The 108,312-nt window shown below is 36.6% G+C and overlaps 7 protein-coding genes, 1 long non-coding RNA gene and 1 pseudogene across 15 annotated transcripts; 1 reads left to right on the forward strand and 8 right to left on the reverse strand.

Annotated features, from left to right (window-relative positions):
- Window positions 1–1,250: 1,250 nt before the first annotated feature.
- LOC138333149 (lim and transglutaminase domain protein ltd-1-like) lies at window positions 1,251–26,799 on the reverse strand. 4 transcript variants are annotated; one of them, XM_069281325.1, is made up of 10 exons: window positions 17,065–17,855; window positions 11,627–11,763; window positions 7,401–7,514; window positions 6,549–6,766; window positions 5,982–6,190; window positions 3,662–4,593; window positions 2,810–2,975; window positions 2,321–2,601; window positions 1,752–1,946; window positions 1,251–1,376 (listed from the first exon to the last, which is right to left on the reverse strand). In XM_069281325.1, exons 2-10 carry the CDS (start codon window positions 11,714–11,716, stop codon window positions 1,311–1,313), a joined length of 2,271 nt encoding a protein of 756 aa, XP_069137426.1. In that variant the 5' UTR covers window positions 11,717–11,763; window positions 17,065–17,855; the 3' UTR covers window positions 1,251–1,310. The 4 variants fall into 4 exon arrangements, with proteins under 4 accessions (XP_069137426.1, XP_069137425.1, XP_069137427.1 ...); XM_069281324.1 differs by having other exon boundaries at window positions 17,118–17,854; XM_069281326.1 differs by lacking the exon at window positions 17,065–17,855 and adding an exon at window positions 12,344–12,848.
- On the forward strand, window positions 15,173–16,201 carry LOC138333150 (uncharacterized). Its single transcript, XR_011209952.1, has 2 exons — window positions 15,173–15,618; window positions 16,103–16,201. It is a non-coding gene; the product is annotated as an uncharacterized lncRNA (long non-coding RNA).
- Window positions 26,800–29,724: 2,925 nt separating the features above from the next.
- On the reverse strand, window positions 29,725–36,981 carry LOC138333151 (hillarin-like). 3 transcript variants are annotated; one of them, XM_069281328.1, is made up of 10 exons: window positions 36,848–36,981; window positions 36,503–36,619; window positions 36,084–36,310; window positions 35,402–35,589; window positions 33,992–34,887; window positions 33,334–33,538; window positions 32,908–33,179; window positions 31,968–31,991; window positions 31,150–31,335; window positions 29,725–30,750 (listed from the first exon to the last, which is right to left on the reverse strand). In XM_069281328.1, exons 1-10 carry the CDS (start codon window positions 36,977–36,979, stop codon window positions 30,709–30,711), a joined length of 2,289 nt encoding a protein of 762 aa, XP_069137429.1. In that variant the 5' UTR covers window positions 36,980–36,981; the 3' UTR covers window positions 29,725–30,708. The 3 variants fall into 3 exon arrangements, with proteins under 3 accessions (XP_069137429.1, XP_069137428.1, XP_069137430.1); XM_069281327.1 differs by lacking the exon at window positions 31,968–31,991 and adding an exon at window positions 32,153–32,179; XM_069281329.1 differs by lacking the exon at window positions 31,968–31,991.
- Window positions 36,982–39,843: 2,862 nt separating this feature from the next.
- On the reverse strand, window positions 39,844–52,363 carry LOC138333152 (hillarin-like). Of its 2 annotated transcripts, none has more exons than XM_069281331.1 (10): window positions 51,169–52,363; window positions 50,671–50,760; window positions 50,094–50,210; window positions 49,335–49,555; window positions 48,789–48,952; window positions 44,604–45,484; window positions 43,301–43,469; window positions 42,436–42,716; window positions 42,008–42,196; window positions 39,844–40,434 (listed from the first exon to the last, which is right to left on the reverse strand). In XM_069281331.1, the coding sequence occupies exons 1-10, from the start codon at window positions 52,060–52,062 to the stop codon at window positions 40,390–40,392; spliced, it is 3,051 nt and encodes a 1,016-aa protein (XP_069137432.1). In that variant the 5' UTR covers window positions 52,063–52,363; the 3' UTR covers window positions 39,844–40,389. The 2 variants fall into 2 exon arrangements, with proteins under 2 accessions (XP_069137432.1, XP_069137431.1); XM_069281330.1 differs by having other exon boundaries at window positions 51,145–52,363.
- A 1,495-nt stretch (window positions 52,364–53,858) lies between these two features.
- On the reverse strand, window positions 53,859–67,672 carry LOC138333153 (lim and transglutaminase domain protein ltd-1-like). 2 transcript variants are annotated; one of them, XM_069281333.1, is made up of 12 exons: window positions 67,316–67,672; window positions 63,801–63,940; window positions 62,833–62,892; window positions 61,853–61,969; window positions 60,807–60,920; window positions 60,243–60,469; window positions 59,604–59,806; window positions 58,197–59,101; window positions 57,152–57,320; window positions 55,922–56,202; window positions 55,457–55,642; window positions 53,859–55,307 (listed from the first exon to the last, which is right to left on the reverse strand). In XM_069281333.1, the coding sequence occupies exons 2-12, from the start codon at window positions 63,909–63,911 to the stop codon at window positions 55,188–55,190; spliced, it is 2,493 nt and encodes an 830-aa protein (XP_069137434.1). In that variant the 5' UTR covers window positions 63,912–63,940; window positions 67,316–67,672; the 3' UTR covers window positions 53,859–55,187. The 2 variants fall into 2 exon arrangements, with proteins under 2 accessions (XP_069137434.1, XP_069137433.1); XM_069281332.1 differs by lacking the exon at window positions 67,316–67,672 and adding an exon at window positions 64,979–65,124.
- A 1,843-nt stretch (window positions 67,673–69,515) lies between these two features.
- On the reverse strand, window positions 69,516–77,180 carry LOC138333155 (hillarin-like). The gene is made up of 10 exons (XM_069281334.1): window positions 76,929–77,180; window positions 76,399–76,512; window positions 76,016–76,129; window positions 75,133–75,359; window positions 73,980–74,182; window positions 72,695–73,590; window positions 72,202–72,370; window positions 71,562–71,842; window positions 70,963–71,148; window positions 69,516–70,831 (listed from the first exon to the last, which is right to left on the reverse strand). The coding sequence occupies exons 2-10, from the start codon at window positions 76,492–76,494 to the stop codon at window positions 70,646–70,648; spliced, it is 2,358 nt and encodes a 785-aa protein (XP_069137435.1). The 5' UTR covers window positions 76,495–76,512; window positions 76,929–77,180; the 3' UTR covers window positions 69,516–70,645.
- A 473-nt stretch (window positions 77,181–77,653) lies between these two features.
- LOC138332539 (TRIO and F-actin-binding protein-like) lies at window positions 77,654–84,314 on the reverse strand. Its single transcript, XM_069280543.1, has 12 exons — window positions 84,310–84,314; window positions 83,442–83,764; window positions 82,682–83,022; window positions 82,312–82,586; window positions 81,922–82,215; window positions 81,493–81,891; window positions 80,988–81,161; window positions 80,325–80,538; window positions 79,781–80,115; window positions 79,282–79,461; window positions 78,357–78,651; window positions 77,654–78,223 (listed from the first exon to the last, which is right to left on the reverse strand). The coding sequence occupies exons 1-12, from the start codon at window positions 84,312–84,314 to the stop codon at window positions 77,654–77,656; spliced, it is 3,405 nt and encodes a 1,134-aa protein (XP_069136644.1).
- Window positions 84,315–86,225: 1,911 nt separating this feature from the next.
- On the reverse strand, window positions 86,226–90,552 carry LOC138332743 (ependymin-related protein 1-like). The gene is made up of 6 exons (XM_069280715.1): window positions 90,356–90,552; window positions 89,219–89,329; window positions 88,678–88,753; window positions 87,926–88,087; window positions 87,279–87,382; window positions 86,226–86,407 (listed from the first exon to the last, which is right to left on the reverse strand). Exons 1-6 carry the CDS (start codon window positions 90,497–90,499, stop codon window positions 86,366–86,368), a joined length of 639 nt encoding a protein of 212 aa, XP_069136816.1. The 5' UTR covers window positions 90,500–90,552; the 3' UTR covers window positions 86,226–86,365.
- A 5,458-nt stretch (window positions 90,553–96,010) lies between these two features.
- LOC138332744 (uncharacterized) lies at window positions 96,011–97,221 on the reverse strand (annotated as a pseudogene).
- Between the last annotated feature and the right edge of the window lie 11,091 nt (window positions 97,222–108,312).

Genomic DNA, 108,312 nt, shown 5'->3' on the forward strand with positions numbered 1-108,312 from the left:
TGTGTTGTCAGTACCTATGTCTCTGGGTCTACAGTCTGTCTGTTACCGGTACCAAGTACATTGAATATGTTGTCAGTACCTATGTCTCTGGGTCTACAGTCTGTCTGTTACCAGTACCAAGTACATTGAATGTGTTGTCAGTACCTATGTCTCTGGGTCTACAGTCTGTCTGTTACCAGTACCAAGTACATTGAATGTGTTGTCAGTACCTATGTCTCTGGGTCTACAGTCTGTCTGTTACCAGTACCAAGTACATTGAATGTGTTGTCAGTACCTATGTCTCTGGGTCTACAGTCTGTCTGTTACCGGTACCAAGTACATTGAATGTGTTGTCAGTACCTATGTCTCTGGGTCTACAGTCTGTCTGTTACCGTACCAAGTACATTGAATGTGTTGTCAGTACCTAGTACACTAGTTCGGTCTACAGTCTGTTACCGTACCAAGTACATTGAATGTGTTGTCAGTACCTATGTCTCTGGGTCTACAGTCTGTCTGTTACCGTACCAAGTACATTGAATTGTTGTCAGTACCTATGTCTCTGGGTCTACAGTCTGTCTGTTACCAGTACCAAGTACATTGAATGTGTTGTCAGTACCTATGTCTCTGGGTCTACAGTCTGTCTGTTACCGGTACCAAGTACATTGAATGTGTTGTCAGTACCTATGTCTCTGGGTCTACAGTCTGTCTGTTACCAGTACCAAGTACATTGAATGTGTTGTCAGTACCTATGTCTCTGGGTCTACAGTCTGTCTGTTACCAGTACCAAGTACATTGAATGTGTTGTCAGTACCTATGTCTCTGGGTCTACAGTCTGTCTGTGTTACCGGTACCAAGTACATTGAATGTGTTGTCAGTACCTATGTCTCTGGGTCTACAGTCTGTCTGTTACCTAGTACCAAGTACATTGAATGTGTTGTCAGTACCTATGTCTCTGGGTCTACAGTCTGTCTGTTACCAGTACCAAGTACATTGAATGTGTTGTCAGTACCTATGTCTCTGGGTCTACAGTCTGTCTGTTACCGGTACCAAGTACATTGAATGTGTTGTCAGTACCTATGTCTCTGGGTCTACAGTCTGTCTGTTACCGGTACCAAGTACATTGAATGTGTTGTCAGTACCTATGTCTCTGGGTCTACAGTCTGTCTGTTACCAGTACCAAGTACATTGAATGTGTTGTCAGTCTATGTCTGGTCTACAGTATACTACATACCGGTACCAAGTACATTGAATGTGTTTGTCAGTACCTATGTTCTCTGGGTCTACAGTCTGTCTGTTACCGGTACCAAGTACATTGAATGTGTTGTCAGTACCTATGTCTCTGGGTCTACAGTCTGTCTGTTGCCAGTATCCAGTATATCAGTTACCACGTTGTTTACCTGAAAGGAAAAATTTAAATACATGTAAGTGTATTTCAATTTAATAAATTGAAAGGAATAAAATCAACTTACTTAAACAGATCAATTAAAAAGTAAAGATGCTATACGAAACAAATAATCATGAGCATTTCATTTTTTCATAAAAAATGTCATTATCAAGTCTGTACAATGTATGTTAACAGGACGTTGATATAACCAAACAACATTATATTCATCGTTTGCCTTCTGTCATATCTACCATAGGATCAAACTACTTATTTTATGTAACCTTTCTCCGATTTTGTCTGCAGCATAGTCAGTATTTGTGGAGTATGTATCGCTTATGAAAGCAGTCTGATAGTCAAAAAAGTATCTACCTATTTGATCAAAACTTACCCAGACGTAGAAAGTTCCTGCGGCAGGACTACACAGCCTCACAGATTCCTCGTCATGTTTCCGGATCAGGGCCTGCACCTTTGTGGCAATTTTAGTGTTTACATGCTGTGCCTGCTTTTCTGGGAATTCTCTAACGCGACGAATTACCGATTTGCGTCCTGTAGTTCTTAGTAAAGACTGTATGTCCTCCCACTCCTGTCATGGTTTCAGATACGAAAAAATAATCAAAATTAACAATAATAATATTATTTTACAATGAGCAAATGGTCTTTATTTTTTTAATTTGAATGATAGAACAAGCCAAATAAAATTTGTCAAATTCAAATAATAGTACATTTCCATTGTGTAATGTAAACTAATAGTATTACATAGCCTTACTAATATGTTTTATATTATTGGAATTACTCCATAAGAAAGTTAATTAGCACAAAGGAACTTAAAATTGTTTAAAACCTTATATTTCACTCTCTTACTATATACATTATAAAAACCTTAGACATTTATAATACCAATGGAAATAGGAAATGACAATACACGCTATATACATGTATACATTTTAATTTTGTTACCTGCAAGTTGTCTTTTCTTTCTCCCAGCAGTGTAAATGTGGCCACCATCACATCCATTATCGGAGGCTGAGGTATTTTGTAGCTATGTAGCTCAGACACGGTCGGTTGTTTCATAGCCAGTATATCGTGTGCGAAGCGGTTAAGCTTGATCAGTTCTTGCCTAACCTCATCTGCCTCTTTGATGCTTGGTTCCAGTTTAGTTTTAAATTCGGAGTTTTCCGCCTTTTCAATGGCAGTATCCAGCACCTCCAAATGTCGCCTTTTCACTGCATCATCCAGATCTTAAAGCAACATTGGATAAACACGTTGTATCATAAAAACCCAAATAAAAGGCGTTTTGAAGTTAATCCAATATTGTATTTATCCTAATATTAAAACAATACAAAATGTAAAGCGACAAACGATATATTAAATTTGAAGACAGTACATTGTATATTACGGCGTGATATAATAAGAACAAATTGCATTACTGAAAATATATCTACGTACCTTTCTTCAATTTGAGGAAGTTTTGTCTTTTAAGAGCGACATTCAAATCGCCCTTATCATCTAGATTCATTTTCTCGAATTTAGCGATTGTCATTTCCAATTTTTCCAAATCCTTTCCAGTCGATGTTGTTTTTAGATCATCTCTTACCTTTCTTTCTGTCACATTCTATATGTATGAACGAGAGTAATGGAAAATATTTAATACAATTACTTATTATTTCATAGATAATCAATTAAATGGAACTGGTGTTTGTTTGAGTTGTCTCCCCTTAGGCATTTCCGTGAAATCAATTATATTATATTACATTGCGCAACTTTTCGTGGGGCCGAACTAATGCTTAAATACAAATATTATTCGACAGCGACATTCTATGTTAACTTAATGTAATCACATAATACGTTCAATGGGAATGTTGCTTTTAAAAATAAAAAAATAAACGTTTGTAATGCCTAGTGTGATTTTTATGTCAATAGTGAAATAAAAAGATACACAAAAAAAGATTGAACATTTTTTCCTTGATCAAGAGTTCATTGACACAATCAGATAGCTGACCTTGTACTAAAGCAAACATTTGAATATCCTAAATCAATGTCAATTATACAAGGACAAATCTTTATAATGCCAAACTAAAGATGATATAATAAGACGCCTTGGAAATTCTTTACTTAAATAAAATTAAATATCGGACTGGGTGTTTTCTCCAGCGCGGCGCGGTTGATAAATACGCGGCGCATTCCCTAGTTCATCCCTTCATTAAGTTAAAGGTCGTAAAGGTTTTTTTCTCCCATGCGGTGGGTTTTACGACTGCGGGGTCCATTCAATAACTATATATGGACTAATATGCTACCTACCTCACGTCTGTTTCTCTTTTTCTTCTGTTCAGGTGTCGGGTCAGTAGAGATGATATAGTTACACGCGTTACGTTCTGTGTTTGTTTGCTTGTCCTTGGCGTGGATTTGGAGAGCATACTCCCCCTCATCAGGTACGCACACTGCTATGTTCACTTTATTCTTCTTTTTGTCATACCTCTGTGATATATACGACTCCAGTTTCTCACTTGATGTTTCGCTGTGCACCAGAACAGTCCTTATGGATACTTTCCTTGTGTAACTAAAACTGAAGTTTACCTCCTTTTTGGCAGTTGCTACCACGAATCCCTTGCGTTGCGACGGTGATGTAAGTCCGGCTTTAACCATTTCGTTACTCGGACCCCAGCCTATCGGACCGACATTCAAAGGAAGGGCTCGCGTTCCGCCATCTGTCAACTCATTGCAGAACAGTTTAAATGAACATAACCATACACTATATCCAGAATGCCACTGGGAATATATCTTCAGTTTATACACTCCAATAACAGGGCATCTAACCATAAACTTCCATTGTTCGAAATTCCTCTCGTTGACCACGTACCTATCGAGTTGCATTTCCGATGGCAAGACTGACTTGGATTCTTCGTCATTAAAAAACAATTCATAAGTAAGAAAACCATCCCATTTGTCATCCAATGCTTTAAATCCAATCGCCACTTGACCGTTCTCAGAGTGCAAACGTGAGTTATAACCAAACGTTATCTCTACGTCACGAGAGGAAAAGTAGGTCTGACGTAACAGCGGAACACTACAAAACTTATCAAGAGTGAATGGCTTTTCAATGAATTGCCATTTTGGATCACTGGCCATAGCAACATTAACAAAATCTTCAGGGTCAGGCAGGAAGTAATATTCATTAAACTGAACAATATCTACACCAGAGGATTTCTTTTCCTTATCGCGTGCTGCAGCTCCTGAAAAAAGAAAATAGCTAATAATTTCATTACGTTATTGCAGTCATGTCTATATAACACAAAATATAATATAGATTATAAATGTTGTACTCAAAATCGGTATCTGACTGTGAAATAATTTTCCTTAAACTTTAAAACTACAAATTCCAAACAAAAACCAATATTTATTGTAATGCGAAAGATTTTAAAATGGATTCTTATTGCAAAACACGTGAACGCATTTGAATTTTTCGCAAATATTGTCCGATCATAACATAAAATGATGTCGAAATTTTGTAGCGTTTATATTCCTATTGACTGATACAACGCCGTAATAACCTCGTATTAGCATCCTTGCGTAAGGTTTCCTAGACTTGAACGGTTGGTGTGCACATTTACCGAAAGACTTATATAAAAATATTTTCAATATTTTAGTTATTTTTGTAATTGCATTTTGTAACTCTTTGAAACATCTGTTTCATTTTCATTTTAAATCGTCCTCATTTTTAGTTTGTTAAAAACCACAGAAAGAGTTATCGTTTGATTTCCTTGAAAATCAATATTATTTATAGAAATCGATGAAAAATTGGATTTAGTGCAGATAAAACACTAGAACAACGCTTCATACGACTAATCCTTGATAGAAATATAGTCTTATACCCCCATTTGAAGACATTATAATGTATAATGCAAATATCTAATTTCATGCAAGAATTTTATCTTGTGAAATAATAACGATTATTTGAACTATATTAGTAACCAAGGGGACATAATATATAATACGCCTTATTTTCTCCTCTTTACGTCTGAGTTTTGGTTTGTCTTTGATGGGTTTTTTTTCTATCTAACTGTAATGGGATAATGTAACAATGCGTGCCATTTGGTATACTATGTGTCATTTGGTATACTATCGTGCCATTTGGTATACTATCGTGTCATTTGGTATACTATCGTGTCATTTGGTATACTATCGTGTCATTTGGTATACTATACTTGTCTATCGTGTCATTTGGTATACTATCGTGTCATTTGGTATACTATCGTGTCATTTGGTATACTATCGTGTCATTTGGTATACTATCGTGTCATTTGGTATACTATCGTGTCATTTGGTATACTATCGTGTCATTTGGTATACTATCGTGTCATTTGGTATACTATCGTGTCATTTGGTATACTATCGTGTCATTTGGTATACTATCGTGTCATTTGGTATACTATCTAAAAGTATCAATAATGTTTGTAGTCCGTGTATACAGAGACGGTTACTATTTAGAGCTATTTAGAGTTATGCAAATTTTCCAATCCTCTGATGATTAAACTTTTAACGAAACCAGTGTTTGCATGGTGTATATCCTTGGTGATAAATGTTATGCATTATACTAGGTTTAAATATAAACAAAACATACCCTTTGTTTCGACGAGTGTGAATTTGCCTGTACTATGACCAGAAACAGCTGCAAACGCCCATAGTGGGAAGACGATTCTCCACTCGCCCCCCACGAACACTCCATTCCATCGGTTAGTTAATTGTTTAACTTCACCCTCTTCATCACCTACTTCGTAACCGACACTCTTCGCTAGACCCCTGATAATCACGCAGGGAATATTCGCCTCTCTAAAACAAATATGAATAGAAGGTAAATCAGCTAATACCAATTGATATTAACATTAAACAGTTGTAGTAATTATATTGAAAATATGAATGAAAAATTATAAGAAAACTGGCTAAAATACCACAGGGATGATTTCAAACCACCAAATGAATACCATTTTATATTATATCCTTATTAGGGAAATGAAATAATGTTCATTTCGGATTTAAACATATCTTAATGAAGAAGAACAACTAGGTATTTCCTCTTTTTAATTTAATCGTATCGTCATTTTTATAATTTTAAGTTTTTAAATCTGTATCTACACTTGACTCTGATCCGTAAATATTACAGTAAATTGAGGCCGGTAATACAATGTACCTGCAAAGTCTAGCAAACAAGTATGCAAATGACATGTTGTTCTCCTGTACTTGTAGAAGAATAGAATTCGGAGAATCCATCGATCCACTTCTAATTTTTGTTTGATTTTTATGTCCAATCCAACAGAAGATAGCTCTGACTTTTTCAAGATCAGTTTGCAATCCATTGAAGAGATATGCATTCAATTCCGTAAAACTGTCTCCGACAGCATCAGGTGACTAAAATTAGTTTTAAAAAAATCTGAACTCTTTTAATCTAAAATCTTACTATATGCGATGAAAAATGAAAGGGTTCGTTTACACATAAATGATAGATAACAATTCACCTGCTTCCCTTAAAAATATCCACCACATTACATGATAATAATTATTAATTTAAGATCTTTGCTCGTGTTCCTTGCTTAATGTAGGTGAATGGACCGTTGACAGTATGATATAATAGGGTACGCACTGTGTTACATCTTAACAAGAAAATAAATGTTTAAGATATCACCTATTCCTTTGATACAACTATTATGATTAGCTAACTTCTATCTTATACCTTACAAACTGACTTTCTTTTCTGAATTTCTTATTGTGGGATGGCTAGCTGTTGATTGTTTTTTATGATTGGGTAGATAGATTGGAGAATGCAAGGCCAACCTAATGTTGATCACTAACTATATACAATAGCCCAACACTACATTTCAGAAAAAAACAGGTAAATCACTAACTATATACAATAGCTCAACACTACAAATCAGAACCAAACAGATCATTGCGATCTTTTGAGTGCTTAAAGTCGAAATAGAAATTACATCTTTACATAAATTGACTCAACTCAGTTCTATCATGTACTCCCATACAAACTCACATTCATCGCTCTGTCTTCGATGGCAGAATACTTGGACTTGTCGAAGAGTTTGGCCTTCTTTGTCCGGGACGGGTTTGGAGGTGGATATCCATCAGGAATCGTGGGGAAATCGTCCTTAAATATTTCAATGACATATTAAGTTTAAAGCATTGTTGTATTGGAAGAGTTCGTGGCTATTTCATTGTGTTCATGTAAATGAACAAGCCTTCTAAGATACCTATGTTTATAACAGTTTCTGTGATTAGTTGAAACGCTTCACAAGCCCGAGAACTTAAACATCGTCTTCCGTATTGAGTGTCAACAATGGGCGAAAAGCACTGTGCGAGTTTCGAAAATAACAATAAAATATGACAATAATAAGAGATATTGTTTCAGAAAGTGACATAGTTGTGATCAAAGGGGGCCGTTTGCAGCACAGTGCCAATGTTATGAAGATGGATGTAACGTATTGAAGGCATCTGGACATAAACTTATAATAAAAAAAAGAAAATATCCATTCAGCAAAGCGTAAAATCGATAGGATAAATATATCGATACAGAGCGGTTACCATAACCCTGATGTTGACTATCTCGCTAATACAATTTTGTATGTTTTTATAACCAATATATTTAACCTCCAATATCAGAGCTGAATACTGCCCGTCTGCTTGTGACGCAATTGACATACAGTAAGTGTTAATGATTGTTTTTTTTTATTACAAAACCAAAACTAAAGAGAAATCCAATGTCATATACAATTGTATATATATATATAAATATACATGTGTGTGTATTCCGGTTAACTCTTTCCTTGAGTAGGTAAAGGAAAGCGTTAAAGCTACAAAAATGTACACGTATAGTTCAAGGATTTAAGTATTTTAACATGGCGACTCAGTCCCATAGGCCTTTTATTCTGGTAAATAAAAATATAAAGAAGGTAACATTACCAATGCAAACCACTTTCTGAACAGTAAACTTAGATAATTATTTGGAAGATATACCTATACCTCTCTCCTAAAACATGAGAAATCGTGACAACAACAAAATATTAATCAATCTAAGTTGATCTCTTAGCTAGAAACACTGACGAGTTACTGAGCCGTTCAGTAGGTAGAGCAGAAAGTACGTGTATCCAATTAATTGAAAGCTATTATTATGATAATCCATATTGCAAGCGTAAATTGAACTTAACTAATCATGAAAAAATATACCTATAAAGCGAAAACAACCAAGTTAAAATGTTGATGAAAAGAACACCCTTCACTGATAACAAATAACCGGTGTTAATGTAATGCACCGTCTATTGGGATGAAAATGATCACGTTTTTAACTGATAAATCAATGATTGTAGTGGCAAGTATGTATGCACAGAAATATTACCAGTTTTTAAATCACAGTAAGGCTATGAATATTTCTGCATTTCGTTTAGATAAGTACATGTGTATATACACTATTTCCTCCCCATAAACATCTTTTTAAATGATACAACTAGTATACATGGGGTTTTCGTGTGTGAAGTACTCCATACAACCATGTATGTATATAAATGTAATGGGTATTTGAACGAATTCATACTTATATTGTGTTACAGTAGTATAACTATAAAACATTGTAATTTATGATCATGGTTATTTGCATTACAGATTATTTTCCCCAACAGTAGAGCAGCAGGTTTCTTTATGTATGCAGGTTATACATAACCAATGCTTATCATTTCTATACATTTTAACTGGTTGGTCCTTGAACTTTCAAAATATATTTTAAAGACCATGATACGAATGAATTTGACAACTAATTGAAATTATAAAAGCGACATGATAAGTATATGTTTTAGAAGATAAATTTCGTCAAAAGAAATTAAACTGATATGTAAAAATTTGATAGCAGGTGGTCATGAACGTATTGTATATGAGCGTGTAAAATATGCTGGACAATACATGTATGTGATTGACCACATAAGGAATTTATTCAATCCTGTTGTGAAATATGAATATATCAACAAGAGGTAGAAACAGACTATAATAGTGAAAATAAATAAAGGTAGCGCAAAGTCAAAAGACGACCAAAACAACGACAGAGGGATAATACTATTACAGGCATTGTTTTAGATTTTTGAAATGGCTATAGCCAATAGAATTAACAAAATAGCTGATTCTGATGTATTTCCTGACAAGCAGCAATCAGCATGTATACCAGAAAAACTTATGTAGAATTTGTACAACATCAATTTACAAGAATGTATTTATTACATGTATAATATGGAAAATGGTCCTGATGTATATGTGTGGGTTTTAAATAGTACCAAAGCATTTGATAAATTTTGGCACGACGGTCTACTAGTTAAATTATACGATATTGGTCTTACAGGGAAGGTATGTAATATTTTAAGGTTTATGTATACATATTACAAAGTTCAGTATTGATTAATGATATTTCATCTGAGCCAGTCAAGACAAAGAGGGACAGATTCCACAAAAATGTATCTTTTTTATTAATGACCTATTGAATCAAGTCGACAATTGTGATAGAGGTGCATCTTTGCAGGCAGACGATATATGTCTTGTAAGTACAAATAGTTCGAGACTTCAAAAATGTTAAGTATATGTGAAGAATATAGTAGAAAATGTATTCAAGCTCAAAAGGTAAAGTTATGATATTTTCTTGTAGGAGAACTTTACACTACAACTGTACATTTTGTCTTTATAATATTTTACCTATTGTTTTGGAAAATAATTATCTTGGTTTTATTATGAATAGTAAACATCAATCGTTTTAGAGGATCAAACAGGTTTGTAACAAATCAAAATGTGGTACTGTTTTGGTGCCCCTACTATTTCAAAAATTCCCAAAATAAGATTTATCCTTCTGGTCTATATGGTTATGAGCTTTGGGTGTTACCAAAAACTGATTTATTAATGCTGGAAAGGGCTCAACATTTTATTATAAAGTCAGGGGTTTGACAGAACAACTAGAACAGATGTATATATGTGTACTTCAATAATAGGATGGACCTCTATTAAGGCTTATATAGATATTAAAAACTATTGTTCCTAGGCAGAGTTTGTAGAATGAAAATGACAAATTTGATTTTTAGAATTTTCAATGTGAGATACTTTATTTAAATAACGTGACAACGCGAGTTCGATAATGGATCTTTTCCTGCTAAATGCCTGGAAATTGAGAATGTCAAATGACGCAGAATGCACACGATACCCCATTACCTTTGGAAACTAGCTTTACGTCATCCATATTGCCTTTAAAATGTGAGATATATTACAAAAATGATTGTGTCTGTGCGTTTAAAAAATTCTGTAATATTATGTCACTATTGTGGACACTTTTACACAGATATTGTTAGTCATATTGTTTTAAATTGTTTATTAATTGAACAAATAAGAGATGATTTCATATGTTCAATTGCATCAATCACTTTATCAATTTATTTCTTTATACTCCCTCCCAGATTTGAGCTAATACATGTATTATTAGGCGTTCCCTAAACATTGGAAAGATATGATATGGAACAATTCAGATTGATATCAGTGTATACTTTTTAAAAAGATGTTCAATTTGTATATGTAGCTGATTTACAATCACTGCAAAACTCACTCGTGTATTTCTTTAATATAGAATAATCATGTTGTGTATTTTTATTTATGTATTTATGATTTATGTCATTTCTTCTCTCTCTCTTCGTAATTATGTACATATTATTTAATTGTTACCTTATATATCATTATTGAAATGTACTTTTCGTTTTTGGAGGAAAATAAAGATAATATATATCATTTCTATAAGTACGACAGAGAACAGTATAAGTGAGCAGTCTCAAATTGTATCATATAGTTGTTCTTCGGAGTTTAAAATGTTCTAAAAGAAAGACATTTAATATGTCCAGTTATATTACTTTGATTAGTCTTTTTATGTCTAGCATGATATTATTTCAAACTTCATATAATATGGCTATTTTTTCTTTTAATATCCTAACAACTGCCAATTAAGAGACTAACAAGTTTTATTTTTCGTCAATCGGGTAGTGGGGTATAATTATCAAATTCATATTATAAAAGTACACTTAATAACAGTTTATCAATAGTCAACACAATGGAATGTTTCAATAGACACAGAGAAGTTTTCATTACTAGCGTGAGGGCGTACCATTAAATACACAAAGATATATAGAGCACTCCTGATATAAAGCGTTAGAAGATCCACCCCACCCACACTTAATACCCCGCTGTACCCACCGGATCTGTTTGTGGCTCCACGAGGTTGTCCTTGCCCTTGGATTTGGTGTCGGCCACCACACCTGTCCCGCTACTGGATCCACACCCCATCCTTCGTATTGTGATCCCTTATATCTCGCTCGAGTCAGGTTTTAAAGCTTCAACGGAATATTAATGTGTAAGTTTACTTCTTTAAAATTTCGTTGGCCTTAAATTTCGTGATTTACTGTTTCCAACAAATTCTCGCGATTTTTGCGAATCGGCTGTGAAAGATCTAATCACGTGATGAGGTGTGATATGTAAAACAAAGTCTTTAAAACTATCGCAAGGCATTATATTTCAAGAATATTTTGAATTCGCCATTAGCGAAATTAAAATTATATTTTATTATATATAATTATCAACTATACTGTACTGCATAAATCTAATATTTGTATGATGGGTATTACCTTTTGGAAGTTTGCCTTGTTTACTATACGTTGGAAACTAATTGTACAGAATAAAATAGCCATTTTCTACCTTAATGTAATCCACGCTATGCTAATAATTGATATGGACAAGTAATGCTCTAAATTATCGTAAACTTTTTGTCCATTTATTAAAACGATCCATAAAAATTGAAATGACTTCATCAATCATTTAAAATGTACATTGTACTTCCATGTGTGTATGTTCATCATAACAACACTGACAATGAACTTTCATTATATAAAATGCCTGTTTACACGATATATTTACCATACATTTGCCAAAAAGAGGAGAAATTGTAGGGGCCAGACTCGGATTTGAACCCCGGACATTCGAACACTAGCCGACTATCTGCCGTTGACTTACCGAATCACAAATGAACGACCCAGTCAAATCCCGCTTTACATTTCTGGATGGATATCATGGAATTATTTACTATACTGAGCTACTTACTCTTTATGAGATTTATTGACCAATGAACATTTTATGTAGTTTACATTCCTGACAATCTAGGATTTTGTATGTCAATAGCCTAGTTCAGTTAGTTTTAGTGTAAGGGCATCCATCAACGAATTGGCCTCCACTGGGGGTAGAATAATCAATAAATTCAACGGTAGTCATAAATGTCTGTTTTTATCTGAATATCTGCATGGGAACTATGCCCTTTAAAAATAAAACAGATAAATTATTCCAAATATCAGCTTCCTGGTTACTATTTAATAAACGATTCGATTATTTGAAAGTATTTTTTATGAAAGAGTTTAGTTCTAATCTGCAGTTAGATAACTTAGTAACCTTCATTTGACTTTAACCTTAAACGATTCGCCTGTATGTTAAGGATGTACACCTCTGAGAAGTCAAAATTTTCATGTATTAAACTTTTTGAGTTTTGAAAATAGGAATTCATACCATAGAAGAAAATTGGAGAAAAAAAATGTGTCTGTGTGCTCGGTTTTGAGCTATTGTCACTCAAAGATAGCTAAGTGCCAAAAAATGGATTTTATGGGAATTTTGCCGTTTTCACCATATACACAAGAGATTAAAGCCGTAATTTCCTAATGAGGTGTTTGATATGCATGAATGTTTGTATAATTTATTTTCCAATGGTCTTCTTTAAAAATATGGCAGTTATGATTTATAAGACTCCTATTTTGTTCTCAGAGTGATGACACTTGCTACGCCTATCCCTTATTTTGAGCTAAAAATGTACCGTTTTCAACCATTTTTGACAAATTTAACCCTTTATAGAAAAAGTTCTGGTATTAAATTTTTGAAATAATTTGCATATCAATAGGGAAAAGGTTCATTTTTCTAAATTTCCGGGTCCGTGTGCTTACTTTTTTGCCCCATTTCAATATCCTTTTATTTCTTAATATTTAAGAATAAAAATTTAAAAAGTGCTAAAATTACAATTAAATGATAAAACAAAGTGACAAAAGTGTATCTTTTCACACATTAATGCTTAATAATTAAATTATCACGATATCAGTTAAGACTTACAGCAAAATTTAGCTCGATACAGCTTAAAATGATGGTGTAGTGATGATTTTAGTAAAAACAATTTAAGCCAAAAACAGTTGAAACTTTGGCTCTACTCAAAGCGATAAAAGGGATATTTTCAAAATGGCCGCCAAATGGGATTTTTTTTTAAATCCTCGTTTAAAAAAAATCTACTAGAAATAAAAATGAAATTTTTTGACAAATTTTGCAACTCGCTACTTGCTACAGATATTGATAGATTTTTATTTGAAAATCTCATAACTATCTATGTCGAAACGAGACTTCAACGGGACTGAAACCTCAGAAGAATACATCCTTAAAAATGCTCCACCTTCATGAACATGTATGTATAATTAACACTAAATAATGTAAAATAGCTTGTTTTGATAGATGTGCAATAACTACTTAATTCCATATAGAGAATAATGTCATGAATATTTTCGCGACACAATTAATTATATTTGATATTGCTATCTTGAAATAAAATGAAAAGATGGTAATTGTGTAGAGCTGTAACTTTAAAAACTAAAGAAAAATACTAATTTGACCTATTTTTGACAGAGAAAATATACCTTTTTCAACGTCGTAGCATCTTTAATTCCTACATGAATGGTTAGGTGGCCATTCCATTAATCAACAGATGCTTCATATTAAAATTGCAATAACCTTGTAGGGCACGTTTTGACAATCAGCATAACAACATCTCCTGCCACTTTAGGAAGAGATCAAACAGAGAGTAAACTTAAATTCAGGTAATAGATAAGCACAAAAAGTAATTTATTATGAATTCACGAATTCTCTGACAACAATTAATTTCATAAGCCACCTACGGAACTTATTCGGCTGATGTATTTTGATAACAATGATGATTTATAATGAATAAGACTGTCTATGGCGGTGTGTAAATAAGGCTGACAGTGTGATAACAAAGTTAACAATCACTACGCCTGACTTGGAGTATAAGGCCGAGATAAGATTGATAATGGATTAGCGCGACCTTGTTGAATTCAAAACTGTCAAGAGTCATCATTTACACGAAAACAGGTTGTGAGATTAGATAACTTGTCTTTTATTTGTGTTCTTTAACAACTTTTTAACAACTGTTATATATAATTAAATTTATACAATATACATAACGTAATCAATGTTTTTACCGTTACGTCTGAATGCACCAAGTAATAGCGTCAGAGCAAATTAAAAAAAATGTTTTTTTAAAAATCAAACAAAATTTAAAGAACCATACGATATAAACATAATTTGTTTATATTTTATAACTGAATAGAAAGTGCACATGTATTTCATAACCAAGTATTTAAAGATACATATGCAAGAAGAATTATTTTATGTCTTATGCATAGAATAAAATTACATTTATTCAGGTCCAAAGAACTATTCTTACGACACACTATATAAACATCAGTAAAGAAGAACAATCTATGTGAATTATTTTAATTTGTTAATTAGGGTCGCAGACAGCGCATAAAATAAAATGTCGGAAAAGAGAGTTATTTTTGTTTCCTTTGTTGATGGTTATTTTGTTTCACTTGTATGAGTTATCAAGCAATCTGGAGATGTACTGCTCTTGTGTATTAGGTAATGGATAATTTCCGAAAACCTGTCCATTATTAGAGAGAATGGATAGTACCGAGCCCGCAGGGCGAGGTACAATCCATTCTCTCTAATAATGGACAGTTTGAGGAATTTATCCTACTTAAAACCCATCATACCACTACTCACTACCTTGCGTACCCTGTTTGAGAAATGGGACATCCCATTTCAGGAATTGCACAGGTGTTCACTCACCTGTGACAAATAATGGACTAACAATGTTGAGATGCATGCACAGTCATTTAGTTTTACACCTTTGGAGGTACAACAGTGTTTTTTGAACATGTCGGATAGTGATATTTTCCTTACTCGGCCATCATTTACATGTAGGGATGTACGCAGCTGTGATTCAGATTGTTTGCCTGTTTGAAGTGACCTATTTATTCGCACAAGGACAGGTGCATTGTCTAACTTTACATCAAATACATACAAGCAAGGTGAGTTTTCGCTACAATTTAAACATAACTGTTTTTCCTAAAAAAAATCTACCCATACGCATGTTATAGATATGATAAAAAAACCCATATCTGATTGCTATGATAACATTGCACTGGAATACAATGAAACCTGTCTAATCCGACACCACGTGGGTGTTTGGTAGGTGATCAGATTATTCAGGGTGTAGGAAAGTCAGATACTGTTGTATACTATTGTTGCTATTGTTGAATACGGAACAGTTACAGATAGGATAGGGAAAGCAGGTGTCAGATTAGACAGGTTTCGCTCTTAAGTATATTATGTTTAACCATAATCATCAGATTATATGTTATAAGGGTTGTGAGATATCTGATCTAAAAGACTGCATATTATCCCACCTCAGTCAAGAATCTAGAGTTCCTATTCCTCGTCAATTACAAGTTTTAAAAAGATGTAACAAATAATAATGCAAGAATCTAATTATGTTTTTTTTTTTATTTTCAGAACAGTAACAGCTAGGAAGGGGAAGTAATAATTTCGATGGAGGAGTGAACTTAAATGTAAAATTTTGGATAGTCAAATAAACATGTTTAGTTTTCCATACAGCAGCGTTTTTTTCCTTTGTTCAAAATAGACTGTCCATTATTTTGGAGAATAATGGACAGGGGCCCTATAATAATGGACAGTGAGTTACATAATGGACTCCTAGGTGTCCATTATGTAATATAATGGTCATATACAACAAAGGAAACTTTACTAGCTGGGTTTTAATACGTATTAGCCAACTATAAAAGGCCTTGTGGCTATTAAATAGATGTTATCAAGTTTTAATTTGAATAAACGTTACAATGCTTATTCATAATCATGTTCTATATTAATAAGTGTAATATAATTTAACATGACTGGTCACCCTACACTATGTACACATACCATTCATAAAGGGACACATGTATATACACTGTAGAGAAAAAAACATGTTATTAATTACGTATAGGTCAATAGTACAATGTCTATAACATATCTTGGTGTCGTAAAGAGAATTTTGATTTATAATGCAAATAGGTACTTCTCTACCTTTCACTGCGTAACTCTTCGGTAGCAATGGTCAATAACATGACATTGTATCGATATTAATATGAACAATAGACTGTACTAATCGATCATTTAGCTCCTTTAAGATGTTTGTTATACTTAAAAAAACCAACTTAAACCCCAAATTATTAAGAGAGAATGATATCGATTTTCCTCTATACAAGAACAAAGGTTAGAACTGATATACAAGCATAAGATATGAGAAAACTCAAGATACATTCACTCAGTATTTAATAAAGTAATCGTCTTCAATAAGTCAAAATATCATATATCTGTCAAATATTTACATGTTTTATATCGATACTATTTTCTAAAATATTTCTACTCAGAATTTATAGGTAAATCAACTATAAATGAAAAAAGGTCAAACTTACTTCGTATTTGATGGATTTCTGGGGGATATTTGAAAACAATCTAGCGTTCCTACCTGATTTTGGATACGTGTAGATTAGACTCTTAACTCCACTTGGTATGCATGGTGCGGTGGTGACACTGCTCAAGCTGTACTATCGGGTATTGTATACCTGTCTCTCTAGTCTCTTATCACGCCCTGTTTACTAATCAATACAGCTGTGTCAAGTCGCTATGCTTTTTACATTACGTGTTCCACGAATCTTACTAATTCAATTCTAAGAATTTCAAATAGTTAGAAATAAACATGCGGGAGCTGTGGTGCATGATAGATCATGCTTCAATCTGTTTTTATCAAATTTAAAAGGCAATGCCATCGGTGTTAATGTGAAAAACCTCTTTAAAACACACAAATATAGAAAGTGTTGTAAGCATAATCCATAGATGAAAATAAAAGTAGAGAAGATCGAATTAGATTCACTACGCCTTTGTAATTCTAGTCTCTGTTGTCGTAAAATCTGAGAAAGTAATAGAGTTTAGTTATTGGTGAGACAATAAGTGTGTTATAGATGAAAATTGGATAAATTATCCTATTTCATTTAAACTACTGTAAACCAACTTCTATTCGCGGCGACGTTGTCCTACCCTATGACGATTGAATTCTGCGATTTACAGGTAAAACGCTCTACTGTACTTGTAGTGGAATGTTTGTTTGCGGAAATTATTTTCGCGAACTCTAATAACACGCAAATTACAGGAGAAAAAGATATCACGCCAAAATATGCTAGTTTATAGTATTTTGCGGCTCTTCAGTCATAGACATGTTACCTGAAGACACCATAAGACCAGCATCATATTGAATGTGTTTTGTATTCAACGTATTTGGTGAGACCACAGAAGCAAGAAAACACGAAACGCCTTTTTAAAAGTATTTGTTTAATAAGAACACTTACTACTCAGTTTCCTGTTACTGTAATCTTTTTTCTGAATTAAAGCCACCAATTCCAACTGCTGAGTCAGTAGGTTGAATTTTTAGCTAACACTAATTTTCCTACTAGTTTTTTTATATTGTCCTTTTGTCCATTTTCTGATTTTGACTCATTTTGATATAGCCATTAGCACCTGGACGTATTCGGTAGAAAAGAATTTTAATATGATTCTCTAGTCGCGATGCAACGCAGAAATGCTTCTCATTAAAGGGAGCTTTGCTGTCAACATTTCACATGTAACTGTAGAAAATTACTAGAGTTACTAAACATCGTGTTTACATCAACATGATAGAGGCGTTTTTCCATGTTGTAACTAACAGTTGCACCTAATTACCCGACAATATAACGAGAAAATAATTTGGTTTTCAATGCCAAATGTTTATCTATCGAGAATCATATTGCGATAACTTTTTCCTTCCTTGTTCGCCCCGTATAGAACCTTGCCCGTGATCTTGCAAACGTTAAATAAAAAACAGATAATCTATGGCCGCCTGTATTTTATGCGCTAAGGTGTGTCAATAATGCTATTATCAACACAAGCTAGTGTTTGTATTCCTCTCGGGCAGATTATCAATACAGACAATATTTTGTAAAACTACAAATAAGTTAGCGCTTCGTCTGCGCATATTGATCTATGTTACCGAACCATAAATATTGATCTCCCGTATGAAGGCTTTATCTTTTATTACTCAAACCAATGTGTAACTTTTGTTTTTTATGAGGTAGTTAAAACTATGTTTGGTCACCAATGTATACGGTACGGTTACCTATGTTGATTATAATACATGAAGATGGCAATATATTGAAATTATGCTGAATATGATGTGAGAAGGTGTGTATGATGTGAGTGAGATAACCATGTATCTGTATATGTAAATTCTTCGAAAATAAAATAAATATAAAAAAGATTATTGTCAACCGCTGACTTTTACACTTCACTAAGCGATCGTATCCCATCCCATATATTATATGCACAGTGCTCGTTTAAATATATACTGGCCGCTGCACATTTATAGATATATCACATAGCTATAATTGCATCGTACACATTATATTCTGGTAACGTTACATGCCTTACATATGTATGCCTTCGATTCGTTGTAGCCACCCAGACATCGTCTGAGATTTAACTGACTATGAATGTATCGCTTGTGTCAGCGATAGGACAAGTGAATACTCACTTTTTAAAGAGCCGGCTCCATTTATATACATATTTAATGTTTGTAAGTGTGTGTGTGTAAAGCACTAAATAATCTTGCATTGGTGTAATTGAATTTTATTATTGTGTTTTCAGAGTATTATTTCCGTCTGATTTGTTTTTAAAGATTCTTGCTTTTTATTAACACAAGGTGGTGATATATATTTTCAATAGCTGCAGATTTCAAACTATGACGGCCATTAACATACAATATAAGATTAGACATGGATGGTATTTGTACATATTTTGAAATTTAAAAACGTGTTCACAATCTGACTCTCGGTTTCAGTTTCTTTATAATAATTTATTATTTTCATACTTATTTTTATTTACGTTTTTTCTTTTAAAGACTTATTTAAGGGTAAAGGTACTGAAGCACGCATTTATGGTACCTTGACAATTTTAAAGGACTTCCGAAATGCTTATTATATAACATTCGGAATGTAATCTTGATAAACTCAATGCTAAATAAGAAGCATTTCTTAGGCAAACGTCAGTACAGAATATCCTAGACGTGCCACAAATTAATGACAAATACGGTAGATACGAGTAAACCACATGTTTCGTGTAATTTCGTGATAAAAAGTCAATTTGCTTTGGTATTGTGTAAGATTTTATTTTAACCAAATACATATAGACACTTTGATCTATTGATATGTCTTTTAATGAGATATTCATACAATGTGGGCCTTTTATAGTTTCTTTAAAGATTTAACGATTTCATTTTAAAGATAACATTACATTTTTGTTTATCAGATAATAATGTTCACTTAATATGTTTGTGATATCAAGTGAATACACTTGGTTCTATTTTATTTTCTATGTAAAAGATTGTGATTACCCGTGTATTTTTATTGCACATCAAAAGTTAATTAATGAAATGTATCTCCTTGACCTGCTTATAAACAATATCAATATCATTTTTATAAACGATCCTGTGGTCCCAATATGAGGAAATTTTATTAAAATGATAACGTAAATTCCATAGTATCCAATATACAATAACAGTATATACATATGTAATAGAGCAGGTCGCTTACGTGATAAGTCAGCACTGCAGGATCTAAGGCTCCTACAAGATAAAATATACGTAGAACCTCTTTAAAGGGGAAAAGTGATTATCTGTGAAAACCAGAAATTTGCAGAATGTATATCAGATATCAAATACTAACACATAGTATATCTATCTTAAGCAATAGTAAAACGTATCCGAAGAACAACTACCGACCCACTTTACTTACATGTACCTAGCACTTGTCCCTTGTGTGGTTAACTTCTTATCCAAGACTTGGCTTGTTTGGCTTAATTGCTTTAGCGTCCTATTGTGCCATTTAAGGACGTGCAAGGCATAAGAGATTTAATAAAGCCAAAGTGCCCAGAGTTAAAGAGTAACAACACCGACCTACGGTCAGTACCTGGCAAATGTCCCACAATTTCGTCACCGGGGTCTCCTCCTAACCATAAAGTGAGGGTTTAGGTTCACGCGGTTCGGTTTTTTTAAACATTGTTTTAAATAAAAAAAACTATACACATATCACACTAAGACATGTCGATACTGAATCTGTCCTGGCCGTGATAGATGTCTCCATAACATTTTGGTCATGTGTCGTGTCACGTGATGAGACATGTGATATTTCACGTGGTGTATCACGCTGTCTGTCACTGTCCATGCCACGTGGTGTTGTACTATTGGGTGGTATATTAGGAATAATCACAGGTGTAGGTGAATTATCCGTTACAGTTGTCGATTCCTCCGATATTATATCCCGTGCTATTCCACTCGCCTACAAAAATAAAATAGCCAAACTGATGATAATACGAAAACCTACGCATTATCACACATTCAAATCGTACATCACATTAATTTATTTTAAAGTTCTGCAACAAGTGTAATTTTCAAGACTATCGATATGATTGTTTTGGTCCCTTTAACTTTTGATAAAATAAATCTATTTCTATAATTAAACCTGAAAGTAGATGATCCTGTTTCTGATTATAACCCAATGGAAGATTGGCACTCACAAAAATTGCCCAACGATAACTAATCCTTACCCAGAGGTAGAAGGTGCCCGCCCCGGCACTTGCTCCGACAGCTGTGTCCTTGTCGTATTGTTGTAGGATTTTCAGTACCTTCTTAGCCAGTGTGATGTTTACTTTGGTCACATCAAACATTCGGACTCTAACACTCAGACTGTCTCGTCCCGTCTTCCTCATTATAGTCTGGATGTGTTCCCACTCCTGTATATAGTAAGTTAATGGATGATACGTTGATTAGACGACGTGAAGATCGTATTGATTCAAAATCTTTTCATATGATTGAATAGTTAGCCTTGCACAGTTAAACAGTTAATATAGATTTGTTATCTGTATTTTTTTTTTTCAATTGTCAATATTTAATTAGTTTTCAAAACTGTCTCCTGATAAACAACCAAAAATATATTAATTATTAATAGGACTGGTTTGAGCTAACTCTATATCGTTAGTCTGTAGTAACGCGTACAAAAACATTTCTTGATAAGTTTTATTGATAGTTAAAAATTTGTAAATTTCATTTCTGCGATTGTCAATTTTCAAATTTCGAATACTTGAGATGTAGGTGCATATTTTAAAAGTTTTGTTTAAAAGAGACTTACATTGTCTGTCATTTATGTTTCAACCATAATCTAGACGGATTTATCACATTACCAATATTCTGTTTTTTACTATACTGACTTCTAACGCGGCTTCCTCTTCTCCCAGCAGTAGATAGGTGGCGCGCATGATGTCCACCATGACAGGAACAGGATCCTTATATCGATGTAACTCCGATATAGTCCGAGAACTCAACGCTAGCACACCATGAGAATGTTTCTTCAGAGCTCTCAAGTTCTTCACCATCTTAGATGACTGTCGTATTAACGGCTTCATCTCGTCCGACTTCGGCAGGTTGTTTGAGTTATTTAAAGCTTTTTCCAGGATTGGTAAGCTTCTTCGGCTGAGGCCTTCTTTAAAATCTATAAGGGCATAGAAATACTGTTCATGAACTTAGTGTGTACAGATTTAAATTTAAATATTACGTTAGACATTTATCATCAAACCAATATTGTCGGGGCAAAGTATTAGTGATGAAAGGTGTATGATTTTTGCAAACGAGATTCGGATTATTTGAAAAAAAAGTATATATATTGAAAATATAATGATGACTTTCAGTTTTCCGTAATTAATTGATACCATGACCATGGGGATACTATGAGAAATGAGTCCAATGTACGGCTCCATGGCAATTAAATTATGTTTTAATTTGTCTTTAAAAACATTGTCCTTTGAAGCATTATAATGAAATCAGTGATAGCATGTCTACTGTACAGACACTCATGTTGTGGATGTCATCAACTACTAATTACCTGCATAATAATTGTAAACAACAATATGTACACTCAAAGATGCCTTTAATTATAAGCTATATACCTTTCATTGTCTTGAGGTACAACACCTGAGTTTTAGCCTTTGCTATCTCTCCATCGTCAGGTAGATTAAGCACGTTAAATTTGTCAATTGCTTCTTGGAGTTCATCAGGGTTATCTCCCTTTATTAGTGCTGCGAATAATCGTGTCCTTGCGTTCTTCTCTTCGGCATTCTTAAGAAGAATATTTTCATCTATGATATATCTATATACATGTATCTAGGACAGAAGTATGTTTTATAATATTCATTATTAAAGTATTTCATTTAAGAAAAAGTTTGAAATCGACACTGTTAATCACATTCCATAATCCATCTCCACATATTACTACGCCTTTGTATATAACGATGTAATGTGTGTTATCTTGATCACTACATATTAATATATTTGTCACCTAATTTTCACTTTTCAAATTATGCATCAATCTAATAAGATATCATTGAATGCATTGAAACTTTGTGAAATAGAGCACTGTGTTCCAAACAATACACCATACTGAATTATTTTGAAGGTTTAATGATAATTTAACATACTAATCAAGCTTACCATTAAACAATGTAAAGAGTGTCATAGCTCAGCAAAGGTTAGCGGAATGCAGTACATAAAAGAAAAAAAAATAAAAGAAAAATCCGACTACGGCAAAATATATATCCTTCAGTGTTATGATTCCACACTCACCTCGTACGTCCTAGGTTTCTTCTTAGAGTTGAACTCGTCCGAAGTAAGTAGATAGTTACACACCACTTTATATCTGTTCGAGGCATTCTTTCCCTTAGTGAGTAGTTTTAGACAGAAATCGCCTCTATGTGGCGTAGTAACTTTAATGGTAAGACTTTCGAACTGAACTCTCTGGGTGACTGCCCCCTTGATGGCCTTTTCCGGCGACATTGCACTACTCAAAACAGCTTTTACAGTCACGTTTTGAGGAACCGAGAACAACATTTCTATTTCTTTCTTTTCTATCACCTTAACCACCCCCTCTTTATGTGATTCGGCCGTAAGCTTAGCGTCAAGGGTCGCCCGACATGGCCCGAATCCTATATATGAAACCTCAGGAAATGGCTCACAAAGTTGTTTGGCAGTTTTACATATAATTTTAAAAGAACACAACCATTCATACTTCTCATCGAGAATCTGGAGCTGGTAGACCCCTTTGAATGGAAACCGCATGCTGAAGCGGACCTTATCTCCTTCATTGATGCTCACACAATATCTCGGTAGCTGTACACCGGGTGGAAGTTTCTGTTTCGATTGACGTTCATTATAGAGGAGGTCATGTACCAGTGTGATAGGACCATCACCATACCTTAGTAGTACATCACACACACCATTGTCTGTCGTCAGAACACCTTCAGGAGAGCTCGACATCTGTAGACTCAGCTCAAAGAATCTCGGACGGCAGTAAGGAATCTTAATGAACTTTGCTTTTGTGTATTTCTTATATGACATCTGCAATTTTTCTTCGTCTGGCAAACATCTGTAGATGAATTCCTCTGGACTTGTGAGGAAGTAATATTCTTTCACCGTTGATAAAATCTTCTCTTTTAACATTTTCTCCTGGTTCTTGTAGTCTTCACCTAGACATAAATGTAAAACGAGATTTTAATGGTACTCTAAGAAATATTTTAAAGACAAAAACAACCAATTTGTATTTACTACAACACTAGAAAATACATGTCTATTCTCTCCATTCACATGTTCTCCAGTTTAGAAAGGAGAGTATGATACTATGCTTATTTAAAATGTTAAGCATATGCTCTTAAACATTTCTGATCTTACCTTATTTATGCTTCTTCATTTTCACATATCATTAATGATTTATCTGTGTCGTCTATACATCTATACATGCTATGTTACATGTGTTCAGGAAAGAAAAATGAACAAAAAATCTGAATACATATGTAACTGTATATTACACAAAAGTTATAACGGTGTCATTATCACTCATACTTGTGGGGTCAGACAGGGGAGCTACTCCAGTACTCTTGCCAGCAATGGACCTGAACGCCCACAACAGGAACACTATCCTCCAGCCTCCCGCCACATATACCGCATTCCACACATTCCTCAGCTTGTCCACATTCGCGTCCCCTACTTCGTACGCTGAAGATTTGGCTACCCCTAGTATCATCACACACGGCACTTTGGCAAGTCTGTTAGGCAAATAATGAGGACACAAAATAAAACGGGTCACACTACCATCGAGAAATATATCCAATAAAAAAATAGCCAACTTTTCCAATAAATAATATACCTTTCTGGGACATCATTTAGAAATATTATTTAAGTTAAATAAACAGTATTTTCGTGGTATTTTTCGTATTATTGTTAGTGACGTATGTTTTATTTACAGAACTTTTTCGCAACCAGTTTGATACCATGCCACATTCCCTTACCGACACATGGCAGTGAATATCTCGGCGTAGGACATTTTGCCGAGGGCCATCCGTCGGAGGTATCCAGTCGGCGATTCGGGGTCTGCATCCTCAGGGTACTGCTGAACGGTGAAGGGCTGAGATCCTACCCACATAAATATAGCCCGGACCTTCAGGATATCCATGTTAAAACTGCCGGTCAACTCTTCCACCAGTTCTTCCATGGTACTGCATGAGTCTGCTGTTACCTACATTACAAGTACTTAGTTATGGACTTACTATTGTAAAGCTCATTTTGGGTCTCAGACCCCAAATAGGACAGGATGTGACGTAATAGTTAGGGTATTATACATATGACGTGGTTATTGTCGGATAACGAATTGAAACAATTGCAATATACAATCGGAGTATGCATTTTAATTTGATTTCATATTACCATTATATCTTTACTAATCAACAACAAGGATCAAATAAGTATGCATGTGTAAACATTAGTCATTTGGAATACATTAGATAGAATTTATACTTACTAAAGGTTTATTGCTAAGTATCCTATAAACATATTATATCATGTAAGCATACCCGTTCAAATATCACAAGCAGATTCTAATCACACTCCACGCATATATTTTCAATAATTGAATGAAATACCGTGATGAGACAAGTATCATGGACATGCATTTAGTCCAAGAAAGTAGCCAATAAATAAGTATTGCCACAACATTACGTCAGGCATACATGTACTACATGGTACGTTACCTCTTTAGCGATAGCGTTAGGAACAGTGAAGTCTGTAACACTGAGGATCCCGGGCAGATTATTTGGGGGTGGTACCGGTGAGGGGTAGCCGGGCTCCAGGGAGTATAGGGAACGTTTCTGTAGCAGAGAGGGCAGTAAATCAGCATCGTAAAAACATAATGTGGATTTTAAGTCTATTTTTCAAATCCAATCAGCATCGTATTGATATTTATGTGTAGTTTAGTCCTTTTTGCATTCATTTGCTCAAGCACAATGCAATAAAAGTTTTAAATAGTGTACCATTAAGATGTAACCAAAAGGCAATATAGTAATAATTATTTAAATATTATTAATAAATATTTATATATAGATATTTTTTCAAAGAGAAATATTCACATATATTTGTTTTCTGTGATAAGGCTAATGACTAATGTTTTTACGTTTTAAATTACACATTAACGATATGTATTATCTCATAAGCGATCTTATTAAGTTATAGGAAACAAATTAACCTTATTTTTAACATTACGTGGCGGTAGTGCGGCAGTTTCTTTTGTTCCCTGGGTTTCGGTAGTTGGTTCCCCCGTGTTGTCCGGGGTCCGTGTGGACAACCATCCCCCCGGCTGTGTTTTGTATGTACTTTTTGAAGGGCTACCGCCCATGTTGAAGGTATATCTTCATTACCTCGATTAAGAAAATCAATCTTTTTCGTCCATTAAATTAGTACGTTTATAACATCATTTATTGTAGGCATTATTTTCTAAATAACAGTTTACTGTTAATTATCTTTAAGTTCATATTGTTAATACCGCGTTTCCTCTTTATAAATTAATATTGATATGACCTACTTTTAATTTCCTTTGAACTCACCTATCAAAACATTTCGTTTCTGATTTATAATTTTTCACTATACTTTTTCTTCTTATTTCAACATTTTCAATATATATCACGCTCTTTCAAAACAACGCAGAAGGATCAAAGAAACAAGGACACTGAATAAAGATATCTGTATTTACACAGCCAATATTTCCTAACCTGAATTTCAGGTCAAAATTTCTTGACCTGAAATTCACTTGAAATTGACCAGAAATTCTGGTTAATTTCAGGTGAAATTCAGGTCAAGATTTCTTGACCTGAAATTCTGGTCAATTTCTGGTCAAGATTTTTTCTGGTCAAATTGACCTGAAAGGAGCAGAAAAGTCAATTTCAGGTTAAAAATCTAACCTGAAAATGACCAGAATTTCATATGAATTTGACCAGAATTTCACCTGAAAATGACCTCAGAAAATTGAGGTCAATTTCAGGTTAAAAGTCTAACCTGAAATTGACCAGAATTTCACATGAAATTGACCAGAATATAATTTGAGGTTAATTTCAGGTTAAAAGACTAACCTGAAATTGACCAGAATTTCACATGAATTTGACCAGAAATTGACCAGAATTTGACCTCAGCAAATTTTAATGTGAAATTCAGGTCAATTTCAGGTGAAATTCAGGTTAGTTTTTTAACCTGAAATTGACTGTTCTGCTCCATTCAGGTCAATTTCAGATCAAAATTTTAACCTGAAATTCTGGTCAATTTCAGGTCAATTTCAGGTTAGGAAATATTGGCTGTGTAACGTTAAACTTAATTAAATGTTGTATACTACACCCTAAATGTTTAGCATAGATTTAACTAATCAAAAATTTTACTGCAGAAATATATGTAAATAGAAAACAAACGAAAAAACACAGGAAACAGCCTTACCTGATTATGACTTGCTGTTAAATACTCCTCCATGTTTATATCCATTCAAAGTAGCAAGTTTACATTTAACAGATAGGCAATCTCCTATAATTAGTTTTGTATTCTAAATATCTTCTCAAATTACTCATAATGACGACACGACAGCTATTTAAACCCCGTGCTTAAACAAAAGTCGACACAATAATGTGTCCCCACAATAACGCATACTCCAAAGCCTTGTCGGTACTAGGTCAGTCAAAATACATTGTAGTTGGGACTTTACTGAAATCTCGAGTTGAGATAAATATTGTATATTTAAGCATTACAAAGCCTGTTCCAATCAAAAAAAGTGGATAAATTTGTGTAGGTATTTTATTTTCATTTTTATCATCCATGTTTGCTCTTTTGTTAGTTTCATAGATAATATATTTCTTACGGAATTTCTATTTATAATATAGTCATAGCGTTAAACCTTAATCCTAATAATCTTTATCACGCTTGTTGGTAATACCTTTGTAGAAAGTGGCCGGAGATTAACCACACGACTGATTAACTAGTGCAGAAGATTAAATGTTAAAGACTAGCTGGTCATCAATAATCCGGATTTGCATATAAACCAAACTACGTACGTATATAAAAATAATAATGGCCACTAATGTAAGAACCGTATTTGATGGTCGCAAAAACAGATCAAAAAGAGATTTCCTGGGATAATATATATATCTACAATATTTAGAAGATATAGGCAAACAATGTTCCCTGTCAGTATGGATGTTTCTGAATGTTACTGATTAAGAAAAAATGAATGAAATTAATTGGAAGGCGTCTCCTACTTTGAAAATACATTTTCTTTACGTAAAAGCATTATGATTTTACCAGACATTATATTATCTAACTACTGAATGCATGGATGTAATATTTTTTCTGATCATGCCTATTGGATGCTTTTGTTAACTATTACATGTTTTATTATGTTTTTTTTATTTATTACACATTTTGTTTTGTTTGGTTAACCATTACATATTTTATTATGTTTTGTTAACTATTACATATGTTTATTATTACATATTTTATTATGTTTTGTTAACTATTACATATTTTGATATGTTTTGTTAACTATTACATATTTTGATATGTTTTGTTAACTATTACATATTTTGATATGTTTTGTTAACTATTACATATTTTATTATGTTTTGTTAACTATTACATATTTTGATATGTTTTGTTAACTATTACATATTTTGATATGTTTTGTTAACTATTACATATTTTGATATGTTTTGTTAACTATTACATATTTTATTATGTTTTGTTAACTATTACATATTTTGTTATGTTTTGTTAACTATTACATATTTTATTATGTATTGTTAACTATTACATATTTTGTTATGTTCTGTTAACTATTACATATTTTATTATGTATTGTTAACTTTTACATATTTTGTTATGTTCTGTTAACTATTGCACATTTTGTTATGTTCTGTTAACTATTACATATTTTGTTATGTTTTGTTAACTTTTACATGTTTTGTTATGTTTTGTTTACTATTGCACATTTTATTATGTTTTGTTTACTATTACATGTTTCGTTATGTTTTGTTTACTATTACATGTTTTGTTTTGCTGTTTTAGAAATATCACAGTCGAAAACATATAATCACTGCTACGGGTGTAAGAAAAATACAGGAGTGTTGTTTTATTTGAAACAAGTTATTTGCCACTTATATTTTTAATGGCTTGAGCTCATGAAAGTTTACCCTTTTTGCAAAACAATTACGATGTATATGCTGGTAACATTGAGAATATAAGTAATTGAAAAATAAGCAATTAAGTACGTAAACCTTAATCGTTATGTATCAAAATCTATTCTTGGCAAACACTTTATTCACGATTTAAATCAATATGAAGCATATTTTATTTGAAAATGTTTTTATTATTATGCCATATAGCTTACATGTTCCATTTACGAAATTTTTACTTTTCACTTAAAGCATAATTAAATTGGTTCGGTTGGCATAGGTCCTGATTCCCACGTAAGGTATTATTTCCTAACTTGCTCCATTAATATACATTTTACTTTTTGGAGCTGTTTTATTGTTCCTTGAGACCGTATCTTAATGCTGTATTCCGTGGTTTAACTTCTTGTATTTAAGGGAAAATAATATGAATAATTATAAGTGCAACTCTTTATATACAACCCCAAACAAAATTGTTATTTGATCATTTTATTCAACTGAATTCTTAAACGATAAACATAACATTTTGATAATGACATAACTTAACTTCATTTCAAAAATGATAATTTACTGCTTCTTAAACCATGTATAATTCGGTAATCAGCTACAATTATTCTTACAAGTTGTTAAGCTGTTCTTTTGGCAATGCATTGGCCACAATTAAACCTAACCAATACATTCTATGTTGCTTCATGTAAACATCTTAATAAGATATAATGGGCATACTTTTCTTTTTTTGAAAGACTATTTGTATATCTTTTTGTCAATTTGTATTATTTTATCAAAATTAGTAATTTTAATTACAAACAAAACTGGTTTAACAGTAACTGACATCGCTACATAATGGAATTCATCAAAAATAAAACAAATGGCCGTTGCTGATAGCCAAAAAAAATCAAAATATTCATTGAAAGTAAAAAACAAGGTCGATATGAAATAAAAACAACCCTTTTCTATAATATTCGAAAATAGCAACAAGATGTGTTGCCATTTGCAAAACATATTCTACGACACTGAATACTTTATAAGGACCATTTTTATTTTATTTTTTTTTCATCGCGAATATTTATATTTGAAGCCCTTTAAAATCAAGCAATAGCATTTACCAACTACAAAACACATGCCTTAGCCAAACTGTACCCCAATAATTATACATTTTGATATGAAAATTACAAAAAAAGTCTCTACTGCTGCAAATCAATAGGATAAAACAGCACGATGAGAAGCATTAATATTTTCCCATACAATTGATCTAAAACTATGTACAGTTCTTTTCATGGATGAAATATAAAAATTGCTTTACACGCAATGCAAAATGTCACGAATTGAGAATTACTCATACACCTTGCATGATAAGTGCAAGCGCAGATTTCTCGCTGTTTAAACAAGTCTTTTTTCAGATATAAATACATTGATCTTTATTTCAAAGTTCCCAGAAAACAACAAGCCATGCATTCTCATTTATTCATTGCAACGACATCATTGGCAATGTTGAGAGCCTGAAATATACAAACAATAAATACTATATTATCTTCAATTAAAATATCATAACGAATTATCGAGGATATATATTCGTTTCTTTATTATCTGCTCAAATATGATTTCATTAATCGGTTATTTCAAAAAGACATATACTTGCAGCGTTTGAGTTATGAGTTAAATACCAAAACTAGGACAACTTTATGTTTACTAAGAAAAATGAGACCATTCAAATTATAACATTTCGAAAGTTGTTACTTTATTATCTTCATGTCGAGCATTCTGTATTTACATGCTACAGAATTATTTGACCTTGCGGTTAGGTACACTGTATCGATTTGCTCACAGAATGATGATACAACATATACCTACCTGCAAGGGAGATCACTCTATCTATATTCAAAGGCAGGATAACTTACCCAGATAAAGAACGTCCCCGCTCCGGCACTGTTGTCTGTCACCTCATACCTATCATACTGTTCGAGTATGGTAAGGACTCTCCTAGCTGTCTTCAGTGGGACGGCCAGAGCGTCAAACTTTTTCACACGTCCGATGACGCTTCCTGTCCCTGTCTTTCTTAGCAAGTTCTGGATGTGCATCCATTCCTGTTGAAACAAGATCGTGAAAATAATTATTAGGTGAAAAGAAATTTCGTAAATTCGCCATAAATGTACCATTAAATATAAAGCAGCATTGGTAAATTTCATATTTTTTGTTTCCATTATAATTGTGCTTGAGTAAATATGCAACATGAACAAATACTTTCAAAGGAACGATCAATCAATTTTTTACGTTTCTTTTTAGTGAGTTTATTTACAGTGTTCCTATAATTAGTGCAAAGTGTTAGCAAATAAATAAATAAATAAATAAATGGTTTTACAATCATTGCAGTTACTTTGATTTTTATCGCTTATTTCAATATAAAAAATCTAAACATTATAGTCATGATTGAAGATCAATATGTAGTTGTTAGAGATTTAATGATGAAAACCATTATACATTATACGTATATACATGTAAAGCATAAGTATGAATATAATTTAGAGTATATTCACGCAGTTTGTTAGTAAATATATAACGCATTTCACCAAGGATTGGAAAAAGGGTATATAATTTTTTATCATAATCAAGGATAAATGATAAATATACCACAAAATGAAAAAAAATGAACAAACACCTTTAAATTCTAAGCACAAACGGGATACAACGGTTGTTCCCAAGAAGAAGATTATTTTACCTTATTTGACTTTAGTATCCTACTCTAAGTAAAACAAAAAAGCAGAGATTCCCATTTATAATTAAAAAGAAAGAATAAAAATAGGTAATATGTATTCTACTCTTACCATGTAATATAAAGGTTCAAATATTTAGGAAAATAAATGTAAAATAAAGACGACTAAATCAAACTGTATACCATTTTACCTTTAAGGACTTTTGTGGCTTTATTCCCTTTTGGAATATAAGTATGAACGAATTACCAATAGAAGATCATATCCATATAAATCTACGGTGACCGAAAATTGTACATATGTGTATGATAAACACGTAGTCAATAAAAGTTTTATAATTAATTTGAATAATGAAAATTACACTGAAGTACGATTTAAAAATTCAAAATGAAATCGACCGAAAACAGCTATATTCATATATAAATATAAAAAGATTTTAATATCACCGGGTATCGTCGTAGTTTATATAGATGCCATATATGCTTTATTGGATAAAGCGTGATAATATCATTATGAAAACTACCAGAGACTCAGTTACCAATGAAGTGATTACAAGACAATATTCAGATGATAAAATGAAGAATATCGCATATGAATAACTAAACCAAAACATAGACTATGAAAGGCAAATAAAAAAGAAATATTCTTTCAATCTTTACACAAATTAAAAACTTACTTATGATAAGGTAATATAGTGGCAATAATCGTTGCCATTTTAATCCATCTCGTTAAGTTCAGAGTAAGAAGAGAGTGAAATAGCTACTGTAGCTCAGTAAAGAGTTATGGTGAGGCCTTCAACATCAGTCAAAATAGTATATAACTGTATCTGTACTTTCAACACAGATATCGATTATTGTTGTCTTTTTTCAATTTAAACACTCTTCCATACTGCCAAACTATCTTCTAAACCTCTTATTGAAAAATATGTTACATTAACACAAGACTTACCCCAGTGCTTTTCTCATCTTCTCCCAGAAGTAGAAATGTAGCTTTCATAACATCGTGTATGGCTTTGGTGGGCTCCTTGTAGCGGTGTATCTCGGATATGGTTGACTGCGCCATGTCCATCACTTGTGACGAGTACTTCCTCATTCGCTGGAGTGCGCTATACTTCGCCTCCGCCTCGTGCACCTGTTCCTGGAGTTCCGGGTACGTCTTACTGTCCTCAATTGCTCTCTCCAATTGGTCGATGTTTCTGCTTTCTATGGCAGCCGTCAAGGCTTTTATGAAAATATATAGATGAAGATATTAACGTTGCTGTCTTCATTATTTTACAGTCTTAGTTAATGTTCACACATAATAAAAACACTAAAACACATAATATAATTAACGAATCTCTCTATGGTTATGATAGAGATACAATGTATATCAAACCTTTCTTCATGCTGGCTAATTCCTGAGCTCTCTTTTCTTCCTTTGTCAGTGGTTTTGACATGTTTTTCATCTTTGTGATGTTTTCTTTTCTCTTTCGGTCGTCTTCCTCGTTCTGAGCTGCGTCATTTCCTTTGCCTTTGTTCACAACCTTCTCCAGACCGAGGCTCTTTAGTACTTTTTTGTCCATTCCACTAAATACAGTTTCCTGTTTGCAAAAATAGATATATGCATGATTTTTTTGTTTAACGCCACAATAATTTGTTTTGAATAGACATTGTCTCTATACTCAAGTTTCAATGAGTTATTCTGCAACACATCGTTTGTTCGCGAAGAAATAAAGTCGTGGCAAAGAACAAACTGGGTCTGAATCGCTGAATCAATTCGCATTTGCATTTATATACGAATGCGAAATGATGCCACCGAGAATATGTTAGTATGCCATAGGTATGCAATGTATGCTAACTTGAAAAATAACCTCTGTAACTTTTATAAGTTCTTTAGTCGAGGCCATTGATGAGTTTGAGTTTCAGTACTAGGTTAAATTGTCCTCAATACGGGAGGTAAGCAGAAATCTAGGATTCGTTTATGTCAGCCCCTATTTCACTGAATGTTTATTTAGATAAGATATTGTTTGTTTGAGCTGGCTCATATTACTAACCTTTTCTTCTTCTTCGCCTGGCTTTTTCGGTTTTGGGTCTTTCAGAATGAGAAGATAGTTTACGACATTGTCGAAGTCATCTTTTGATCCCACATCCTTGGCGTGTATCATCAGAACAAATTCACCTTTGATGTCTATCTTAACCTTGACAACAAGCTGACCCATGTCGGATTTAAACGAGACACAGTCTGCTAAATCTTCCTCCCAAATCTCATTGTGAACCAGTTCTACCATAAAGTCCATGGGCTTACCCCGAGAAAATACAAAATCAACCTCTTGATTCGTGAGCATGACCTCCATACCCTTCAAGTGAGATTTTGCCTCAAGTCCTACCATTGGTTTTAAATCCCCATAAGGTCCGAATCCGAGTTCCGCCTCCACAGGAAACGGGCCCATTTCACTAGGCTCAACACAGATGACTTTGAAAGAGCACACCCATGCACCATAAATATCTAGAACCTGTAATTTGTACACTCCGCCCTGGGGAAATCTCATCACGAATCGAGCTGTATCACCCTCTATAATTACAGCTGTGTGTCTGTCTACTTTTGTATGCTCTCCGCCATTTTCTCTGTCATAGTACAACAGGATCGGAAGTAGTTGCACGTACTTATTCGTGTAAATAATCCTGACCTCACACAGTCCTTCCTCACACAATATAATGCCCTCCTGTGAACCTGTCTGTAATTTTAATCCGTATTCGAAGAACTTTGGTCGTAACAAGGGTACTGACACAAACTTTGTTTTTGTGAAGGGGGCTTTGATCAACTGCCACTGCTCCTCATCGGGCATACATCTGAAGATGAACTCTGACGGATCAGTAAGGAAGTAGTATTCGTTAACGGCGTTGAGCACCATCTCCTTCAAGGCGTCTCCCTTGAGTGCAATATCCCTTCCTACAAACAACGTCATCATTTAATGTATTATAGCTATGTCATCTCAAAAGATCCACACTTTATAGAGGCAAAGAACATGTAAACAAAGAAAACATTGACGTTCACATATTAGTTAAATGTACTAATCACTCTGCACGATAATTAAAACGTAATAATGTTAACTTATAAAAGTAGGAAGATATAGGTGATGATTTTTTCTAGGATTGTCGTGGGTTCCAAAATATACTAAGGGCTTGTTAGAGTTGTCTGTCTCAGTTCAAAGTTGATATATTATAGTGTACCTATTTCAGTTGAAATGGGAAATCACTTGTCGTCATGCAGAGCTGATATTATCTGCCTCAGTTCAATTATGGAATAAAAAAATAAGTTTTTAAAAGTCTCTTACCCACAATTTTGACACATTTTATCTTTATTTTCGGTTTTAGATAAAAGGAAAATTATGCGATCAGCATAATTGGCAATATTCAAATAATGAGTCATGGATAAAGAATAAGTTGAATGAAGCAGCACTTACCTGGGTTTGTCCCCGTACTTCTGCCAGCTATTGCCTTCAGACCCCACAGAGGGAAGACGATTCTCCAGCCACCCTGAACGTATACCACATTCCACATGTTCCGGAGGTTGTCCACATCCTCATCGCCAATCTCGTACACGTTAGACTTAGCGACTCCAGACACCATCACACAAGGAAGCTTGGCCATTCTGTGATTATGTTAAGGTATGTTTAATTAAACACTCACATTCAGCAAAATATGCTATCTCTATCAACGACAACGACAACTCTTCCATATATCCATAAATATGTCGGTATTTTTGTTTCACTGGTTTTTTTTTCATTTTCTTTTTTTTTCATGTTTGTGAAAAACATTATATTTCACTTTAATAGGAGTTTGGTAAACATAATATGCATGACTGTATTTATATTTCTCTTTTGTAAGTTTGTTTTTTAATTTCAAATCAACATATTTTATTTAATCGAAAAAAATTACTTCAACTTCGAGCGGGCAGCAGACAAAGCCTTAATATGGCCTTTCAAAATGGTTCAATGGTTACATGCATTTTTTTTACATAAAACAGTGATATGTTTATTTTGATGCCATCGCTTTCATTGCGGTTCTCTGTAATTAATATATGAGGTTGAATCGGCTGAATATCAGGTTTTACATTATTTCTGTCTAAACACTCGTCTATCTGACCTGCACATCACGGTGAAGAGCTCGGCGTACGATAACTTTCCGAGTGCCATCCTTTTGAGATAACCCATTGTAGACTTTGGATTTAACTTCAGAGGATATCTCATCATACTAAACGGCTGTAGCCCAATCCACACAAATATAGCTCGGACTTTTATAATGTCGGACGAAAACGGGCTGATCAGATCCTTTACTAGGTCCTCCAACAAAGGGTTTGGTTCAGGTTTTAACTGTAAATGAGAGAGAAAATGAATCCCAGTTGAAACAGATAACTATCTTTAGCAAATCGGTTATATTTATTGAAATATGCTATTCTACGATGTATTATTTACGACTTTTCCCTTTGATCAAACATGACACGACAAAATAACAATATTAGACATGAATGTTTTCTTTAAAAATGATAGCGATATTTTACTAACCGAGTGCGCATGCGTGTCGGGTTCCTCCATGTCATCCTCCGTAAAGATATCCGCTTTCTTCTTTGGAGGAGGTGCTACTTTTGGATACCCGTCTTCCATGCTGTTCGGTATAATAGGCTGTGAAAGAAATTTTGTTTTACCTTTCTATTTAATGTTTCCATTAAAATAAACAAAAACAACCAAAAGCAACGAAACCTACTTACAGCAACCAAGGGAATCTGAAATTTAATTCAAAATACACGAATGTCTCAATTACTTCTATTTGACGTGTAATTTGTATGAATAAATAAGAATATAAATAATTCTGTTCTAACGATACAAGTTTTCTATTTCAAACAAACCCACATGTTCTTCCTTGTAGTTGCTGAATGCCTCCACATCCAGTCTGCCATCATCCTCCTTGATCTTTGGAGGACCGTCACCGCTCGCATCCTTCGCTGGGACAGCAGGCTCTGGAGTAGATGAACCAGAGCCCATGGTGGTGTCGAACTGAAATCGAAACAGCGATTTTTGTTAGAAATTATGACCGGCCGGTGATGAATTTATCTTAAAGTGCAATGTAAATCAGTTACAGAAATAGAAAAAAAAACATTTTTATTATGCTTTCAATGACGTTGTATATAATGTAGAATAAAAGCTAGCAAACAACCACTAGTGTACAGTCTCATGGATTGAAAAGAAATATAATTTTGAACATCTCCCAATACCAAATTTGATGGTCATATAAACGAATACGTGAATAATCTGTTTCGTCAGTCGTTATTATAACAGCCTAATGGACCATTTGTGTGAGGGATTCAATATTGATATAGAAACGTTTATTGTCACTTACAAATTCTGTTTATCTAATGTCAATATCTTCATGTATGAATGAAATCCTAAATCATTACATGTATAACCGAGTTATACAAACGGTTTATAAGATAAACCCCATTCATACATCATTATTTGTTTAAGTTATTAGAGATTATTGTCCTTCAGTAACACATCTACACATTTTATGTTCATGTATAAATGAATAAAAGGTAGTAGAATAGTTCAATGTTTCACCATTTTGAATCAAGAAGGGCAAAATATCCCCGTACATGTTTATCTAACAAACATCAAAATGGGTATAAACTAACATAAATTGCAGTAGTGAAGAAACACTCTTTAGATGCAATATTCCATATATTTACCATCCGCAAAATAATCGGTCTATCCTATATGTGATATGCACGATATTAGGAAAATAACAAAGTGAAATACTAATGATAGCAAGCAAAGAAAACACAATAATATGACAATCATTAGGTTATTTTTGTTCCAAAATGAGACAAATCAGGAACAAACATGAAGTATAGAAACAATTAAATGCGATTATGAGTGTAATTTATGAACTTACCCAATCGTTTTTCTCAGCTACCGGTTTCCTTATTGACAATTTTCATGTTTAAAAAACACAAAATTTGTTTTGAGTGTGATTTCCTCCAGTGCTTGTTTGCACAGCAAACGTTACAGTGTATATTGATATCCAGTAAAACAGAGAAACAGTCAGTTCCTTTTTATCTGTTGTCGATGCGACATAGTAAGTTACCTATATATGTCTTGTAAACAGAGAGCCTATCAAGTTCTATGACTGTTGACATGTCCATTTCAATCACTTTTTAGTCAACACGTGTTTCCGAATACAAACTCATTATCTTAACCTCCACGGAGATAACAATACCAATTATTGTTTTTAAATGTCAATGCCAGTTAGCTGTATAAGTATTCAAAAACAAATATTTCGTGTTCGTTGATCTGAAAATCAGCTTAAGTACAACAAAGGCTAGGAAAGGTTCAATGGTTAGTCGCGGATTTATTTTATAATGAACAATGAAAGTACTGCCTTCACATTGTAATAAACTTTGTTTGTGAATCGTTGTTAAGCCACTTAAAGTCACAAAAAAGAACTGGATGTATAAAACATTAAATAACATATTAGTCTATATATATCTACAGTTAATACAATTTAAAGGTCCTTCGATGAGGTTCCATGCAGTCGACACATAATTATACACCAATAGAATTTCGATCATTGGTTTTTAAACGCACATTTCGATACAGGTTGACGGCTTTACTGAACTATACAGATCAATGAACGTATTCATAGCTGTTTATTGCTTCAGTCTTGTTTTTTTATTCAGAAAATGTAGCACTGTTTAGAAATCTGAACCAAATCGGTAACATTTCGTGTGTCAACCGAGTCCTTTTAATTAGCCCGTTTTCAAAACAAATTTGTGACCGTGAGTATGTAAAGTAAACCTTCATTAAACCCCCACACCGATAAAAGATCAAACTAGCAAACACCTTGAACTTGAAAGGGGTTTTCTGATCGTAAGGGCAGAAAGTCACAATGACTCTTTAAAATGTCATTTCCATTATACTTTTTAAAAGGGCCGGATAAGTATTATTTCTGGTATACATTTGTGTGTATGTATATATATATATATACATCAGTTTGTGTGGGTACGGAATATTTCACTCGACTGTCTGTATTATTATGAACAGGTTTCGTGATTCCTGAGATACTTCAGTACTTGTATATTGGTACTCAGCTTAATATGAAACCGAAAACTACGACATTGCCCAATGTATGATGTAAGGCCAATAAATCGTATTTCTTGAGACATCTAAGATCAGTAGATATATAGTATACATGAATACCCAAACTTACAGTTCGATCAAGTAGGACATTGCTGACCTGGACACACTATCCTCCCCCGATCGTTGAAGACCAACGATGGATCCCTCGTACCACTGTAACCTATCTAGGTCTTATCAAGGACGCTAATCTAAGCTTTCTTTAATCTTATCGATATCTCACTATAAAAATTAATAATAAAAAAACAATTAAGAAAACGATATACTCACAATGTCAAAGGAACTAGATCCCCATCCCTTATCCCCAGGACTATATATATACTGTAATGGTTTACTAGTGTTTTAAATTCAATTCAGTTCAACTTTATTGCTTTCTTACATTCATACAAAAGGGATCGGTACATTACTGTAGCAAAATAATGCGAACGCGTTGTTATGGAAGGTTTAAATTAATACAAATGGAAAACACAATTTGACTATTACCATGAATATCTAATTTTATGAATATATCTTATGCCTGGCTAGTCAACGTATTTGTCGTGAGGTATAAATACCACATACAATTGACATGCATATATATATTACACATTTTATACCAGTATTTCGAAATGAAAAAAGCGAAGGCAATATATCGATTATTACTTCAGAAGAATAACTGTAAAGAAAACGCAATATTGGACCGTAATTCTTCGCTACGTGCTGGCGCGGGCAATCTTCTTTTAACGTCATTCCATTACCAATAGAAACGATAGTCCTGCACAAACGTTATCGGGTATCACGTGGTACGTGAGTTAGTATCAATTTTAATGACAATACGCGTTTTTCTCTCTCCTTTTTAAGAATAACTGTTACGCTCAAAATCAGAAAACTTATAATGGTATTACTAGTCTTGTATTTGTCACAAAACCACACATATGAAACTACTGTTTTTTATTACAATGATTTCCCCTGATTTACAATCTTTAATGAACATTATGCACTTTGAATTCAAAGTTCGTTCATGCACCACTAAAATTGATATTTAACTTTGTAAATCACTGCGTATTTGCATTCAATATTTGTCCGAGAAGATACAATGAACATTCAGTTTGTGAAAATTTCTCATTTTTTTAATGTTTTTAATGATCCAAGATGTCGCCATGTATGGTTCATTACTTTACCATCCCGTTCACCTTCAACATGTTCATGTTTTGTCAATGAGATGTCACTCTGGTTCTTACGATACTTTAATTGTTTATAAACAGTACATCAGCGGGTGTATATCATTTGTCCTCCATCCCGAGAACACGTTCTGTCACATCCGTTACCTGTAACAGATATTTAAGTGATCCATACTTGTGTAACATATACATATACATATACTTAATTTGAATATCTTATCTGGAGTGGTGTATACATGTATTAGCTTACACATACACAAAAAATATTTTTTAAATCTCATATGCATGATCTTCGACTAAAAATAACTTCCTTTAAATACTCTCCTACCCAGACATAGATGTCCCCTGCCCTCTATCTGCTTAGACATTGGAGATCCTTGTCTCTTCCAACTACGTACCCAGACGTACAAAAATGTAGATGGTCCTTGCCATCTTCCTACCCCGACACGAAAAATCTTACCCCTGCCCCTTACGCACTAAGACAGAAAATATCCCTGTAGACCCTGGTCTTCCTCTATCTACATTATACCCATTTACAAAAAACTCTGTCCTCTCCCTTTCTACCCAGACATAGATGATTCCTGCCCATACCCTCCATGTACCTCGACATGGAAGGTAGAGGACATGGGTACTCTACCAAACTAGAACATAGAATGACCCTGCCTCCTTATGTACCCAGACATAGAAGGTCCCTGTCCCCTTACGTACCCAGACATAGAAGGTCCCTGTCCCCTTACGTACTCAGACATAGCAGGTCCCTGCCCCCTTACGTACCCATACATAAAAGGTCCCTGCCCCTTACGTACCCAGACAAAGAAGGTCTATGCCCCCTTACGTACTCATACATAGAAGGTCCATGCTCTATTACGTACCCAGACATAGAAGGTCCCTGCCCCTTACGTAGACAGACATAGAAGGTCCCTGTCCCCTAACGTAAACAGACATAGAAGGTCCCTGTCCCCTTATGTACCCAGATATAGAAGGTCCCTGCCCCTTACGTAAACAGACATAGAAGGTCCCTGTCCCCTTATGTACCCAGTGATAGAAGGTCCCTGTCCCCTTACGTAAACAGACATAGAAGGTCCCTGTCCCCTTATGTACCCAGTGATAGAAGGTCCCTGTCCCCTTACGTAAACAGACATAGAAGGTCCCTGTCCCTTTACGTAAATAGACATAGAAGGTCCCTGCCCCTTATGTAAACAGACATAGAAGGTCCCTGCCCCGTTACGTAAACAGACATAGAGGTCCCTGTCCCCTTTCGTAAACAGACATAGAAGGTCCCTGCCCCGTTACGTAAACAGACATAGAAGGTCCCTGCCCCTCACGTACCCAGACATAGAAGGTCCCTGCCCCCTCACGTACCCAGACATAGAAGGTCCCTGCCCCCTTACGTAAACAGACATAGAAAGGTCCATGCCCCTTTCGTACCCAGACATAGAAGGTCCCTGCCCCGTTAAGTAAACAGACATTGAAGGTCCCTGTCCCCTCACGTACCCAGACATAGAACGTTCCTGCCCCTTACGTAGACATAGAACGACCCTGCCCCCTTACTTACCCAGACAAAGAAAGTCCCTGCCCCTTACGTACCCTGACATAGAAGGTCCCTGCCCCCTTACGTACCCAGACATAGAATGTTCCTGCCCCTTTACGTACTCAGACATGGAAGTTCCCTGCCTCCTTTACGTAACTAGACATAAAACGACCCTGCCCCCTTACGTACCCAGACATAGAATGTTCCTGCACCTGCACTCCCTCCATCAATAGCTGAGTCCCGGTCGTATCGATCTATTAGCCTGTAAGCCTTTTCCGCTTCATCTACACTCACTCGGCTTATTTCGAACCTCCTTATTTTGTTGAGGAATCCGTTTCTCCCTGACCTCTTCAAATATTTCTGTATGTTTGACCATTGCTGTAGGATGCAAAACAGTATAATAAGTTTAATCACTCTTACAACTGTGTTCCAGGAGCTTCGCAATGAGGCGAGACAAGATTCTGCTTCTTCGTTGATAATGACTTTATAAACTATATGAAATATTGGTTAAAGCAGGGAGGTTAAAAACGACATTGTATAGACTAGTACAACGGAAATTTAAAAAAATGCCACGGATATCACGGACCATAGAGCAGTGTTTAATAGACAAAGAATACCTCGACATCCGAGGGAGACTCTCCTAACAATATCATGGTAGCTGTCATGATGTCGTGGACGAGAGGTCTCGGTTTCATGTATCGTGCTATTTCTGACACTGTCTGTCTCCCCAAACTGAGAACAGTACGCCTGGATGAAGGTGACGTCATACTCCCTAAACATGTTTCAGCCTCCAGTATAATGGGGAGAAGCTCGGCTTTGTGCGTCTGACATGATTTAGCCTGAGCAATAGAATTCTGTAGCATCTGTCGACTCCGCCGCTCAATGGCATCCGATAGTTCTAAAAACATAAGCAGACGTTTCATTGGATTCCTTTATTGAAAACAGAACTTCGTTTAAAAAAAACCATATTCATTATGTTTCCTAAGGACCAACCAACAAATCGAAAAATATACTTTCCAAATGTCCGCGTTTACGCAGTCAGTTATTTGAAATTAAATAGCTTTTCGAAATGACTCTTGTAACATTATGGCCAAGGATAAAATTTTTGATAGCTATTGATCAAATGTTTAAGTGATCGATAATATTGATATGCATAAAGTTAATTAAGTTGATCATTTTCTTCCAATATATACTTTTTGAACTAATCAATATATAAAAATTTGAACTTTCACCGACTAAACCTAATTACCAAACTATTTCCGAAGAAAACTCATTTTGATATGAAATATGTCAAAGTACGGTTCATAGCTATAAATTGTATCATAATGAACTAATGAAATTAACGAGAACCTTCAAAGAGAGGATACGAAGGTCAATGTGAAATTAATTAATTGCATGGCCTTTTAAGTCTCTCAGGACGCCAAATTACATCTACAAAGAACAAGGTCGCCGGAAACAGATTTAACGAACGATTAATGTTACCTTGTTTGATTTTTAGAAAGTTGATTTTTTCCAGAGCTGGAACAACTTCGCCTTTGCTTTGTACATCCAAATTTTGAAATGCATTCAAAGCCTGCTGCAACACTTCTGGATTGTTGGATTTTTGTGTCACAAACACAAGTCTTTGTCTTGCTTTCCTCTTGACTGGATTCTGATTAATTGAAATTGCAGGATATAAAGCGTTTAAAATAACAGCGGAATTTGCCTTGTAACTTGCAACTTTGATATTTTCAACTACATACATAAACTGTTCAACTTATTTCTTTTGCAATATGTTAGATAAATAAGTCGTTTTGTAAGGCAATACCAGACAAATATATGATTAAATGCATTCTGCGAATGAAAAGAATAGTCCCATATTGATTTTGAAAAGTCTTTTGACTTCTTATCATGATAATTCTTTTTTGTTTTGTTTTATTTTGATTTTAAAGAAAGTGTAATTTTATCCCAAAGTATGTATATACAAAGTTGTAATTTTATTCCTTTTCCCAATTAGGGGAGGGTGTGGACAGGGGGATCTTGCTGTATTTATTTATTTTGTGTGCTGAAATCATGGCTGTTATAATGGGAAACAATAAGGACATTAAAGAATTGAAAATCGAATGACATTAATTTAAGCAGCTTGTTAATGATACTTAGGGCCTCACTCTTGGTGGAACTGAAAATCTCTTAAATGTACGTTGATTCTTCTAGATAAGTTCATCAAGTTTTCTGGTTTAAAACCCAATATTGAAAAACCTCAAGCTATTTGGCTTGACTTCAAGACAAAATGTAACAAGAAAATATGTATGGAACACATGTACAATTTACATAGGAAAAGTGATACCTGGGTTAGTATGGACACCTGTTTTGATAGTCGTTATTCGATTAACCGCACAGTTATCTGATATTTTCAAGATCTATCATTGTTTGAAAGAACAATATAACGTAGTTTTACTCAACGATGCAACTGCAAATACAAATACCAAATTTGATGACGCAAATGAAGCTTAAAGATGGTTTAAAATTATTAATTTCATAACGATATTTTTTTATTTTCTATTTTAACTAAAGTTTAAAATCAATATAACTGTCATGAGATCAAGATACGTAAACGATATAATGACGCAGTAATTGTAATTATAGACTATAGATATAATTTGTTGGTGTTCAAAAGACGTTGTGTGGCATTCTTTTCACGCGAGAGTGAGAAATGTATCTTCTTGTATTTGTCTTATATACGGAAAGGCGGGAAATATCATGTTCTCAAGTTAAAACCAAATAATAACCAATGGTTATAACTCACCTCCCAAACTTTCGTCCGTGTGTGTATATTTTCACTAGTCAGCAGATAGTTGCATGCTATATTGTATTCTGTATTGGACTGTTCACTACGAGTAAGGATGATTAAAGAATATTCCCCATCCACGGGTACTTTAACCTTAATCTTCAACTCAAAGTTTTGTATATCATGCGTGACGCAGTTTTTGATCTCATTTTTATAGTTATAGAGTTTCGTCTCTACGGACATATCCTCCGTCATGTCGAATAATACCTGCGTTTCCTGATTGGCTTGTATGTGCATTACTCCACTGATATGCGAACTTGGAACAAGCCCAGCATCTAGAGTACTATCACCAGGCCCGAAGTCTAAGACTGGGTGATACGGGAAAGGATGTTTCACTGATTTGGATTTCTCGGAGACAATCAAAAAAGAACAAAGCCATCCTCGTTTAGAGTCCGACAACTTCAATCTATAGACACCATTGCATGGTAACCGTACATTCATCCTTCTACTTCTGTTACAGTGTATAATAGCGACATATTTGTTAAGCTGGGCATCTGCGGGTAAATCCACACCAGATGTATTTCTGTCTAATATCATGACTGTGGCTAGCTTTGCATCCTCTTCGCGCCCTTCCCTGAGCGTTACATTGAGTTTACAGTGGCCATTACTAGCTTGGATGGTACCGTCCTGTGATTCCGGGAACCCTATATAGCTATCGAAAAATCTCGAGCTGATATAAGGAACACGTTTGAATTTCTCTTTTGAATAAGGAGTCTGCAGCAGCTGCCATTCAGGTTTAACTGGATAGCATCTGAAGATAAACTCCTCTGGGTCGGTCAGGAAGAAGAACTCATTTACATCTCCGTCGCTGATTTCCCCGCCAGACGTTACCTTTTCATCTATGAATCAAATCAAACTATTTTACGTCAAAAGACAGGTACTATTCTTATAAACAAAACATGTTATCATTGACTCCTTACTGATATACCTAAACGGACACCATGTCACTCATTGACTCCTTACTGATATACCTAAACAGACACCATGTCACTCATTGACTCCTTACTGATATACCTAAACAGACACCATGTCACTCATTGACTCCTAACTGATATACCTAAACAGACACCATGTCACTCATTGACTCCTTACTGATATACCTAAACAGACACCATTTCACTCATTGACTCCTTACTGATATACCTAAACAGACGCCATGTCACTCATTGACTCCTTACTGATATACCTAAATAGATACCATGTCACTCATTGACTCCTTACTGATAAACCTAAACAGACACCATGTCACTCATTGACTCCTTACTGATATACCTAAACAGACACCATTTCACTCATTGACTCCTTACTGATATACCTAAACAGACACCATGTCACTCATTGACTCCTTACTGATATACCTACACAGACGCCATGTCACTCATTGACTCCTTACTGATATACCTAAACAGACGCCATGTCACTCATTGACTCCTTACTGATATACCTAATCAGACACCTTGTCACTCATTGACTCCTTACTGATATACCTAATCAGACACCTTGTCACTCATTGACGCCTTAATGATATACCTAGACAGACGCCATGTCACTCATTGACTTCTTACTGATATACCTAAACAGACACCATGTCACTCATTGACTCCTTACTGATATACCTAAACAGACACCATTTCACTAATTGACTCCTTACTGATATACCTAAACAGACACCATGTCACTCATTGACTTCTTACTAATATACCTAAACAGACGCCATGTCACTCATTGACTTCTTACTGATATACCTAAACAGACACCATGTCACTCATTGACGCCTTACTGATATACCTAGACAGACGCCATGTCACTCATTGACTTCTTACTGATATACCTAAACAGACACCATTTCACTCATTGACGCCTTACTGATATACCTAAACAGACACCATGTCACTCATTGACTCCTTACTGATATACCTAAACAGACACCATGTCACTCATTGACTCCTTACTGATATACCTAAACAGACACCATGTCACTCATTGACTCCTTACTGATAAACCTAAACAGACACCATGTCACTCATTGACTCCTTACTGATATACCTAATCAGACACCTTGCCACTCATTGACGCCTTACTGATATACCTAAACAGACGCCATGTCACTCATTGACTCCTTACTGATATACCTAAACAGACACCATGTCACTCATTGACTCCTTACTGATATACCTAAACAGACACCATGTCACTCATTGACTCCTTACTGATATACCTAAACAGACACCATGTCACTCATTGACTCCTTACTGATATACCTAAACAGACGCCATGTCACTCATTGACTCCTTACTGATATACCTAAACAGACGCCATGTCACTCATTGACTCCTTACTGATATACCTAAACAGACGCCATGTCACTCATTGACTCCTTACTGATATACCTAAACAGACACCATGTCACCCATTGACTCCTAACTAATATACCTAAACAGACACCATGTCACCCATTGACTCCTAACTAATATACCTAAACAGACGCCATGTCACTCATTGACTCCTTACTGATATACCTAAACAGACACCATGTCACTCATTGACTTCTTACTGATATACCTAAACAGACACCATGTCACTCATTGACTCCTTACTGATATACCTAAACAGACGCCATGTCACTCATTGACTCCTTACTGATATACCTAAACAGACACTATGTCACTCATTGACTCCTTACTGATATACCTAAACAGACGCCATGTCACTCATTGACTCCTTACTGATATACCTAAACAGACACTATGTCACTCATTGACTCCTTACTGATATACCTAAACAGACGCCATGTCACTCATTGACTCCTTACTGATAAACCTAAATAGATACCATGTCACTCATTGACTCCTTACTGATAAACCTAAACAGACACCATGTCACTCATTGACTCCTTACTGATAAACCTAAACAGACACTATGTCACTCATTGACTCCTTACTGATATACCTAAATAGATACCATGTCACTCATTGACTCCTTACTGATATACCTAAACAGACGCCATGTCACTCATTGACTCCTTACTGATAAACCTAAACAGACACCATGTCACTCATTGACTCCTTACTGATATACCAAAACAGACGCCATGTCACTCATTGACTCCTTACTGATATACCTAAACAGACGCCATGTCACTCATTGACTCCTTACTGATATACCTAAACAGACACCATGTCACTCATTGACTCCTTACTGCTATACCTAAACAGACGCCATGTCACTCATTGACTCCTTACTGCTATACCTAAACAGACGCCATGTCACTCATTGACTCCTTACTGATATACCTAAACAGACACCATGTCACTCATTGACTCCTTACTGATATACCTAATCAGACACCATGTCACTCATTGACTCCTAACTGATATACCTAAACAGACACCATGTCACTCATTGACTCCTAACTGATATACCTAAACAGACACCATGTCACTCATTGACTCCTTACTGATATACCTAAACAGACACCATGTCACTCATTGACTCCTTACTGATATACCTAATCAGACACCATGTCACTCATTGACTCCTTACTGATATACCAAAACAGACGCCATGTCACTCATTGACTCCTTACTGATATACCTAAACAGACGCCATGTCACTCATTGACTCCTTACTGATATACCTAAATAGATACCATGTCACTCATTGACTCCTTACTGATAAACCTAAACAGACACCATGTCACTCATTGACTCCTTACTGATATACCTAAACAGACACCATGTCACTCATTGACTCCTTACTGATATACCTAAACAGACACCATGTCACTCATTGACTCCTTACTGATATACCTAAACAGACACCATGTCACTCATTGACTCCTTACTGATATACCTAAACAGACGCCATATCACTCATTGACTCCTTACTGAAATACCTAAACAGACACCATGTCACTCATTTGTCATATAACTCATTCCATTTCAACTAATCCATTTAACGTGTAGAAACTATCAAGCTTATAAGTATGTGTGATTTCTAATGACAGAATATGCTGTTAAAATATCAATACATTTCCAGAACTTAAAATTTAATATAAGTTTATTGAATAAGAACAGAAATACTGTATCCAAGTCTATAACATGAGTGGAGAAAATCTACCGGTCATGCAGACCATCTGCCTACCTGCTTCATTTGTGAGGACCCACAATGGGAACACAAGCCTCCATCCTCCGGCCAAGTACACAGCTGTCCATGTATTGACCAGGCTGTTCAAACTCTCCTTCCCCACCGTATAATCATCAGTTTTGGCAAACCCTTCAACTAGTACACAAGGGATACCAGCTTTCCTACAATTCATCATGTAATGTAATGTTAACGTACTGTTATGTTTATAATCGGAAACATATTTACTCTTTCTTACATTGTATCAAAGACACATTATTGTTGATTGCCATATATTCCGATCATGTCCATATACAGCATTTTCATTGGCTTAAAAATCAGCATATAAAGGAAGAAACTACGTTGCCACTTCTGATTGGCTTACGCAATGGCGTAATTATTTTATAGAAAAATCAATTTTGAATTTTGAACAGATTGAAATGTTTGAAAACTCATATTCAAGTTAATTATTTTAGCTATCAAATCAAGATTTCTGGGTAATTTTTGTTATCTTACATAAAATGTGCTATAACTAAGACCAAAATAATGAATTTGATATGACGTTACCTGCATAACAACGTAAACAATTCTGAGTGAGTCACGCTGCCGGAGTCCAGTCGTTTGAGATAGCCCAATGGTGAGTACTTGTCAGGTTTGAAAGCTAGGTCTAGGCTAGTGTGGTACCCCATCCACATTAGGATCGCCCTCACTCTCTGTACGTCCGTAAGTAATCCATCAATCAACTGCTCGTATAGCTCGTCTAGTGTTTCTACTGTATCCGGGGTAACCTAGGAATAGTGGGGCTTTGTATCAAATATGATTAGAATAAATAATCATACTTACTCCACTTAATTGGTGATACGCCAATCATTGTTATAATATTTTTAATTCAGATTCATTACCAAACAGTTACATTGCTATGTAACTTTTCGGTTTGGTCATACAGTTCATTATAGGCTACCTGAGACTAACTGTCCCGGATACTCTGTGGTAATTGTTTAGTTCGTCAGTCCAAAACCTCACACGAATGTGACCATTTATAGAATTTTGTTCAATCTCTCTAACCCTAACCCGAGCAGAATTAAATATACATATTTAAATAAGATACACTATTTTATTTCTATCAAAATTTGCTCGTATCAAACGATAAACAATTTATACCAAGATATGCCATAACTTTAAAAGATAATACTTTTAATAAGTTACACCAACACAAAATTAGAAAACTAACCATAGTTCTGAATTAGTATGAATTGATATTAAATTCAATATTCTCCTTACGTTTTATTATGGCTCTAATGGAGTTTTTACACCAGTAACACATACCTGTTGAGCTCTTTTGTCGGGTTCCTGGTAGAGCTCCGGTGATGTTATGTCCGCCTTTGTAGTTTTAGAAGGACGAGGCGGTGGGTAATCTTCAGGTATTACAGACAGTTCTTGTATCTGTTTTATCAAACTACATTACTTTCTTTGAAGATGTATACCAAGCCAATATTTGAATTGTTGTATGGATGGAGTGATTATCAAATTATTTGTCATGATCAATATTTCGATAACCTATTGAAACATCATAGTCTTAAAGCACACAACATCTTCAAACAAAACATACATTTATGGAAATGATATTAATAACTTAACCAGATACGCAAACGCAATGGTTTTTAGTTTACTCGCAAAAAGCGACATGGAAAGGTATAACTTATAATGGAGGGCATTGTCTTTTTCTAAGTAAAATCATTAGCATATACCAAAAAAATGTCCATTAAATATTTCTTAACAAAGATATATCAATCACATTTTAATGATTATGTAATTAGGGTAAAACACAACTACACAATACCAAAAATAGTGTCACCAACGTGGAAAGTGACCATTTCCGGTCAGGCAGTCACTAAATACGTACCTCTTTATCTATTATTTTCTTGCGCTTTCTAAGTTTCGCCTTCCGTCTGCCTTCATGTCTACTTCGTCTCATACTGTCTTTATCATGAGTCTGTATGCAATATATACAAAAAGATCATGAAAATGAAGATTTTATTTTCATGACACATGAACCCTGGGAAAGGAAATAAGTCCTATGTGTACAATTATCCTCCTAATTCTCACGAGATAAAACACAGCGCGAGATAAACCCCAGTTCGACCCATCATGTCCATGACTTGTATGACACGTAGTTATTATTTATGACAGGCTATAAATACACCAAGCTGTAAAACATATATAAGAATTAATTACATTAAAGCGATTGCCGTAGGATATGTGTTAAGTAAAAATTGTTACACTTATCAATACCCATAATTGATATTCAGCTTAAATTATTCATTTTCTTTTTAAAGCTAAATGAACTAACTAGGTATATGAAATTGCTCAACATTACATTTTTCAGATCTGTATCACTTACAACCTCCTTTGGCTGTACATCCTCTGTAATATTGCTACTCTCGTCAGCTCCTTCCATGTTAGCGAGAGCCAATGGCTGAACCAGTCCTATGTTAATGCCATCCTCGTCAGACCGGTTGGGAGGAGTCTGACCTTGGTTTGACCTTGTACTTGCTGGCCTTTCCAGCTCACTATAGCCTTCCTGTTGTCGCGAGTGATACTCTTGTAATTGTCCAAACTCTTCCTCTCCGTGTGAACCATTTTCTATCTCTATCTCCTCTTGTTCATCAAATCTATCATCCATCACTACACCGTCGTCTGATTGTGGTTGTCTAAATTCATCATATGGTTCCTCTTCTTGGTTCTCGTCTCCTGGTGGCTGTTCATGCCCACTATTTCTATCTTCGTCGACCGGGTCGTCAGCTTGGTCGCCTCCAGCTGATATTTGTTCATTTTGGTTATATACTGTATAATGGCCCATTTCCGTCCTTCCATAAGTCCCTGTTGGGTATAGGTCCTCATAGTTAGGAGGATCTCCATCACTTAAGCTTACTGAACGTCTGTCTAAGTCTAAGTCTCCCATACCGTTGTTATCATTCCCAGAATTATCTTGTTGTGTGGATGGCGTCGGGGTTACATCGCCAGGACTGTTGGCGTCAACTTCGTCATCTGAATGATCACTCGGGATGTTTCGGTGAGATGAATCATTAGAAGGTGCTGTTTCTGTGTGACTTTCTTCCGTCACGTCATCTCTTGTTTCCTGACGTGTATTGGTTTCGGGCACAACGTCGTCAGGGATACGTATGGCATGGGACACCGAGGGATGATGTTCCTCTTCTTCAGTTGCAGAACATTTTGGTGGGAGATCTGCCGCACTAACAACAACAGGTCTAGGTCTTGAGTTACCACTTCCCATCACACAATGTAACGGATCGACGAACGGTTCAATGAGACATCACATCGTCATACATGAGATGAACTCAAACGACCACATTTTATACATAAATCCATAACGCCACACGTCTCCACACCGTTATATGACATACAGTGTCAATGGCCTTGTTATACCTGTTAAATACAAATGTTCAAACAGGTGCCCCTATACATTATGTAGGTCCAATTCAATTAACGACTTACTAATAACGACACTGATATGTATAGATGCTTCATTGGTATATATGTAGAACGCTTTTTATTGAATGTGTGACATTATGAAAATCGAGCACACGATCTTAAACACCTCGCTGTCGTCATCGCGGGTAGTTAAAAACGCATTGAGATGTCCTTTTTAAATTCTCAATATACTTGATAACGTAGTTCTTCCAGTAATTGGCTATTTTACTCTAAGGTGTATGAGTATGACCAAATCAATTAAGCAAACTGTTTCAATTTAAATCTTCCCTCTACTCCGATTGAAAGTGTAAGATAATATGTATGTGTCCTTTGAAGTAGGAGAAATTCTATCTGAAGGCAGTGGGATGGGTAATATTACCTGTAGATGATTACCTGTCACGTATTCCGATCAACTAACAACAGGATTCATGATATATGCGTGTACATAGGGATTACAAAATTCGTTAATGACAAGTTTACAGAGGATTCATGATTTTACGATCATTACTTGTACATTCCTTTCTATATTTAGTATTATTTTTGGTTGTTTAAGTTCATGAATAATTAATTATATTTTGTGACCTTAAACGATCAAATGTATACATTGTAGGTACTTCAAATGAATTTTAGTGCATTTGATTTGAACGGTTATGATACTACCAGACAGAAAAAAACATTTCATTTAGAATATACTGATTTATTAATCAACTTTCTTCTACAGTGTTGCTTGACTATTTTAATTTATCTAGTGCCAAAACGCCTTTACTATCTATCGAATTAATTGCGTAATTGTAGTAATTAAACATAGCATAGCTTTATCTATCAATTAAAATTATACTAATTAGTGTGTTTATGAAAAGAAAATCCGAGACTTTATGACAGTAGTGTTATCTCCCGTTGATTAATTGTCGGAAGGTACTCTTCATCGGGCATATGCAACCATTAAATTACCAACACAACGTCAACAAAGTTCTATAGAACCACCGATGTTATTTATACCTAGTTTATATGATTTTCCCTAAGCCAATAATGTTACGTTAACTAAAACACATGTGGTCTCGCTTCAAAATGAGTATTATTTACGTTTGAAGTTTAAAGGTCATTCAATTTACCCGTGCATTGAAATAAAGAGATTCTCTTTACAGGAGGGTTTGGTTTGTTTATTTTTACGTCCTTTACAAGAGGACTGCCATTTAAAATTCTGTACAAAACCAATTACCAAATTTACAGCAAATCACACTCAACTCCTCTTAACAAAGCCCAGACGTAAAATAATTCAATTTTGTTACAGATTACATCTACATTTTTTGCCTAGCTTACCCTTTTTAACATTCTGCTACCTAGATACTATAATCGTGCTTATTTTATCTAGTAAAACTTAAGCGCAAATGCGAAAAACGTAAATCATGATTTATTAACGCGGATTTGGATTAGCGTAATTCTTTGGTTCAATACTGGAAATACCCTTTTAAAACATACAACGCTGTGGATGAATTAGCATATCGAAGACGGAGGAAAAAACACTAAAATAAAACTACCGCTGAAATAAGTACGTTTACAGTACAAGCGGGCCCCAACAACACCATAACCAACACAAAATTATTTGTATCACATTCTTTATTAATTACTGACATGTAATTCTACACAAATATTCAGATAACAAAAACGATTTACAATTGTCTCTTTCATAACTCCATAATCATACTCACGTCCGGAATGATAATTTATGCTGACATGAGTTTCTGCTTATCATCTTATATTTAACATGAAAGAATGTATTCGGGGAGATGGAAGAATTAAGTAATGATGATTACAACACTGTAGAGACTTTTCTATACCAATCTGACTGCCTGGCAATGTTGACAGCGCTATGATAAGTGATAAAACTGTCAAATTAATATTGTATATGTTTATATGTAAAACAAATTACTGTATATCAGATAATTTTCGCGAGTCATACATTTCAGGATTTTCACTTATGGAAAAATCATATACAAACGAGTTAGATATTTAGATCTGACTATCATACTATATATGATGTATCCACTTACTGATCAGAAAGACATTTTGCAACGATATGTATGTCCGAAAATAGTAACGTGAACATGAGGGGCAATATGGCATGTATTAGTAAAGTAAAATATGGCATGATGCATTTGAAACAAGTATGCAGAAACATATTGATTGGTTGTACAATTCATGACTTGATATATTTTCACTTATTTAATGGATGGATTTATCAAAACGAGCAAATATTCAAGTTTGTTATTTCATTTATCGCAGAAAATAATGTAATGATATACTTACTGAAAGTTATCAAAAGATCATATATATGGCAGTATATGATTTGATGTTATCCTGTTACCTATGCTTTGAGCATGTTCAGTAATTTTGTGTGTCATTCTAATATCATTGACTCACTAGCATTCATACCACATCATTTTCTCTATTGTGAGATACAGTTATTTATGGATATTGTCATGGTAAACAGATATATTTTACATGAAAATAAAATAACTAATTTCTGTTTTGTTGTCATATAATGTGTTCACTTAGCTTTTATACTACAACTTCCGTCCTATCAACTACAATCGCTCTTATATCTCAGCTTTGTCAAATATCATACATAGAGGTGGGTGGATCTGCACGCATGATTGAATCGTCTATTAAACTGTCACAAAGCCAAACCTAACTTCCTTTTCTATTCATAATCATGTTATCGACACTATGTCTTACACATACGACCTTTTATCTCAGCACACTAACATGTAGATTTTAATTATGATATACGAGATAATTCCCTTTTATCTGTTTTACATAATCACACTTTCTGTGAAAATGGACATTTCACTTGAAGACACTCATGAGCTGTGACTTCTGTCTGTTACAACTGTAAGTTGTAGGACACTGTCTCTAAACGTATACGGTTCAGTGATTCTGTGACTGACTAATTGTACCGTTAGATAGTTCATGTTGAGTTTGTGTTTGTTGTCCGCCACTATCATAGTACCCCGTCCACTTCAATACTTCTTTCGTAATGTTGTAAACCTGGAATGAAAAATGATAATTTTGAATTAATCTGGCCCATACTTTTCATATACCACAAACTGATGCTATGACATGTCCAGAAGAAAAAACAATGCAAACGTTTATACCCATTTGTTATACATTTCGTGTAAGGCCGTTTGGTGACGTACCCATACGTAGAAGGCGCCGGCTGCAGCACTGGCGTCCACCAGATTGGCCTTGTCGTACTGGGAAATGAGGTCGGCAGCACGCTGGGCGGTCTCTGTCTCCAGGTCTATCGAGTCGTAATCCTTTATTTTTTTAAGAACACTTTCTTTTCCTGTTTTCCTCAGTAAATCCTGGATGAACTCCCAGTCCTGGAGAAATAGCAGTTTTAATGATTTAGCATCAGACACATTTCTCTTTTATTTCATTAATCGAACGAAATCTATAAATACATCGTACGTTAATTTTGTAATATGAAGATGGTCGTGAATTTTGCGAGAAGCTCGAACATGCATTCAAATGTTTCACGAATTAAACATATAAATGAATAGTGAATTTATGTATTCAAGAATATGTTGGAATTAAACAAGGTGAGAAATATTGTATACGCAAAGATGAAGTGGTTTACAGTACATAAACCGGATACGTACTTCCAAAAAGTTCTCATTCTCGCCGAGGACAAGGAAGGTTGCCTTCATAACATCATGAACACACTGCTTGGGTATGTTATAGCGATGTATCTCCGATACGGTGGTACGCTCCATTAATAAAACGTCATGGGCGAAAAACTTGAGTTGTTTAAGACGGTTTAGAAGAGTTTCGCCTTCTTGTATCAAAGTCTCTAACTTGTCGCGGTATTCAGATATCTTTCCTGCTGTAAGTGCCTTCTCTAACTTTTCCATGTTCCGTCCATTAATACCATCTCGTAAATCTGTAATAAAAATATCAGTGATTATCTACGTATTGTGTTATGATTCTCCAAGTCAGAGTGTTGGAGAGAATATCCTAATTCAAAACATTATTTCTTACCATAGGATATAATACCTATATTCTAGTATTTACACATCTGTATTTCATACCGAAAAAATCATTGTATTTGTACGCACTGAATGCCGGAGCAAATGTCGGATTATACACAATGCGAAATAAGTCAGCTAAGAACAGCTAGGGTCATTTATCGACGGCCTTTACCATGCGTTGCCTCTGTGGGTATACATTTGGGTTTTTTTTTCATATATATGTTAACATACAAGGCATTGAGATTTTGTGGTATATTCGTGTTATGTGGAACTCATACAAATTTGATAGTACGATATCACTGACGCATGTCGGTGAAAATACCGAATGAGCTCCCAATCCTGTCCCATAACACCGACACCTTCATCACAGTACCTGAAAAATGTCCCTCAAAAACTGTTCGATGTTTTAGGTTCTCTGACTTTCCGCCACGTCCTAAATCTGGCGCGTTTTTAATAGCTATTTAGAGGACGTTAAACAACCAACACAAACCAAACTTTCACGATAGAAGCGAGTGCTCAACGCAGAAGTGAGGCGAGACGTTGCGGCGACAAAAGCAATTTAGGAAGTAAAACGATAAGATATCAAAGTTAGTCGCCTTTGACGAAATTCTAACACCTATCTACAATGGGTGTACCCGGATAAATTTCCTAACAACTATTGACATTAATTGTCGCGCAGAAGATTTTTCCTCTTGTCCGCTTTATATTTTCAGTACATTATCATGACATACCGCGAAAATAAATCAAAATAATATTTTTCGATAAAAACGCATCCGGCATCCCAGTAAACAACTATTATAAGGTCGTTGATAGGAGTTATCAATAAAGATCAGAATTTTTTGTGTAATGAAACACACTTACCATTTCTAACTTCCAAGTAACCAATACGCCTCTGTGCGCGGTCGACCTCCCCATGATTAATGAGTTCAAGGTCATTAAATTTATCAAGAGCTTCTTGGATCTCTTTTGGGTCTTTGGATGTGTTTGTAGTATCATCTAGACGTTGTCGTATCAGTTTTTCTCGAGCATTCTTAAAACGAAATTCAAAATAATTAACCTTACCACAAATTACCACAACAGTCAAAACCGAACCTGTAATACAACTACAAAAGTAATACACATATTAATTTTCAGTATGAAAAATATATTAGACTGTATTTGAGTTAATCGTGAATGTTTTCATTAAACGTTAAATGCATATTTTGTATAACCTGAAATATGCGTGTTCATTTCCCCATGGAGCTAACATTATGATAATTTTCATACAAATTTGATTAGCTAATTAGTTGTGGTATTTTATGTATTCAACTAGTTTCGTTGCCTTTTAATTGCTACGTTACAAACACGAAAAGCAACGAACATACATCTTTTGTATTATATCCAATATTCTCATTGAAAATACTGAACATATTCATCATTCGTTTATTCATCTATCAGAATGACAAAAGGCAATATATACGAAAGGCAGACTCATTGACCTTAGTAAAAAGCACTTGTTAATGAAATGTTGGTATGTCATTTTGTTGTTGAAATAAACCAACCACCCTCTTATTTAAACTAATGAACTTCACAAAAAAGCAAACTTAATTCGCGATCTGCTGACCTGACCTTTCTGCTTTGCTACTCACATGGCCTTATTCTGATCACACTCTAAAGACCGTTTAATTTAAGTGTACGTCCTTCATATACGTAATTGTATTGACAAGTCTGCATATTCTGTTAATAGTTCTGTTGCAACTATTACATTCCCCTACCAAATTCGCAATGGACAAACTCGGAAAACAGTACATAAGAATCAATGAGCTAAATAGGTTGGCTAATAATACGGGCGTGACCATGATAATAAGATATCTATGAAAATGATCGTGTAACAGAACGTTCCGAATGGCAGTAGATATTGCTTTACCTCCCAGCCTTTATCTTTCCTTGGCTTGACGTCCGTTTCCACCAGATAGTTACATGCGTTCCGGAATTCCTCATGTGGTCCTTTATCCTTCTCCCTGGTGTGGATTTGAAGAGCGTACTCTCCGTTTTGAGGAACCGTCAAATGAATCGTGAGTTGGTTGTCAAGAAGTTTGTGTGAAATATGTTTGGTTAATTCTGACTGAGGTATTGTATTATGCACCAGTTCAGTCCTAATCTGAAGATTTCGTAACATTGTGAACTTGAGTTGTATCTGTTGTTTCTTAGTCATATTTATGATACCATTTCTGTATGGTAGTGTTTCCACTCGGAGTCCTGCTTTCTCCGTCTCCCTACAAGGTCCGAATCCTATAGCCGAGTTTATTGGAAACGGTTCCCACGGTTCAATGTCCTCGTCAACCCAAATCTTGAAGAAACAAATCCAATCATTATCTTCATCCACAACTTCCAGTTTATAAATTCCGTCTACTGGAAGTCGTAACACAAAATTTGTCTTGGTTGGTTCATTCATTATAGCCACATACCTATCTAAGTGAATATCATCAGGAAGCTCTCGGTCCGATTCTTTGTGATTAAAAAAGAGTTCATATGACAAGGGAACATATTCTGGTCCGGGCTTGATTGCTATATTACATTTCCCTTTTTTCGTTTTGATAATAGAATCAAACTTTGTCGAGATTTGAAGTCCATGTTGGAAATAGGGTGGCCATAGGTAAGGTACACGAATGAATTTTCTCTTACTTATAGGTTCTCTCAGCAGCTGCCACCTTTCTTCGTCTGGGAAACATGTATAACAGAACTCTTCAGGGTCAATTAAGAAATAATAATCGTCCACCTGGTTCACATTCTCCCCCACGGATTCCTCTTGCTTTTCATGACTGAGGTCACCTGGAAATACGTAAAACACTATAGTTACAATTAACATTTTAACACTAAGCGTTGAATCGCAATAATCAGAAAAGGAACGTAGAGGTATGTCACTCTGCTGATTAAAATACATTAAATACATTTTCAAGTTGCTTTCTTGGTCAATAACAAACAAATGATGGTTGCCCTGATAGTATATGTTCACGGTGATTGTTTACAGAAATGTTTGAAACTAGATTTAAATGCTTCAAACTGCAAAAAATATTTTAAAACAAATACGACTGTTGCTGTTTTCTCGTGGTTTAAGTCTAGGTTAATATATATGTATGTGTTAATCATTACTAATTGATTACTGTTATTAGCATTTCATGTGATTACATTTCGTGTATTTCATTTGCATTAGAATTCGAAAAAAGAAGTATTTAAAGTGTTTATCGCGGAAAAATCAGCAAGCATAAACCGCGTAACTTTTTCAATAATGTTCAAATCGGTTTATTTTTAATATGTAGTCTACAATAACTACCTTTGGACTCCATCAGTGTCCAGTCCCCGGTTGTCTTGCCTACTACAGATGATAGGGCCCACAGTGGGAACACAAACCGCCACTCCCCGCTCACGTATACAGCGTTCCACATGTTCCTAAGATTATCCAGGTTTTTGTCCCCCACCTCATAGGATGCCGACTTAGCTAATCCACGTATAATAACACAAGGCAGTTTGGCTGATCTGTGTTTAGATAAGATAACGTTAAATAGATGTAAAATAAAGGAATATTATTTAAATTATACATAGTTTTATAGGCAAAAATATGAATACTCCAACCATATCGGCCCCCGATGATTTATAAGCTGGAGGGTTCTGTACAGGCAAACTCCGACATCATACATGGCTATTAACTGATTAAGTATAACAAAGCATTTGAATATTAACCGTAAAATGTTTATCAACTGTAATATAAACCATTTATAACTTTTATTTTTTAGTAAAAATACAAAATCTGAAAACACAAACATGAAAACCTGCTTTTAAATTGTTATCAAAATAATTTTTAAAGTTATGACTTTACTTGCATGTTAACAGTATACATAGCAATATATTACAGACTTCCAATGTCCATATACTTGAAAGGTTTTATAGTGCAAGTTAATTGTACACTTATTACCTGCAGAGCAGCGTAAACATGACAGCATATGACACTCTGCCCATCGCCATCCTCTTTAGATGCCCTAGAGGTGTGGCGGGATCCACGGTGGTTGGGTATGTCCGGTGTCGTATTCGCTGTACTCCGAGCCACATAAACAGTGCCCTCAGCTTCTGCATGTCTGTCTTCAGTTTGACTGTAAGTGCCCTGACTAGCTCGTCTATGCTACCTACGGATTCCGCGTCCACCTACACATAATTAAACACATAATTAGTGATGAACCAGTAGACGATTAAACTTCTTTATGTCATCATCATTTTATTTCACTTTTTTTTATTTCACTTTTCTCAAATAGCATAGCATAACTTTTCAATATAACGAAACACAATTAAACATATTCTGGGTTTGTATATTACGGAGTTAAATCACTTGCGAGTAAGTATTCATTGCGGCGTCATTATTTTGTGATACGACATTGCGCTCGCAAACACATGATGTCACAAGAAATATCTACCCGCAAAGGCAGATAACTCTGACATATGCAGATATAAGTCACTATTGAGTGCCTAAGAGTTACGTGCCTACCTGCATCGCTATTGCGTCGGCTAGTATACAGTCGGATTCATGGAATATTTCCTTCTTCTTTCTCCTTGGGGGCCTGGCCGGGGGATACATATACATTGTATCTGGTATGACAATCTGTATTGACACAATTATATAACGTGTATATTACTCAAGCTTTGATGTAATGTACCACCAGTGCTCATGATGTATATTCATAACCAGATGCAGTATTGGTTTATCTGATAATATTTACAATTGCCACTGTTTCTGTATCGATAAACTTAGTTGGGGCAGATCAGTTTATTTCCCAATAATTTGAGTACAGAACGTGACCCGATTCAGTGCGTATGAATACAATTTGTACATGTAAACATCGGTGGACTTCTTTTGATATTCCTAAATATCACGTGTCAATATTTACAAATAACACATGTACGAAACAATCAGAAACATAAAATAAAATAGATTTATTTTTTTTAAATGTGTTATTGATATTTGACACGAAATAACTGAAATCGGGGAACTGTTTTGGGGATGTCTTGGCGGGACTAAGCAGTCACCATCGCGCTTTTTCTGAATGTCTTTTGTGCAAGGATAAACCCAATGGAGCAGTCGGTAAATTGTACGTTTGCATTTACGCAATTTACCTCGTGCTCCATTGGGTTTATCATCTCATAAACCAAGCAAAGTAAGAGGTTAATCCTTGAATATTTAATTACATTGTATATCTTATCATATTTAATTTCAGCTCTCAGAGTTATTAATAATTTCGTAAGATTTTTTACTTTGATTACAAATCATCTATCATATTATTTCAAGGAGAGACCTTACATAGGCATTGTCTGTTGTTTAATCCCTTTTCAATTTAATTGAAATAAAATGTTGATGAAATTGAAATAATTACACATGCTTGCAATCAAAGTAACAATAAATGTTTAGAAGAATAAAAATAAGGCAAAGTTTGTATACTTTTAACCAGATTCCTCAGTAAAACAATGTCGTGTTATTGAAGTAGTATAAATGTAGTTTAATGTTAATAGTATAATATCTGGTAAGTATTTGTGTACCTCCTCCCGTTCTGGCTCCTTCAGTGATGTATTCTGTCGTCCTTTCTCTATCGCTCTCTCCTCCTGCTCCTTTAACATCCTCCCTGCTATTCTCGTCATGTTTATCACGTTCCGGAACTGTACACCAAACCGTCAGTACGATATTAGACATATCCAAGTGATGCAGCTTTATTTAATTACATATTCCAATTTGATAAATGTTGAAATCGAAAACAGTTCATTTTATCGCAATGCCAATTGTATGAAGAATACACAATAACATATTTTTATTGATAAAAATATACAAGATACGTTTCAATTTTCAAATTTCACATTGGCCAATACACTTTCCCTTGGAGGACAGTATATTGTTTATCGATTCTTTGTTTCAATTTATAGAAGCATGAGTCGAGATTCATATAGTAACGTCACAATCAAGTCTATGATTTTATTGTAACGTCTCAATAACCTGAAGTTGAGTTCTTAGGTTCATATGGCGTTATACTACCCTGGTACGTGTAGGATAAAGTTCGGTCATTATCTAATTCTACCAGGGCGGTATTAAACTGTATTAACCTTAGCAAATGTCTATAATTTATTAAAAAAAATTCGTCCATAAAAATAGCCAGTGAACGTTGATTAATACAGAGCTCAATGTTCTGCTATAATAATTTGGCATGTTTTCTAGATTATCATTAAGTGGTGATAAATCTAATCAGATCAAATAATACACCCGATCTTTGCATACACACTGTACATAAGGTGTGTCAGTAAGGAGTGGAATTCACTGCGGGAGATTCGTCAGATTTAACTAGAATTCATAATAATGTCTCGTTCAACAATTTTATTATTAAGAACAATAGATGCTAATATCTACACTATCGACTTTACGAGAGGTACTATGAAAGAATGAGAATCTTTCCTCTTATCAAATATCTTGAAACAACATATATCCATGCTCTTATAACATCTATAAGAATAGATACAACTGAAGTACCTACCCGTTTCTTCATTACTTCCTGTCCAGGAGCGATGCCCAATCCGTTTGGTATATCCAAACCCTAAAACACGTAAAGAACAGAATAGATACAGTATCATTCAAAACAAAACCAAAGCATATTTATCGAAATATTTTTAACACTTTTAGATATAAGAAGATGTAGTACAATACTATATATACATGTATGACTTAATCTACATTTCAGGCATTGATAACATTGAATTAAATTGTGCATCTTAGAATTTTTCTGAAACTCATCCAAGAGAAAAACATAAAACTAGAATCTCCTGCAGAGTAAGCTTCATCCCCTCCATATACATTTAGGCCAAACAAGGGCTAAGTTACTACCATAACAAATAATCAAATGAAATGATTTCATGGTTGTGTCCCCCGGCCGAGACACATAATAATAAACATTGTATTTGTGTTCCTGGTCAATTTGTATAATATAGGTATCATAAACGGAGTTCGACGACTAATTTGTACGTTGTCAGTTTAAAAGCTTTTCGGTGTATTTGACAGTATGTCTCAGTGAGGCACTAAAAATGAGCAAATTCTAATATCACAATGAGACACCAAAGGAACATACTTTAGTCTCCTAAATCATACAAGCTGGCACATCATGTAACAAATTGCATAAAGAAGAGAGGTCGTCTTTAACTGGTCACAACTGTTATCTGATCATAAAGTATAACCAAATAACAAAAGCAACAACCTTTTCTAAATTCCATCCAATTTGACTGATATTATAAGCAAATGCTATCTAAGCATGGTTTAGGAATGTAAGCTTGTTAGAAGTCTCCGTTCCTGATTTTTGTTTAAAAAAAAGTCTTGAATAATAATTGAATTTCACGTTTCATGTATATATCTTTAAACACAGGCCAGATAGTGATCGTTTCACTTCCATATACACAGTATCGGTAACGTCAGCACAGTTTAACAAGATGTAGATATTAGTAATAGCTTTACCTCTTCGCTATTTTCTTCCTCCTCCTCATCCTCTTTCTTTTCCCCCTCCGGGAGAGGACCTGGTTTGTTAGCTCCGTTCCCCATCCCGTTTTTACTCACTCCACAACCCATCAACGTCTAACATTGGGTCGACATTGGCCCTGTTATAGGAATGGTGAAAACTATACATTAAGGAAATTATAACCGTATATGTAAAAGGGTTTTTATTTATAAAGGTATTAATTGCTGGCATTGATAATCCTCACAGTGATAAAGGATAGTTTTATTAAACAAAATTTCAATAAGGATCAAAATAATAGTATAGTATATCACTATATTTGCTATAATTGTAGCAGAATAGTTTGATGAAACATGGTAATTTCATATTCAATATTATTCATATATCACACATATGTCTTAGTATGAAATATTTAATTCCATTAAGCACACTTCAAACTTAATATCCCGAACCGAACAAAAAATCATATATTTATAAAGCAAATCAATATACATGTATAGCATGTGTACCTTACAAGTAAGTTACCCATGAGGTATACTTGTTATTACGTAATTCTATAATAATAACAAGTATGTCAAAAGTCTTCTTTATTCCGATTGGCTGCAATCTGGTCACGTGTAGGAAAATATACGATACAGCATGAAGAATCTACATTTTGCTTTATTAAGATATGAGACAATTCAATATTATTAAGATCGAACGTCATTTTACCCCGAACCACCAGCCACCATCGACCATTTTACAGAATGTATTAAATATGTTTATTAAACAAACCACTTTTAAATCACATACAAATACTGTATAGAATAAACGATTTTCATTTTACGTTTTCTCAAAACCCCGAATTCGCTAAAAAATAACAAAAAAACAACCCCGATGAAGAAACAATTTCGACAGACATTGTGAATATGAAAAATTAAAATAAAATTATACATAACATAATAGTGTTGTTTTGAATTATACCTAGTCATTAGTTCCGTAAATCAGGTATTTAAAACTAGGCATTCTAATTATAAGTCAGCAACTACATAAAACATAGAATAATCTGATTTGTTGTTGTAACTATATACAATATAATTAATTGTTGACCAGCAGAAATGAAAACAAACCGGTGTACCTGAAATATGGAATGCAATGAAACCTAATTAAGATATAAAAACCATTTCTTCGCCTTACTTACATGTCGGTATCCATGTTGAATCAACACATGCACGAATACTGTATATAATAAGGTCATATCGTTCATTTGTACTAACACAGATCTCCAATTTAGTTACAAAAAAAGACCCGAGAAGACGGCCGCGTTGCCATAATAGATTTGTTTGAGGTTTTCGTTAGGCGGTGTACCGCGAAGTCTACCATAACCTTATCTTGGATTCCTGCACAAAGCCTGAGATATCGTTAGCATTCAGTTTGATAGGTATGTGAAGACAATACATATGTCGGGATAATTAACCTTCCGATAGATATATACGTATATGTGTATTAATGTCGGATTGGTCTTTACTGTGGGCTCAGGTAACTTAACGGATTTTAAATTAAATTGTTATTTTTGTCACTTTGTTTAACAAATATGTTTCCTTTTAACGTAAAAATATCATTGTAAATAACTAAATGTGTCTTAAAACCTACATATTGTTGTGCCATTTAAGGGGGAAAATAATTAACAACCAGGCGAAGACAACAAATCATTTTAGGGCCACTCTAGTCAGTGCACATAGTGATATTTATCCTGATAAGTGTAGGAGCGCTGTTCCAAGAGAACGGTTACAGATATACCGTTAATGTTGGGTATTGGGTAGACATTAAATACCAGGCATATCCCCTCCCATAAATCGCCAGAGCACTTCAATAGTATACACATAACTCTCGACTATTAGAGTGTGGAACAAGTGGTCATTGGCCTTAATGGTACCTATGTAACAAAGGGGTTTGGCAGGGCTTAATTATGATAGTGATATTTGACATATCTTCATTATAACTTATCAAAAGCATAATTTTTTGTCTCGCTTAAATTGGGTTGTGGTAATTTCACTTTGCTTAGCCTTAGTATGAAAGCGAAATTTTGCCTAAAAAATATACTAAATTATTTTTAAGGAAGCGAAATTTTGTCACTGAGCTTAACTTGCGCTTGATTTCGTTAGATTAAATGTATTTGATAAATATGCAGTGATGGAAAAGCAAATCATTTATGTTTTTAATAAGGTAAAATATTTGACATGTATTTAAATGAAAAACTAATTCATAATTTTTAATATCAAGGTGACACTAAATCCCTTTGTGAATAAAATGGCTAAAAGTTTTCGTTTTTGTTAGATTCCGATTTGGTGACGGAAGCTGTGTTGTTGATAGCGTGTGAGTTAAATTATACTCGAAAATACTTAATTAACATAAGAGGAAGGTAATCTTTGTATCATACTTAATTACACACATTGATTTAAGCTTCTGTTGCATGTTATGTTCCACAAATGATTTATGGCAGTTGACCAGGATTGGGTACCCACTGAATTGGTTATATAATAGGTATAGTAACCTTGATTGTGTTTATCAATCGCACCTCGGATTTATCGGTCAGATATTATAATGTTTATCTATCGTCCACACCTGTGACTTACCTTTAATTTTCTTTACTTTATGAACAGTATATTACATTTTTTTTGATAATTTGCGTTTGCATACACATGCTTCCTTTTAGCAGATAAAACAATAGGTCTTTGTGGAATATTGAGACAGTGTTTATTTGAACTTAGCACTGAAAACAGCTATAGGTTAAACAATGACAAAACGTTATATTTTATGTACTTAAAATACATCCAGGCTTCGTTTTTATATCATAAAACAGTCTTCCTACACGCGTTTTATAATCTTTAGTAACTGAAGTTTCGGATCTAACAACATTTTCAATGACATCCACAGTTCATGAGGTATATGTTGTATGGTGTGTATTAATAGACATATTTAGCAAAATAGGAAAATTAGCCATAAACATTTTTTCTGCTTCAAATTGACACCGTATTGAGTGTTGAAAATATATTCGTTTCCATTAAATATAGATTTTGTATCATTTCCTAACAGTATCACATGCTTTTGTAAACATCACGATTCCCCCTGTCGCTAAAGATTTTTATATAAATCGATGTGTTTCTCTGTTGGCGAAGCTACGTTTGCTGACTTTTCTCACTTACAAGGTGATAAGATATCAATGATTTTCATAATTTGACCACCTCTTCGTTATAAAGTGACATGAAGTAAAAACCGAAAATAGAACATTATTTGAATTCAACTTTGTGGTGTTACAATTTTGATAATCTTGTTTTGATCATGAATGCAGTTCTGACTGCCAACCTGCGTTATGTAGTAAAAAGGAGACTGATTCTATATGCGTTACATAGTCGTTACAAAAATCTGTAAAACAACAACAATAAATATGTGATTCTATATGGAGAGAGCAATGTTGCGTAATCTATGATAACGCCTTTGATCTTACTTTTTTCCATTAATATTTAATAAGCCTTACCTGTAACAGTCAATGCGTAACAATCAGGTATGCAACACGTAGCCTGTCTTTTCTCCACAGTCATGGCATTCTGCTGAAAGTTATAGTCGAACGATTCCGTAAATCCCTAAAAAGCTTTCCACAATTCAATTCTCCTTTACAAACACCTTGTATTGTTATGTCTAGAAATTGACCATTGTGAATTCCAATCGTGTACTTGTAAAGTTGATGTCCAAGACACAGGAATTACTTAGTTTCAGGAAACTTTGTTTTAACTTTTCGGATTCCTCTCCTCCATACTGTATGATTAAGCGAATGGTATACTATAAGTATGAAATATCCTTTTTCGGGTTACTATGATCTCTAACCGTCACGAAGTTCCTGTTTATGTGTAAGTGTGGAGTAGCAGGGTCAGAATGTTAAACAATAATTATTATTGATCTGGTGTATAGCACATGTTATTATCAACTTCATCATAGGGCTGTCGGTTTGGTGGGCCTGGTCAACTTAACTTAGGACGTACTATATCTTATTCATAGTAATACATTTAGAAATGAAGTTGCATATGTGAAACACGAATCCAATTTGCATAAGCAGTTAGTAATACACTCATAATTAAAAGAAGAAAATGTTATGTACAATTTAAAAATATGAAAATGTTTGACGTATTGACTTGAAATGTACGGTGATTTAGAAAACTTCATATGATTAGCTAAATGAGTGCATGTACACTGTTTGTGAACAAATATACTAATATGTATGTATACATATTATCATGTTCCTTGTATGTAAATCATGATATACAGAATAATAGTGTTTTATCACAGGACCATTTTGTGTGCGTTGTAAGACATTAAGGTATTTTGTGTGGTCTAGATACCGACCAGGGACTGTAACCTAACCCGTGGTCGTGTTGTTGGTATTGATTGGATGATAACTACTCTGGTCGATAACGGAAGTACTGAGTGTAACAATAATATAACGAGGACTTAGCGTAGGTAAAATAGTCACTACTGATTTATGTAATTCGAGGCATTTTTTGCATTGAACTGATTCAACAATATCTTTTATGTGTATTGATATTGTATTGTAAATAACGATATATTCGTCACATACGGAATGCTATCTTAACTTTCATTGTAATTTTAGAAAATAGTTTGTAAAACAGGACTGGTTATTGAAATTGGTTTAAGTGTTGATTTAATGTTTCGGTTACATTGGACTATTTTGCTTATGGTAATTAGATTGTGAGTGACAGAACTGCTTTTTTAATATTTAATTTGCAGGTAAACTGAAGAACGTCACTAAAACAACGTACTGTTTACAAATTCCATACCTTTTTATATGTTATTGTTGCATCACAAATATCGAGCATTAAATTCTGCTCTGGACTATATAATGATGTTTTAGCTGTCACATAGTATCAAATATTTTCAGTGTGACTGGTGTAAATTTACATTTCCGTTGAGAGTGTGTGCGTGTTTCTGTTTTGGTTTTTGGTTGGTTTTTTTTTAATTTATTTATTTTGACGCTTACGAACACGTTGATTGAATAAGATCGAAACACTGATGTGGCAAATACACACCTTTTATATCCTAATTTTGCAAATTTAGTCATTTCAAAAGATCAAAATCAAATTATTTGAATATGTAAATCCCAAAGACAGTGGGTAGAATGATAAGGTCATTGTAGAAGTCTTTTTGTTACGCTCCGGGCGTTAACATAATTTCGTCTAAATCGTGATAGGATGTTAAATCATTTAAACAGTTCCAGTTATTTCTTCAACAAACCAAATTATATCGGTTTTATTCTGAATCGTAATTATAATGGAGCCCAAAATGTTAAAGTGAACAGTCGGGCAAGGATGGCTAAAGTCGGTAAAAATGGTGTGAATGTATCCAGTATAATTTCTTATGAAATGGAAAAATAAAATCTCTCGTCAAGATCTGTCTGCGTACGAAGAAATTAATTTAAAGTATGGGAATTCTAAAACGTCCTCCCGGCTCACTATGTCCGTGGTTACATTTCCACACAGCCTCGCTTTCAATGCTTTCAACTTTTCTTTACTTTAATGGTCAGAACTGGGAAACTAGGAGAACTTGACCGTCGTATTAATATGTGAGAACATTTGGAAGGCCAATGAACACATTTAGACTGGTTTTCTTTGCCCGACAATTCACATTAAGGGAAGTGAAATAAGAAAAAGAAAAACAAAAACAAAACAAAAAATTCTTAAATTCGCTTCAAAATTCATCAATAGAAATAGTCCAGATAGATGCAATTTGTGATAGAAATATAGACACAATGTAGACAAACACGTTGTAGACATTTGACCTATTACGTATTGCATATTGTATAAGAAAACTACAGAAGAAAAATATTTCATATTTATTTAATGAATGATATCGACTAGGTTATAAACATTATAAGGTTACTTTCAATTACTGATTTATTGATGGCATACATTGTATCTAAACGATATATTTTAATGATACATAAATAACGTGTGTAATTTAGATTAAGACTACGCAAAACCACTTCAAGATATCAAAGTTGCACCACCGACCCTTTTGACTTAAGGGGATATAACAAAGGTTCAACTGTACTTAAGTGTATATATGAAAGTAATTCATGGAGTTAATAAACCGAACCTTTATGTATTTTCATACAAATCATTTTCACAAATATTCTGTCACATTGATATCATGTGAATACATTAAGCCTGACATCAATACAACTTTCTTTGGAGAGACTAATTTTGTCATATGATTTATACTATATATACCATAGCATATACCAATAGTGAAAATTGCGTTGCTTCCAATAAAGTAATTGTTTGTTTATCAATGGCTTATGTTCATTGTTGTGGCCTCCGAAAAGAACATGTAATTGTCTTTTAAACACACCAGGAAATATCGGATTTCCTCGAAGTGGTCTCAACTGTGACGCCCTTAGTGGTCGTCGGACGATGCCAGGGATAATGACTAAAGATATATGACGTCACTAGTAGTCGTCGGACTCCTGTATGACGCTACTGGGGCCTGATGCGAGGACCTGATGATATAACTCCTGTCTGGCGATGCTAGGAACTGTAGACGTCACTAGTAGTCGTTGGACTCCTGCATGACGAAGCTAGGAACTGTAGACGTCACTAGTAGTCGTCGGACTCCTGTATGATGGTGTTAGAGACTGGTGACGTCACTAGTAGTCATTTGACTCCTGTATGACGATGTTAGGGACTGGTGACGTCACTTGTAGTCTTCGGACTCCTGTATGATGATGTTAGAGACTGGTGACGTTACTAGTAGTCGTTGGACTCCTGTATGACGATGTTAGGGACTGGTGACGTCACTAGTAGTCTTCGGACTCCTGTATGACGATGCTTGGGACTGAGGCCCGGACACCAGCACCCATCTGTCCAATCGAAATCTGATCTTCTCCTGGTCTGTAACGAGGGGAAATCTGTTGACTCATTAGGTTTTCTGTTGAACCAGGTACGGAACTTTCACCAACTCCGGCCGAAGACAGGTTGGTAATCTAGATAAAAATCAAATGCGAGCGTTAAAAGAGAATGGTTTATAAACAATCACAACAATTGAAACACCATAGGTGCACATCGCTATATATCTGTACATCTCTACATTTGGGTGTGTAATGTTTGTACCCACCCACTTATAGAACGTGCCAGCTCCGGCACTGGCAGTGGTCACTGCGTCTTTATCGTATTTAGTTATGAGATTCATTGCTTTCTTTATCGTCTTTCCATCAATTTTGTCATAGTCCAGCTTCCGAACCCGCGCTAGGATACTGTCTCTTCCACCTCGTCTCATAATCGTCTGCATGTAATCCCAGTACTGAAATTTAGACCGTTATTAGTCAGAAACTGTCCACAAAAGTCTTGATAATCTCTTAGAATGTGGTCATCGACGTCAAAATGATTTTGTTAATTTGATAGTCTTCCCTCTGTTCTAACGACTGCTTTGAAATTATGCACATCATAATCATAAAATGGAATTGAAATTACACTTGTATCTTTTCAAGTCTCGTATAAATCAATAAATTAAAATTGTCACACGTTAATTCTTTGATGGTATGCAACAGGTGTTGATGTTGCAATACATATGTACACTGCACCAGGAATATCAAACAGCAATCGCATTTTTACATGACAAACTATGGGATTTTAACACTACTATAAATGCTTATAATGCGTATCATATATATAGCATGAATTCTGACAACTGGCTTTTAAAACGAAAATACAAACCTCTAAATCAGCGGCTTTCTCTCCCAGCAGGAGAAATGTTGCCTTCATCACGTCGAAAATGATATCCTTTGGAACCTGGTATCTATGGATCTCTGAGATCGTGGACTGCTTCATCGCCAGCACGTCGTGTGTGTACTTTTTGAGCTTTCGGAGTTTGTTAAGGATAGCAGTGGCCTCAGCGATCTTAACCTGTAGGGCATTCCTGTGGCCTGATGCACTGGCCGTCTCTATAGCATCCTCCAATAGCTCGATGTTTTCTCGTAGAATGGCGGTCTTCAGGGCTGTAACAGTATAAATAAAAATAGTTTTGGGACAAAACAAATATGAAAATTCGCGCATTATTTTTTAGATACAATGACATATGCTTCATTTCAGTAGATAGCATGTTTATCAGCTTTCGTGTTTCAAATGAAAAGTTTATAAAATTGTGGTATCGTTAATTGTTTCTGATGTTGGAATAAAAATATATAAAAAGCCATGAATATATTGCAGTGGACTACACTATACAGTGTAATTCAATTAGTGGTAATCTTAATAGAAACGTCGTGTCACATCTTTTGTAGTTAAAGTAATTCCGTTCTGAACCGAAGCCCATTATGTCCGTTCCCACCCAGCATTATTGCCTATTTAGCCAGCCTACCTTGCAGCAGATTCAGGAACTCGGTCCTATACTGAGCTTGTTGTACGATACCAGTCGTATCCTCCACATCAAGGCTATTAAACTTATCTAGCGCTTTCTGCAATGCCACTGGATCTTTGGAAGTCAGCAGTGCTTGCAGAGTGTCTCGTGCTTTCTTTTCTAGTGGATTCTACACATGGTAATAATTCAAAATAAAACAATATTCGTATATCAAGTGTACAAAGCAGATAAGACATTTCACCATTTTACCTACATCTTATTCCATGGTGTCATAGAAAGAATTAACATTTAAAATAAATATGGAAGAGAAAGGTACGGCAAGTGTACTATGCTTAAAACCAACAAACATTACTGTAATCTGGCAACATCGTATTGATGTCTGCCGTAACAATTTCATACCACGTAAGGATCATACCTCTCTCATTGAAATGTGTTCTTTCTTTTTAAACCGTTCGACTGCTGCTTTTATACTAATATAATGTGTTACATTTACCTCATACATGCGCTGTTTCTTGTTAGGATCCTCCGACGTCAGTAGATAATTACACACGTTTTTACTGGGCTCTTTTGAGTCCTTGTCCTTGGCATTGACCTGGAGGGCATACTCTCCATTTCTCGGAACACTGACGTGCAACGTGAGTGCGTTTAATGTCTGTTTCTGGACGATATGATCATTCAGTTCTTCACTCGGTATACTATTATGCACCAAGGCAGCGTTAACCTCCACTGACTTTGTGAGGTTGAATCTCATTTCTAACGATTGTCGTCCCCGTATTCCGACAACACCTTTGTTGTGGGTCTCTGGTTCTATACCTGCCTCTACTGTCTCTTTCGTGGGACCGAATCCCAATTCTGTATTAATCGGAAACGGCTCACAGCGAAGTCTCGCTTTGTTGCACACAATTTTGAAGAAACAAAGCCATTCCTGGTCTGCATCTAGCACTGTTAACTTATAAATACCTTTTACGGGAAATCTCAAATCGAATACTGCCTTGTCCTTTTCGTTCATGATAGCAACATATTTATCAAGTTGTACGTCTTCAGGAATGGCTTCTTCGGACTCTTTGTGATTGAAGAAGAGTTCGTACGATAACGTTATCGAATTAGTACTATCAGGTCTAAATGCTACACTACATTTCCCCTCACGGGTCTGTATGGTCCCACTAGTTCTGCTTGTCATCTGCAGTTTATGTTTAAAGAAAGCTGGCCGGAAGTAGGGACAACTTATATATTTCCGCTTAGACATTGGCATTTGTTGAAGCTGCCAATTTTCTTCGTCGGGAAAGCACCGATAAATAAACTCGCTTGGGTCAGTGAAGAAATAGTACTCGTTGATTTTCGCTATGGTAACTCCCGCCGATTCCTCCTCCTTTTGGCGAACTCCGTGACCTGTTTATAAAGCCATTCGTTCGTTATGATCGTGTTTATAAATATAACAGGTAATACATCAACGCTCTAACTCTATAACATAATTCATTAACCTAATTTGATAAGTTGGGTATCTCTAGACAATCTCTACATAATCAAATTAATCAATATGTCGATTTGTGCTAATTCATAAGGCTATATTTACAATAAATTATTAATCTTTAATTACTAATTTCCATTAGTATTTCAAAACGATATAAAAAAGTTCAATGTAAGATATCCTTCCAAGACACATAATCATAGGTTTGCATAAGACTGCTTACTTTATGTACACCAAGTTCCCAAGATAGTACAATAATGAATGTATTTGACATGAATTTTCTGCAAGTAGAATCAACAGAAATGACTACCTTTCGTTTCTACTAAAGTCCAAGCCCCGGAACTCTTGCCGACAACGGCGGACATAGCCCAGAGAGGGAACACTAGTCGCCACCCTTTGGCTACATAGACAGCGTTCCAGGTGTTCCGTAGGCCATCAACATCTTGGTCCCCGACTTCGTAAGACGCAGATTTAGCCAGGCCTTTTATAATCACACACGGTATATTCGCCGCCCTAAACATCAATAGTATTTGATCAATATGTCAAACAAGGAATTACACATTACTAAAATCAACTTGTTTTGATAACAAAATTTGCATTTTTATGCCTAAGAATATTATTTTCCACGACGATTTGATTTCGAAATCCAGACTTCCATGGTCTTGCTTTACCTATTTTTGAAGCGGCTATATATATATATTATAAGACTCTTTCATATGTGGATATGAAGGATAGGGATATTCTACCCGAGGGTCACAAAATGTAGTAAAACCCGAGGCTTGCCGAGGTTTTTGCATCATTTTGTGATCCCGAGGGTAGAATATCCCTATCCTTCATATCCACTTATGAAAGAGTATTTTTCATTCATACCTCGATCTTTTATTGCAATTTTACAACTATAATATCCCGCCATTTTGAAATAAATTCGTAGAAATCCACGGCTGAAAAACATTTTTTCAAATTGCGTGATATTTACAACAAAAATTCCATTGTTTGTATCTTTTATAGTAAAAGCAGTCAAGATTGTGGAAAAAAAAGGTTAAAATTTTACCGAAGAAATAGAATTTTTGTTGACGCCGTGACGTCACAAGGCTTTATTGCATGGGTAGCCATGCAATACAGCCTCAGGCGGCATGAGTGTATTGCCCTAGACCAGCCAGTATTATACCCATAGGTATGAAAGAAATATATATATATTCGCGATTTCCTACCGCCCGAGAAATGTAATCGCACACAAGGCAAATTTACAGTTTAATAATAAAGAGAAATGATACAGCGTACACGAATCTACAAGACCGTTTTAAGATTTAATGATACTGTTTAATGACACCTATTAATTATTTAATCACACAGATGAATGACATATATCCACGCAATGGTGTTTGGAAAATGAGTATTATCTTTATGATTATGTAGTGCTATCCAATGGTTATTCACTATCTATACCTATCCTCAATACTTACCTACACATGATGGCAAACATATCAGAATGAGATAGTTGGTTGACAGACAATAGTTTTAGGTGGCCTAACGGTGAATCTAGGTCCAGGTTTTTTGGGATCTCGTGCCTTCCTTGGTGTGAAGCTATCCACATAAAGATCGCTCGCACTTTTAATACGTCATTCTTCTTGAAAGGTTGAACTAGATTTTTCACCAGATCTCCCATCGTTGTTGCCGACTGGGGACTGACCTTTTTATCAACGTAAAAAAAAGACAGTCGACAATACAGCACGAGTTTCTACATTATCAATACTTAAGGCTTTATAACAATTTGAGTATTGAGATGTTTTTCTTTAGAAAAACGAAAAACACGTTCCTGTTCATTAACCTGACCACAAAATTAAGTTTGTGTAAATTGTCATTTTTGTATTTTACAATTTAGTGTTTAACAATGAACATTTGTATGCATCTATGAAACATACTTGATACTTACGTTCCACATGCAGGCCAAGTTAAAGAAAAATATATAGTATATAATTAGGATATAAGATGGAAATAAGAAATGCATGTAAGCCACTGGTTTAATAACACTATTGTAACGGTACAGGTAATAATGACATCATGTTCAAAATATGGCGTCGCGCTATTGTCTCTGTAGACGGAATATCAAATCCGGGACTGAGAGAATCGAAATTTTCAAAATACTAGTTAGGTGATAATTTTAATTTTACAGTCGCGGCTACGTAATATGAAATATGTCAAAGAGTTTGACCTCATTCAATTAATTATCAAATTGCACAGCCTCTCGTGTAAGATCATATAGCAGGAAGTAAATAAAAAAAAAGTTAAAAAAATAATGTATTATGTATATTAAGATCTTTTACTCCTATCATTATTCCTGATTACCGATTTGGCATGATTGTCTGCTATCTGTGTGTTCACGTTGTTTAACAAATCCGCTTTTTTATTTGGAGGAGGTTTAGGTGGAGGGTAACCATTGATGAAGGAAGGAATGTCCTTCTGAAAAACAAAAGAAGGTTACAGTTGTACAATGCCCGATATTCATTTTGAACATTTTGATAACAGTTGTACAATGCCCGATATTCATTTTGAACATTTTGATAACATATCCTATTCAGATTCACAAGCTAAGTTATACGTTTGCAAATCATTGGGAAAAGGTTTCGTTTTAAAACTACAGACGCTATATTTGAAACATTAAAATATTGAAACATGTATTAGTATATCAACCTGAAATTACAATGATAACATCACACCACAAAACTTACCTTTATTTCGACAACTCCATTTGGAATGGTTTTCGCTGAAACTGACTTCACTGCGGGTGCAGGTTGAATCACCCCTTTGGAAGACTTCCCTCCCATCCTTAACACAGCTCTAAACTAAATCGGAAACAAAGTGACTATTTATTGACGACCTGCTTGTCTGACCGCATGCTAATATTACGACTGTCAAACACCGGAGATATTTTATGATAGTGCATTACTTTGATATTGATTTTGCCCCATCCTCGTGTTTTACCTTTTTTCAATTTGACACTTTGATGTCTTTTATTCTGAAACCACACGAAGGTAATGTGTAGTCGCTTAGACGCTTTGAATGATCTGTCAATATGTACTTTAAAATCTAGATTTTAAGGTACAGGTTCTGCCCAAATATGCAAACTGATTGTAATCGTATAGTATGTTACTATTTAAATAGTATGTTTAAAATAGAATGTTACATAGATACTGAGACCGTATACATTCGTAACATTAATACAGTGGCATAATAAAACAATAAACTAGTCTACACTCACGTGCCACCTTCTTCACGATGCCTTAGTTGTAGTCTCCGTGCTGTAAATATAACATTGATGGCGACAAGTCCTCGTCAGTACCATAATTCTGAAATCTCGTGGTAGGTTACGTCTACTCCGTTAAACATATCACTTTATTAAATCAAATTGAGGACTGAAGAATTCGGTAAATGATCTGCTGTTGGCTATATCGCCAGACCTGTGGTAATACTACCTTAGTTGTATCAGGTTTCGGTATTGTTTTGGTATGTAAATGAACGGTTAGGTCGCCCTATCTCAATCACTGTGTATTCATTTTTTTAACAAACCAATATATATATACATTGTTGTGTGAGGTTTGTAAGGCCATAGCTACGACGTTATCGTAACATAAAACAAAGACCGCCCCTGTACAATCGTACTGTCGGTGGCACACTACAACCACACTGGCCGTTCACATGGGGTTCCATTCCCCTATCGGGGACACTGTGTCATGTGCTTGCCCATCAGAGATAACAAGAGTGATCGACATAAGCTTACATCCCTTCTTTCATTCCTGCTATGAAATAGATAAAATAGTATCTAGATCTAATCAATTTTAAAGACGTATACTCATCTGACGGAGCATGCGTGATTTGTTTCCTTATGGATGCAACAAAACATAAGTGGCAAGGGTATGGAGCCCGTCACTCTGTCTGGGGTCTGAGGCCTCTGGTGTTACATAAGTGGCAAGGGTGTGGCGCCCGTCACTCTGTCTGGGGTCTGAGGCCTCTGGTGTTACATAAGTGGCAAGGGGTGGCGCCCGTCACTCTGTCTCGGGTCTGATCTGAGGCCTCTGGTGTTACATAAGTGGCAAGGGTGTGGCGCCCGTCACTCTGTCTGGGGTCTGAGGCCTCTGGTGTTACATAAGTGGCAAGGGTATGGCGCCCGTCACTCTGTCTGGGGTCTGAGGCCTCTGGTGTTACATAAGTGGCAAGGGTGTGGCGCCCGTCACTCTGTCTGGGGTCTGAGGCCTCTGGTGTTACATAAGTGGCAAGGGTATTGCGCCCGTCACTCTGTCTGGGGTCTGAGGCCTCTGGTGTTACATAAGTGGCAAGGGTGTGGCGCCCGTCACTCTGTCTGGGGTCTGAGGCCTCTGGTGTTACATAAGTGGCAAGGGTGTGGCGCCCGTCACTCTGTCTGGGGTCTGAGGCCTCTGGTGTTACATAAGTGGCAAGGGTATGGCGCCCGTCACTCTGTCTGGGGTCTGAGGCCTCTGGTGTTACATAAGTGGCAAGGGGTGTGGCGCCCGTCACTCTGTCTGGGGTCTGAGGCCTCTGGTGTTACATAAGTGGCAAGGGTGTGGCGCCCGTCACTCTGTCTGGGTTGATTTGAGGCCTCTGGTGTTACATAAGTGGCAAGGGTGTGGCGCCCGTCACTCTGTCTGGGGTCTGAGGCCTCTGGTGTTACATAGGTGGCAAGGGTGTGGCGCCCGTCACTCTGTCTGGGGTCTGAGGCCTCTGGTGTTACATAAGTGGCAAGGGTGTGGCGCCCGTCACTCTGTCTGGGGTCTGAGGCCTCTGGTGTTACATAAGTGGCAAGGGTGTGGCGCCCGTCACTCTGTCTGGGGTCTGAGGCCTCTGGTGTTACATAGGTGGCAAGGGTGTGGCGCCCGTCACTCTGTCTGGGGTCTGAGGCCTCTGGTGTTACATAAGTGGCAAGGGTGTGGCGCCCGTCACTCTGTCTGGGGTCTGATTTGAGGCCTCTGGTGTTACATAGGTGGTAAGGGTGTGGCGCCCGTCACTCTGTCTGGGGTCTGATTTGAGGCCTCTGGTGTTACATAAGTGGCAAGGGTGTGGCGCCCGTCACTCTGTCTGGGGTCTGAGGCCTCTGGTGTTACATAAGTGGCAAGGGTGTGGCGCCCGTCACTCTGTCTGGGGTCTGAGGCCTCTGGTGTTACATAAGTGGCAAGGGTGTGGCGCCCGTCACTCTGTCTGGGGTCTGATTTGAGGCCTCTGGTGTTACATAAGTGGCAAGGGTGTGGCGCCCGTCACTCTGTCTGGGGTCTGATTTGAGGCCTCTGGTGTTACATAAGTGGCAAGGGTGTGGCGCCCGTCACTCTGTCTGGGGTCTGATTTGAGGCCTCTGGTGTTACATAAGTGGTAAGGGTGTGGCGCCCGTCACTCTGTCTGGGGTCTGAGGCCTCTGGTGTTACATAAGTGGCAAGGGTGTGGCGCCCGTCACTCTGTCTGGGGTCTGAGGCCTCTGGTGTTACATAAGTGGCAAGGGTGTGGCGCCCGTCACTCTGTCTGGGGTCTGAGGCCTCTGGTGTTACATAAGTGGCAAGGGTGTGGCGCCCGTCACTCTGTCTTGGGTCTGAGGCCTCTGGTGTTACATAAGTGGCAAGGGTGTGGCGCCCGTCACTCTGTCTGGGGTCTGATTTGAGGCCTCTGGTGTTACATAGGTGGCAAGGGTGTGGCGCCCGTCACTCTGTCTGGGGTCTGAGGCCTCTGGTGTTACATAAGTGGCAAGGGTGTGGCGCCCGTCACTCTGTCTGGGGTCTGAGTTGAGGCCTCTGGTGTTACATAGGTGGTAAGGGTGTGGCGCCCGTCACTCTGTCTGGGGTCTGAGGCCTCTGGTGTTACATAAGTGGCAAGGGTGTGGCGCCCGTCACTCTGTCTGGGGTCTGAGTTGAGGCCTCTGGTGTTACATAGGTGGTAAGGGTGTGGCGCCCGTCACTCTGTCTGGGGTCTGAGGCCTGTGGTGTTACATAAGTGGCAAGGTGTGTGGCGCCCGTCACTCTGTCTGGGGTCTGATGAGGCCTCTGGTGTTACATAGGTGGCAAGGGTGTGGCGCCCGTCACTCTGTCTGGGGTCTGAGGCCTCTGGTGTTACATAAGTGGCAAGGGTGTGGCGCCCGTCACTCTGTCTGGGGTCAGATTTGAGGCCTCTGGTGTTACATAAGTGGTAAGGGTGTGGCGCCCGTCACTCTGTCTGGGGTCTGAGGCCTCTGGTGTTACATAAGTGGCAAGGGTGTGGCGCCCGTCACTCTGTCTGGGGTCTGAGGAATCTGGCGTTACATAAGTGGCAAGGGTATTGCGCCCGTCACTCTTTCTGGGGTCTGAGGTCTCTGGTGTTACATAAGTGGCAAGGGTGTGGCGCCCGTCACTCTGTCTGGGGTCTGAGGCCTCTGGTGTTACATAAGTGGTAAGGGTGTGGCGCCCGTCACTCTGTCTGGGGTCTGAGGCCTCTGGTGTTACATAGTGGCAAGGGTGTGGCGCCCGTCACTCTGTCTGGGGTCTGAGGCCTCTGGTGTTACATAAGTGGCAAGGGTGTGGCGCCCGTCACTCTGTCTGGGGTCTGAGGCCTCTGGTGTTACATAAGTGGCAAGGGTGTGGCGCCCGTCACTCTGTCTGGGGTCTGAGGCCTCTGGTGTTACATAAGTGGCAAGGGTGTGGCGCCCGTCACTCTGTCTGGGGTCTGAGGCCTCTGGTGTTACATAAGTGGCAAGGGTGTGGTGCCCGTCACTCTGTCTTGGGTCTGAGGCCTCTGGTGTTACATAGGTGGTAAGGGTGTGGCGCCCGTCACTCTGTCTGGGGTCTGAGGCCTCTGGTGTTACATAAGTGGCAAGGGTGTGGCGCCCGTCACTCTGTCTTGGGTCTGTTGAGGCCTCTGGTGTTACATAGTGGCAAGGGTGTGGCGCCCGTCACTCTGTCTGGGGTCTGAGGCCTCTGGTGTTACATAAGTGGCAAGGGTGTGGCGCCCGTCACTCTGTCTGGGGTCTGAGGCCTCTGGTGTTACATAAGTGGCAAGGGTGTGGCGCCCGTCACTCTGTCTGGGGTCTGAGGCCTCTGGTGTTACATAAGTGGCAAGGGTGTGGCGCCCGTCACTCTGTCTGGGGTCTGAGGCCTCTGGTGTTACATAAGTGGCAAGGGTGTGGCGCCCGTCACTCTGTCTGGGGTCTGAGGCCTCTGGTGTTACATAAGTGGCAAGGGTGTGGCGCCCGTCACTCTGTCTGGGGTCTGAGGCCTCTGGTGTTACATAAGTGGCAAGGGTGTGGCGCCCGTCACTCTGTCTGGGGGTCTGAGGCCTCTGGTGTTACATAGTGGCAAGGGTGTGGCGCCCGTCACTCTGTCTGGGGTCTGAGGCCTCTGGTGTTACATAAGTGGCAAGGGTGTGGCGCCCGTCACTCTGTCTGGGGTCTGAGGCCTCTGGTGTTACATAAGTGGCAAGGGTGTGGCGCCCGTCACTCTGTCTGGGGTCTGAGTTGAGGCCTCTGGTGTTACATAGGTGGTAAGGGTGTGGCGCCCGTCACTCTGTCTGGGGTCTGAGTTGAGGCCTCTGGTGTTACATAAGTGGCAAGGGTGTGGCGCCCGTCACTCTGTCTGGGGTCTGAGGCCTCTGGTGTTACATAAGTGGCAAGGGTGTGGCGCCCGTCACTCTGTCTGGGGTCTGAGGCCTCTGGTGTTACATAAGTGGCAAGGGTGTGGCGCCCGTCACTCTGTCTGGGGTCTGAGGCCTCTGGTGTTACATAAGTGGCAAGGGTGTGGCGCCCGTCACTCCGTCACCTCTGTCTGTTGGGTCTCTTGTGAGGCCTCTGGTGTTACATAAGTGGCAAGGGTGTGGCGCCCGTCACTCTGTCTGGGGTCTGATTTGAGGCCTCTGGTGTTACATAAGTGGCAAGGGTGTGGCGCCCGTCACTCTGTCTGGGGTCTGAGGCCTCTGGTGTTACATAAGTGGCAAGGGTGTGGCGCCCGTCACTCTGTCTGGGGTCTGAGGCCTCTGGTGTTACATAAGTGGCAAGGGTGTGGCGCCCGTCACTCTGTCTGGGGTCTGAGGCCTCTGGTGTTACATAGGTGGCAAGGGTGTGGCGCCCGTCACTCTGTCTGGGGTCTGAGGCCTCTGGTGTTACATAGGTGGCAAGGGTGTGGCGCCCGTCACTCTGTCTGGGGTCTGAGGCCTCTGGTGTTACATAAGTGGCAAGGGTGTGGCGCCCGTCACTCTGTCTGGGGTCTGATTGAGGCCTCTGGTGTTACATAAGTGGCAAGGGTGTGGCGCCCGTCACTCTGTCTGGTCTGAGGCTTGGTGACTCTGGGGCTGAGGCCTCTGGTGTTACATAAGTGGCAAGGGTGTGGCGCCCGTCACTCTGTCTGGGGTCTGAGGCCTCTGGTGTTACATAGGTGGCAAGGGTGTGGCGCCCGTCACTCTGTCTGGGGTCTGAGGCCTCTGGTGTTACATAAGTGGCAAGGGTGTGGCGCCCGTCACTCTGTCTGGGGTCTGAGGCCTCTGGTGTTACATAAGTGGCAAGGGTGTGGCGCCCGTCACTCTGTCTGGGGTCTGATTTGAGGCCTCTGGTGTTACATAAGTGGCAAGGGTGTGGCGCCCGTCACTCTGTCTGGGGTCTGATTTGAGGCCTCTGGTGTTACATAGGTGGCAAGGGTGTGGCGCCCGTCACTCTGTCTGGGGTCTGATTTGAGGCCTCTGGTGTTAAATAGTTGGTAAGGGTGTGGCGCCCGTCACTCTGTCTGGGGTCTGAGGCCTCTGGTGTTACATAAGTGGCAAGGGTGTGGCGCCCGTCACTCTGTCTGGGGTCTGAGGCCTCTGGTGTTACATAAGTGGCAAGGGTGTGGCGCCCGTCACTCTGTCTGGGGTCTGAGGCCTCTGGTGTTACATAAGTGGCAAGGGTGTGGCGCCCGTCACTCTGTCTGGGGTCAGATTTGAGGCCTGGTGTTACATAAGTGGCAAGGGTGTGGCGCCCGTCACTCTGTCTGGGGGGTTTGAGGCCTCTGGTGTTACATAAGTGGCAAGGGTGTGGCGCCCGTCACTCTGTCTGGGGTCTGAGGCCTCTGGTGTTACATAAGTGGCAAGGGTGTGGCGCCCGTCACTCTGTCTGGGGTCTGAGGCCTCTGGTGTTACATAAGTGGTAAGGGTGTGGCGCCCGTCACTCTGTCTGGGGTCTGAGGCCTCTGGTGTTACATAGGTGGCAAGGGTGTGGCGCCCGTCACTCTGTCTGGGGTCTGAGGCCTCTGGTGTTACATAAGTGGCAAGGGTGTGGCGCCCGTCACTCTGTCTGGGGTCTGAGGCCTCTGGTGTTACATAAGTGGCAAGGGTGTGGCGCCCGTCACTCTGTCTGGGGTCTGAGTTGAGGCCTCTGGTGTTACATAAGTGGCAAGGGTGTGGCGCCCGTCACTCTGTCTGGGGTCTGAGGCCTCTGGTGTTACATAAGTGGTAAGGGTGTGGCGCCCGTCACTCTGTCTGGGGTCTGAGGCCTCTGGTGTTACATAGGTGGCAAGGGTGTGGCGCCCGTCACTCTGTCTGGGGTCTGAGGCCTCTGGTGTTACATAAGTGGCAAGGGTATTGAGGCCTCTGGTGTTACATAAGTGGCAAGGGTGTGGCGCCCGTCACTCTGTCTGGGGTCTGAGGCCTCTGGTGTTACATAAGTGGCAAGGGTGTGGCGCCCGTCACTCTGTCTGGGGTCTGAGGCCTCTGGTGTTACATAAGTGGCAAGGGTGTGGCGCCCGTCACTCTGTCTGGGGTCTGAGGCCTCTGGTGTTACATAGTGGTAAGGGTGTGGCGCCCGTCACTCTGTCTGGGGTCTGTCTTGAGGCCTCTGGTGTTACATAGGTGGTAAGGGTGTGGCGCCCGTCACTCTGTCTGGGGTCTGAGGCCTCTGGTGTTACATAGGTGGCAAGGGTGTGGCGCCCGTCACTCTGTCTGGGGTCTGAGCTCTGGTTTAATATGGCAAGGGTGGCCCTTCTGTCTGGGTCTGAGGCCTCTGGTGTTACATAAGTGGCAAGGGTGTGGCGCCCGTCACTCTGTCTGGGGTCTGAGGCCTCTGGTGTTACATAAGTGGGAAGGGTGTGGCGCCCGTCACTCTGTCTGGGTCTGATTTGAGGCCTCTGATGTTACATGAGGAACAGGGGAATTACAGTTTTCTTTCTTATATATTATCTCATAAAAAATTCTGAAAGAAAGCATTTTAAGAAGAGGTAATTCATATTGTAAGGAAAGTTTTATTGATTTTAAGACATTTTTGTTGAATAAACGCGATTGAAAATATTTATTTAAGGTAGCTCCATACTTTTGAAAAGAAAAAAAACATGTCTTTTATTTTTAAAGGTCTTATATTCTTGCATTTTTATTTAGATTCCAAATATGTAAAATAAAATGAGGTTAGCGAACTACAAAGCTAACCGGAAAAAAATAATGTTTTTACCGGGACTGTTTCTATTTGTATAACTCATTCTTTGGCATATTTTTGACCCTAAAAATCAATGAATGGGCATAAAAATGTAAAACCATGTCAATTTCATAATATCTTCATATGATATACCCAAGGTAATATATTGTCAAATAGTCATATGAAAACATAGGGTCCTCGATCTGATTTCCACAACCTTGACGTTTGTAGCCCATAACCCTACCCCATTCCATCCAGTCCTGAGATGGCTTATACTTGACTATTTTAAAAGAACACAAGCCACAAAAACACCATTGCACATTAGTTAATATATTTTTGATATCTGGTTTAAGTCTGTTTATTTTTTCGACTTTCTCCATATTTGTATTTTAAAGATATCGGTATTCGATTATTATGAATTTCGATCCAGACGGGTACCCTTTTATCATTTCTTGCGATAACGTTACTTCTGGTGTTTGAAAATTATATTAGAATAATCAAAGCCTCAAATATATCATCATATTTTCATTATATTGCCTTTCTTTGATTTACTTAAAAATTGAAGGCATTCGATATTATATATAGGCATTTTCATGATGTTCTGGAATTCGAAACAACCTCAGCAGCTTCATGTGTAGCTTCATGTGATTTAGTGCGGTATTCAAAAGTATGGACCTACCTTAAGTATATTGGTTGATTAAAACTTATTTTAATACTGAATATAATTCCTTTTACGACACATTCATTTCTATATGTACAAGTAGGTTGTTCAGGGGTGTGTTAAAATTAAGATTTTATTGATGTATCGAAAAGTCGCTTAACATTAACCTTTGATGATTAGAGAAATATTTTTATTTAAATAGGACCTAATCACATTATCGTCTGATTTTACAATACATAACTATTGTGCTTTATTATTGGATTGAATAAAAACTGACCGAATTCAGTAAGACTAACAAACTGGGTCTTCAACCAGATAAGAGTTATGTCTCCTCCCCCATATCATGCATTGAAGTTAATGGTGTCTATCTCAAATAGAACGCTAGATTTGTCTTTACTTGGATCTTTTGCTGTTGATGACTTGTAATATCGTAGACATAAAAACTGTGTTAGGAATTCTGCCAACTTCAAAACTTATATAAAATGTCACTTTATTTAGAAATGTAATTTTCTGTATACACATGTATTAACAACGTTTCAGTATATTATTCAGAAAATATTTCCCTGTGAGGCTGATCGGTGAAGTACATAACATATATAACTGGTACTTGTAAAGAAGACATGAATAAGAATTTAAGGCATGTTTTTCCTATTACCGTAAATATAGTTCTATTGTTTCGTGATAATACAGTTTCTGGGCAGACGTAATTAACTTGATATGATTGAGGGGACATAAATCGTACATGGAATTAACTTCTGATTTCACATTTCTGTTATTTCTGTTTGGATTTCTCTTTTTCAGCGGAAATTGTCGATTAACTACTGCCAGTAAAATGTATTTTAAGATGAATTGATATTATAATTGACTATTTTTAAATTCAGTGAAGGTTATTGTCGTTCATCATTTTCGACAGGTATTATCTTAAATCGTTTATATCTATTCATATCTCCAGTATTAATTTTCTATTTCATGTTAATACTCGGAACAGTATCTCTTTTTTGTTTTCATTACATCCAATTTAATAATACAATGCAGCTCAGCATCATTGGCAATTTGCTATCAATTTTAAAGGGTGTTGAATAGCATATCATACCTATCTTAGGCATGTTAGAAGTTATTTGGTGTGGTAAGGCTCATTTCATCATGTCTTTTTCTCAGTAAAATTATATTATCCTGCAATCGCATACATTGTTAAGTATCTTACAAATTACTTTTGCGGGTACCTGTAGGTATTCATTGTGACGTCATATGCTGGTGAGTCAGTGATACATGGTAACGTTACATAATATTTCCAGGGATGATTTTAGCGCTAAAACTATTAATAAACAGTCAATACCTATCCCAAAGAAACAGATACCTCTATGATATCCAGATAGAGAATTATCACTGATTAATTAACTTAAAGACATGTGGTTGTAATAGGGATATGTTTGGGATTTTTGATTCCATCTTTGAATCCGGCTTCAAGTAATATTTAAACACACAATAAACACATACAATGTGGTTTTTAATGTTTTATTTGTATAATGATATAAATTTTATACCCTGAGAAAGATGAATACGAGGTATGTCTTAAAAGCGATATTCCCTCCCCCCTTTCCCCACCCACCCAGTCCTTCTTTAAGGAAATGTGTTTCATTTAAACAAAGTGACTCCTACGTCCAACAGCAAAACCGCCATTCTGAAAAATAATAAATATAACAGTGAAAAGAAAATCAGTGGGAGCACATGGGGATTTCCATGATTCAACTTAAGCTAGTTCCAATAGTAAGGGTAGATGGACTAATGACTGGCGATGCATACATAGCAAGACCGTATTATCAATCACCTTCTGGTACATATCTATATAATGCTACATATCTACATCACGCCGACTAAACACTGGAGATTGGATATAAATTACGTAAATTACAATTGGAAATCTAAATTTCCAATTCATGTCATTATATAAATGACAACTAACAAGACATACAGGAAAACAACAACTGCATGATAAAAATGTTAACCATGTTGCATAAACATGTGCCATATATTTTGCCAAATAACTGGGTTTTTGGGTTTTATAAGCTTAACGTCTTATTAACATACAATATTATGTAAGGAAGTGCTAGGTGTTTTTTTATGAAAGCCGGAGTATCCGGAGAAAAACACCGAACAACGGTCTGTACCTGGCAACTATCCCTCTTGGGATTGAAACTCGCAACCCAGAGAAGACGTGTTTGTACTCATACGTAGGGACATCTTAACCACTAGGCCACCGTGGCCCCACACTAAAATATGCCACATAACTGTAGTGGTATAGTCAATTTTAGTACTGCGCCATAGACAATAGGACTCCCGTTTGAAAACAACACACTAACGGTCTACCAGCCTATCGCAGATATATCGAGAAAATGTGTTTTATGAAGAAACCATTTTGAGCATACACTCATAAAAAAGCATTGTATACATTGATTTAGTAGTTAATACATTGTAATTTACAAATACATGTACTCCGGTATGAGTAGATGTAGAACCAATGTCATACTCGTTAGAAAACCCAAAATACTTACGATAGTTCCTGTGCCGAGGGCACACTCTGAGGGCAGATTAAATACAGTATCGTCAGCAAGACCACCCTGGATGCTGGTGAAAGCGATGGTTGTAAAGGAATATGCTGAAAAAGTGTAGTTTAAGTTTAATGACAAGTTTTAATAATTTTTTACTTGTTCATAATAAATTACATATGAACTAGATCTTATAAATTCTAGTTCCCGCTCAGTTACCACCCTTGTGGAACGTACACTGAATTCTCAGTGAGAGGAGCGTTTGTTTGATTAATTACCGTCCTATTAACAGCCAAGTAAGGACGGCCTCCCATGTATGTGGTGTGGTGCGTGAATTTAGTGAAAGGTGCATGCTTTGGGATACTGCGGTATGTTCGTGTTTTGTCTTTATAGACGAGTGAAGCCTCGTGGAGAGAACAGAACCAGTCTAATGCATAGACCCAGATCGATAGTTGAAAGCGTCAATAACCTTAAAAACATTACAGTTCGAAGGCGAGAGTTCGATTGGCGGATATGTTGAAGACTTAGCATAACCACTAGGAAATACTGTTACCTCGTGAATCCTATTTTGTCCCCTCTGGTGTATAAACAGTTGTTATCTATATTGAATCTGGTTAAGACCACAACTATGTAGGTAGTCCGTCCGTACTTACTTCCATTTGTGACTCCGTAGTAAGTCTCCGCTACTGGGACACACTTGTCGGTGACGGTTAGGTAGGCGGTGTATCCATCCATATTGAAGGCATACTGTGTAACGTTAACAGAACTCACTCCTCCAACTCCCAAGAATCCGTGTCCGGATGCTGTGGCGTTGTCTGAATCCAACAGTAATCAGTGGTATGACTTTGTAAATAGTGTCCTGGGACAAGTAGTTTGTCAATGTAGACTTATTTTGGCGAGTATATGTTTATGCCGGGGATGTTTGGTAATAAAACAACAAATCGTGACACGAGTTTTATAAATCTCATACCATGCAGCAATGAATGCATGATTCTGTTATAACACGGCTTTTTTAATATTTTCCGTAAACAGTTTGTGTTTTCGAACTCAATACATCGTTTACGTGTCTGAGCTTAATTGAGTTTTGATCTTCATTTCATTTCGGAATAATTTATATAATATAAATGACCGTGTTCATATTTGTTAATATTTCAGAAGCCATTTATCGCTATGTACAAGCCTTATTGTACAAAGGACCGCTGTTTTAACGACAGTCTAATTTAGATGGAGATTAAACAATTCTAAAGAATTTGACAATAATATAGGTTATTATAACCAAAGAAATGTCGGCTGTTAATGAACTATCCATTTATTTGAATTCAATTAAAGGAGGTTTTATATTTATAGAAATAATGTTAATTACAACAAACAAAAATGGCTGTTTGGCTACTTCCGGTATAATTACCTGGCACACAATGTCCTGGGTCAGCTCCGGCTGCCTTCTTTGAGCATGTGCCGTTAACGACCAAGTACTCTACTCCCTTGAACGAGAAATGTTTATTAAGTAAATTAAAATTAAAAATAAGTGTAACAAAAATTATCATTGATCAGCGTTTAAAGTTTTTGTTTCAGAAATCTGATTTTGTGACTCAAAATGAAATAAAACATGTAACTATGAGTAATATTTGCAGGTTTTAGCTGTTGGCAGTTCCGCGGTAGAAACTAGTCATATTACAGGGATTACATTTTACAACATGATTGTGTTACAATATAGATATAATATATATTGAACATATTACGCACATTACATATTAAATCATTCGACGACAATGTTAAAACATCCTCAGTATTTTGTTTGAACGGACACAATTTTTAATTTCTATTTTTTCCCTTATGTATAATTATGACTATAAATAAGATAAAATCGAATACTAAGATACCTCAAAAAGTTACACTAGCCATACCAACTTGCATGTAACCAGTTAAACGATGTAATGTGTTCTTACTTTGGTGTAGTCTGTGAGAACTTTGATGTTTGATTCCACTCCATTTGTTACTGAGGTTCCAGTCAGAGCGACCATGTGGCTATCCGCATCTACATTGATGGAGTAGGCGGCCTGCAATGCACAATACTCATCTATTACGTACATCCAGTTGAAAAGGTTATTTAAAGGTTATTAGGATATACCTGGCTCCATCCTGATAAAATTCTAGTTTGATTTACACAAGATCTTAACTTGGTTCATTCAACATAGATCAATTTTACTTAATTATAGGTCAAACACGCTATATATACAAAAGTAGGTCAATATAGATTATTCGATAGTCTACACTTGGGTAATTCAATATACAGTAAGTCAAATTTAACTTGTTCCAAAAAAAAAACCTAGATTTAGGCCAATACGCATCTCATTTAATACATATTTAACAGAAACAAGTATGTGTTATCCACCGTTCTTTTACATTTTAGGCTTTTCTGTATTTGAATATTGCAGAGTTATCTGCCCTTGCAAGTCGGTATTTAATGAGACGTCATACGTGTCAGAGAAAACGACGTTAATTCCGCACACAAAATGATAACATCACAATCAATACCTATCTGCAAGGTAGCTAACTCTGTAATATGAAAAGACGGAATACCTCTTATTCATAACTTGACTAAGGTCATCATTTACAATATGGTGATCTCCATAGTGGTCAATAAATCTGGTTGCAAATGTAAACGTATAACGGCCATAACATGACTATATAATATCAAGAACTAAATCAATTAACTGTCTGCACACTATTCATTGAAGATGTTATTGCATATATGTTTTGAAACTAAGTAATAAGAATAGGATTAATGAATTTGAAATAAGATTCGCTCTAATTGTTTTGTAATAGTTTGAAATAAAAAAAATGTTTCCTTGATGTCTCTACTGATAAAAAGTTTTCGTTTAGTAGAGATAAGATAAATTATTTTTGAAAACATCATCATATTGTTTTATTTTGTCGTTCATGTAAATAAATTTGAAAGATTACGCTAACAGTTTTCCACATTTCTTCTATCTAAATCATAGGTCATGCTTTTGCTTTCATTAATGTTCTTATTAATAATTTTCATATTTTTTGTTTCTAATAAGGATATTGGTAAAGTTTACCGTTGTCACAGAAGACGCTGCTGCATTTGAGTTCGGCATAGCTCCAATAACCATAGACTGTACTCCGTGCCATTTTGTCGGAGTACAACACTGATCAGCATAAGCTAGGACGGCGACCAGGGCGAACACGGCGAAGCGAAGCATGGCGGACGGTAGACTGTTGTAGTGGAGAGCGATCTGAGAATGGCCAGGGTCGCACAGTTAGGCCCCTATGACATTGTCCAAAGTTCTTATCTTATCATAGCCGATATATGATGCAAAGTGATGAGTATAAGACACTAGATAGAGACTGGTGATAAGGCATGCTCCTCGGCGTTGTCACCAGTCGGACTATGTGTGTCAAGTTCATTGATATCTAATCCTTATTCCACTTTGATAACGTAATATATATATGCACACATGGTTTCATAACTTTACTTCTATTGTTTTATTTTAGCAAGATAAATGGTGACACGTTTAATTTACTTTATAAAGGAAATCATAAAATCTAGTCACAGTAGATATGTTGTGGTGATAAGAAAATATAAGCAAGTGAGTGCTTTACCATTATTGTATCCCTTGCTTTGAAATTAAACCCTACACCTATTTCTATTTTAGTCGTGGGGAGACAACGAGAAATCTAGATGGAATCTTACAACGCAGTATGTTCCCTAATGTTGCTTTTCCCAACATACAGTTGAGTTCATATGTCAGTAAATTGTTCATTCTGATTCTAATTTGTGTCAAAACTTAAGATTAGACTTAAACATTTATTTGTAGACTTAGGAAGCGCAGATGCTTATAACAATTCAAAAGCATTCTCAGAATTTCCAATGCTATTATCTAAACTGACTTCCATATCAAATGTCATACTCAGTAGTTATATGAACAAACATGAGTGTCATGGGCCTTAACGGTCACCGGAGTACAGATATAGAATGAAACAAAGATATATAAACACTATATACTTGGCTATGATGTCGGACAGTGATTTTACAAATTTGACTTTTTAATCTATGAAAAGTATTTGCTTCCATCGAACCTGTGAATTTTTTTTAAATTTTAGTCATTTTGACCCTGTTTTGTCCCGCCCCTCTGGTCCCCCAGGGGGTCCTCGCGGACTGATATGGATATTCTATATTTCAGGCTAATACTTAACTCTAATCAAGTTTGACTCATTTCTATGAAAATTGAGCAAAAAATGTTCGTAAATATGTTTTTCCTATAAAAACTAAAGGAAACTAGACCCTCCCCAGGGGGTAACGTTAGACCCAGGGTGATATAATTCACAATTTTATAAAACAACTTATAAGACCTTCCATCTACAAAGAGTATTTGATTCTACCAATTCCACAATTTTAAAAGATGCTTTTTGAAGTTTTATCCTATTTGACCACTTTTGGCCCCGCTCCTCTGCCCCCAGGGAGTAGCCCGGACCAATATGCATATGATGTTAAAATGCTATCCTAAGCTAATAATTCTAATTAAGTTTGACTCGTTTACTCTGAAAATTGAGCAAAAAAGTACCCATAAATGTGCTTTCCCTATATAAACTATAGTAAACTTACCCCCCCGCCCAGGGAAAAACGTGAGACCCCAGAATTATACAATTCACAATAACTGTAAAGATCTTTCATTCAATGAAGAGTACAGTAAAACCCCGTTATATCGCCACCCGTTTTACCGCCAAACCCGGTTATCGCCATGAATTTATTCAGAACGCATTTCCCTCCATGCAAATACACCCGTTATACCGCCAAACCCGCCTACTGCCATCCGCCATCGCATTCGCGGAACAAATGATTCACAATTATTTTAAAGACCTTTCAATCTATGCATTTGAAGAGTATTTGATTCTATCGTTTCCAGAATTTCAGAAGAAATTTTTGAAGTTTTTGCCTATTTGACCCCATTTGACCCCGCCCCTAAGGCTCCTGGGGGTCAGTCATGGAAAATTTGTTAATATGATTCAATGGCCATATCATACTGATAATCCTGACAACAATTGAATTATTTTCTTTCACAAATGACCAAAAAATGCTCAAAAACGTGTTTTTTCTAATATAAACTATAGTAAACTTAACCCCCTCCCCAGGGAAAAAACGTCAGACCCAAGGGTAATATAATTCACAATTTTCGTAAAGGACCTTAAAATTTTTCCATCTATGAAAAGTATTTGATTCTACCATTTTTAGAATTTCGGAAGACGATTTTTGAAGTTTTAGCCCATTCGACCCCTTTTGATCCTGTCCCTAAGGCCCCTGGGGGTCAGTCATGGAAAATTTGTTAATAGGATTAGATGGCCATATCATACTGATAATCCTGACAACATTTGAATTATTTCCTTTTAGAAATGACCGAATAATGCTCAAAAATGTGTTCTCTCTATATAAACTATGGTAAACTGAACCCCCTCTCCAGGGGAAAACGAGAGACTCCAAGATCATATAATTCACAATTTCTGTAAAGGACCTTAAGACCTTTCTTTCTATGAGGAGTATTTGATTCTAACACATCTGTGAGTAGAGAAGATTTTTGAAATGTTAGACAATTTTTCCCATTTTGGCCCTTCCCATAGCCCCCTGGGGTTCGGGGACCATATAATTCACAATGTTGATTGGTCTTATACCCTAAAAGGTTTGTACAAAATTTCATTGAAATTGTTTCAAGAAGTCGAAAATGTAAAAAGTTTATCGTCGCACGACGGATGACGGACAAAAGGCGATTGGAATAGGTCACCATGCATGAGACAATGTCTCAGGTGACCTAAAATGCATTTGTTTCTATTTCTGAAAAAGAAATAATATCAAAGAAATGAATAGTATTTGTAAGTTTTTATACTGAACTTTTTTTTTATTAAGTCGTGAAGACTAAAAAACAAACGTATTCGGTGGAACCTTAAACAAAGAATCAAATGAAATAAAGGGCATGCATTCTCTAATTGCATCAAATTGAAATTTACAGAAACCGATTATATCCATCTTGATTAGCACAAGAAGCTTTGTTCTTTGTTTTTAATCTCGTTTGTTTCGTCTGCATTGTTAGTCAATATCTAATACGTAGTCATCTATTTGATGCATGGAAATAGTTCAAACAGCATATCTTTAATATCAGAAAATGCTACGGAATACCTCGTTCATTGCGACCGATATTTATTCGATATCCTAGCAAAACCAAATATCATTTTCATCACTTGGTTTCATATCCGTGTTTGTTTGCTGGTTTGATTAAATCAACGTCCTATTAACAGCCAGGGCCATTTAAGGACGGCCTCCCATGTATGGAATGTGTTGTTTGTGTAAAGTGCGTGGTGCATGTTTGGTGAGACTGTGGTATGTTCCTGTTGAGTCTTCTGTATAGTGGGACTCTTGCCTTTTTAGTGCTATATTACTGAAGGATGTGCATACAGGTACTTTATATAAAAATTTCCCAGATATAGACTCAATTAATTATTTGTGCAAAATCGTTTTTCTTTTCTTTATTTCATGCCTACACACTTGGTCTGCTTGATAAAAATTCTGGACTTTGGGACATCTGATAACTTGTATATTATAAATTCTAGACAAGAATAGTAAAAATAGAAAATTATTTTTCATAGAAATATCTCTTGCAAGATATTCTTTGCGGTCGTTGCATACGAATCAAGTAAAATAAACTATCTGATGTATATGATACTTTTTATATAAACGTCAGAATAACTAAGACTATTGATACTAGAGGACAATATTTTGTGTAGCTGTTAGGTTTTTATATGTTCTTCCTGTTCATTTAGCTGTTTGTTCTGATGAACATGATATCTATTTAATTTCGGATATATCAATCATCTAGAACGTAAATGATATCACATTCAGTGTCAACGACCTTCTAGTGAGGGCGAATGTCTTCATTGTCTCAGACAGTCTATCTAATAATAAGATATCGAAACAATATCATTTTCCGTCTTCTAAGAATTACATTTCGTAAATTATTTTCGACTTTATATAGCGTTTCGTGTAAAATTTCTTCCCGAATTCAATTTTCTTTTGACAATTACTTAAAATATCCTCATACCGGTCTTGTTTTGATTTGTTTTTGTTACGCAAAACACCATTTAGGGATTGAATGTCTTTTTCTTTTTTTATAGCGGCTTTGAATCGCAGAAGCTATCTACATATCCCGTGTAGTTCATTAGCGCTCCTCGGAAGATATGCAGATAGCTTCTGCTATTACCTTAACCCCAGTGTATCACATTCCAGGTATAAGTTCCTGGTATATGTTTTGGGATATAGTCTAGCCGTGTAGCTTTCAGAAACAATACCTAGAATAACGATACACCTAAGGGTGGGGAGGGTGGGAAATTGAATGGTACCAATCTGTACCTATATAATTCCTAGTCGTTTGTTCTATATAATAAACAATCATAGGTCCATAATATTCCACGTTACACTCCACCCATGCCGTCATAACCAGCTTGATAGAAAAGGATTAGTGACGTCACTTCTCCAGTCACGTGATACACTGAGGTTATTACCTTAACCCCAGTGTATCACATTCCAGGTATAAGTTCCTGGTATATGTTTTGGGATATAGTCTAGCCGTGTAGTCTTCTTTAACACGATTACCAGTAATCGATCACTTCCAAGTGCATCATCAACACCTAAACCTTCCTCCCAACACTAATTATCTTCCCCATTTAAAAGACAGACCCTTGCTTGTAATGCATAACTTATGTATGATGTTCACATCAATAAATTTGTTTGAAAATCTGTTCGCAGGTGTTACTTGATGCCATAAAAGATGATAATCAACACCAAAGTAATTATAATTCATCCTTTTATTCCACTAAATCCACAAGCCATCCTATACAATACATTCACAATTAAACATCGCCATCAAACATCACTGTCTAGCGCAAACTCTACCAAGATCTCATTTATTCTCGTTTACCCGAATATATACATGCAATATCTAACATACTTAATACCATGATCCTATCCAATCATACAATTCAAACCCAATATATGTACATACACAATATTTAAAATGGTTGAATATCATCATTAAACATTACAAATGTTACATGTTGAACTTTCCAAATAACAATCAATATTTAACATATCAGGATCTTCATCCAATCATAAACGTTTTACTAATACATGTACAATAACATATATACAGTATTTAAAATACCATGATGTCATCTTATCATTACAGATGTACATGTTCATACCGGGTTTACAATCATTAAAAGTTCAACCTTAACATGTATAGTGTTTAAAGTACCAAGATCTCGCCCAATCATTGCCGTTAATTGTAAATCTAATACCGACAATTATGCCCGATCTGTCATCAACAACTTGCAATCACCATACAACCACTATCCTATAGGTAACGTGACCTACTTTTGGCAACATATTATATAGCGACACTATGAAAAATAAAACTATCAGTACTAGCTGTGGGAATAAAGCAGAACCAAGCAAGTGAGGTAACATGGGAAAATATCAGACTTTGTACTAAAACAACTGGGGAAATACTATCAACCTCAACAACAGGCAACAGTAATAAACACATTTTAATCCAAAATTATTAATCTGCGATTATACTCGCACCTCATACACATTCATTTTCATTTCTATCTCGCAGCAGATTTGCTAATCATTCAAAATGCCTTCTCCAAGCTCTCAAAATCCGCACTCTTCCGAAAACTATCCTCTATATCCTCTGACTGACTTGTTCATTTTGCTAATTTACTGGCAACATATTCAGACTCTCTAAGCACTGGTAGCCGACTATAGTACTGAGCACTCTCCTCCCCAAACCACCCTATGTGCCTCATCATTTGTCCCATATTATTTACAGCACCAGACAGTGCCATCGTAACGGCACAACCCGACCTAAAACTGTGAGGGGTTTCTCCATGATATATTCCCAGAGTCGTTAAATAAGTTCTCAGCCTCTCATAAAATCACGGAGTATGACAAAGCTTGATCAAGAACACGGCCACCATCTGTAACAACTCTAAATAGAAAACCTGGCGAAAGAGCAACACTCCTAGCTCCTACTCCTTCCACATAATCACGCAAACCTTTAACTGGACACAAAAGGCTTTCTTAACATTTCTTGATAACAAACATATTGGCCTTGCCTTTGGCCCCACGTAGAGTCTTCCGGTAAGTATGGTTTAGTACCAGTCCTGTTCCATCCTTCAGAGACCTAGTATCCTGAGCCACTAAACCTGCCAAATCACCAGCTCTATCACCACCAAAAAACTGTAACTTAAACCAAGCCTGGTCTCTCAAAAACATGAACCTTTCACTCAACTACAAATCTCTCCGTGTCAGTTCCCGCTCTATATAAATAGAAATCGCTCTCACCTTAGACAAAAATATTGGGGCTGCCTGTTTAGGCATAACATGGGCCCGGGCTTGTTCTTCCTAAACCATCTTTAAATAATCTCTGACCGTAGGGGAGGCTGCTGGATTTCCACTAAGAGTTGACACATCCCATACCCTTCCAGCACCAATATCACAAAAAATATCCACTAAATGTTGTACCATCACACTAACTGAACCAGAAGCCAAATTGCAACCGGACAGGGCAATTACAAGACGGTTTTCCTTTGGTACCCAAGATCTTGCACTGTACCCCATGAACTTTATTCTTCCCCGCCTTATCTTTCCATACTAAAAATCTACAAACATCATTAGGACAGCATTCCGACAGCCCTGGTTTCCGTGGCAAAGAATCCAAAAACAATATCAAAGAATCTCTCACACTTGTTTTCTTCTTCATATAAGGCGAAAAAGCTCTTCTCTTCTCTAACTGCAAGATTCTGTTGTCAATATCCATCAAGTCAACCGCTATGGTATCCTGCAAATAAACATATACCTCATGAAAATGATAACCTGAAGGCAACAAGCTTCCACTTCAAACCTTTACTATCATCTATGAAACCATGCCTAGTAGGAACTTTAATCACCCCTTTCTGAAACTGCTTGCCAACACAGATACTAGAACCACAGCAGACTGTAGAAGTGGCCACCACACTGGAACAGGACTGATAACCGGAAGGACACAAGTACAGTTATCAACACTTTGCTTCCTAAATAGTGATAACAATGATGCTATCATACCAAAAGGAGGAAAAACATACTTATTCTCATCGCCCCTCAAATTATGTGCGTAAACATTCACACCTGCAGACCCGGGTGTGGGGAAAGGCGTATAATGTCTCAAGAATTCACCATCTGTTGACTTCCTGACATTTGAGTCATGTGCCATCAAGTCTATAGTATGCGGGCCATAAGCCTTCTCAACCAACTCCCATGACTCATTTCCAAGTGTACACTCGCTGAAATCCAACTTCCTTGATGGCTGATCTGCCGCATTGCAGCACGACGGAATGTACTGCATATGCAAATCTATATTGCGTTCAACTACAAACTCAAAAATCTGTTTTGTAATCCTATTCAGTCGTCCATCTCGACCCCCTTGATTTCCCCATACCGAAAGAACAGCCATATTGTCTGTCAGTAAATCAACTCTCGAATCACTTAGAGACCCAGCAAACGACTCTGGGGCTTTCAATACAGCACTAGCCTCCTTCAAATGGATAGGACGAGCATCGTCATTGTCAAACTCATCGCCAACGACACAACTCTCTCCGTCAACGGACACAGCTGCCCCGTACCTAAAAAGATAAGCATCAGTCGACATGCTCACCTGCTTGTGACTTTCTGGCCTCCATTTAGCACAGCCATTCCAATTGTCTAAGAAACGCCAGTATCAGACTTCCTCTCCTAGGTCTTCATCTATCGACACTTTCCTAGAATTCTTTATGCAAGTGGCTATAACACTATTAACCTCCCGACAAAAAAGTTTTGAACCAGGAACCACTAAACCCATAGAAATACACTCCCCTGCAAATCTCTGCAGTGTTTTTACATCCACTGTCCCAGAACTCAGGATTAATTCCCTCAGCACCACAAACTTCTCTTTCTTATCCTTGGAGAGTATGTAAGCCTGTCTAACAGAGTCAATGAGATAACCCAGGAAGCGAATACAAGTTGACGGAACCAAAGAACACTTTTCCAATGCCAAAGTGTACCCTAAACGTGTCAGAACCTCAACTAAAACACACGCTACCTTCTCAGCCTCATATAAAACCTGAAGACCTCAACACCTTTACCAGCGACACCCATTCTATCATCTATATATTGGGTTGTTACCACAGATATACTCCTCAAGTAAGACGTAACAACCATTCCTGTAGTTTGGTATATGTAAGGATGCCTTCCACCCAAATGGGATAACAGTATACACCATCACATATCCCCCAAAGTGTAAGCCAAAGAAAGTCTGTGATTTGACCGATTTCCTAACATGATCATAACCTGATTTCTCGTCACATGTAACCATATAAGCACCCTGCTCAACCAAACGATGGACATCTCTCAAAGTCTCTAACTTAAAAGGAGAATCCTTTGTCCAGAGGTTTATATACCGACAGTCATGACATAACCTTGGTTTAGAAGGCTCAATTGTCAAAGGCATCACCACTCTTGGTAACTCACATTCACCAATTTTACCCAATACTCGGATAGCCCCTGATGCTATCTTCTCCGACAATGTCCTGCAAATGCAGTCAATATGATCCTTACAAATTGGCGCATTAGGAAAAAACTGCCTTGGTGGTAAAGCAGAGTCATAGGGTCTTCCTCGAAAATTACCCCTGAAATGGCGGAAAAAAACTAACCATATCTACCCCTTCTGCTATCCACGACCTCACAGAATCAACCATATCACTTCCTGAAGACTTGCTAAATATTGTCTCCCAGTTCTCTATATTATCATGTAGCTGGGCAGCAACAAAATTATCTGGATCTCGTAAAGGAAGTCCATCTATATCGAACTTCATGCAACGATTAATAACATCTTCAGCAGATGAATGTAAAGTCGAAGGCGAGAGGCTCCTACCCTTCAATGTAACCCATGTTGGACCATCACGAACATTGACCGCATATGGATTAAAATCCCCAAATTGCTCCCATTCAGGGACATGTGTTAATGAAACATGATCTCTCCCATTGCCAAGTCCCTGTAACAGATAAATGAACCCTCCATAACTACCAAACTCGTCTTACAAATAATCCAACATGAGATACAAAGAAGAGTAGAATTCCCTCACCCACAACCCACGTGAACAGTGTCCACAAGGGGCTTCAGTGTCCCCGGGCTCTAGGTTTAAGAATTCTACATATTATTATCATACAAAACAAGTGCAATAAATCTATACAGTTATTATAATTCACCATTTTCCCAAAAAAAACCTTAATATCGGCAACCTACAAGTACCAACCATCACTGGTTATCCATGCATCGGCAACCTACAAGTACCAACCATCACTGGTTATCCATGCATAATCAGAAAAAACTTGAAATATTAAAAACTTTATCAAACAACCAACATATATACACGCAAAAAAATATTCAGTATGACACCCTCAGATGTCACAAATGTCCGATATCCTTTTAACTATCTCTATTTTGCTTTTGTATCCTTCATCCTTGGGCAATCCTTCACAAGGTGATCTACAGACTCACAAAACCAACAGGTGCCCCTCTGTCTCCTTTTGTATTCCCTACCAAAAGGTTTATATTCCACCCCTCGACCTAAAATTAAACTAGCCTATATGAGGTTGCATCATACTCTGGTATGCACCCTGAAACTGTGGTACCATTGCTTGACCTTAAAAAGGGGGGTAACCAAAATTCATAGCACCTAGAGGAAACATAGATGGATATAAATTGCTCAGTGGAGACATAACAGAGTTTTTTTGAGCTCTCTAATCCAGCTCCCACATTACTATCACTCTTACTCATCTTAGTCTCCCCATCCTCACTTTTCCTTTCTCTCAAACATTTACCAATTGCTTTTGCAACAACATCAGTAGACTGCCCTCCTAAAACAGTCAAACACAAGGAGGCAATATCTAGCTTCCCCTGATACCGACTAGCCTGTCTTGCAAGCTCTTCATAAATGTCTGTCTCTTCATAATTATACTTCCTTGCCACCTTAAGTAATCTATCCAAATTCCACAGCATCAACTGTTCGCTTGGATCCTGCTGAGTCGCACTCGACCTTAATAACTCCCGCATCTCCTTTACCTTGTCCTTTGGGTCCTTTCAACTTCGTCTCCTTTTTACGTATCTTTAGGCTCCTTTGAAAAAAAAACCCACAAAATGAAATATCACACAAACCATATTAATATCCAACATGAAACGTTATGAAGTATAGCATGCCTATGTTATCAGTCCCACTCACATATATACCTGTTTTGGCTATATTCTGAAATCTACAACATCAAGCATGTCCGATACCAACTACTACTTATAACACTAATCCGACCGGATTAGTAACACAAAATATCAGCATAGTATTAAAATAGAAAATAATCATAGAATCTTATTATTTTTTTCCTCCCAATATCTCGCAGTAATTAACAGACATTTTTACACCATTCATCTGTCCATCTCTAGTCGATGTTGACGTTCCAGCATCCTCAGGCACCAAATCCTGGCCAAGTGGTTGTCCCCTCTCATTCGCCAAGATAATCAGAAAATGCAAAAGGAGACTTCCAGAAGACAAATCCGTCTCTCCTTTTCCCGCTAATGAAAGTAACTCCCACAGCTGTTCGCCTGTTAAATCAGCGACTTGTTTAGCTACCTCCTTGAAAGGTAGATCTTCTGTTTGTCGCCCCACAGACACACAGCTGTTCGCCTGTTAAATCAGCGACTTTGTTTAGCTACCTCCTTGAAAGGTAGATCTTCTGTTTGTCGCCCCACAGACACACCTTGCCAGGTACCCTTTCCAATAATGATCAAATCACATCCTTCCACTAGAAATATGTATGTAGTCTCCTTAACAGAAGCATTATAATCAACACAAGCTGATTTGACAGCCATCAACACCTAATTCGAAGGAGTGTATTCTTTAAATGTGGTATCTGATATGTATATTGAATTGATGTTGACCGACAGAATAATCAAGAAAATGCGGGTTATTATAAATATATTTAGATTCATATGTAATTAAGGCAGTCACTTTTCAATCACAACATTAAGACACCACCATTTAATTTTTTTTTAAATTTTTTTTCAATTTTCAAAATTTAATCCAATTGCAGGCAGCCCTACTACATCACACGGTCACCCCTAGCATAAAGATTATTAACTGACCCCCAAGCATGCTAAATAAATACATCACAATGAACTGCCGTATTGAAGCATTATGAAAATACTATTCTTCTTCTGTTTACGGCACGCCGTCAAAATATGACGATTATGTCACGGTGACCTGTAGGGGTGCAAGGGTGTGAAAGGATTAGATTTGTGATTTTTTTTTAGTGTATAGATAAAAGGTGTGTGCAGAACTAATTATTCACATCATATGGATCAAACACCCAAACTTAACTTGCACAACAACATAATACATGTACATGTGTGATAGACAAGACATTGTAACTCCATGAAATAAAAAAGAATATGCACAAGGCGCCTACCGCTTCAAACAAGTTTCTCAAATCTAAATGCACGAAATACCTGAACCTAAACAGCTACAAGCCGAGTTGCGTGAAATAATAGCCTACTTCATGCATACAAAGGACCCACTGCAACTTTCTGTCAGTAACATAAATTAGAGTCATCTCCCTTTAACTAGATATATCGCATGCATGTACAACCGTTTAATCTGTGTGGAATCTTGACCAACATAAACTCAACCCTAATACAAACTAAAACATGACTAAAGGCCTACTAAGCTTGTTTACATTCTGTTCCCACAAAACCGGAAATCACGTTACAAATCTCGAACAATCTCGCACCAGCAAAAACTGGCGATAATATTACAATACCCGTTTAATTAGCTCAGCCGAAACTTTGGTGTTGCGATACAGACAAAACATCAGCAATCCGTACTACACTATCACAGAATAGGGGGGGAGAGGAGCATGAGGAGGGGGGGGGGGGGGTACTGGGATTCATAATAATAAGCAACAAAATCCACACTCGTTAAATAATAATTTATTAACAATAACTAATCATATCATGTACCAGTAAACTACGCTGCAGTCGATCATCGCGCCAATATATCCACACTCTAAACGGAGTAAACGCCCTCATCTTATTTCAAAAATATGCACCCGGCAACAAAATGGCGGCATGGCCTCCTGCCATCCACACGATTGGCTCATCCAATCCATCATCATCCGACATAACACATCCCCCTGGGATACAAAACCGGTCCTCTTGACCGAAATTACCCTCATGGTAATAAAACTCTCAATATTTGTGCCCTCTTGGCATGCCCTCTTGGCATAAAACATATATTTACCTTCCAACAATGGAACGGCAGCCAGCCAGGTCATCAGCTTGATAGAAAAGGATTAGTGACGTCACTTCTCCAGTCACGTGATACACTGAGGTTATTCATAGGCGCTATGGAAATTAGAAATATACATTCAATCTATATATTTACATAAGAACAATTTATAAAAAATAAGAGTTATTGAAAGGTTATTATATTTAACATTTTGACAACCATATACGACAAGAAACGATATAAATTGAACAGCTAGATGACAAAGTCGTTCCACAACGCTTTGTTTTCAAGCTTCCTTCCGGTCGACATTTTGTCTGCAAATGACAAATGATAAACAAGAAATATAGTTCAAATAAGATTTTTTAACTTATTTCAGTAAACCTTAGTTGATTCTTTATAAAAAAAAAACACATTAAAGATTATAAATGTCTTGAAGATATTGTAGGGTAACTATTATTTCTATTGATATGAAACTGGCGTGATGTTTTAAATTAGCTGATCGATGCACGTGAATCGTTGTATTCATAGTGTATTCATAGTGTTTTCAAAGGCAAACATATAGTGACGAAACACTCAGAATGTAATTATCTATTTAATAATAATTAAGCGATTTGTCCTTTGTTTATATAACATGACCGGAATTGCGAGAACTTGTGTTTCGGAAATATAATTCAATGATTAGGCCCAAAAAAATCTGTTTAGGGTTACATTGGCAAAAAAAGGGTCGGTCGGTCGGGAGGATTTTTCTTTTTCTTTTTTTTTTCTTTCTTTTTTTTAGTGTCTTTCACTATTAAGTGATGGCCGAAATCGGAGTCTGAGATCGAAATGCAGACTTTAAAAAAATCGTGCAAAAATGGAAAAAAAGAGGCCCAAGAGGCCTTGACAGTCACCTTTTTGGTTTATTGGTTTATATATTTTTACGTCCTATTAACAGCCAGGGTCATGTAAGGACGTGCCAGGTTTGTTGGTGGAGGAAAGCCGGAGTACCCGGAGAAAAACCACCGACCAGCGGTCAGTACCTGGCAACTGCCCCACATGGGATTCGAACCCGCATGGAGGGCTTGTAGTAATATGTCGGGACAGTCACCTGAGTGCTGATACAGAAAGAGCATTGTAAAGTTGGTTCAAATCTATAAAAAGTATTAGATATACTTAGAATACGGATTAGAATAAACTTTAAAGTTGGACTTTCGTATTAGAATTTTTCTTTTTTGTTTTTCATTCATTTTGTTAGCTAGTGTATTATGTTACCAAACCTTATGCTTAAAATTCCAATTTGCTTTGCCAACGTTAAACAACAAAACTAAACTATCCCGCTTTTTGTTCTATGATAATTACTTGGTTCCAGCAAACCTGTAAATTCAAAAGAAGATTTTTGAAATTTAGCCATTTTGACTCATTTTGACCCATTTTGACCCCCCCCCCCCTTTCTGGTCCCTGGGGGTCAGATGGGACCAATATGGACATGGTGTTAAAATTCTGTTTCAGGCTAATAATTCTCACCCAGTTTGACTAATTTCCTATGAAAACAAAGCAAATAATGTTCATAACTGTGTTTTTCCTATATAAACTATAGTAAACTTGACCCCCTCCCCAGGGGGGAAACATGAGATCCAAGGGCCATGAAATCCACACTTTTTGAAAAGGACCTTAAGACATTTCCATCTATCAAATGTATATGATTCTACCAGTTCTAGAATTTTAGAAGAAGGTTTTTGATTTTTTAGGCTATTTGAACCCTTTTGTCCCCGCCACTAAGGCCCCTGGGGGTCAGTCATGGAAAATTTGTTAATAGCATTTAATGGTCGTCTCATAGAGATAATTCTGACAACACTTGACTAATTTTCTATTATAAATTACCAAATAAAGCTCCAAAATGTGTTTTCACTATATAAACTATAGTAAACTTAACCCCCTCCCCAGAGGGAAACCTGAGACCCAGGGTCATATAATTCACAATTTTGTAGAGGCCCTTGAGACCTTTCTATCTATGAAGAGTATTTGATTCTACCACATCTGTGAGTGGGGAAGAAGATTTTTGAAATTTCAGTCAATTTTACCCCTTTTGGCCCCTCCCATAGTCCCTTTTGGGGTGGGGGTCATATAATTCACAAAATTGATTGGCCTTATGCCTCAGAAGGTTTGTGCAAAATTTCAATGAGACACCTGAAAAGTAGGGTCGGGGGTAAAAAAATAGGATCGGTCGGGTAACCCTAAACAGACATATTTTTGGCCTTATGGGGGAGTTTCTACTGTAATAAAGAGATACAATAAGACAATACCGTAGTCTCCCAAAACAGAGAAATAAGCACCAATAGCAAGATATTAAATACCTTCCTTGACAAGTAGCATAATCACCATGAACAAGGTTTGAAATGGATGCAGCCTTCTAATATCTACTAATACGGTTTAAGCAAAACCAATTGGAGACTGTATTTGTAAAATGCTTCTTCATTTTTGTGTTGCATTGCCATTACACTATATAAGAGTTTGTTCAGTTATAATAATTCAAAAATTATTTTGATCTTAACACTAATTTAAAATAAATCTCTACAAGTATACACCTCACCTGTTAATGTTGTTTTTAATATTTACTTTCTTGTTTTTTAGTTTGATCATGTGTTTACCAATAGAGATCAGCTTCTAGCGTATGTGCCAATCCCATGTAAACAACTTTGTGAATGTTTTGTTTTTTCAGTAATTTTCAAGAAATATAACCCTCTCTGTGGACGTCATAACCATGTGTAACCTGGTATAGAAATTATTCCTCGAGACGCCACATTATCACATGTTGTTGATTCCCATCAACTACTAAATATAGCTCGATGACTTCCGAATGGCATCTTGTTTCAAAGAACACTTCCGGAACATTCGTCTTTCAAGAATGAACAGTCCTAAATCCAGGCCAACACTGATGTCTTGTCGTCTCTCAAAACTTAGCATCAATAATAGAGATGGTTAAAAAGTCAAATAACTGCTTAAATATCTTATGATTGCTCAGACCCTATATATATAGTAAACTCTCAGTCTTCGTATCAAACGCACCTTTCTGTCTGGGGGACAATCGATCCCTGCAGGGGTCGTGACCTTTTTGGTGTTTGGCTGTGTCCTTGATATTGCCCGTGAAACAATGTAGCCATATCGGACTCTGAGTACCACGATTACAACCAGTCCCAAGATATAAGATAATTTATTTTTCCTTTGGTACATGCGCAATCAGTACTACATTCCATATATTATATAGCGCATCGGATTTTTTTCGGGATGCAATTAATTATTTTCCATATTTTTAACTTTAATAAGAACTTTAGAAGATCAAACTTTTCAATGGTTAATGGTGTTCAGTAAGTAACTTTTGTAATTAAAGAAAAAATATTTAAAAAAAATTGTCTGCTCCCGTTTCTAATAGTGAAAAAAAAATGTTTTGTCAGCGATGGTGCATTTTAAGGACTGCAACCCTTATTTGGAATAAATATAAAACACATTGCTTTGGCTGCAAACCCAGCGGTACATTGACAAAAACAAATATCTAGTCTGTAAATAGGGATCGCTTTAACACAATATACTGATGCAAGTGTTCTTCATCCCCGTCGTATTCTAAGCCTACTTAAAGTTTTATTTTGGTAGCTTTAATATGTATGTTTATGTCAGATCAGGCGCCATGATATGTAATACAGCTATCACATAGATGGTATCAATAGAAAACATGTTGCCCTAGGCAGATTGATTTGTCTGTGGAATCGCTGGTTGTTGTAAAAAGATAGCGTGCGGGTTTGTGACCTTTGTTTGACACCGTTAATCACTACCTATCTGTCCTTATGATTAAGCGACAAAGCCACATTACAACATAGCGTTTGAGGTTTTATTTCTGAAACCTGCCTAACAGTTAATTAATGTGACAACCTGCATCAAAGGCTTTGTTACAATACCGTTACTCGTTATTTTCTATTATTATTTGAAAAATAAAGGACTTCAATATCATCCTAAATCTCCGGATAACTAGACATCACGTACTTCACAGCGTGTATCATTGTTTTGGTCATGATTATTTAGTATGATATAGAAGATAACCATCGCTTAGTATAAAAAGTGTACAAATATCTAGGTCGCTACATAATGGTTTTCAATTACAGTCGGTTTATTGACTGATCACTCAGGCACTTATAATTACTTTGTATGAACAGAGGTCACCATGTTTCTGAAACCGTCTGCCCACGTATAAAATACTAGATGATGTTTGACACATTAACATCACAACAATATATTCTACGATACCAATTAGTAAAACCAACTTTGACATTAAGTAATTATGTTCAGTATGTATACCGGTATTAGTGTTGTCGAGGTAGACACCATGGCAGCCAATTATTAGGGAAAGCTAACTATTAGAATCATGGTTTTGTTGCAATGTTTTCTCTCCTGAACGAAAACAGGCGAAAATTTTCACCAATGGTTTAAGTATCGGGAAGTTTGAAAAATTCACATCCAACCGATACAACATCTCCGGCTGTGGTTTCAACATCAGTGATGACCAAAGGAAACGACAATGTATTTATCTACCCGTCATCACAGGTACTCCAATACTCCTGTAGTGAAGACCATATACCTTTATCAGTTGTAATGCCTTCTGTTAACACATTAGCTACGTCTATCTGGTCCCAATTCTTAGGTAGACATAAGTGTTTTAACATGTTTTAATCGAACATTGGTTATCGAGGTTGGTTTGCTTTGCTCAATCTGTGTGGTAATATTTAAAGGAATTCCACACAAAATAAGGTCAGAAGAAGAAGATAACGTCGAAGAGTGATGAAAAGTAGTTGACAATGGACATGGGTACTCTTTAATAAAGCATTTTCTGTCTCCTCTCACAATCCAGAATAAATTATAGAATTTTTATAAACATAGTAAAGCAGTCTAAAAAAATTCTGTCTTGTATTCGAATTTAAAACATCCATTATAATTCATGGTAACCATGTGGTCGCCGTAGGTCACGTTGTATTGATTTCTGGCTCCTGGAAGCACCATCACGTTCCATTGCACCAACTGCCAACAATGCTAACCTATTTATTAGCTCACCTGGTCCGAAGGAACGATGTGAGCTTATGGGATACCGTGACGTCCGGCGTTGGTCGTCCGTCAACAATCGACTTCTTCTCCATAACCGCTGGTCGGATTTCAACAAAATTTGACCGGTAGCATCCGTATGGGCTTTTAACTGAAAATGTATAAATGATGGGGCTGACCCCCCGGGGGCCTGAAGGGCGGGGTCAAAGGGGTCAATTTTGCTATTTTCATACAAATGACTTCTCTGAAACTAAGCATAGGATATTACTCATAATGCAATGGTAGCATCCTTATAGGGTGGGGAATCAAAATTGTACAGATAATTCTGACCCCCCGGGGGTCTAAGGGGCGGGGTCAAAAGGGGTCGATTTGGCTATTTCCATAGAAAAGACTTCTCTGCAACTAAGCAAGGGAAGGTACTCAAAATGCAATGGTAGTATCCTTATAGGATGGGGATTCAAAATTGTACAAATGTTGGAACTGACCCCATCGGGGCCTTAGGAATGGGGTCAAAAAGGTCAATTATGCTACTATTTTCATATAGATTACTTCC

This window comes from Argopecten irradians, chromosome 10 (assembly GCF_041381155.1).
Source record: "Argopecten irradians isolate NY chromosome 10, Ai_NY, whole genome shotgun sequence".
Classification (NCBI taxonomy): domain Eukaryota; kingdom Metazoa; phylum Mollusca; class Bivalvia; order Pectinida; family Pectinidae; genus Argopecten; species Argopecten irradians.

What these genes read in the sequence shown, in the direction of transcription:
- LOC138333153 (XM_069281333.1), bottom strand. Translation starts at nt 63,911, where the DNA reads ATGGGTTGTGGAGTGAGTAAAAACGGGATGGGGAACGGAGCTAACAAA. An exon ending in AGGAAGAAAATAGCGAAGAG is followed by an intron (nt 62,893 to 63,800) that starts GTAAAGCTATTA and finishes TACGTGTTTTAG; the next exon opens with GGTTTGGATATACCAAACGG. An exon ending in AGGAAGTAATGAAGAAACGG is followed by an intron (nt 61,970 to 62,832) that starts GTAGGTACTTCA and finishes TTTGGTGTACAG; the next exon opens with TTCCGGAACGTGATAAACAT.
- LOC138333151 (XM_069281327.1), bottom strand. Translation starts at nt 36,979, where the DNA reads ATGGGCTCTGGTTCATCTACTCCAGAGCCTGCTGTCCCAGCGAAGGAT. An exon ending in AAGTACGGGGACAAACCCAG is followed by an intron (nt 34,888 to 35,401) that starts GTAAGTGCTGCT and finishes CGTTGTTTGTAG; the next exon opens with GAAGGGATATTGCACTCAAG. An exon ending in AAGATGAGAAAAGCACTGGG is followed by an intron (nt 32,180 to 32,907) that starts GTAAGTCTTGTG and finishes ATATTCCAAAAG; the next exon opens with GGAATAAAGCCACAAAAGTC.
- LOC138332539 (XM_069280543.1), bottom strand. An exon ending in CGCCACACCCTTGCCACTAT is followed by an intron (nt 80,539 to 80,987) that starts GTAACACCAGAG and finishes AACAGACCCAAG; the next exon opens with ACAGAGTGACGGGCGCCACA. An exon ending in GCCACACCCTTGCCACTTAT is followed by an intron (nt 79,462 to 79,780) that starts GTAACACCAGAG and finishes ATGTAACACCAG; the next exon opens with AGGCCTCAACTCAGACCCCA.
- LOC138332743 (XM_069280715.1), bottom strand. Translation starts at nt 90,499, where the DNA reads ATGCTTCGCTTCGCCGTGTTCGCCCTGGTCGCCGTCCTAGCTTATGCT. An exon ending in TTCTCACAGACTACACCAAA is followed by an intron (nt 88,754 to 89,218) that starts GTAAGAACACAT and finishes TTCTCGTTCAAG; the next exon opens with GGAGTAGAGTACTTGGTCGT. An exon ending in CCCAGGACATTGTGTGCCAG is followed by an intron (nt 88,088 to 88,677) that starts GTAATTATACCG and finishes TGTTGGATTCAG; the next exon opens with ACAACGCCACAGCATCCGGA.
- LOC138333152 (XM_069281330.1), bottom strand. Translation starts at nt 52,062, where the DNA reads ATGGGAAGTGGTAACTCAAGACCTAGACCTGTTGTTGTTAGTGCGGCA. An exon ending in CCGACAAAAGAGCTCAACAG is followed by an intron (nt 49,556 to 50,093) that starts GTATGTGTTACT and finishes CACTATTCCTAG; the next exon opens with GTTACCCCGGATACAGTAGA. An exon ending in AGTCTCCCTCGGATGTCGAG is followed by an intron (nt 42,197 to 42,435) that starts GTATTCTTTGTC and finishes TGCATCCTACAG; the next exon opens with CAATGGTCAAACATACAGAA.
- LOC138333155 (XM_069281334.1), bottom strand. Translation starts at nt 76,494, where the DNA reads ATGGGAGGGAAGTCTTCCAAAGGGGTGATTCAACCTGCACCCGCAGTG. An exon ending in CAGACAATCATGCCAAATCG is followed by an intron (nt 75,360 to 76,015) that starts GTAATCAGGAAT and finishes GTTGATAAAAAG; the next exon opens with GTCAGTCCCCAGTCGGCAAC. An exon ending in GACTTTAGTAGAAACGAAAG is followed by an intron (nt 73,591 to 73,979) that starts GTAGTCATTTCT and finishes CTTTATAAACAG; the next exon opens with GTCACGGAGTTCGCCAAAAG.
- LOC138333149 (XM_069281323.1), bottom strand. Translation starts at nt 26,445, where the DNA reads ATGGGCGGTAGCCCTTCAAAAAGTACATACAAAACACAGCCGGGGGGA. An exon ending in ATATTCACTGCCATGTGTCG is followed by an intron (nt 24,824 to 25,066) that starts GTAAGGGAATGT and finishes TTTGCCTAACAG; the next exon opens with ACTTGCCAAAGTGCCGTGTG. An exon ending in TCCCCTGTCTGACCCCACAA is followed by an intron (nt 24,248 to 24,620) that starts GTATGAGTGATA and finishes ATTTATGTCTAG; the next exon opens with GTGAAGACTACAAGAACCAG.